At 44.3% G+C, this 144,179-nt stretch overlaps 1 protein-coding gene across 1 annotated transcript; it reads right to left on the bottom strand.

Annotated features, from left to right (window-relative positions):
• Window positions 1-62,405: 62,405 nt before the first annotated feature.
• LOC145813287 (uncharacterized) lies at window positions 62,406-126,436 on the bottom strand. The gene is made up of 6 exons (XM_082908575.1): window positions 126,197-126,436; window positions 65,840-66,001; window positions 65,190-65,753; window positions 65,005-65,103; window positions 64,539-64,709; window positions 62,406-62,420 (listed from the first exon to the last, which is right to left on the bottom strand). The coding sequence occupies exons 1-6, from the start codon at window positions 126,434-126,436 to the stop codon at window positions 62,406-62,408; spliced, it is 1,251 nt and encodes a 416-aa protein (XP_082764701.1).
• Between the last annotated feature and the right edge of the window lie 17,743 nt (window positions 126,437-144,179).

The raw sequence follows: 144,179 nt of genomic DNA, 5'->3' as shown, positions 1-144,179 counted from the left end.
TATTCTTAGATTTGCATGACCTCTCTACCACTGAAATCCAGAGGATTTTTAGTGTGGAGAGGTGGTTTTGGTGTCCTAAATAGGAGAGGGTCATCCCCTCTCCTTGTTGTCTTTGATGCTTGCACAAATGGCTTGTGTTGTAGCTTGTATGCCTAGCTTGCTTTAGCTTCATTTTAGTAGGTATTAGGCTTTTTTTTTGCCATGTTATACCTTTGTTTCAAGTTGGTTTAGACATGCCATGTATGCTTCATACACTTGTCTTGTAATCCCATGTTTTAGCCTTAACATGCATCATGTTGTAACATGTGTTTTTAGCATGATTTTGGCTCAATCTCATGAAGCTTCTAGCTTTGTTTTAACATGCTAAAGCTCTAATTTTGGTTGTTTTGGTCGTCCATGACTTGCTTTGTATAGCTACCATGTAATCTTGCTCGTTAGCTTCGAGTGTTGAATCCTCTAGCATGCTCCATTTGGATCATTTCAGTGGTTTGGCACCATTTATAATGCTATTTCAGTCCATATGTTATGCTTGTATGCTTGCATTTATAACTCCTTTAATGCTTTAAAGAGTTAGGGTTGTATGCCTCATGGATGTGTCATTGTGTATGCCATCATGTCTAGGCATTTGGGATGCCATCTAAGTGGATTTTTGGGCTCATTGTAGCATGTCATATCTCTGATTTTGGTCGCCTAAATCAGGCCATGTTTGGTTGTCTTAGGTGTAGTGTAACACCTCTTTGGTGGCCTTGTATGCCTCATGCCTTGCCCCTTTTGTATTAGCTTGTTTTAGCTTTTACCATTGCATGTTTTAGGCTTACTTTGGCATGATTTGGAACTGTTTTGGTCTACTTTGGTCATTTGCCTCATGTGTCACATGATCATGGTTTGAGCCTTTGGGCTAGTTTCAAGCTTTTTGTGCATGAATTGTTTACATTATTAGGTTGATTTGGCATCATCCTTTGCATGTTTTTAGAGCATTAAAATGCTTGCCATATGTCCATGTTTGTCCCTTTTAAGTGTCCTTAAAAGTTGCCTTTTTATGCTTAAGTGTTGGACCATTATACATGCATGTTTGTATGTGACTTTGTCCCTTATCCCTTAGCATATTGGCCGCTGATTTGGGCCTATTTGAGAGCTGCCCATATTGGTTTAAGACCATCCTTTGCATGTTGTTACATGCTTGCCTTGCATGTTGTCGCATACGTGGCCCCTTTGCATGTTGTTGCATGCTATGTATGTTTGTACGCCTAGATGATAGGACTATTAACATGTTGTTGCATGTTTAAGTGATATTGCATTTGGCATGCAACTTTGATTAAGTTGCTCAACATGTTGCTACATGTCTTGCATGTTTGCATGTTTAAATTGCATCTTGCATGCTTGTTAGCTTGCATACTTGTTACATACTTTTATGTTTGCATGCTTGTTCGCATGCTTAGCTCGCATGCTTAGGTTGCATAGCATTGTGCATGCATCCCATCCCTTGCCCCATGATAAACCATGATAAAGGTTGGAGGGGTCCTTTATGTGTTTTGTGTGCATTTCATTTGACATTAAAATGCACACTTGACACCTTGGGTCATCACGCGTTGAAATGCGTGGTTGGTGGCCCGAGGGTCACGAACCATACTCCTTTGAGTCTCAAACATGATGAGGATAGTGGTGGTGCAAACATTGCTTTGAAATGCATTGCCATGTCTTGTCTGCTCTCTGTTGCAGCAAACCAGTATTCTGCAGAAAGAAATGGCTGGTCGGCAACTTTCAGTGCCGGCCGACTATCAATACCTAACCGGTGACCTAATTTTTGGTCGATGACCATAATTCCATGGCTGGTGGTGCTCTCTCTTGGTCGGTGGCCTCCCACAACTCTCAGGGAATATTTTAGAAGCAATTTGGAAACTTGTGCAGTCTTCAGAAGAGGAAAACAGTGCAAACAGAGGCAACATGTGACATGGCGGTGGATTTTCGAGCGGAGCCGAGCGTGCGTGCATTCGTCCCTCTTTCCGAGGCTGTTTTACTGCTTTCAGTAATTTAATTAATTTGTTTAATTAATTAAGGGTCTGTAATATTTAATTAGCTTGTTAGTTAATTAATTTGTATTATTCATTCGGACCCTCCGAGAGAGAGCAATTTTGTAATAAGTGTGCGTGTGGATGATGCATGTCTCCCAACCACCATTTCTTTCTCCCTTTTACTTGACCGCTTATGATGGTTAGTTCTAGGGCACGTTTTAATTAGCATCCTTATGTTATGCATGTTTGCATCATTCATCTGTATTGCATGCACCAGGCTCGGCGCATCATACTAACTACATAGTATTTCAAATTCCAAGTTGAATACGTGTATCGAGTTGTTGCATTTCACATGCCATCCTTAGATTAGCTGAGCCTATTCTAGTTGCATTTTGTATGCGATGCATTAGCCATCTTAGCATGGACTTGGATCATACATTTGATTACTAGCATGTTCCTTGTTTTGGCTCGGAGTACACTGTGAGTATTTATGCTTTAGCATCTTGCATGTGTGTAACTGCTAACATGATAGCATGCTTACCATGAGGCTATTTGCTTATGTGATATAACTGCCTGAATGCCTGTGGGTGAAGGTTGGATTACTTGAATTGGATCAATTCATTGAAATCCGTGTTTTAGCCTACTCGAGAGTAGCGAACCTCAAACCATTTTCCAAACAAAATGGATACGCGATGCTTTGTTTCAAAATAGACGATCTAGTCTATACTTGTGTGTTGTGCGCATCACATAGTAAATTCTAGCTAATTAACCGGAATAAGAACACATATGTTTTCAAAACTCGATATCATGCTTAGTACAGGTCGATCTTCGGATCGGGCAAGCGGGGTTGCTCATAGATGACCTTCCCCAATTGTACCCAAGTTCCCGAGCTGAGGCAACTTTGGTGATGACGGACAAGTGGCCTTAGGCAATGAGTCAGGGTTTCCTAAATTCCCCAAAATAAAATATTTAGGTGGCGACTCTATATCTGGCAAAGCAGTTAATGTTTGGCACTTCTTTCTAAAAATCAGTTTTTCAAAAATGATTTACCAGATTTGGACTCTTTGGTGATTTATCAATCTCGTACTGCACTTTGCGAGATCAGATTAAGAACTGTGACATTGAGTTCGAACTGTAGTGAGCCCAATGAACAAAACAGGATTTTTTCCGGGACGTCCGGGGACGTCTACAGTTTCTGGCAACTTTGCTGAGGAGTTAGAGAACTTGACTCGAACTCATGATATCTTGTTTTGATTGCATTTATGTGTTTCTTTGCATTGCATGTGCATTGGTGCGCCTAGGACACCGTGTTTGCCATCTGCTATTCCTGAACGATTTGCTAGAGGCTCACTTTGAGAAGCGTGCCATAAGGCTGACCGATTACGGGCCCTGTCACGATGGGAACACAAACCCCGGTGTTTACCGGGGCACCCTTTTTGACCATTTGACCTAGTGCATATCGAAATCCGTAGTGACCATTCCAAGCTAGGACAGGTTGCTCACCCAATTGTAGGTTGTTTGAAACCACTGTATGCGTAGTGAAAACCCTAGCTCCTGGCAATAGGACAGGGAAACCCTACCCCAACATAGGGGTGTTTTGGCTCTCACTTGCTAGTTATGTGCTTTTTGAGTTGACCTCTACAGGGAATGTACATATCAGTTTGTAAGTCCGGGTATCAAGCCTGCGGGCATCAGTGTTTTGAGAATCAGTTATATCTGCGGGTATCAAATTCAAATTTGAGGGAGTAATTTTGGGGAACAGTGATCAGTGGTCGAGTGCAAATATTCAGCTATACTTATGTCTGTTCTAGTAAAATTGGGCTGAGATGTTGGCCACTTTCTCTTTCAGTTCAGAGATTCAGTTTGGAGCAGCCAGCGTTCTCCTTTGTTGAGGCAAGACCAGTCAAGGCTTACCGGTTCACCTGCTTCGTCAGTCACCGGTTACATCATCTGCGTTTAGTTCAGCAGACTTATGATGACACAAAATTCAGAGGAAATTGTGGTTATGACAGCCGCATTGGACCAAGAGATCATCTTGCAGGGTGAGACCGATGTTGAGGTACCACACCCGCCCAGGTCGCCTGCCGCGTGCCCGATCTGGGAACCCCAGTTGTTTCAAGCTCATGAACCCACAACATTTGAGTTAATGGGAATGATTGGCGACCTCCAGAGATCCGTGGCTGATCTAGCCTATGGAATGTCAGCCCCGCCACCAACTGCATCATATGTTGGGAATTCATGCCGCAAGTGCCTCCGCTACTGGGGCGAATTGTAATTGAGCTCAGCCAACCTGAAGCTGTCTCAAACTTCGACAATGACACGTCGACGACGACGGGGCTTCGCACTAAAGTAGCAACCCAAACCATCCACCAAGCTGAGGCTAGTGGAAAGAACAAGATGAAGGCAGACGCAGATCCCTATACACAACTCCAGCAAATTGTTGAGGCTCTGAAAATTGGGGGGTTGAATAAGCAACAAGTACTTGCAGTTGTGGCTAAGACCGTGAATGACATATCTGAACAGTTCCTTCCCATCCTAACCCTGCACCTGGGAAAGATCAGAGAGCCAAGGCAGCACCTGCTGATCCTTTTGCTAGCGCGTCCAGCAAAGGTCCACAGACTTCGAAGTATCTGCCCTGAGGGCGCAAGGCTTTTCATGCCCTCTACATGCCTTTGTCCAAGGCTCTTCGAATCCTCACGGAAAAAGGTCATCTCAAACCTGTTGAGCCTCGGCCTCTCCCGAGTAATCTCCTTCTCTCACATGATGCCACCCAGTACTGTGCGTACCATCAACAGGCTGGTCACACCACCGACAATTGCTTTCGTCTTCGCCACGAAGTGTAAGACTTGATCGATGATGAGGTCATCCTCCCACCTAGCTCAACAAAGTCCGTCACTACTGAGTTTGTGGACTTCGAAGATAATACAAGTATGTGATCAGGGGTTGGCCCACCTGCGGGAGGTGCTCGGTTTACTTCAGATGTGGCGTGTGGCACGTACTATTTTGAGCATCTGCGAATACTAACTTTTGTAGTTTTTGACTTGGGTGTTGAGTTAGTTCTGTGGTTTTGTTTTGAGTCTGTCTCTTTGTTTTGAGTCAGTCTTCTTGATTAAGGGTCTGTCTTGTTACATCGAGTCAGTTCTGTTGTATAGAAGTTGGGTGATTCCGGGGTTGTTGCTTCAGATAACACTATTTTGTTTTGCTTTCATCCTTTCTTTTGAGTCTGTTTCTATCTTGAAGCCAATTACACCAGAAGATCTGAATGAAATAGCAGTAATTTTCACACTCTGGTGTTTGCTTCTGCCTTGCGCCAGTTGTGCCAGAATCTTGAATAAAACAGCAGTGCATTTCACCTGCTCTTCTGTGCCTTCAAATCATTGCATTGGCCTAAGTTTTTCAAAACTTTTTGAACATTGTGATGAAAACGAAGAGGAAGAAATTCCTCGGGTTTTGCAAAATTTGATCAAATTGAGAGAAAGAGAGGCATGCTAAGCCCTTAATGAATGACATCATGTTTGTTAATATGAGTACTGAGAAGGATCCTGACTTGATCCAGATTGGTTCTGCACTGTCTTCAGCGCGAGCGATTAGTCGTTTTCTTAAGATTTTGCAAAAAATGTTTTGCGCGGTCCTGCGAAGACCTGTGTGGAATCGCTCTTGAGATTGTGCAGCTTAAGATCGCTCTCAGCCTCAAGACTCGACCCCCTTTTACTTTCAAACAGTTGAACTTGCGTCCAGAATGTTCAACGGTCATTCACAATGTGAGACTTGTATGGCCAGATCAGAAGCACGTCTCGAACAAGAGGCAAAAGACGTCAGATAATGCACTCGAAGAGTCCAAGACGAAGATCGGCAAGAATGCCAAATCCCAGAAGGGAGGAAAGAAGAAAGTACTGCCAGAGAACAACTGAATTCCTATCCACAACACTAGGGGCAAATTCAGCCCCCATTGGATGGACTCCGACATCATCAGTAAACAGCAGCCATTCTTCTGGATTTAGATGGCTTCGAGATCTCAAAACCATTTGACATGGACAAAGCTACACTTTTACCCTTGAGAGGCTCGCTGGGCTGAAAACTCGGAAGGGCGACCCAGGAAAAAGTTAGAGCAAGGAAAAAAGAAGAAAAGAAATGAAAAGAAAAGAAGAACAAAGATCGCAAGGTCGAAAATCCAGAAGGGCGGCCTTGGCAAAAGTTAGAGCGTAAAAGGAGAGGTTAATACCCAAGTGTCCCTTAACCGGAACTACATAAGGCTTGATTCCCATGTTTGGGATACGTAGGCAACTTCATCCGGAAGTCCAGCCACAAACACTCCCAAATGGATTGTGTCCATGTAATGGTTTTGATTTTCTTTGTTTTCTCTGTATCCGAGAGTTTGGTTGTGATCGTCACTCTAAAGGCTGATTACAATGCGCAGCAGTGTTATCCAAGCAAGGGGTAACTTTCCATTGCCATACAATGCGCCGCAATACCATTCAAACAAGGGGCAACCTACTGTTGCCATTCAGTGTGCTGCGATGTCGTTCAAACAAGGGGCAATTTTCCATTGTTTTGGACCTGAGGTCGTACATCTCAAGAGTAGGTTCCGTGCTCGTAGAGCAGTGGCTGTTTGCAAAAATAGTTTTTGAGAATTTTTACTGAGGTTGACTAATTTTCTCAAAAATTATTCCAATTTTTTCAAAAACCAGACCATTTTCTTGGACCCAAAAAGGAAAATTTTCAGTGCTCACAATATAACTTGCATGATTTTAAGTTAGAAAGTTGAACGAGCATGTTAATCAAACTTTTATATTGATCAAAATTGTTTTAAGCAAAAACAAAAAAGGGTCAAAATGATGAACTAGGGGCACAGTTGAGTCAGGCTTCCTGTCTTTTCCACGTTATCCATGCGTTTGCCAGAAAGGGCACTCTACCTGCCAGAAAAGCGCACAGTTGAAGCTAATAACAAAGGGCCGAAAGCTCTCAACATCCTTCGAGCAACGAGGTATCAAGCCAAGTGCGAAGCACTAATTCGAGTGGATCAAGTTACTCCACTCCCTCATTCGGGGCCTTGACTAAATGACACCGGAGGAGATAGCTGCAAGCTAATAGTGTTCGGCATGAACCCACAACCTTTTGTTTATCCATCAAACCACCCGGGGGAGGGATAAAAAATGAGAGATTGAAGAATAGAGAGATGTGCGTTGAGAGAAAAAGTGAGGAAAATGGCTTTTTCAAAAAAAAAAAAAAAAAAAAAATTTGAGATTGAGTGCCAGAGTGATGTGAGAATCACAAATGAGAAAGGGTGGGAAACAATACCCGAAGAAACTGGCCTCTCGCTTTTGTAACAGGTCCGAATGTCGTGTCTTTTGTTTGTCTCGATTCTTGTCTTGAGTCGTTTCAGGCGTCTGTGTTTGTCTTTAGGTTGTATACCTTTTGTTTTCTGTTGTTGAGTCTTTTTTCGTTGTGATTAGTCGTAGGCTCAATACCCGATTGAGAACTCATTTCTCGATTTTCAAAATGAATCGCTTTGTGCTCAGAGTGTTGTGCTATTCTCCACGTTGTTCTTCCACATTTGGAGCATCTGAGTATGTTTCAACTTCTGCCAATCCCACTTTTGCATCCTATCTGTTCGAATCGAACTGTTTGTTTAGAATTAGCTGTATGCCAAATAAACTGAATGTTGTGTTATGCGTTGTGAGTTTAGAATGAGCAATGTTCAGAATGGGCTGTATATTCAGAATCAGCAGTGTCCTTCATAAGCCGTATGATCAAAATGAACAGAGTACTGTGTTGCGCACCGTGTGTTCAAAACGAACACTCTACATGTTGAACATATTGAGAACTTGTGATTAGTTCCATTTCCAGTGCCTTCCGATGTTGATTTTGCAAAGTCACACCTGTTTTACTTCAATTTGCTTATCGAGTTGTTACTCATGTAGCTTATCGAGTTGTCGCTCATTCACTTATCGAGTTATTACTCATTTTGCTTATCGAGTTGTCGCTCATTTTCTTGTCAAGTTGTTACTCATTTTCTTATTGAGTTGTTACTCATTTGATTACCAAGTTGTCGCAATTTTGCTTATCGAGTTGTTGCTCTCTGCTTATCGAGTTGTAAACTTGTTAAGGTCTCATTTTTGCTTATTGAGTCAATTTTCTTTATTTGTTACGTTGGTCTACCTAACCCGGCAGTACATGCATGTTCAATTTCCATCCGATTACATTGTTATGTGATATGGTATGATACGATGCGATGCGATGCGATGTACAAATGCAACACCTTTTCAGCAAAAAAGCTTGTTTCATTCCATCATCCTTTCAAATACATAGTTTTGGGAAAGTAGAACCTGCCTCAAGCAGTACAAAGTGCTCAAACTACTAAAAGGAAAATAAAGCAAAAAGAAAGAAAAGCAGCAAAAGTCTAGATCAATGTCAACTGGTCTCAGGCACGAGAGTCTGTCCTCGTCCTCTTCCTGGACGAAGGTCCAGGAGCATCGTCGCTAGCCCCACCGTTTGAGCCCGAGCCCGAATCATCTCCAGTCTCATCCTCAGACGACTCTGCCTCTGTTTCGGTCTCGGACTCATCATCATCTGGAAATCGGTGCCCGCGAGCTGCTCCCAACATGAGTGCGCCCCGCTTTGGTGCGGGGGAGTACTGTAGTCCCTCGTCCTGCTCTCCCTCCTTCTCGGGCAGACACAGATGGTCCTGCTGGAGCACCCTCTGCAGTCGATACCTGGAATGGGGGCTGAAAAGGACAAATGGTAAATACATCAGTTATGCTACGCAAAGCAGAGTATGAATACAAAATGCAGTGTATGAGTACATGGTATGAATACTGTAAGTAGTGTATCAGAACAGAATGTAGTGTATGAGTACATGGTATGAATACTGTGAACAATCTGTCAGAATAGAATGAAGTGTATGAGTACATGGTTTGAATGCTATGAGCAGTGTGTCAGTACAGAATGTAGTGACTAAGTGCAGTGTATGAATGCCATGAGCAATGCTGTGAACAATCTGTGGGTTACAGTGTATCAAAGCTGCAAGGGCTGTGTATAAAGTGCCATGTTGACAGTGCGATGCATCAGATTATGTGTGGAACAGATTATGCACAGTTTAAGATTGTGGTTGAAGGAGCTTACCGGGATACTATAAATAGCCAACAAGTTGAGGCTCCGCTGTAGCATCCCCATCATGGAAGCAGTCAACTCCAAAAACTGGCGAGTGTACTCGGCAGAAGTCTGTAAGAGTGTTAGAAACATCAGTATTCTGCGGAATACTAAGAAAAATGAAATGAAATGACTGTACAAAATGTAAAATACAGTAGTACATACTGGAGGCAAGCCATAGAATCCGACTAGCTCGTGATCAGGCAGAGGGGGAGTGATGTGGATCTGGTAAGTCTCCCCACCCTGCCCTTGGCATGTCATCATAGTAGGCAGCTAAGGCCACCCAGTTCCCTGCCCTCTCCAGGATCCACTCCTGCCTCGAGCCGGAAGTACCCTCAATGCCCTCGGTGCCCTCGGTACTCCTGTTCCAGCCGCTGGCGCCGCAGGCCTCTCCCTCTCAGCTCAACGAGCACTACTCAGAGGCGGCATCAGATAGGCCTGGATAAACTCGGTGTAGTCGCCCTCGTCTTTAAAGCCCTCTGAGTCCCAACCAATCATATAATCGGCCATCTCCTGCGGGGTGTACCTCTCGGTCTGCCTCATAGTCGTAGGAGGAGGTGCTGGAACTACCTGCCCCGGTAAGCCAAGGGTTGGCCGCAAGAAGCGCTCGCCCAAGTACCAAGCATGGTAGACGGGGCCCTCTAATAGAACTCTGAATCGGGCTATCTCTCGGGCACCAGCATACCGATCCCGAATTGCATCAGGTAATGGAGCCCAAGGCTGCCAGGTAATCTGCAAATAAAACGCAGTTTGTTACCTACTGATATTGAAAGAACAATGCAAAGCGAAGCTTAAATGAACTGTTATATTTGACGTACCTTGGCCGTGGTGATGGTATCAAAGTAGCGGCGGAAGAAAATGAGGGACTCCCGTGGTCTCCGCTCGCACCTCACGTCGAAACGGTAAGAGAATGAAACGCCAAGGGGCATCTCCTCGTCTGGCACTGGGGCAAGTCTCAGGAAGTAGGCATACACCCACAACTGTACAGTGTGACAAAACGGATATGAGCATGCTTATCAGATAAAACAATATGCAAATAATGCAAAAAGCGGTATATACAGTGTATTATACAGTGTGTGCAGTGTATAGAGTATAGATAATGTAAAACAGAACTGAAAAGACAGAAAAGGGAATATGTACATCCCAAGCTCGCCAGTAGCCTCCGAGCAACTGTCCACTGAGGGGGGAGGATGAACTCTTATAGCCGTAGAGAGTGGCCAAGCCCGCGCCAACCCAGTCATAGCAGCGGATCTGTGTCACATCCGCAAGTGCGCTTAACAAGTAGAGGGCGATGGCGTTCGCCCAGTCGGCGAACAGTGTGGTCCCTAGCAGGAACATGATAAAACCGCGAGCGTACTGCTCCTCCTCCTCCTGGGTAGTAGGTGCTTGGATCCGAAAATGATCCTCGAACCATGAGTATCGCACGAACCCTGCCCGAGCGAGAGGTAGCTGAGCATCGAGCAGGTACATCTAAGCAGCGTCCCACTCATCCATGTCTGTATCAAAGGGGATCAGATCACCCTCCACTCCAATGCCTGTGAGCATGGAGAAGTCGAAGGGAGTCATCGTCATCTCCCCGGTAGCAGAAAGGTGGAGGGAGTTGGTGGTGTCCCACTACCTTTCCACTAGAGCAGCAAGAAGGGACCTACCCGCAGTGAGGCACGAGAGTCCCATGCAAAAGGCCCCAAATCCGACTTGGTCAACAATGCGACGAACCGCGATAGGTAGCTCCATATACCAACCTCTGGCGGCAGCATTCCCATACCCCCGGAAGGCATGGGAATCTCCCTGTGGTCAAAACAAACGGTTGCGTAGCAGTGTATAAATACAGTGTTGAATACGCTCAGAATTAGTGAAAATGCGGTGTGTGTACACGTGTTCAAATTCAAACAGATATCAGGTGCGGGTGTGCTCGCAGTGAACTACAGCATGTGATGTATCAGTGTGTTTGAGTGGTTCAGTGGAAAATACAGCGTGTGTGCACGTGTTCAGATTCAAACAGATATCGGGTGCAGGTGTGCTCATAGTGAACTACAGCATGCGATGTATCAGTGTGTTTGAGTGGTTCAGTGGAAAATACAGCATGTGTACACGTGTTCAGATTCAAATAGATGTCGGGTGCAGGTGTGCTCGCAGTGAACTCCAGCATATGATGTATCAGTGTGTTTGAGTGAATCAGTGAAAATACATCGTGTGTACACGTGTTCCGATTCAAACAGATATCGAGTGCCAATGTGCTCGCAATCAAATATAGCATGTAATGTACTAGTGTGCATGAGTTAAGCAGTTAAAGAACAGAATCGACTATCACAGTTATGTGTTTCACATTATTGAAAATGAAACAGGGAAGAGTGTACCTCAGAAGCGCCATAGGACAGATGTGACTCTGGCTCGCGCAACAAAAGCTCTGGTGGCGTGCCTCGTGCATGGCTCCAGAAGTGGCGAAGGCTGTCAGGAGGAAGCACGTGTATCGCCAGCCTGTAGGCCGCCGGATCGAATGGCCAGATATGAAGAGGTAAGAGCTCGACCTCGGGATCCACATCAATCTCCGGGGGAGCCCCACCCTATGGTATGTCGTCAGCCATCTCAAAGAGAGTACAAAAATGGCCGAAAGTGTGAAAACCGAGCAAGAATGTGAAAAGTCAACCCAAGAGTCAACCCCGAGAGGATGAAAAATGGGCAGAAAAGTCAGAGTCCGAAAAGGGCACAAAGATCGAGGTAAACTCGGGGAAAACAAACCCCAAGTGGTGGAAACCAAGAAAAAATCACCAAAACTAAGATTTGTTCGGTTCAAAACGTGCAAAACGAGGAGGTTTTCGCGAATTGAACAATGAAAAGGGCCCTAAAGTACGGCAAAAACTCAGATCAATGGAAGGAAACTCGCCTAGAGAGAAAGGGTAGAGATTTTCGACCAAGAAGGAAGTGGAAATATAGGGCTTGAAGCCCTATATTTAAAGACCTGTGGCCAATTGACAAAACTGCCCCGTGTAGACACCCCATTTTTGACCGTCCTCAAGACTTGGACGTCACCGCTCGAACACTCGGTGATTATCCGTGTTTGTGTCCGTTTGGAGTTCTCGGAGGTCTCGGCTCGCGCGCCCTGCCTCAGGATCACCAAACTTGACCGTTTAGTGTCTGGTTTTGCACCAAACACTTGTGTTTTGCCTTGGAGGGGCAGGGAATGCCTTGTGAGACATCCCCACACACCACCGGCAGTGGCTAGAGGCCACCGTCTGGTTTTTGCTGCCATTGGCACTATTTGTTGCCGGTCGGCACATATTATTGCCGGTCGGCATAGTTTATTGCCGGTCGACACTCTTTTTTATCAAAATGACATTTTTGGGCAGCCGACCACTGTTCATCTACTTTATGGAGATATTTGGTGCCAACTGTGATACCTGGCACCAACTCTGCCCCCCTCCATACACGTGTATGGAGGGATCTCCCTCTAACCAAGCTTGTTGTATAAGCTTTGCAAGAGGGAGTCCTATAAGAGAGAGGCTCTCCTCTTTGATCTAGGTTAGAAAGTTAGAAGCAAAAACCAGAGCTTAGAGATATAGATACATCCTATCTCTATATCTCCCTCTCTCTCCTCCTTTGTGTGTGATTTTTGGCCCAAAAGTGTGTTTTTACCTTACTTTTGCACCATTACACACACTAATACACGTAGCTCCGAGATTGAGGGACTTGGGGGGTTGATTCTTGAGTTTTTGGACTGATTTTGACCAAAAGAAGAGGGCTGGACCATTTGTTCTTCAAAGGTTCTTCAAGGGTGAGCATCTTGCTTTATATTCCCCAAACTTTCAATAGTCTTTTACCTATCTTGCTTGTTGATTTAGCTTTTGTGTATAACATAAAAAAGGCTTATATTTTCATGCTTTAGAACTTTCATTAAGGTTGTTTTGTGTTTTGAGTGCAAACTCACCCTATTAGGCCTTGTTTGGCCCCTTTTGTTGCCTCTTTGGTAAGGCTTTGTTTACTTCAATGTTTTGATCTCTTCACCACTGAAAACCAGTGTATTTTTAGTGGTAAAGGAGATGGTTTGAAGTCTTGCATAGGGGAGGGACACCCCTCTCCCTTCATTGTCTTGTTTCCTTGAGTTTTGGCCCAAAAGGGTAACATGCATGCTTGCATGTTCTTTTGCCTTATTTCAGAAGTTTTTGGGTCATGTGGGATCTCTGTTTTTGGCCAGATCTATGGCCCTTTGCATGCTTAGTATACTTGCTTCATACTCCCCCATTTGGACTAGAATGGTGTCTTGTGTTTGGGCCTTAATTTTTGCATGTGTTGGCTTGGTTCCATGAAGATGTTAGCACTATTTTTCCATGCTTAAAGTCTGTTGGTTACCCATTTGGTCATGTTTGACATGTTTGATATGGTTGCTATGCATTTTGGCTTGTGAGCCCTCAAGTATATGAGTCACAAGCATGCCTTAGTTGGTCTACTTTAATGAGTTGAAGTTGTTTGCCATGTTATTTCAGTCCCCAAATCATGCTAGCATGCTTGCATTCATCGTTCCTTTTGTGCCTTGAGAGTGTGCCCTTTTATGCCTCCATTTGAGCCTTGGTGCATATGCCTTTTGGAGCTACTTTAGTTGCCATATTAATGAGGTTTTTGGGGTCCATTTTTGCATGTGAAAATTCTGTTTTTACTTGTCTTGATCATGCCATGAGTGGTCATGTTGGTGGGAGTAAAATGCCTCCTTTTGTGCCTTAACCTTAGGACCTTTGGTTTGCTTGTTGGCATGAACATTGGTCCACTTTTTGGACACTTTTTGCCACTGTTTTGAGATGGGTGAAGGTCTGCCCCTTTACCATTTAAGGCCCTCTTGCATGCTTGTCTCATGTTTGTTGCATAATTGTTTCATTAATGTGTAGTCCCATGCTAACTTTATGGCAAATTGGTCCATATTTGCATCATATTTGCACCTTGCATGCTTAGCATTGCATATTTGTCATGATAGTCCCATAATATTTGCCATGACTTGGATAATTGGTACCATGTTGCATTTGAACCATATTTACATAGCATGCATTGCATTGCTTGGTTTGGGGTGTCAAACCAAGTGTGAGTGTTAAGGGGTGTTCATACTACAAGTGATGAAACACGCCATAACTCTCGGTCGCCGGGGCCTTTGACTTCGACGTGATAAGGCTTTGGATCTCATTTGTATGTTGCATGCATCCTTACATTAAGTGGCAAATTTGATCCCTTGGGCTATCACGTACCATTGATGGCTCGAGGATCGAGGGTCATGCTTCTTTGAGTTCAAAGCATGATAGGAAGCATGACCATGCTCACATATGCCTGAAACCCCATGCCATGCACTGTCTGTTCTCTGTTTGCTGTCAAAACTGTCTTCTGCAGGAAGTTTCTGCCGACCGGCAGAATTCAGTGCCGGCCGGCAATCTTTGAATGGCCGATAAGTCAAAACAGTGCCGATGCAAAATCCTGGACTGCCGGTGGGAATTCTGTTAAGCCGGTGGTACTCTGCAACATTCAAGGAACCTATCCTAGGGTTTTGGCGATTTTCAGAAAGACAGGGCAGTGTAAACAGAGATGGCAAAGATATGGTACGGGTTTTTCAGGCTAGCCGGTTCCCGAGCACGCATCATTCGCGCATCCCGAGGCAGAGGCTGCGGCCACCCTCTTCTTTCTTTTGCATCCTTTCTTTTAATTAATTAGAAATTTTGTAATAATTTTATTTGTTTATTATTTGGGACTGTAATATTTATTTGGACCCTCCGAGTGAGGGCAATGATGTAATAAGTGTGGGTGAGTGTGTGTATATCTTTCAATCCCCACTTCTTTCCTCCCTTTTATTTACCTGCTTACGATGGTAGACTAGGGCATTTTTTGAAATTAGCATACCTTATGCTATGCATGCGTGCATTCATGCTTTTGTATTGCATGCATTAGGCTCGGTACATCATGCTAACTGCATTCGTATTTTCAAAATTCCAAATTGAATACATGAATCAATTGGCTGCATCTCATATGCCATATTCAGGTTAACCGAGCCTATTCTAATTACATTTTTGCATGCGATGCATTAGTCATTTTAACATGAACTAGGACATGCGTATTTGCTAACTAGTTTACTGTTTTGGCACGGAGTACAATGGAAGTAGTTATGCTTTAGCATCCCGCATGCGTGTGAGTGTTGCCATGACAGTATGCTTGCCATGTGGCTAAGTGCTTATATGAGATAAAACTGTTTGAATGCCTGTGGGTGAAGGGTGGATTGTTTGAATTGGAAAAACTCATTAAAATCCGTGTTTTAGCCTACTTGCGAGTAGCAAATTCCAAAATGCTTTCCAAAACAAACGGATATGCAATGTTTATTTCCAAATTAGGCAATCTAGTCTATACTTGTTTGCCGTGCGCATAACATAGTAATTCTAGGATAATAATTGGAATAAGAACACATAAAGTTTTCAAAAACGGATATCATAATTAGTAGAGGCTGGTCTTCGAACCGGGCGAGAGGGGGTGCTCATAGCTGACCTTCCCCAATCGTACCCTAGCTCCCGAGCCGAGACAACTCCGGTGACGACGGACATGTGGCCTTCGGCACCGAGTCAGGGTTTCCTAAATTCCCCCAAAATAAAATATTTAGGTGGCGACTCTGTATCTGGCAAAGCAGTCCATGTTTGGCATTTCTCTTTTCAAAACATCAGTTTTTTTTCTCAAAATGATTTGCCAGATTTGGACTCTTTGGTTCAAGATTAAGAACCGTGACAACTTGAGAGTCCGAGCTGTAGTAACCCCAAATGGATAAAACGGGACTCACCCTCCCGGGGCGTTCGGGGAACGTCTACACCCCGATACAGCAATTTTTGGCCGGTCGGCCACATTGTTAGCCGATCGGCCAACTATTTGGTTGGTGGCCTTATTTCGTGGCCGATGGATGGCCGGTGGTATTCCCCGGCGGCCGGTGCATCTTCCACACCCTTGGTTGGGTCATTCATGTGGTTTGAAAACTCCATTTATCAAGGCAGTACAAGGAAATGCACTTTTGGAACCTTGATTGGCCTTCGTGTTGACCTCGAGCCGTGTCTCCCGTATGCGATGCTCAATATGCGCAAGGTGTATCCTTTTCGTATCCTTGGGGATCTTGTAAGGTTCAGTAAACACTTTAAATGTGTTGCATTACATGTGTTGCCTCGTTTATGATAAACATGCAAAGGTTACATTGTTATGCACGTCTACGCGCGTTATAACACACACGATTTGCATTGTTACGCACTGTTCATTGGCATTGCCATGCATTTCAACAAAACGTGCGTTACAACGACTCGGATTTTAAATTTATATTGGATTGATGTATAGTGGTGCCTGTCACCTTAAAACTTGTATGGTTGTTGGACTCTTGATATTGCTGGGTTGGAAAGTGAACTTTAAATATTATAATTGAGGACCTTTGGATGATGTTTGGAACTTTGATTGAAGCCTTAACAAGATATATAGATAAGATTAGATAAAAAGTCTCAAATTTGAGTTTGAATTTTTGACCAACGGTCACTCTTTTGCCCTTTTCTCCTTCCATACTTAGCATTTTAATGTGAGGTTGGAACCATTGGAAAGCTTATTTCTGGGGCTTCAATTTGGACACAAGAACGACCTAGAACGGAGTCCCGATGAGAGAGTTGTACACGTTTGAAGTTTTTACATATGTGCTGGAAGCAGAGCCGCACGTGCGGGAAATAGCGCCGCACGTGCGGGCTGTGCGGGACAGCAGCTCAAAAACGTGATTTTTGGACCATTTCTTACATTTTCTTTTCCTCTCTTCTTCTTCCCTCCTCCATGTCTGAAACCATAGCTCCCAAAACCTTGATTTCCTCCACTTTTATCAACAATCCACCACGGTTCTTGCATCAAGGATGGAGAACAAGAGAAGATCAACATTTTCTACCGATTGGGATTTTGAAATTTTGGAGGAACCTCATCAAAGCTTGTTTTTCTTTCTTGAATCTTGAGGTAGGGGTCCTAGTTCTCCTTCAATGCTTATATTAATAGATAGATTTGTGGCAGTTTGGAGTATATAAATGCAAAATCTACATTGTGAGCATATAGTGTAAATCTTGAAATTTTGGGGTTAGGGTTTGCAATGTTGGGGTTCTATTATGGGGTTTAGATTATGGTTTATGGATTATGGACCTAGGGTGTATAATAAATGGGAAGATTGGAACAAAAAAATAATGGGTTAAGAAATTCGGATTTTTCTTGAAATTTCTAGGTTTTTCTTGAAACCCTAGGTTGATTTTTGATGATAACCAATGATTTGGCCCAAATTGAAAGTTGAATCATGAAATTGGTAGGTTGAATTATATATGTACAAGTTTAATTGGAATTTGGTTATGTTTGAAAATTATGTTTAAAATTTGCGAATGAATTTTGTTATGAGCAATGTAAATCATGTTATAATGAGAAGGAAATTGGGGGAAATGATTTATTAATGATATAGATGGCATAAACTCGGTTATGGAATGTTGAAATGGATTTTAAGAATTCCTCTTGAATTATGTTGAATTATATTTAATGATGTTGAGTTGAATCATGTTCCTTATGTTGAATTGTGGTGATTATGTGGGATGGTATTGACTATGTTGATTTTGATTTTTGTGACCTAAAATGTGGAGTTTTCAAAAATGGGTTTAATCCCAAATCATTTTACTAAATATTCGTGGGCTTGCTTAGTTATTAAAATCAAGAGAATGATTTAATGGGGTTTCTTTATGGTGATGGGTAATGTTTGGTTTTTGGTGAAAACCCTAGACATTCAGGGATTTTTGGAAAAATGTGGAAGATGTCCATACAATTCGTTCGAAGTAAAATGAAGCAAGAAATGAATTAAGAAAGGAAAAGACCTAATGACTAAGTTATGTTTATGTACAGGACACATTCCACGAGGGACAAGCACTCCGTTGTAGCACTGTGAGTAGTAGTACTGTGGTCATACATTTAATCATCGTTACTGATCTTTATTGTTAACATTCCATTTCTTGCAAGTGATTATACTAATGTTATGTTGGTTGGAACATTTTGTGTATGTTAATATGACTTGGAAACTACTCTACATTCCGGGTACGAGTAAGGGCTATCGTTAATGTGCTAGAATCTGTAAATTATCTCATGGAACTATTGAAGTCGAGTCCATTAGGATAAAAAGCAACGCATGTTATGGAAAAGAAGTTGTGTGTGTTAAGGGAATGATTTTACTGTACTTCCGTAATCGGGAGTTAATACTATGGAATTGGTTAAAAGGAAGGAATGGTAAATGTGAACCTCCCTTTTGGGGAACATGATGGTTTGGACATTCCATAATGAACCATCAAAATTGGATGATCAAATAGGACTGTGGATAGTCCTAAACTGGTACATTTTGTTTACCGTTAATAGGTGTTATTAACGTCTTGTTATCTAGAAGTTCACTTTATTGATTCATGATGAACAAATGGAATAATGATGCATGTGTCTTCTATCAATAAGTATTACTATGATTCCGATATACGTAAGACGATTAGTTTAGCTTGGAATAACCTATGAAGAGATTTGTGTACACTATTGGGTGATAGTATTTTTATGAACCTTCTGGTATGGAACAAAGTGCACTACAAGAAAAAACACTTTTGGCGACCACCTATTTTTTTTGGTCGCAAATAGTCCACTTTCTGCGACTAAAATTTAACTTTTGGCGGCCACAATTTTTTGGTCGCGAAAAATCACCTTTTGGCGACCAAAAAAAAAAGTTGGTCACGGAAAGTATACTATTGGCGACCAAAGGCTTTTTTGGTCGCGGAAGATCACCTTTTGGCGACCAAAAAAAAAGTTTGTCACGGAAAGTATATCCTTTGGCGACCAAAAAAAAAAAGTTGGTCGCGGAAAGTATGCTATTGGCGACCAAAGGCTTTTTTGGTCGCGGAAGATCACCTTTTGGCGACCAAAAAAAAAAGTTGGTCGCGGAAAGTATACTATTGGCGACCAGAGGCTTTTTTTGTCGTAGAAGATTACCCTTTGGCGACCAAAAATAAAATTTGGTCGCGGAAAGTTATGGCGGGATAAATTTTAAAAAAAATGATACTACAGTAATTACATGCTATTTTTCTATTTAGGCATTAAAAGTTTTATAAAATAATATATAACCCAATTTTTATGGGTTATATATTTTTTTTGCCAAATATGAACAAGAAGTATGTTATTGGCAGAGTGGCAGAGTGGATTGGGTGCATGGTGACTCCTTGGTCTGGAGTTCAAGTCCTAGGGAGCACAAAAGAATTAATTTTTTTGGGTCAAGGCGCTGACTTTTGGCGACCAACTTATCTTTGGTCGCTAAAAGTTTACTTTTGGCTAATATGAATTGGACTTTCCGCGACCAAAAAAGTTGGTCGCGAATGGTCACTTTTAGCGACCAAAGACTTTTTTGGTCGCAGAAAACTATCTGTGACGAGGCTTTAGCCACCAACTCGCGACCAACATATTTTGGTTGCGAAAAGGTTTTAGCGACCAAATATGGTACTTTTCGCGACCAAAATGTTGGTCACGGAAAGTGTTTTTTCTTGTAGTGGTGCTGTACGGAACTAAGTGCTGCAATGCGAGTCACCTCTAGAATCCGTATGAGCAACCTCTTGAGTCCATACATATGTGAACTGGGCTTAAAGCCGATGTGAAAGTTATGAGGCCTATGGCCGTTCTGTGAAAGATATAATTTGTGAAGTTATGAAAGATACAATTTGTGAAATTATGAAAGATATAATTTGTGAAGATATGAAAGGTATAACTTTGTGAATTATGAAATTATGAGGCCGAGAGCCAACTTGTGAATTATGAAATTATGAGGCTGAGGACCAACTTGTGAAGTATGAGGCCGAGAGCCAATTTGTGAAGTTGTGCATCTAAGTTAAGCCAAGGGCTAATTTGTGAATGTGTGAACCCATCAGGCCAAGGGCCAATCTGTGAAGTTATGAACCGACAAGGCCGTTCTGAAATGTGTATAGAATCAGACTAACCACAGGATTTTTGCATTTACTTATGTAATTAAATGAATATGTACATTGTAAGTAAGTTAAGTTAGGCTTTAAATTGTTTATGTACTATTATTCACTGAGCTTGACTCACTTTGTGTTTTGTCTGTTTCTATAGGCATTCCACCTGGAGGTCAGTTTTAACCCATGGCATCTGTGCCTCTTTTGTCAACCTCAGAGTGTCTAGCCACTTAAGTGAAGGCAGCTCAGTTTGCTAAGCTTTTAATTTTGCACCCTGATTGTCTGCTTAAGGTTGATGTATATATAATTCCTTTGCCTGTCCATGTTGTTTTGCGCCCAATTCTAAGGGCTGGGTCTGTATGTATATATATGTACATTGCTAATTCTCTGATGCACGTCACTGTATGTTTATTTGCCTTTTGTTCTGTCTGTGATCCTGGCATGATAGCGGTCGCTCAGTGGATGCAATTCTTTTAGTTATGTTAATTTATATTGGTAAATGCATCCATTCAGGCCCCATATGATATGTATACCAGGTTATGCATCCGTTTCAGTGTAGGTCATGCCGAAACTTTTAGGGGCAAGTTTGGGGCGCGACAAGTGGTATCAGAGCACGAGTTGCTATCTCACACATGAATCCATTGAGCTTTAGGATGTCTATAAAAGACTTAGGCATCATGCATTAAATCCTTAGTGCATATGAAAGAAAGTGATGGTAATGTTTAATGCAATCTGTTAACGCTAACGATTATAACCCATGTCCATTGTATATTATTTGTGCATATTGTAATTGATTGTTATGCAGAACATGGTAAGACATGCAGATGGGGTTAAATCAACAAAATTGCGCAGCGGAAGCGTGGTAAGGGTTCGAGCTGATCGGTAAGACAATCTATATGTCAATGATTAAATAAGATGTATGTTATCGGTTGTTATTTGCGGATTGGAAGTTGCTTATCATCTGTTTCGATGAAATGGTTAAACCCTAGGTATAGAATATTCCTAAGACTAAAGAAAATGATATAGTCTTCCTTGTCACAATAATGTTTAGATCTGTGGTTTTGTGTAATTACTGCATATGAGTATTTTGCTAAGATGTGTTTGTGGGCTAACTGAACTTGTGTTGAATATGAATGGCTGTATGGAGAAGTTATGTATAAAATGACCCCTCTTAGAATTGTCTGTAATTTGTTATGGAAGTTTGTAATTTGAAATTTGCATTCTGAAATCTGCAATTTGACCTTTGAAATCTGACATTTGACTCTGTCATCTGTAATCTATTTTGTTATGTGTAAATTGTAATCTATAATTAAAATTACATATAAAGAATGGTTGAACGACATGAAGGACCTTACCCGCATTACGTGTTTGCTTGTGTGAGACTTGTAAAAAGGGAGGCAGCTAATGACTACTTCGAGAACAACCTAATTAATTGATAAACTGATAAATTACCACAAGAATTAAAATCCTGCCTATGTATATTTATGACGAAAGATTGAGAATTCATTTCTATGAAAATTTCTGTGTAAATGCACAAATGTTAGATATTGCAATTTGTTAAATTAATTCCTACTCCGTATTTGAAAGATATAATGTAAACTGTTCTGCACGACACTGCGAACTTTGATGGTGAATTAACGTTATGTACTTTACATTTATCTCCTTCGGTATGTTTATACAGATTTGTATAATATGCGCGACGTAATATTGAACTAATTTGGCTAAGAATTCTAACTATGATATTAGGTGATCAAATTACTTTGTCACTAAATTGTTGACTTCTAGACGTATCTGCATGGGTGTGGTTACTGTATACTTAAGGAAATCAGTGGGAACATTGAAAAGATTTGGTGTACATTAGTATGACTCTGAAGTGCTTTGGGGAACAAGGGATATTACAAGCGAATTATAAAGCTAAGGGCTGCGTACATAAACGATTTATTTGTGACTATTGGAATGAAATATGCCTCGTTTATGAGGCAAAACCTTGTTGGTAGGCTCTGATATATGATTTCATTATGCATAACCGAATTTGGATCTAACCATGTGACTAATTTAATTATTTTGGAACTATTTATGACTTTAATGGACAACCCATCTCTGAGTAAATGGCACTCTAAAATTTACCCAAAGAACTACTTAACTGGGCAAGTTTGAACATGTACTTTCTAATGAGAATTACATATAAACTATTAAGACTGGATCAATTTGGTTATGAACATAGTTGTGACACCCCTGTTCCGTAGTATGTTAATTGGTCCTTAACATGATGTGATTATGTATTTTGATATGATTTTGTGTTCCACTATGTGAAAATATGTGGTTTGAAATTTTATCTGTTCATCGTAGGAATATCTGTTTGAGTAGTCTGTTTTGGAAATTTAATTGAGGGCCTTATCGGCCAAGGAACCCGAAATTGATTACGCCATTGTGGTTGGCATAATTTTTAGGGCCTACGGTGAAATTTAATTGAAATTTGATTCTGGTCAATTTAAACTGATTAAATTGAGAAATTAAGTACCCCATTATTTTATATTAAAATATTTGTTAGTGGGGCTTGTTGTATATTTGTATTGCACTCTCCTTTAGCTCTCTAAAAACTCAAAATCTGAGTTAGACAATTGAGAGTGAGAGAGAGGCCGGCCATGGAGAGAAAAAGGGAGAGATTTGTGTAATTTGGGCTCAAGACTTGGGAATTTGAAGATCTAGCTCAAGATTTGGCTAGAGCTTGAGTGTTGAAGCTCTTAGGTAAGTGATTTCATGAACTCTTACTTGTAATTTGTAAGTTCAAGGGTTGTTTGTGATCAAGAACATGTAATGAGTTGATTTTTGTTGAGATTGAAGTCTTAGAACTCATGCATGTAAGAAATTACTTTGAATTTGCATGTTTGAGCTTGAAACACATGATGCACGTGGAGTTTTGGGTAAAGCTCATATTGTAGTCACCATTTGTACCATCTAAGTTGAGAATGATGAGCATCTCCCACATGCATGTACAAATCTTGGGAGTATAAGTCTTGAATGTTGAATTTGAGCATGTTGATGATGGGTTTGAGACAATTTGGGACATGCATGTAGATAATTCATGTAATTGAGCTTCCTAATGTTGTAATCTGCATTAGTAGCATGTTAGCATGTGTAAATGTGTAATTTGAACCATTGCATGCAAGAAATGTAGATGGAAAACTGATTTGGAGCTCAAGAACACGATCTGGGAAACCCAGATTTTTGAGGTCCGCTCGAGCGGGAAAATCGTGCTCCCAGCATTTTTGCAGAGTTGGATGCCCGCTCGAGCGGGACATTTCACGCTTGAGCGTGGATTTTTGTAGACGGACCTTCAGCTCGAGCGCATCTTTTGTGCAACCAGTACCTTGCAGGCCTTAAGGGTCCGCTCGAGCGGAGAATCTTACGCTCGAGCGGGGACCCTGTTTCCTGGAATTTTGTTCATGCATTCTGTGATTCGTTTTCCGTTCTCTTTCACTTGTAAGCACTCTTAGGCATGTGTTAAGCATTGTAAATGAGATAATGAGATAAGAACAAAGCCTAAAGAGGAATATGTGAATTAAAGAACGGATTGAACTGTTAGTGACCCTTTTGTATTCATGAAATGTGTAGGGTCAAGCTCCAGGGTGCATCCACAAGCCGATCACTGTGAGTAATATCAATATTTGAAAACTTGTCAATGTCCAATTGCTATTCCCCTATAAATATTATGAGTTGTTAATTGGGATTGTGGACAAAAGTCTGACAAGAATAAATGAATGAATGGGCCAAAGGCCGTTTGACATGAACGAATGGGCCAAAGGCCGTTTGACATGAATGAATGGGCCAAAGGCCGTTTGACATGAATGAATGGGCCAAAGGCCGTTTGACATGAATGAATGGGCCAAAGGCCGTTTGACATGAACGAATGGGCCAAAGGCCGTTTGACATGAACGAATGGGCCAAAGGCCGTTCGACATGAATGAATGGGCCAAAGGCCGTTTGACATGAATGAATGGGCCAAAGGCCGTTTGACATGAATGAATGGGCCAAAGGCCGTTTGACATGAATGAATGGGCCGAAGGCCGTTTTGCCATGAATGGAAACCCGGATGGGCCAAAGGCCAGAATGTTTGGAACTACAGTTACTTGACTTGCATTTCGTATAGTTATATATATTTTGCTGTTAAACAGAAGTATGAATTGGGCCCAAGGCCGTTTGGAGCATGTTGATCTACATATTGTTATGTAACTGTTATATTTGATATTATTCACTGGGCTATCGCTCACGCTCATTCATGTATTTGTAGGTGAGCCAAGGGAAGTCCAAACCCAGCCCCAGTGAAGTCTGCTAGGAACAACAGGAGTTTTGGGAGAGTCAGCCTTGTGCCTCGCGCATGAGACCATCCTTGCCCTTTTACTATGTACCTATGTTTTGTCTTGTTGGCAAGGACCCAGTGCATGTCTGTACATAGTCTGTTATAGGTTGACTCGTTTTGGACGATCCTGTCTGTAATGAATTTTGTGAAGCTGTACTTTTGATGTGAGTTATTAACGTATCTGAGTATGGTTTGTTTGATGTGCATATAAGCACGGCTCTATGGACAAAGTTTTTAATTTTGCTTCCGTTTGGCCCCCATTAACTCTGTTAAAATACGTTTAGGACAGTTTGAGGCCGTAGGTAATCTCATGATTACTGGCCGGTTACGTCCTTAACCCACGGGGGCGGGTTCGGGTCGTGACAGAGTGGTATCAGAGCCAGGTTAATAACTCACACACTTGTCCAAAAAGAGCAATAAGCGTCTAGATGAGATCTAGGATGCATTCATGTGATAAATACGAGTTTGGAAGCATTGATTATATACTTAAATGTTTTGTTATGAATAATTATATGTGTAAGTTGTGAACTACTTGCATTACGAATTATCTGGAAATATGTGCTCCTTAGTGTATGTGTACTTGTGTACCTTTGGTATGGAATATAATGCAAGTTTAATCAGATGGTGAGAACCAGAGGTGATGAGTTAGAGGAATCCTCTGCTGCCAGACTGGACAGAATGGAAAGACTGATTTAGGAAATGGCAGAAGCTTTGAGACAGCAACAGGAGTGGCAACAACAGTGGCAGCAACCACATCCGCCACCTCCACCTCCGGCACCACCTGTGCCAGATAATCAAAATGATGATCGGATAATCGCTCTCACCAAGGAATTCAAGAAAATGAAACCACCACAGTTCCATGGTGGACTAGATCCCTTAAAAGCCGAAGCTTGGGTACTTGGGATTGAAAAACTGTTTGAGGTGTTTCCGTGCTCGGATACACAGAAAGTGCTTCTAGCCACCTTTATGCTAGAAGATGAAGCGAGAAGATGGTGGATGTTGATGAGGGAAAACCACAGAGATATTGATTGGGCGAAATTTTTGGAAATCTTCTATGACAAGTACTTCCCGCAGTGTGTCCGGGACAGGAAAGTGGCAAAGTTCATGGAACTCAAACAAGAAAGTATGACTGTAGCTGAGTATGAGGCCAAATTTACTGAGTTGGCCAGGTTTGCACCACACGTAATTGACACTGATTATAAGAAGGCAAGGCATTTTGAAGGTGGGCTCCGAAGTGACATCCTAGAGCGGGTGAATGTCCTGAAATTGGAGACCTACATTGGGGTGCTTGACCGGGCCATCATATCAGAGGCTAATATAGCTAGACAAGCTAAGCCAACAACCGAATGGAGAGGCAACAAAAGACAAGGCTTCTTTTTGAAGAAGAAATTTCTGAAAAAGCAAAACACGGGCTCCTCAACTACCTCAAGTTCTTCCCGAGACACGACTCCCATGTGCAACACTTGTAGCAAAAGGCACCGTGGAGTTTGTTACCGTGCATCGGGAGCCTGTTTTAAGTGTGGGAAACAAGGGCATATGGCCCGAGATTGTAATCAGAATAGTGGGAAGATAGCTGCTAGCTCCACTGCATCGATCCCGAAGCCGAGAAACACTTTGAGATCTGCTACTACTGGGGATACAGTGAGACAAGGGAGAGTCTTTGCACTCGTTCCGGGTGATACACGGAATGCCAATGCCGTTGTCTCAGGTACTATCTCGATATGTAATCAGGATGCTTTTGTGTTAATTGATTCTGGATCAACGCATTCATTTGTGACATATGCATTTGCATCTAGACTGAAAAGACCCCTAGAATTGTTGCCATATTTGTTATGTGTGTCTGCTCCATCGGGGGAATCTGTGTTATGTGACTATATATATCGGTTTTGTGACATGCATATTGAGGATGCTACCCTGTATGTAGATTTGTTGCCCTTAAACTTTAGACACTTTGATGTAATTTTGGGCATGGATTGGTTGACCAAATACTGTGCCACTATAGATTGTGTGACAAAGAGGGTTGTATTTAAACCACCAGAACAGAAAGAAATTGTGTTTGTGGGAAATGGGGTAGTACCTCCACCATATTTGATATCTGCAATGAAAGCATGTAAATTGATCAGGAAGGGATGCCAGGGTTATTTGTGTTATGTATTGACTGAACAATCCGTGAATGTTGAATTGAATGATATTCCCATCGTTAGAGAATTCCCAGATGTGTTTCCAAATGAATTACCAGGGGAATTGGTAGACAGGGAGATAGAGTTTACTATTGAAACTGTGGCAGGCACCCAACCTATTTCTAAAACTCCCTACAGGATGGCTACAGCCGAAATGAAAGAATTAAAAGAACAGTTGCAAGACCTTCTTGATAAAGGGTTTATCCGGCCCAGTACTTCGCCTTGGGGCGCACCAGTGTTATTTGTAAAGAAAAAGGATGGTACCTTACGCCTATGTATTGATTACCGGGAATTGAACAAGGTAACGATAAAGAATAAATATCCCTTACCCCGTATTGATGACTTATTTGACCAGTTGCAGGGATCACAGGTGTTTTCTAAGATTGATTTGAGATCCGGGTATCATCAGCTGAAGGTTAAGGCAGAAGATGTTGAGAAAACCGCATTCAGAACGAGGTATGGTCATTTTGAGTTTCTTGTTATGCCATTTGGAGTGACTAATGCTCCGGCAGCATTTATGGACTTAATGAATAGAATTTTTAAAACCTACCTTGATGAGTTTGTTGTTGTCTTCATCGATGATATTTTAATATACTCTAAAGATAGACTTGAACACGAACATCATTTGAGGACTGTTTTACAAATACTTCGGGAAAGAAAACTATTTGCTAAGTTAAAGAAATGTGAGTTTTGGTTGGATGAGGTTATTTTCTTAGGGCACGTGGTCAACAAGGAAGGAATTTCAGTGGACCCGCAGAAAATAGAAGCAATTGTGAATTGGCCTACACCAACTAATGTGACAGAAGTTCGCAGTTTCATGGGCTTAGCTGGGTACTACAGAAGGTTTGTAAAGGACTTTTCGAAATTAGCTGTGCCTCTTACCCAATTGACACGTAAAGGACAACCATTTGAGTGGAATAGTGAAAGAGAATCAGCCTTTCATGAATTGAAGACAAGATTGACCACTGCACCAATTTTGACACTACCTTCAGGTACGGAAAATTTTGTGATTTTCAGTGACGCATCTTATAAGGGTTTGGGTTGTGTGTTAATGCAGAACGGAAAGGTTATTGCTTACGCCTCCCGACAGTTGAGGCCACATGAGAAGAATTATCCAACACATGACCTAGAATTGGCTGCAGTTGTTTTTGCTTTGAAAATCTGGCGGCATTATTTGTATGGGGCAAAGTGCGAAGTCTACACAGATCATAAAAGCCTAAAATACTTCTTCACGCAGAAAGAGTTGAATATGCGTCAGAGAAGATGGCTGGAATTGATAAAAGATTACGACCTAGAAATTCAGTATCACCCCGGAAAAGCTAATACAGTGGCTGATGCCTTGAGCAGGAAATCAACAGGGAGTATGGCTTGCTTGCTTACTGAACAAAGGGAGATTTTGCAAGACTTTGAAAAGTCTGAAATTGAAGTGGTAGTGTGCGAACAGGGCGGATTGATAGCCGCTATTACAGCCGAGCCGGCAATTGTTGATGAAATCAAGCAAAAACAGAAAGATGATGAGTTCCTCAGAAAGGTAATTGATGAATTTGAAGTCAGCCCAAAAGCAGAGTTCAGTATCGAGAATGGAATGTTGAAATTTCGAAACCGAATATGTGTTCCAGTTATTCCGGAGCCAAAGAAGAGGGTCTTAGATGAAGCCCACAGATCCGTATTTGCTATGCATCCGGGTAACAATAAAATGTATCGGGATTTGAAACAAACCTATTGGTGGCCTAAAATGAAGAAAGAGATTGCAGAACATGTGTCCAAGTGCCTTCAGTGTCAGCAAGTTAAGGCTGAACATCAGAAACCAGGCGGTCTACTTCAACCTCTCCCCATTCCTGAGTGGAAGTGGGAACATGTGACCATGGATTTCGTTGTTGGCCTACCTCGGACTTCCCGCGGTATGGATTCTGTTTGGGTTGTAGTTGATAGACTGACTAAATCTGCACATTTTCTGCCTGTCAAAACTACATTTACTGCTTACAGGTTGGCTACTATTTATGTTGATGAAATTGTCCGTTTACATGGAGTTCCAGTATCCATTGTGTCGGATAGAGATCCGAAGTTTGTATCTAGATTGTGGAAGAGTTTGCAGGAAGCTATGGGAACAGAACTAAGGTTCAGCACTGCATTCCACCCACAGACAGATGGGCAGTCAGAACGAACAATACAGACTTTGGAAGATATGCTTCGCATGTGTGCTTTGGATTTTCAGGGGAGTTGGGAAGATTACCTGCCACTTGCAGAATTTGCCTATAATAATAGCTTCCACTCCAGCATCGGTATGGCACCATACGAGGCTTTGTATGGTAGGAGGTGTAGATCACCTATTTGTTGGACAGAGGTCGGGGACAGAGCTTTGCTCGGGCCTGAAATTGTACAAGACACCTCTGAAAAGATCAAAACTATTCGGCAAAGGCTCAAAACAGCTCAAGACCGACAGAAAAGTTATGCAGATGTCCGGAGAAGACCTCTTGAGTATGAGGTCGGCGACCATGTGTTCATCCGTGTTTCTCCAATGAAAGGCCAAGTCAGGTTTGGGAAAAAGGGGAAGTTGACGCCCCGTTATATTGGGCCGTTTCAAATTTTGGAGAAACTTGGTCCAGTTGCTTATAGAGTTGCTTTGCCACCGGGATTTGAGCAAATCCACAATGTGTTTCATGTGTCAATGTTGAGGGGTTACCTCCGAGACCCGTTGCATGTGATTGATTATCACCGGATTGCTATTGATGAAAATATGGAATATGCTGAATGGCCGGAAAGAATTGTTGACCGACAAGTGAAAGAATTGAGAAACAAATCCATTCCAATGGTGAAAGTGGAATGGAAGGAACACTATGGGACAGATGCTACATGGGAAAAAGAGGAGGAAATGCGTCTACGCTATCCACATTTGTTTCCCGACGAAGGTAAGTTAAGTTTGGAGGACCAAACTTCCTAAAGGGGGGAAGACTGTGACACCCCTGTTCCGTAGTATGTTAATTGGTCCTTAACATGATGTGATTATGTATTTTGATATGATTTTGTGTTCCACTATGTGAAAATATGTGGTTTGAAATTTTATCTGTTCATCGTAGGAATATCTGTTTGAGTAGTCTGTTTTGGAAATTTAATTGAGGGCCTTATCGGCCACGGAACCCGAAATTGATTACGCCATTGTGGTTGGCATAATTTTTAGGGCCTACGGTGAAATTTAATTGAAATTTGATTCTGGTCAATTTAAACTGATTAAATTGAAAAATTAAGTACCCCATTATTTTATATTAAAATATTTGTTAGTGGGGCTTGTTGTATATTTGTATTGCACTCTCCTTTAGCTCTCTAAAAACTCAAAATCTGAGTTAGACAATTGAGAGTGAGAGAGAGGCCGGCCATGGAGAGAAAAAGGGAGAGATTTGTGTAATTTGGGCTCAAGACTTGGGAATTTGAAGATCTAGCTCAAGATTTGGCTAGAGCTTGAGTGTTGAAGCTCTTAGGTAAGTGATTTCATGAACTCTTACTTGTAATTTGTAAGTTCAAGGGTTGTTTGTGATCAAGAACATGTAATGAGTTGATTTTTGTTGAGATTGAAGTCTTAGAACTCATGCATGTAAGAAATTACTTTGAATTTGCATGTTTGAGCTTGAAACACATGATTCACGTGGAGTTTTGGGTAAAGCTCATATTGTAGTCACCATTTGTACCATCTAAGTTGAGAATGATGAGCATCTCCCACATGCATGTACAAATCATGGGAGTATAAGTCTTGAATGTTGAATTTGAGCATGTTGATGATGGGTTTGAGACAATTTGGGACATGCATGTAGATAATTCATGTAATTGAGCTTCCTAATGTTGTAATCTGCATTAGTAGCATGTTAGCATGTGTAAATGTGTAATTTGAACCATTGCATGCAAGAAATGTAGATGGAAAACTGATTTGGAGCTCAAGAACACGATCTGGGAAACCCAGATTTTTGAGGTCCGCTCGAGCGGGGTAATGGCCGCTCGAGCGGGAAAATCGTGCTCCCAGCATTTTTGCAGAGTTGGATGCCCGCTCGAGCGGGACATTTCACGCTCGAGCGTGGATTTTTGTAGACGGACCTTCAGCTCGAGCGCATCTTTTGTGCAACCAGTACCTTGCAGGCCTTAAGGGTCCGCTCGAGCGGAGAATCTTACGCTCGAGCGGGGACCCTGTTTCCTGGAATTTTGTTCATGAATTCTGTGATTCGTTTTCCGTTCTCTTTCACTTGTAAGCACTCTTAGGCATGTGTTAAGCATTGTAAATGAGATAATGAGATAAGAACAAAGCCTAAAGAGGAATATGTGAATTAAAGAACGGATTGAACTGTTAGTGACCCTTTTGTATTCATGAAATGTGTAGGGTCAAGCTCCAGGGCGCATCCACAAGCCGATCACTGTGAGTAATATCAATATTTGAAAACTTGTCAATGTCCAATTGCTATTCCCCTATAAATATTATGAGTTGTTAATTGGGATTGTGGACAAAAGTCTGACAAGAATAAATGAATGAATGGGCCAAAGGCCGTTTGACATGAACGAATGGGCCAAAGGCCGTTTGACATGAATGAATGGGCCAAAGGCCGTTTGACATGAATGAATGGGCCAAAGGCCGTTTGACATGAATGAATGGGCCAAAGGCCGTTTGACATGAACGAATGGGCCAAAGGCCGTTTGACATGAATGAATGGGCCAAAGGCCGTTCGACATGAATGAATGGGCCAAAGGCCGTTTGACATGAATGAATGGGCCAAAGGCCGTTTGACATGAATGAATGGGCCAAAGGCCGTTTGACATGAATGAATGGGCCGAAGGCCGTTTTGCCATGAATGGAAACCCGGATGGGCCAAAGGCCAGAATGTTTGGAACTACAGTTACTTGACTTGCATTTCGTATAGTTATATATATTTTGCTGTTAAACAGAAGTATGAATTGGGCCCAAGGCCGTTTGGAGCATGTTGATCTACATATTGTTATGTAACTGTTATATTTGATATTATTCACTGGGCTATCGCTCACGCTCATTCATGTATTTGTAGGTGAGCCAAGGGAAGTCCAAACCCAGCCCCAGTGAAGTCTGCTAGGAACAACAGGAGTTTTGGGAGAGTCAGCCTTGTGCCTCGCGCATGAGACCATCCTTGCCCTTTTACTATGTACCTATGTTTTGTCTTGTTGGCAAGGACCCAGTGCATGTCTGTACATAGTCTGTTATAGGTTGACTCGTTTTGGACGATCCTGTCTGTAATGAATTTTGTGAAGCTGTACTTTTGATGTGAGTTATTAACGTATCTGAGTATGGTTTGTTTGATGTGCATATAAGCACGGCTCTATGGACAAAGTTTTTAATTTTGCTTCCGTTTGGCCCCCATTAACTCTGTTAAAATACGTTTAGGACAGTTTGAGGCCGTAGGTAATCTCATGATTACTGGCCGGTTACGTCCTTAACCCACGGGGGCGGGTTCGGGTCGTGACAATAGTAAAGAACATATTGTGAATGAAATTAACGTATACTGTGGGATTTTATGAATTATGTGCTTAGGGGAATGCTATGTATTATGTTTCTGTATTTAAGAATTATATGTTTCTATAGCTGAGGATGGATGCGACAGGAAAATATTGTGACTACAAACCCTGCCTACTGGGGAGTTTATGTTTGGAATGTCCTGCCAAGGAATCTTGTAATGTGAAATAAAATATGAGATATTTTCTTTTATTTTACATACCTGGAATGGGCCTGTTTGAGTTGTCTTCTATTTGGTTTGTGTTAGTAATGGGCGCCCATGTGGCATGACCATTTGAATTTGAATTTGAACCTTATCCAAATAGGTTTTCAAACTGAATTCAAACCTATTTAGGATAACTACTCAGGATACAGATATTATCTCCATTAACTGATATGGATAGATAATAATAACACATTATATATCTGGTATATGGGTTATGGCTGATTAAGAGAAACGTATGATCTGAGTTTTACCCATATACTGACTCTCTTCCAAAAACAACGATCATGTCATTTGCACTGTGATTTGTGTGGGTGATATTCATTCTGTAATATCACTTCACTGCTGGGTTGGTTTATCAGATTCTGGAAGCACGTGATTTATCCACGAGGTTCTATCATCTAAAGGTATGATCTAAATATTTTATCCGTTGCATTTTTTATACTTTGATTTACATTGGTATCAGAGCGTTAATGGATATTTTCGTGTTTCCTTTAATCATGTGTATAATTTTATGTGTATATGTATACATTATATACATGAATATTTGTAAAGGAGAAAAAAATCTACTTTCATCAGATTAAGACCATAAATATATATATATATATATATTTTTTATGTTCATTAATGTCTTTTTTCATACCATACATGGTTTTATTTTGAAAAAAGAAGTCAGGCAGTACAAAAATCGGACCAGAATACACCCTGGAAGGCGGCGCGTGGTTTGCACGTGCCACCTGAAGTCGTGAGCTGCTCCCACGCGCTGCCACGCGCCAGCTACCCAGCCGACGTGCTTGCACGCGCCCTCACGCGCGCGTCATCAGCGCTGTCCACGCGCGCGCCCTCCGCGCCACGCACGCACGCCGTGCGCTGAGTCGCGCTCCGAGCCGCGCAGAGCTGCTCGCTGAGCCGCGCCGTTTTCCTCCGCCGGCTCGACTGGCTTGGCTGCTGATGTGTTAGGCGCTGTTTGTTTTGTTTTTAATTCTAAATCGCGTTAAATTGCCATAATTAATTCGTTATAGCTTTGTTTTAAGCATGGTTGGTACCGTTAGAGTCAGAATTAAATTTTTTATCTTCTATAAAATTTTGAACATTTTATAAAAATAAAAAATATTTTTCCTGAAATAATAATTCATTATTTCTGGTTTAAAATGTATCTGGTGTTGCATGATTAAGTTTCTGGGGCTGTTTTTTTTTTGTAGACTACTGTTATTGTTTACTATTTATTGGTATAGTTGTAGCATTTTACCAGATTCTGGAATATTTATTTCTAATTTTATGTGTGTTTATTAGTTATTTAAAATTCCAGAAAAGTTCAGGAAAATTCCAGAAAATTTCAAGATGATGTACTTTCTGTTATGGCATAATTTGAATATTTAATACAGCATATTATTTTTTTTTAGAGTTTCTAATATGTTGTAATTAGAAAATCATGATTATTTATTTATTTATTTATTTGAATTCCATTATTAAATAAATATAGCATGAGCTATTTGTAAATTTACATTAAGATGCTATTGTATGGAATTTATCATGCTTTGACATGCCATAGTCAGTGGGATGTTGTTCAGTTGAGAGAAATCTTTGTAGATTTACTCCCGAAAACCAATATTTTGCACATAAATTAAATTAAATTTTGGATAATTGTCACCTATGGCGCAAGAGATGATTACGAGCATAGCAGATTTTCGATCTTGCGACTTGTGTAATATTGTCACTATTTAATTTAGATTTTTGTGGCAAAATTATATTATGCTAATCAAATTAATCCCAATGTGAATTTCTCTCTAAATTGACTTAGCTTATGGAAGTTAATTGGTTGACCTAGACTTAGTAATGATGTTCAAATGTGAACAATGTAATCCCATTCTTTAGATGAGCAAAAGTCTTGGAGACTTTAGGTCAAGTCTTAATTGAGCCAAAGTAAGGAAACATGACTCAAAGTCGCCGTGTTTTTGTTGCCTTGTTCAGCATAATAAAAACCAATGTGTGCGCTATGGTTAGTGGCACGCTACGTAGTTTTGGTTGGCGAGTTTTGGAGTTATGAAATTAGTAAGCCCTCAATAGATCTGTATATGATCTTGACTATTGAGCTGCGCGGATTGACTTTGTAATTTGACTTGTAAATAATGTTACATCATTGGATGAAGTAACATTCAAGAGTCACGTCATCCAAGAAATGCGAGCTTAAAGAAATTAGTCATTAAGTGTAAGACGAGTAGCCAGTTTGAGCAGTGTTTTGCTCTCTACCCAATTATTGGAGGTGGATGGAGCAAAATTTCATGCACTATAATAGTGTGCATTGAAATATCACGTGAAGATTAGCGCTTAGAAGCTGCAAAATCTATTAACACTAAGTGAAAAGATTAGCGCTTAGAAGCTGCAAAATCTATTAGCATTGCCAACTTGTCTAAGTCTGGACACTTACTGTTTCCACACTTGTGTGTGAGACATGAGGAGGGGCTTCTTTGTATGATTCCTTAGCTAGGCTAACGTTTTGAATAACGTTTACCACTAAGCGCAAACGTTGCAGCATAGTAATGAAAAGGTCAAGGCCGACAAGGTTGCTATGACTCTAAGAATTTGGTGCATCGCTTGTGAGAGCATTGTATTGAATTAGACTATTTAGCCTAATTCCCGCTTAAGTTAATTCAAGAGCTGTCACAGATTGATAACTTATTCTCTCCTTCTTGTGGATAGTAGAATTAATTGCAAGTAACTATGAAGCGAGAAATATATATGGCAAGAGGAGTATCGTCATCTTTCAACTAGATGCATTAAAGTGTATGGAGAATAAAATTGACTTGAAGGTGCGGGGAATTAGCACTTACTAGTTAAATTTGCGACTTAGGCGCACTTGATATCTCCATGACATCCTTTTTATGATCTAGTGAATATGAATTAGTCCTGAGTCATTACCTAGTTGGGCCTAAACCTTTTAAACTTATCTTCGAGAACTCACACATTAAGATGATTGGAATTAGTTTATGACATTGGTCATGAACCGGTGGCTTATTATACTTAATCACATTAATGAGATGATGGCACGATGGTTTGAGTAGGCCTTCTTGGGCCCAGTCGCTTGTGACATCCTGCTCTCATGTGAATATGTAACTTTGGTCGCAATGGGTGCGCACAAGTAAGTAGGAAAGCCGTAGAAGGTCATTTGTATTGGCGCATTTAGTCCACTATGATCTTTGTGACTAGATGTATAAGGGTATGATAGCTAAGCCTCAATCTCGACACATTTATAGATTACGATACGCATCTGAGTCAAGATTATTTGATCTCCCATAAGTCAAAAGTTTTGAGATGATTTTTTGACATTGCACATATGAGGTTGAGACCAATTAGATAACAGCTTTTGTGCTTTTAGTTTTGACCAAGGTGGCAAGTATCTATTTGAGTTATTTTAGAAAACTTTGTGAAGAGAAATGGATGCTTAGAAAATTGATTATTCCTAATACTCAACAACACAATGGTGTAGTAGAGATAAGGAATTAAATATTGTTAATGTTAGGTGGATAATGGCGCAAAATGTTTCCCAATTAGGAATTGCACTAGTTTGTTGCCTATATCCCTAACTAAGTGCCCTCCATATCAGATTTTACACTCCATTTGAGTAATGGATTAGCGGAGAGCCATCTATGGGCGATTTGTAACCGTTAAGCAACTTATCTTTATTTCACTTCTCATAAGATTGCGAAGTTAAGACCTAGGATTCTATAGCGCATTATTGTATGCTGTCTTGTAAACACAAAGGGTTATGTGGCGCATTATTGTATGCTGTCATGTAAACCCTCTGGGTCATGTGCATAAAGGTAAGCAGCTTTGTGGTAGTGTAACAAAGTCACATAAAGTTTTCTTAGTAAAGGTGACGTGAATAGAGTTTTGGAACTCTATAAGATTGAGAATTCTAAGCATAGCGCTTTTATGTAGCCTAGTTGAGAATGGAAAGAAATCTCCAATATCCTAGGGACAGTGGAAGCGATGTGCCTACTAATGGATTACTCCATTAGAGAAGAATACTCTACATTCTCAGTTGCGTGGTAGCAAATGTGAAAATTTTCCACGTTATCACTGGGTGATTGAGAAGGAAACATTCATGATTGATCCGCAAGATGATAAAGAGCCTAGGATAATGCCAAAGGCTCTAATCCCCTGTGTTTTAGAAAGTGGATTAATGTTGCGCGGTTTAAGACAAAATTTTTGAGGATTAACCATTTCTATAATTTGGTTTACTTTCCATTACGACGCGAAACTATTCTAAAAGTTATGCATAATTTGGATAGTCATTGTTGAGGCATAAGTCTCGCTAGATACCGAAAAGTCGCACCATTGAGGAAAGTGTAGACCATGAGAAGAGTTCCTCCTGGGGAGTGAGGTTATTTTGACTTCCTCCTTGACTTCCTCATGGGGAGTGAGGTCATTTTGACTTAGGCTATGATTGAAATAAGTTCGGAACATTGATTTGTGGACATTGTGACCCAACTTCTCGTTGGAGAATTGGATAAGTAGATCCGTAGGGATTTACCTTCTGGTTTTATGGTGAAACGTTAGGAGCGCAAAAAGGTTGCTAGTTCCAATAAATCTTTTACAGCCTAAAACAGTTATCCAAATAGTGGTTCTTAGATTTCGTCAAGCCATGATAGGCAAACGATGATCGATGAAGACCACTGAGGCATGATCAATGGTCCAAAAGAAGTTTTTCCTTACTTAGTCATTATGAGCCAGGAATTTATAGGGTTGTCGCCACCTAGGGTGGCCAGTCCTCTATTTTAGATATGATGGACATGGGTGATGTAATTTATATGCTCGGATATGCGATCCTTAGGGATTGTTTTGGGAGAATTCCTGTTTTGTCTTCGATGACTTACATAAGGAATATCCTAAAACGATTCTAGATGCAAAATTGCAAACCCACTGACTTACCTATTGGTAAAAGCCAGAGCCTTAGCTATTTAGTGAATCCTCGGATTGTCTTTGAGAGAAACAGATGACCTATATTCCTTGATCTTTTCTTTGTTGTGGGAGCCTAAAGGACGCTATGTGGGCATATTCGGCATGATAAGTGTTATATTTGGTAAATGGTCAACTGAGTTGTTTAGACATTGACCATGCTCATTAGATTGTGGATAATATGCTTAACTAGTAGCATATTAATTTGCTCCTTGTAAGATTCAATGCGCTAGTTGGGCGCATCTGCGCTGGTTGGGCGCATTAAGAATGAACGCAAATTGGTCACCAAAAATATCTTTAGAGAGGTTATTGTGCAAGAGGTAGTGATCTTAAATCACTTCATGTGAGGCGCACATGGTGGATTCCGTTGTATATACTTATCGCAAGAGGTGCTGATAAGGCTTATGTTTGGAATCTAGAATAGTGATCTTGAATCACTTCATGTGAGGTGCACATAGTGGATTTCGTTGTATATACTTATTGCAAGAGGTGCTGATAAGGCTTATGTTTGGAATCTATAATTGCGCAAGCTGTGGTCAATTTTTTTTTTAAATCGATCACTTATTTTGAGATGATGGGATGTTGACACTATTATGGTTTGTGTCATAATGATTAGCAGATGATGATGTCAGCAGGCAAGATTGGCTCACTCACACGAGTAATCGCCCTTGGCGCTTAGGAGCGAGCAAGGTTGAGACTAGTGGTTTATTTTTATTTGGAGCCAAGAGAGGCTTAAATAATCCACTATGCATGTTACCTTGGTTACAACCAAGATGAGGTCATGTTAAGGACCAAACATGGATGTTAGTACCCAATTTCCATGTTGTGCCTGTTATGATTAGCCAGATGCGAGATCTCATTTGGCGCCTGGAAGGCGAGCAAATAGAGAATTCGGGTGAGGCGCTAGAAAGCGACTAGACTAATATCTGTATGGTGTATCGAGTATGACATCACTCTTTATGGAAGAGTTACTCCACCGTAACATGTATTCATGCTACATGTGCTTGGCGATCGAGTAATGAGGTGAGAGAATGGATCCCTGTTTCCTCACCGTGTGAGTCTTACATGTCATTATTGATATGACTTTCATTTATGTACCCTTTTGTGACTTTTGACTATGTTATAAGGTAAGGGGTTGATGTTCTGCTACTTTGGTATGTTGCCTGCGGTCATGTATGATTCAGCCTTAAGGGACATCACTGGGAAAGCGATCAATCCTAAACTAAATGGCATGAGGGCAAAGGGAAGATCATCTAGTATTACACCACCATTGTATATTCACTGCCGGCAACTCACATCGCTCTGTATGAAAAGCGAATTGAGTGTGAATATATTGCAAGAATTGAGAGGGTCAAACATGCTCTTTTTGAGGGATTAGAGATGTTTTTTGGACTGGTGTAATTAGATGAGTCTGGGGTATATGAGACACAATCTCTGTTCTTTTTGGGTTGATGTCTCTATACTGGCTCATATTGAGTTTCTAGTATAGAGCTCCCACATGCAGGTGTTCTCAGCGGTCACACGGTGCATTGGCTAGTATGAGATTGTTCATTTTTGGAGAGATTGAGATAGAGATGTGGCAGTGTCATGCCAACTCATGTGCGAGTGGGAGATGTTAGTAATGGGCACCCATGTGGCATGACCATTTGAATTTGAATTTGAACCTTATCCAAATAGGTTTTGTAATTGAATTCAAACCTATTTAGGATAACCACTCAGGATACAGATATTATCTCCATTAACTGATATGGATAGATAATAATAACACATTATATATTTGGTATATGGGTTATGGGTGATTAAGAGAAATGTATGATCTGAGTTTTACCCATTTACTGACTCTCTCCCAAAAACAATGATCAAGTCATTTGCACTGTGATTTGTGTGGGTGATATTCATTCTGTAATATCACTTCACTACTGGGTTGGTTTATCTGATTCTGGAAGCGCGTGATTTACCCACGAGGTTCTATCATCTAAAGGTATGATCTAAATATTTTATCCGCTGCATTTTTTATACTTTGATTTACAGTTTTCTTCAATTTCGAGGATGAAATTTCCCCAAGGTGGGTAAGTTATAACACTTTGTATTTTGGGTTGAGGAATGAAGTCAGGTGTAATTGGAAGTAGTTAAGGTTGGGTGGATATGTGTGATGCTCTCATTCTTTGTTGTGAACTAGGGGCTGTTAAGAATTGCTAAGCATAAGGTTGCTGCTATTTTTGTTTGAACGGATGCAAATTTCGGGGACGAAATTTTTTAAGGTGGGAAGGGTATAACGACTCGGATTTTAAATTCATATTGGATTGATGTATAGTGGTGCCTGTCACCTTAAAACTTGTATGGTTATTGGACTCTTGATATTGATGGGTTGGCAAGTGAATTTTAAATATTATAATTGAGGACCTTTGGATGATGTTTGGAACCTTGATTGAAGCCTTAACAAGATATATAGATAAGATTAGATAAAAAGTCCCAAATTTGAGTTTGAATTTTTGACCAGCCGTCACTCTTTTGCCCTTTTCTCCTTCCATACTTAGAATTTGAATGTAAGGTTTTAACCATGGGAAAGCTTATTTCCGGGGCTTCAATTTGGACACAAGAACGACCTAGAACGGAGTCCCGATGAGAGAGTTATACCCGTTTGAAGTTTTTTCATCTGTGCTGGAAGCAGAGCCGCACGTGCGGGGAATAGCGCCGCAGTGCGGGCTGTGCGGGACAACAGCTCAAAAACGTGATTTTTGGACCATTTCTTACATTTTCTTTTCCTCTCTTCTTCTTCCCTCCTCCATGTCTGAAACCATAGCTCCCAAAACCTTGATTTCCTCCACTTTTATCAACAATCCACCATGGTTCTTGCATCAAGGATGGAGAACAAGAGAAAATCAACATTTTCTACCGATTGGGATTTCGAAATTTTGGAGGAACCTCATCAAAGCTTGCTTTTGTTTCTTGAATCTTGAGGTAGGGGTCCTAGTTCTCCTTCAATGCTTACATTAATAGATAGATTTGTGGTATTTTGGAGTATATAAATGCAAAATCTACATTGTGAACATATAGTGTAAATCTTGAAATTTTGGGGTTAGGGTTTGCAATGTTGGGGTTCTATTATGGGGTTTAGATTATGGTTTATGGATTATGGACCTAGGGTGTATAATAAATGGGAAGATTGGAACAAAAAAATAATGGGTTAAGAAATTCGGATTTTTCTTGAAATTTCTACATTTTTCTTGAAACCCTAGGTTGATTTTTGATGATAACCAATGATTTGGCCCAAATTGAAAGTTGAATCATGAAATTGGTAGGTTGAATTATATATGTACAAGTTTAATTGGAATTTGGTTGTGTTTGAAAATTATGTTTAAAATTTGTGAATGAATTTTGTTATGAGCAATGTAAATCATGTTATAATGAGAAGGAAATTGGGGGAAATGATTTATTAATGATATAGATGGCATAAACTCGGTTATGGAATGTTGAAATGGATTTTAAGAATTCCTCTTGAATTATGTTGAATTATATTTAATGATGTTGAGTTGAATCATGTTGCTTATGTTGAATTGTGGTGATTATGTGGGATGGTATTGACTATGTTGATTTTGACTTTTGTGACCTAAAATGTGGAGTTTTCAAAAATGGGTTTAATCCCAAATCATTTTACGGAATATTCGTGGGCTTTCTTAGTTATTAAAATCAAGAGAATGATTTAATGGGGTTTCTTTACGGGGATGGGTATTGTTTGATTTTTGGTGAAAACCCTAAACATTCAGGGATTTTTGGAAAAATGTGGAAGATGTCCATACAATTCGTTCGAAGTAAAATGAAGCAAGAAATGAATTAAGAAAGGAAAAGACCTAATGACTAAGTTATGTTTGTGTACAGGGCACACTCCATGAGGGACAAGCACTTCATTGTAGCACTGTGAGTAGTAGTACTATGGTCATACATTTAATCATCGTTACTGATCTTTATTGTTAACATTCCGTTTCTTGCAAGTGATTATACTAATGTTATGTTGGTTGGAAGATTTTGTGTATATTAGTATGACTTGGAAACCACTCTACATTCCGGTTACGAGTAAGGGCTATCATTAATGTGCTTGAATCTGTAAATTATCTCATGGAACTATTGAAGTCGAGTCCATTAGGATAAAAAGCAACCCATGTTATGGAAAAGAACCTGTGTGTGTTAAGGGAATGATTTTACTATACTTCCGTAATCGGGAGTTAATACTATGGAATTGGTTAACAGGAAGGAATGGTAAATGTGAACCTCTCTTTTTGGGAACATGACGGTTTGGACATTCCATAATGAACCATCAAAATTGGATGATCAAATAGGACTGTGGATAGTCCTAAACTGGTACGTTTTGTTTACCGTTAATAGGTGTTATTAACGTCTTGTTATCTAGAAGTTCACTTTATTGATTCATGATGAACAAATGGAATAATGATGCATGTGTCTTCTATCAATAAGTATTACTGCGATTCCGATATACGTAAGACGATTATTTTAGCTTGGAATAACCTATGAAGAGATTTGTGTACACTATTGGGTGATAGTATTTTTATGAACCTTCAGGTATGGAACAAAGTGCTGTACGAAACTAAGTGCTACAATGCGAGTCACCTCTAGAATCCGTACGAGTCACCTCTTGAGTCCATACATATGTGAGCTGGGCTTAAAGCCGATGTGAAAGTTATGAGGCCTATGGCCGTTCTGTGAAAGATATAATTTGTGAAGTTATGAAAGATACAATTTGTGAAATTTTGAAAGATATAATTTGTGAAGATATGAAAGGTATAACTTTGTGAATTATGAAATTATGAGGCCGAGGGCCAACTTGTGAATTATGAAATTATAAGGCCAAGGGCCAACTTGTGAATTATGAAATTATGAGGCCGAGGGCCAACAATTATGAGGCCGAGGGCCAACTTGTGAAGTATGAGGCTGAGAGCCAATTTGTGAAGTTGTGCATCTAAGTTAAGCCAAGGGCTAATTTGTGAATGTGTAAACCCATCAGGCCAAGGGCCGATCTGTGAAGTTATGAACCGACAAGGTCGTTCTGAAATGTTTATAGAATCAGACTAACCACAGGATTTTTGCATTTACTTATGTAATTAAATGAATATGTACATTGTAAGTAAGTTAAGTTAAGCTTTAAATTGTTTATGTACTGCTGTTCACTGAGCTTGACTCACTTTGTGTTATGTCTGTTTCTGTAGGCATTCCTCCTGGAGGTCAGTTTTAACCCATGGCATCCGTGCCTCTTTTGTCAACCTCAGAGTGTCCAGGCAGTTAAGTGAAGGCAACTCATTTTGCTAAGCTTTTAATTTTGCACCCTGACTGTCTGCTTAAGGTTGATGTATAAATAATTCCTTTGCCTGTCCATGTTGTTTTGCGCCCAATTCTAAGGGCTGGGTCTGTATATATATATATGTACATAGCTAATTCTCTTATGCACGTCACTGCATGTTTATTTGCCTAATGTTCTGTTTGTGATCCTGGCATGATAGTGGTCGCTCAATGGATGCAGTTCTTTTATTTATGTTAATTTATATTGGTAAATGCTTCCGTTTAGGCCCCATATGATATGTATACCAGGTTATGCGTCCGTTTCTGTGTAGGTCATGCCCAAACTTTTAGGGGCAAGTTTGGGGCGTGACATGCGTTGTCTCGCATTTGAGTTCACATACAGTGTCATGCATCTCAAATTACACGCATTGTCATGCTTGTTCCTTATCTCGCACCATCATGCACACCTCTCATGCATTGTCATGCATGTTCCTTATCTCGCATCGTCATGCGCACCTCTCATGCATTGTCATGCATGTTCCTTATCTCGCATCGTCATGCGCACCTCTCAGGCATTGTCATGCTTGTTCCTTATCACGCATCGTCATGAGCACCTCTCATGTATTGTCCTGCATGTTCCTTATCACGCATCGTCATGCGCACCTCTCATGCATTGTCCTGCATGTTCCTTATCACGCATTGTCATGTGCACCTCATTTGCATTGTCATGCATTCCTTTATCACGCATTGTTATGCATTTTAATTACACGCATTGTCGTATATTTCAATTACATGCATTGTCGCGTATTTCAGTGCATGCATTGTCATGCGTGTCTCATTTTGCATTGTCATGCATTTTAATTCCATGCATTGTCATGCATTTTTGATTTATGCATTGTCATGCGTGTCTTATTTTGCATTGTCATGCATTTCCTTACTTTGCATTGTCATGCATTTCTCTCATCGTGCATTGTTATGCACACCGCATTTGCATTGTCATGCATTTCCTTATCATACCTTGTCACGCATTTCCTTACTTTGCATTGTTATGCATTTCTGTACATGCATTGTCATGCATTCCCTTATCACGCCTTGTCACGCATTTCCTTATCATGCACTGTCATGTATTTCGGTACATGCATTGTCATGCATTTCCCTATTTTGCATTGTCATGCATTTCAGTATATGCAATGTCATGCATTTTCCTACCTCGCATTGTCATACATGTCTCATTTGCATTGTTCCTGTTATACACATTGCTTGCATTTCCGCGCGTGCTTTACTTACATGTTTATATGTAGCTTGCTTTACACATTGCATGCGTTTCCGCGCGTGCTTTACTTACATGTGTATATTTAGCTTGCTTTACACATTGCATGCGTTTCCGCGTGTGCTTTACTTATATGTGTTTATGCATCCCCCCAGGTGGTTACATATTGCACACGTTTTCATGTGTACTTTACTTACATGTGTTCATACCTTGCTTGCTTTACACATTGCATGTGTTTCCGCGTGTGCTTTACTTATATGTGTTTATGCATCCCCCCAGGTGGTTACACATTGCACACGTTTTCGCGTGTACTTTGCTTACATGTGTTCATACCTTGCTTGCTTTACACATTACATGCGTTTCGGCATGTGCTTTACTTATATGTGTTTATGCATCCCCCCTTCGCGTGTACTTTACTTACATGTATTCATACCTTGCTTGCTTTACACATTGCATGCGTTTTCGCATGTGCGTTACTTATATGTGTTTATGCATCCCCCCATGTGGTTACACATTGTACACGTTTTCGCGTGTACTTTACTTACATGTGTTCATACCTTGCTTGCTTTACACATTACATGCGTTTCCGCGTGTGCTTTACTTATATGTATTTATGCATCCCCCCAGGTGGTTACACATTGCACACATTTTCGAGTGTACTTTACTTACATGTGTTCATACGTTGCTTGCTTTACACATTGTATGCTTTTCCGCGTGTGATGTACTTATATGTGTTTATGCATCCCCCCTTTGCCTGTACTTTACTTACATGTGTTCATACCTTGCTTGCTTTACACATTGCATGCGTTTCCACGTGTGCTTTACTTATATGTGTTTATGCATCCCCCCAGGTGGTTACACATTGCACGCGTTTTCGCGTGTACTTTACTAACATGTGTTCATACCTTGCTTGCTTTACACATTGCATGCGTTTCCACGTGTGCTTTACTTATATGTGTTTATGTATCCCCCCAGGTGGTTACACATTGCACACGTTTTCACGTGTACTTTACTTACATGTGTTCATACCTTGCTTGCTATACACATTGCATGCGTTTCCGTGTGTGCTTTACTTATATGTGTTTATGGATCCCCCCCTAGGTGGTTACACATTGTACACGTTTTCGCGTGTACTTTACTTGCATGTCTTCATACCTTGCTTGCTTTACACATTACATGCGTTTCTGCGTGTGCTTTACTTACATGTGTTCATGCATATTTTCAGGAGGCTACGCATTGCTTGCGTTAGTGCATGCTTTACTTACATGTGTTCATTCTTGCCATGCACATTGCTCACGTTGTCACGTGTGCTTTACTTATATGTGTTCAAGTTCCTTTATTTTCACACATTGTACATGTTGTCGCATGTCCTTTACTTACATGTGTACATTTCATTCCTGCTATATACATTGCATGCGTTTCCGCGCGTGTTTTACTTACATGTGTACATTTTATTCCTTACTTTACACATTGCATTCGTTGCCGCGCATGCTTTACTTACATGTGTTCAAGGTTATCTTCACAATTGCCTTACACATTGTACAGGTTGTCGCATGTGCTTTACTTACATGTGTACATTTTATTCTTGGCTTTACACATTGCACGCGCTTCTGCGTATGCTTTACTTACATGTGTATACTTTTCCTCACCTTCACACATTGTACACGTTGTCGCATGTACTTTACTTATATGTGTTTGTGCCTTCATAGCATTGTTATGCTTGTTTTAAATTGTATTGTTATGCACACACTCGGGTTGCGTTGTTATGCACCCCTTCCACCCGCATTGTCATGCACCCTCTCACTCGCGTTGTCACGCACTTTTCACTTGCGTTGCTATGCGTGTATCTAACGATATTGTACCTGTTAAGTTCTCTTTCTTTTTCAGGCACGATATTGTATGTACGGTTCATTTGAGGCTGGCATGACCAGACAAACCGGACAGGAACGATATTATATATACGGTTCATTTGAAGCTGGCACGACCAGAAAAACCGCACAGGTATTGTATTCTCCACGTCAAACGTAGCGAGAATTACATAATTCTCTTACATCCTTTCTGCATTATAATGTAGTTTGGTTTTTGGCTTCCTTAAAACTGTTGCATTTATTGTATGTATTTGCTTCGTTACTGCTTTCTTTGCATGATCATAAGTTATGTTCGGCTTTGTGCATTGTTCTTGCATCTTGCCCCTACCTACGGGCACATATCTTGCTATCTTGCATGCTTGTCTAAGTCTTCGGCCTTGTCAAAAATGGGTCGTGTCTGGACTTTGACATTCACTCCCATCATTGTTATGACTTTCGAGTTCTGTCAAAGAGGGGCAACTGTAGACACCCCATTTTTGACGGTCCTCAAGACTTGGACATCACCGTTTGAACACTAGGTGATCACCCATGTTCATGTTCGTCTTGAGTTCTCGGAGGTTTCGGTCGCGCGCCTTGCCTCAAGACCTCTCGACTTGTTTGTTTTGTGCTTGGTTGTATACCAAACACTTGTGTTTTTGCTTCTGAGGGCATGGAATGGCTTGTTGGCCATCCCCACACCTCACCGGCCTTGGCTTGAGGCCACCGGCCTAGTTTTCTTGCTACCGGCCAAATATTTTGGTCTGTCAGCAATGTTTTTGGTCGGCTGGCCATTTTTGTTGGTCAATCGACCATATTTTCCAACCGACCCCTGTTCATCTACTTTATGCAGATATTTAGTGCCAGCTGGCACAGCTGGCATGCACAATCCACCCCCTCCATACACGTGTATGGAGGGATTTGCCTCTTGGGTTAGCTTCTCTTAGAAGCTTTAGAATTGAACCTCTATAAGAGGAGAGCCCCTCCTCCCTCCTCCAGGTTCAGAAAATTAAGGTTATAAATAGTTGTATCTATCTATCGCTATATCTCCCTCTCTTTACATATTTGTGTGTGTATAAGGTTGTTTTGTTCATACTTTTGTACACAAACACCTAGCATTACACCATCCTCTTGGAGCTGAAGTCCTTGGAGGTTGATTTTTGTGTTCTCGGGTTTCTTTGGACTGAAAAAACTTGCTGGACCATTGTTCTTGAAGAAGGTCTACAAGGGTGAGTGTTCTTGCTTTAGTTTCCCCATTTTTCCACAAGCTTTTAGACTATCTTGCTTATTGTTTTAAGCTTCGACTATAACTGATAAAAGTTCTAATTTTGTGTGCTTTAGAACTTTACTTAAGGTCACTTTGAGGTTTGGGGTTGTCTCCCTCCTCCAAGGCCTTGTTAGGCCTTGTTTTAGGCCATAACTTTTGGCCATTGTTCTTAGCTTTGCATGACCTCTCTACCACTGAAGTCTAGAGGATTTTTAGTGGTGGAGAGGTGGTTTTGGTGTCCTAAATAGAAGAGGGTCATCCCATCTCCTTGTTGTCTTTGATGCTTGCACAAATGGCTTGTGTTTTAGCTTGTATGCCTAGCTTGCTTTAGCTTCATTTCAGTAGGTATTAGGCTTTGTTTTTCCATTTTATACCTCTATTTCAAGTAGTTTTAGACATGCCATGTATGCTTCATGCACTTGTCTTGTAATCCCATGTTTTAGCCTTAACATGCATCATGTTGTAACATGTGTTTTTAGCATGATTTTGGCTTAATCTCATGAAGCTTCTAGCTTTGTTTTAACATGCTAAAGCTCTGATTTTGGTTGTTTTGGTCATCCATGACTTGCTTTGTATAGCTACCATGTAATCTTGCTCGTTAGCTTCGAGTGTTGAATCCTCTAGCATGCTCCATTTGGATCATTTCAGTGGTTTAGCACCACTTATAATGCTATTTCAGTCCATATGTTATGCATGTATGCTTGCATTTATAACTCCTTTAATGCTTTCAAGAGTTAGGGTTGTATGCCTCATGAATGTGTCATTGTGTATGCCATCATATCTAGGCATTTGGGATGCCATCTAAGTGGGTTTTGGGGCTCATTTTAGCATTGCATATCTCGGATTTTGGTCGCCTAAATCATGCCATGTTTGGTTGTCTTAGGTGTAGTGTAACACCTCTTTGGTGGCCTTGCATGCCTCGTGCCTTGCCCCTTTTGTTTTAGCTTGTTTTAGCTTTTGCCACTGTATGTTTTAGGCTTACTTTGGCATGATTTGGAACTGTTTTGGTCCACTTTGGTCATTTGATTCATGTGCCACATGATCATGGTTTGAGCCTTTGGGCTAGTTTCAAGCTTTTTGTGCATGACTTGTTTGCATTATTAGGTTGAATTGGCATCATCCTTTGCATGTTTTCAGAGCATTAAAATGCTTGCCATATGTCCATGTTTGTCCCTTTTAAGTGTTCTTAAAAGTTACCCTTTTATGCTTAAGTGTTGGACCATTATACATGCATGTTTGTATGTGACTTTGTCCCTTATCCCTTAGCATATTGGCCACTGATTTGGGCCTATTTGAGAGCTGCCCATATTGGTTTAAGACCATCCTTTGCATGTTGTTACATGCTTGCCTTGCATGTTGTCCCATACTTGGCCCCTTTGCATGTTGTTGCATGCTATGTATGTTTGTACGTCCAGATGATAGGACTATTAACATGTTGATGCATGTTTAAGTGATATTGCATTTGGCATGCATCTTTGATTAAGTTGCTCAACATGTTGCTACATGTCTTGCATGTTTGCATGTTTAAATTGCATCTTGCACTCTTGTTAGCTTGCATACTTGTTACATACTTGCATGTTTGCATGCTTGTTCACATGCTCATATTGCATACTTAGCTCGCATGCTTAGGTTGCATAGCATTGTGCATGCATCCCATCTCTTGCCCCTTGATAAACCATGATAGAGGTTGGGGGGTCCTTTATGTGTTTTGTGTGCATTTCATTTGACATTAAAATGCACACTTGACACCTTGGGCCATCACGTTTTAAAATGCGTGATTGGTGGCCCAAGGGTCGAGAACCATACTCCTTTGAGTGTCAAACATGATGTGGAGGGTGGTGGTGCTAACATTGCTTTGAAATGCATTGCCATGTCTTGTCTGTCCTCTGTTGCAGCAAACCAGTATTCCGCAGGAGGAAATGGTCGGTTGGCAACTTTCAGTGCCTGCCGACTATCAATACCCAGCCGGTGATCTAATTTTTGGTCGATGACCATAATTCCATGGCCGGTGGTGCTCCCTCTTGGACGGTGGCCTCCCACAACTCTCAGGGAATATTTCAGAAGCAATTTGGAAACTTGTGCAGTCTTCAGAAGAGGAAAACAGTGCAAACAGAGGCAACATGTGACATGGCGGTGGATTTCTGAGCGGAGCCGAGCGTGCATGCATTCGTTCCTCTTCCCAAGGCTGTTTTACTACTTTCAGTAATTTAATTAATTTGTTTAATTAATTAAGGTCTGTAATATTTAATTAGCTTGTTAGTTAATTAATTTGTATTATTCATTCGGACCCTCCGAGAGAGGGCAATTTTGTAATATGCGTGCACGTGTGTGATGCATATCTCCCAACCACCATTTTTTTCTCCCTTTTACTTAATAGCTTACGATGGTTAGTTCTAGGACACGTTTCAATTAGCATCCTTATGCTATGCATGTTTGTATCATTCATCTGTATTGCATGCACCGGGCTCGGCGCAAACTACATAGTATTTCAAATTCCAAGTTGAATACGTGTATTGAGTTGTTGCATTTCACATGCCATCCTTAGATTAGCCGAGCCTATTATAGTTGCATTTTGTATGCGATGCATTAGCCATCTTAACATGGACTTGGATCATACATTTGATTACTAACATGTTCCTTGTTTTGGCTCGGAGAACACTGTGAGTATTTATGCTTTAGCATCTTGCATGTGTGTAAGTGCTAACATGACAGCATGCTTACCATGAGGCCATTTGCTTATGTGATATAACTGCCTGAATGCTTGTGGGTGACGGTTGGATTACTTGAATTGGATCAATTCATTGAAATCTGTGTTTTAGCCTACTCGAGAGTAGCAAACCTCAAACCATTTCCCAAACAAAACGGATATGCAATGCTTTGTTCCAAATTAGGCGATCTAGTCTATACTTGTGTGTTGTGTGCATCACATAGTGAATTCTAGCTAATTAACTGGAATAAGAACACATATGTTTTCAAAACTCGATATCATGCTTAGTACAGGCTGATCTTCGGATCAGGTGAGCGGGGGTGCTCATAGATGACCTTCTCTAATCGTACCCAAGTTCCCGAGCCGAGGCAACTTTGGTGATGACGGACACGTGGCCTTAGGAAATGAGTTAGGGTTTCCTAAATTCCCCAAAATAAAATATTTAGGTGGCGACTCTGTATCTGGCAAAGCAGTCAATGTTTGGCACTTATTTCTAAAAATCAGTTTTTCAAAAACGATTTGCCGGATTTGGATTCTTTAGTGATTTATCAATCTCGTATTGCACTTTGTGAGATCAGATTAAGAACCGTGACATTGAGTCCAAACTGTAGTGAGCCCAATGAACAAAACGGGATTTTTCCCAGGACGTTCAACGACGTCTATAGCGCCCTCTCCGAAAAGGGGGGGGCACGAAGCGAGTTCGGGTGGTCTACACCTATGCACGATTGACAGCGTGTTCTATGCAAAGTACCAAATGCATATTCTATATATGATTAACATCGTGTTCTATGCAAAGTAGTAAATGCATATTCTATGCATGATTAACAGCATGTTCTATGCTAAATACCAAATTGCATGTTCTACATACGTAACGAAGAGATGCATAGTCTGTGCAAGAAGTAAAGCGTATTCCATCGAAACAAGTTCAGTCGTAACTTTCCAATTTACCTCTCAGAAAAGGTTGTGATATGCAAAAAAGATACACCACGTTCAACAAGTGACGAACAACGATCACCAAAAACGAGGTTTCAAGCTTCCACAGAGAGAATTTGAACCCAACAGTGACCTTTCCTTGCACCTCTCGAGAAACAGGGACAAAAACAACATCAAGATTCAATGTAGGAGCACTAGGAACTGGACGGCCACCAGAAGATGGTGTCGGCCACCCTTGAAGATTGTCGGCCACCAGTGGTGGCCGGTCGGCCACGGATGGCAGATCGGGCCTTTTTTGGTCTTTTCAGCACGGGTCTTTATATACACTCATCCATACTTCATTTCCTTATTCCTCCAATGCCAAAAATCCTCCCTCTCTCTCTAGACACTTTCCCTCTCTAGATCTGAGCTTTATACGCGTTTTCCAACGCCCCATGCACATTTTATTCATTAAACCGTCTTAGTTTACATCGTTTTGAACCGATTGAAATTTGATTTCGGTGCTTTTCTTGGAGTTTCACCACTTGAGGCTTATTTCCTTCGAGATCTTCTTGGGTTTGGTGCATTTTCCCCGGGCTTTGACTTTTTCTCTACTTTCTCTCTCTTAGGGTTGACTTTTGGCATTTTCCATCTATTTTCCTCATTTTCGACCACTTTCTCATCTTCTTTCCAGATGGCGGACGACATACCTCATGACAGAGCTTCCCCGGAGATCCCACCCCAGTTGTCTCCAGAGATGGAGGCGGAGCCTGAGCCAGTGCTATTACCACCCAGGATTCGACCCTTTGATTCGACGACATATCATCCTCAGATGTATGTGTTACCAGTCGAGAGTATTCAACAATTTAGAGGGTTTGCGCGAGGTGCAATAGAGGACCTCTTTCTACGAGAGTCGGACTTCCATTTGTCTTACGGTGCCACCGAGGTATACACTATATTCTTACGTTTTCTTCAATGTACCTTGCATTTCTTGCCTAAATCACACTCTTGCACTGTATTTCTTACACTGCTTTTTCACCTGCATTTTCTCATGTCACCGTATATCACTGCTCTGATCACAGGAGGACTCTCGCTCTATCAGAGGCTATGGAGCCACGTCCGCAAGGGACTGGTATATGGAGTTTCCTATCGGTGTTTGCCACATTATCGATGCAGCCGGCTTCAGTTCATTCTACACGGGGCTATCGCGCCTCATAGCGAGTCGGTCCTTACTTGGAGCATTGGTAGAGAGGTGGTGCGATACCACCAACTCTTTCCACTTCTCTACTGCTGGGGAGATGCCGATGACTCCCTATGACTTCTTGATGCTTACTGGCATAGAGGTAGGGGGTCATCCGATCCCTTATGATACGGACATGAGCGAGTGGGAGGCCGCCTATATCTACCTGTTAGGGGCATGCCTACCTCTCTTCTGACCGGGGATGGTACGATACAGTTGGTTTGTGGAGCAATTTCGAGAGAGAGAGCCAAAGACCCCAGAGGAGACCAAGCATGTTGCTCGTGGCTTTTTGATGTTCCTCTTTGGCACCACCTTGTTCGCGTACAGGGCGAACACTGTCGGGTTATATCTCTTGAGCACTCTGGTGGACTTGTCATAGGTCTGACTTTATGGTTGGGGCAGCGCTAGCCTAGCCACATTGTACGTCTTTATGAGCACGACATCCTGCAGGAGCGGAAACAAAGTTGAAGGCTGTTGGCAAGCTTAGGAGGTACGCTTTACATTTATGTTTTACATTTCCTGTCCGCTATTTCTGTGCTTTCTGCTTTGCACTTTCTGTACATACTGCATACTGCACCATTTACATCTGCTTTGCACTTTGTACTCTGTACTACACATTCTATTTTTTGCATTTACACTTGTACTTTTTGTACGCTGTACTGCACATTTTGCTTTCTGCATTCTGTATGTTGTATTCTCTATATTTATATGCAGTATACTCACTGCTGCTTTTTTCTTTGCAGCTTTGGGTATATGCATATTTCCCGACCCTTGCCCTAGAGCCAGAGGTGGAGATGCCCCCCGTTATGCTGTACTCTCACCAGTATGACGGGAGATGCCTGCGGAGGACCCGGGAGACTTTTGCATTCTTCGGCCGGTACTTTGACACAGTGACTGCGGCAGAGGTAACTCCAAATTCACAATTATTTTCATGCTGCTTGGGCTATGATTCATACTTTGATATCTAATGGCCACTAACAATCTGTGCATTCTCTATTTGCAGATCACTTAGCAACCCTGGGCGACGATGCTGGCCGGAGTCAGGGACCAGTACGGTGGAGCTTGGGGGGCTTTCCATTTTCGACTTTTGTTCGAAGGCCCCGTTTGTCGAGCCTGGTTTCTAGGCGAGTGATTCTTATGCCAGACCATGGGTTTACCTGAGCTAGTAGTTCACATACCGCCCCCGCCATCTATGAGGGCTACAGAGAGACTCACCTCCCAGGAGATGATTCAGTTCATGAAGGGCTTGGAGGCCGACTACCTTCACGGGGAGGGGGATTTTTCGACATTTATCCAGACACACCTCATGCCTCCTTTGACCGATATTCATGGACGAGAGGGGGCGAGGGCTCCAGTTGCGAGAGAGAGAGCTAGGGCGACTAGGGCGACTAGGGTGCATGGTACAGGGGCTACCCTGGTGGGGCAGAGGACCGGCTGGCTGGAGCTGGCTACTGCACTGACATGTTGCAGTATACTAAGGAGGCATACCAGATCCCGATTGAGCCTGCTGCAGCGGGGCATAGATATGTCAAAGCTCATGATGCACGCCCGATATGTACCAACTTTTTAGTTTTCCCATCTCTTTCTTATATTTGTTCCTTCTGGACATTGACCATTCCCAATACATTTGTAGGCACCCCCAGGATATACTGAGGATCTACTCGAGCTACTAGCCTCGTTTGAGGGTATGATATTAAGGAGGGAGGCACTGCTCAGCTTCCACGACATTCTGGTCATTTCTTCAGTTTTCTTACATTCCAATCATCAAATTTCCATCGACACACTGAAACTGACATTTCAATTAAAAACTTCCCCATGCTGCACTGATACACTGCATCTGAAATACTGCACTTCCATATTGTATTCATACATTGTACCTAACTTCTGCATATACTCATTCTGCACACCATACTTGCATCTGATACGCATACTGTGGCTGACATATGACAACTGTCTTTTTAGGTTCCACCCATATCGATAGCACCAGCAGTAGCGGCCGCGTCCACACTAGCACCACCTCCTTGAGCAGCAGAGGGGAGGGAAAGACAGGCTCCAATGCGTAGCCGAGAGGGACGTCGTGGTCGAGGTCGGATGAGGCAGTGTGTCTACAATCTGAGTCCTCTGAGAGTGGAGATGACGATGACTCTAGATCTAGGAGTGGATGTGATGTTGAGCCGGGCTCTAAGGCCCAGAGTGGTGATGATTCCGATTCCGGCTCAGCACCTACGATGCTGATGGAGACAGGTCTGAGTCCCCGCCTAGAGAGAGGACGAAGAGGGCCTCATGAGCCCAACATGGCTGGCGCTAATTTTCTATATTTTTGCTTAGTTTCTTGTTGTTAGTAGTGTTAGCACTTGTACAGCTTCAAACATGATTTATTTGCTTTAAAAACATGTACTGCACTTTTGTAAAAACAACCATGATTAGAATAAAAAAACTCAAGGTTTTTATGAAAAGGGCGTTGCTATTTTTGCACCATAAGCATTGCATGGCATGAAAATGAGATTGAATTTGGTAATGAAAATCAAACACTTGTATTGGTACAACTTTTTTAATCAGGTAATGAACCGACCAACACTTTGAAATGACAAGAAAGCACAACTCGATAAATAACAAAACAACAACTCGATAAACGAAAAACAATAATAACTCGATAAACAGGAACAACACAAATAGAACTCGATAAGCAAAGCAAAACGAATAGAACTTAACGAACTTGTTAAAGCCTAAAGGGACTCAAAACAAGACCATAAAAGACATAAAGAGCAGAGCAAACTCATGCTTCCAGCATTGCCCAACACAGAGGTAGATATCAAGCCTGCTAAGAAGATTGTCGGCCGTGGTGGCCGGTTGGCTACCAAAGTGGCCTGTTGGCCATCAATGTGAAGAACCTCCAGATTGTTGCCACGTGGCTTCCACTCACTGCCTTATCTTCTACAAAAAGGCTGAGCTTCGTGCTTTCTTTATTTCAGCTGCAAATTTTTCACAAATAGAACCGTTCTTTGCCGAAAAACTCTCGAATTGGATTGCAGCTTTGGATGGCTCGAAAAAGATGAATTTTCGGGGTTTCAGCATAAATGCACTTTTCCCACTAAGTCGTTCTCCGCATTGTTTTTCGTTTCTTCACACTATAGTTAGGTGTTGGAACCCGATTACACACTTCTTTATCTTCGGGAGACAAGAGATATGCCCTATAATTGAAGAATTTCAAGTGAGAGGAAATCATGCCTCAGTCTCGTTTTGGCCATGTCTAAGCTTTAGGATGGATGTGTGGGCTCACTCTGCACGAGGCTCGATCTTTGGTTCACAACGGAGAGATGGACATTCCCAGTCTAATTTATCAATTTTCTGACACTGGTGATCGCGGTGATCGTCTTTGGCAGGGTTTTCAACAACACGCCCTTTGCTTATGCATGTTGGCTTATTTTCTTCTTGCCCCTAGTTTTGGCGAGTACAATATTCGATTGGTCGAAGTAGCCCAAGGTCTGAAAGAGGGCAAGAGCTGCATTGGCTTAGTGTTGGTTGAGACTTTGATGGGCTTAGACGCCTTTCATCGACGAGAGACAAACAAATTCGTAGGGAGTCCACTACTTCTTCAGGTATTGTTTTCCACCCCCTCTAATATGTCTTTCTCACATCACTCGGCACTCATGCTCTGTTCTTTTTTTTTTTCTTCTCAAAACCTGTTTTCTCACCTTTTCTCTCAACATTCATCTCTCTATTCTTTAATATCTCTTTTATTTTATCGCTTTCTAGGTTTGGTTAATGGATAGGTTGAAGGTAGTGGATGCTTGCTTGGAATACTCAGCACGGGGCTCTTTCTTCCGCCACCGCCTAGTGGATTTCCTGAATGAGGGATGGTGGTGCCATTGGATGTGCAATAAGTCTGCTGTCGACATTGCTTGGTGTTGCCCCTGGTTTGACTTGCTCGAGATGAGCTGTAGCATGACTCGGCAACCTGGCATTCAGCTGATTGGCCTTACACACTGTGTATTCTACTTTCTGTTTCGGTTCAGGTGTCAGTTTGGGCATGACCAAATTTGCCCAGAAGAAGGGGTAGAGTACTTGGTTTCATTCTTCATCCGAGGCTCACAGTTGGCTAGTGTGGACACCCCATTTTTGACCGTCCTCAAGACTTGGACGTCACCGTTTGAACACTCGGTGATTATCCATGTTTGTGTTCGTTTGGAGTTCCCGGAGGTCTCGGCTCGCGCGCCCCGCCTCAGGATCCCCGAACTCGACCGTTTAGTGTCTGGTTTTGCACCAAACACTTGCATCTTGCCTTTGAGAGGCAGAGTGGGGCTTGTAGACCATCCCCACCCTTCACCGGCAGTGGCTAGATGCCACCGGCTAGTTTTTGCTGCCACCGGCAATTTAGTTTGCCGGTCGGCACTATTTGTTGCCGGTCAGCACTTTTTTGTGCCGGTCGGCACTTTGTTTGGCCAAGATGGCATTTTTTGCCGGCCGATTGCTGTTCATCTGCTTTTGCAGATATTTTTGGACAGCTGTATAACTTTTGCTCCCCTCCATACACGTGTATGGAGGGATCTCCCTCTTGCAAAGCTTGTTTGATAAGCTTTACAAGAGGCATATAGAGGGAAGCTCTCTAAGGCAAAAAAGGAGAGGCTTAGACATTTTTGAGAGAGAAAAGACAGAGGAGAGCTCTGGTTTTCTAGGGTTAGGGTTAGATACACTCACCTATCTCTCTTTCTCTTCCATTTTGCACACTAGGTGTTTTGTGCCTTACTATTGCACACAAACACCTAGTGTTTCACCTTCCTCTTGGAGCTGAGGTTCCAAAGAGTGTGTTTTGAGATTTTGGTGTTAGATTCAAGCTCAAGAAGGCCATTGGAGCACCATTGTTGAAGAGGACTACAAGGGTAAGAAACTAGTCCCTTTTTCCCCTTATTTTTGCTTTGATTTTATACCTATCTTAGAGCTGTTTTTGTGCTTGTTGTATAACATAAAAAAGTTCTGTTTTTAGGCCCTCTTTATTGTTTATTAAGAGTGTTTTGTTGTTTGAGGGGTGTTGACCACCCTTAGGCCTCAAAAGGCCTCATTTTGAGCCATTTTGTGCTAGCTCCGGGATTTTGGTGTTGAGGTCTCTTCACCACTGAAATCTTGAGGGATTTCAGTGGTGAAGATGATGCTTTGAAGTCCCAAGAAGGAGAGGGCCACCCCCTCTCCTTGTTGTCCTTGAAAAGGGCACATTTTGGCCTCTTAAAGAAGCCTATGCTTGAGTGTGTGTTGAGCATGTTTGGTATGTTTTTCATGCTTATATATCCATGATATAACATGATTTCAAGTTGGTTTTGGAACCTCATGCATGCTTAGCATAGTTGCCTTGTAATGCCATATTTGTGCCTTAACATGTCTAGGTTGTTAGCCTTTGTTGGAGCATGTTTTAGGCTTGTATTTGTGAAGATTATATGCTTATTTTGCCATGTTTTAGATCTGTCCATAGTCGTTTGGGTCGATTTTAGCATGCATTATATAGCTCCTTTGCATTTGGGCTTGTTGGCCTTGAGTATGTGCATGTGTAGCATGCCATCTTTGCATTGTTTTGGTGATTTGGGATCATTCTATATGTCATTTCAGTCCCATTTCCATGCTTGTTTGATTGCCTTGCATGCCTCTTTAATGCTTTGAAAGCATATGTTGCAATGCTCCATGTTTTGGTGCCTTTGCATGCCTTTGTCTTTGAGCCATCTAGACGCCATCTAAGTGGTCTTTTGGGCCTCATGTTATGAGCTAAAAACCTGTTTTAGGTTGTTCAATGCATGCCATGTTTGTTATGATAAACATGCTTCAAAGCTTCATGACTTTAAGTGCTTAGACCATGCTTACATGCATTTGCTTGTCTTGCTTAATATGATTTGACATCATTTTATGACATGATTTCAATGCTTAGGTTGCATGCTAGTTGCTCTCGTTTGTCCCTTTTAAGTGTGCTTGAGGGTTGTTTAAATTGTGCCCAAGTGTAGGCCTTCCATCATGTGTATGTGTGCATGTGTTTTTGGCTTCTTGTTTTGGTCATTATGGCCACTGTTTTAGGCCTTATTAGAGTTGCCTAATTCATGTATAAGTCCATCTTGCCATCCATTTGCATTGCCCTATGTATGCTTGCATGATTGCATAAGTGCATTGCCATGTCATGTTGCATTCCTAGCTTGTATGCCTAGGTTGCATTGCATTTTGCATGCATGCCTTGTTCCTTGAATTGGTGATAGGAATTGGGCCTAATTTGTTTGATTGGTTTGCATGCATTTGAAACCAAAGTTGCATACTTGGTTCCTTGGGCCATCATGCATGGAAATGCGTGATTGGTGGTCCGAGAACCGAGGCACATGTCCCTTTGAGTCATTACAATGATAAGAGACATGTTTGGTGCATACATGCCTTGAATTGTGCTGTCATGCCTTGTTTTGCCCTCTGTTGCTGTGAGTTGCAGGTTCTGCAGGAATACTCTGCCGACCGGCAGTGTAATGTGCCGACCGGCACAATTTTCTCTGCCGACAGACCCTATTTTGTGCCGATGGCCATACTACACTGCCGGTGGAAGTTTCATCTAGCCGGTGGTGATCCCCTCTGTCCAAGGATGTAGTCCTGAGGTTTTGACAACCTCCAGAGGAGGAAAGGGAGGAAAACAGAGGCAGCTTGCGCATGGTGGCACGCTTCCCGAGGCGTTTTCCTGCTTTAATTAATTAGTTAATTAATTAATTAATTAATTTGTAATATTTAATTAGCTTGCGTAGTTAATTAATTTGTAATATTTATTTGGTCCCTCCGAGCGAGGGCAAATCTGTAATAAGCGTGTGTGGGTGGTGTGAATGTCTTCCAATCCCCACTTCTTTCTTCCCTTTTGCTTACCTGCTTTGATGGTTAGTATTAGGGCACGTCTAATTTAGCATACCTTATGCTATGCATGTGTGCATCCATGCATTTGTATTGCATGCATTAGGCTCGGTACATCACGCTAATTGCATCAATGCTTCAATTCCAAACTGAATATGTGATAACTGTGCATTTTCACATGACATGTTTAGGATAGCCGAGCCTATTCTAGCAACATTTTGTATGCGATGCATTAGGCACTTCACATGGACTTAGATCATGCATGTGTGCTAACAAGTTCTTTGTTTTGGCACGGAGTACTATGTAAGTATTTCCGCTTTAGCATATTGCATGAGTGTGAATGTTGCCATAACAGCATGCTTAACATGTGGCTAGATGCTTATGTGTTAAACTGTTTTGAATGCCTGTGGGTGAAGGTTAGATTGTTTGAGTTGGAAAGACTCGTTGAAATCCGCATTTTAGCCTACTTGCGAGTAGCAAATTCCAAAGCATTTTTCAAAACAAACGGATATGCAATGTTTCTTTCCAAATTAGGCAATCTAGTCTATACTTGTTTGCTGCGCGCATAACATAGTAATTCTAGGCTAATAAATGGAATAAGAACACATAAAGTTTTCAAAAACAGATATCACGGTTAGTAGAGGCCGGTCTTCGGACCGGGCGAAAGGGGGTGCTCATAGCTGACCTTCCCCGATCGTACCCAAGCTCCCGAGCCGAGACAACTCCGGTGATGACGGACATGTGGCCTTCGGCACCGAGTCAGGGTTTCCTAAATTCCCCCATTTTAAAATATTTAGGTGGCGACTCTATATCTGGCAAAGCAGTCCATGTTTGGCACTACTTTTTCAAAAATCTGTTTCTCAAAACGATTTGCCAGATTTGGACTCTTTGGTTCAAGATTAAGAACCGCGACACAAATCGAGAGTCCGAACTGTAGCGCGAGGTCCCACGCGGGCGCGTCTACAGTTTCTGGCGACTCTGCTGGGGAATTTAGAGAGCTTGACTCGAACTCATGATATCCTGTTTTGATTTCATTTATGTGTTTCTTTGCATTGCATGTGCATTGGTGCGCCTAGGAACACAGTGTTTGCCATCTGCCATTCCTGAACGGTTTGCCGGAGGCTTGTCTTGTCAAGGCATGTCCATAAGGCTGACCGGCTATGGGCTCTGACAGCATGGGAACACAAACCCCGGTTTTTTTTCCGGGGCACCCTTTTTGACCATTCGACCTAGTGCATATTCGGAATCCATAGTGACCATTCCAAGCTAGGACAGGTTGCTTACCCGATTATAGGTTGTTTGAAACTGCTGTGTGCGTAGTGAAACCCTAGCTCCTGAAAAATAGGACAGGGAAACCCTACCCCAATATAGGGGTGTTTTGTTCTCTTTACTTGCTATGTGCTTTTAGAGTGTTGCTCTACAGGAACGCACATGTCAGTTTGCAAGTTTGAGTATCAAACCTGGGGACACCAGTATCAGTATCAGTTGTAGGAATCAGTTATCCGCGGGTATCGGTTCAGTTTTCGGGAACAGAAATTTGGGAACAGTGATCAGCAGTAGGGTACAGTTGTTTAGCTACACCCGTGTTTGATCAGTTTGGGCTGAAATGCTGTCTGTTTTTCCTTTCAGTTCAGAGAGTCGCAGAGTTGAAACAGAATAGCCAGTGTCCCCCTTTGCTGAGGCAAGATTTATGGCGGCACAAAGTTCAGAAGAAATTATGGTTATGGCAGCTGTATCGGAGCAGGGGACCGCTCCGCAGAGCGAGGCCAATATCAGTATGTCATACCCGCCCAGGTCGCCCGTTGTGCACCCGGTTTGGGCTCCCCAGTTATACCAGGCTCGTGAGCCCACCACCTTCGAATTGATGGGGATGATAGGCGATCTCCAAAGGTCTGTGGCAGACCTCGCCTATGGAATGTCGGCTTTACCGCCAGCGGCACCGTATGCCGGGAATTTTGTACCACAGGAGCCCCCGCTACTGGGGCGGATTGTGATAGAGCTCAGCCAACCAGAGGTGGCTTCCGGCTATAGCCACGACATGTCAGCACCAACCCAGACCCTCGATCAGGCTGAGGCCAGGGGAAAGGACAAGGCAAAGATAGACGCCGACCCCATTGAGCAACTGCTGTGGGCAGTCGAGGCTTTGAAGGCCAGAGGGATGAACAAACAACAAACATCTGCAATAGTGACCAAAGCTGTAGATGATGCTTTTCCCGCTCCAACCAAGGGCAGTTCAAGCCAGACAGAAAACCGGGATGGGCCCCGTCATGCCCAGACAGTTCCTGTTGTTCCCAACCCTGCACCGGGAAAGGTTCAAAAAGCCAAGGCAGCGCCAGCCGATCCTTTCGCCAGCGCATCTGGCAAGAATCCTCAAACTGCAAAGTACCTGCCCCGAGGGCGCAGGGTCTTTCACGACCTCCACATGCCTTTGTCTAGGGCATTGCTAATACTGGCAAAGAATGGGCATCTTAAGCCTTTGGAGCCCCGGCCACTCCCGAAGAATCTCCCCACCACCCATGATGCTACCTTGTACTACGCGTACCATCAGCAGTCCGGTCACAGTACCGATGGATGTTCCCGCCTTCGTCATGAAGTGCAGGATTTGATCGATAACAAGGTTATCCTACCACCCACCTCAGGCAAGCCCGTTACCACCCAGTTGCTGGATTTCGAGGGCTCAGATACTGCGAGTATGTAAAGTGAACCGCCTGCGGGCAACTTTTGGTATATTTTTCGATGAAGCGTTTGGCACGCATTTTTAAGCATCGGTGAAACCGAGTTTTGTAAATCCTGGCTTGGATATCGAGTCAGTCTTTTGTTTGGAGTCTGTCTCTCTGTCTTGAGTTAGTCTTTTTCTGCTTAAGTGGCTGTCTTGTTGTATCGAGTCAGTCCCCGTTGTATATAATACCAGGTGATTCTGGGGTTGTTGCCTCGAACACCGTTTTGTTTTGTAATTATCTGTTTTTGTTTTGAGTCTGTCTCTACCGAGGGGCCAGTCGCACCAACAAAGCCGATTGAAACAGCTGTTGCTATCTCAACCTTCATGCTTGCTTTCAGCATAAGGACCAGAGAATTTGAATGGGCTGACAGTACATCTCGCCTGCTTTCCTGCGCGCCAAACTCATAGCATTAACCTAAGTTTTTCAAAAAAAAAACTTTTGAACACTGCGGTGATGAAAACGAAGGGGAAGGAATTCCTCGGGTTTTGCAAAATTTTGATCATTTTGAGAGAAAGGGAGGCGTGCTGAACCTTTTTATGAATGAAATCATGCTTGTCGGCGTGAGTACTGAGAAGGACCCTGGCCTGATCCAGATTGGTTCCACACTATCTTCGGCGCGAGCGATTTGTCGCTTTCTTAAAAACTTTCAAAAGCAAATGTTTTACGCAGCCCTGCGAAGACCTGTGTGGAATCGCTCTTGAGATTGCGCAGCCTAGGATCGCTCTTAGCCTCAAGATTCAACCTATTTGTTTTCCGAATTTGAAACCGTTCAGAATGTTCAGAAAGTTCAACGGACAAACGCCATGAAAGGCCCGCGTGGCCGGTTTCGAAACAGCCCTCGAGCAGAAGGCACCAAGGCCGAATCAGAAGGAGTAGATCTCGCCGGAAGAAGCTCGTAGAGTAACCCTGATGGATTCTCCACAAATCAGTTCAACAGCCGTTCTCCTGGACACAGAGAGGCTTCAATTCAATTTCAAAAAAAAAGACCATTTGGCATGGACTTGCTACTCTTTTACCCTTTGAGAGGCTCGCTGGGCCGAAAACCCGGAAGGGCGACCCAGGCAAAAGTTAGAGCAAGAGAAAAATACAAAAAGAAAGATTGAAAAAAAAAAAAGCAAGAAAAGAAAAAAAAGAAAAGAAAAAGAAACGAACAAAACAAAATGAAAAGAAGCTCGCAAGGTCGAAAACCCGCATTGGGCGCCTTGGCAAAAGTGAGAGCCAAACAAAGTGAAGGTTAAAATACCCGAGTGGACCTTAACCGGAACTACGTAAGGCTTGATTCCCATGTTTGGGATACATAGGCAACTTCATCATGAAGTCCAGCCCCCAACGCTTTCATAAGCGTCCCAGTCCATGCAATGGTTTCGACTTCAAAGTCCAGTGGCCAACGCCCTCCAAAGGCGACTGTGTCCATATATGTGTTATGGCCGTCTTCGTCATCTCTGTGTCCGAGAACTCGACCACCGCTAATGAAGACTGTCTGCAGATTGCTGCGGCACCACCCAAACAAGGGGCAACCTTTCGTTGCCACGAGCCGCTGTGAGCCGTCATTCAAACTAGGGGCAACTTTCCGTTGCCTCTCACCCCCCTTCAAACCAGGGGCAATTTTCCATTGCCTCCGATCCGAGGTTGCGCATCTCGAAGAGTAAGTCCCATGCTTGTTAAGTATCAGCTGTTTGAAAATTAGTTTTTGAAAATTTTTACTGAAGTTGACTATTTTCTCGAAAACTATTTTCGTTTTCCAAAACCGGACCATTGACTTGGATCCAAAAGGAAAATTTTCAGTGCTTGCTGCCTGACCTGCATGCTTTCAAATCAAAAATCGAACAAGTACGTTAATCCGACTCTCATTTTGATCAAAACTGTTTTAGTAGAAGGCAAAAACGAAAAAATGGTTAAAATGATGAACTAGGGGCACAGTTGAGCCAGGCGTTCTGTCTCTCCCCCGTCATCGACGTACTTGCCAGAAGAGCACTCTGCCCGCCGGAAGAAATAGCCGTGAGCTAACGGTGTTGAGCATGAACCCGCACCTTTCCATTTATCCATCAATCACCCCGGGGAGGGATGAAAATGAGAGAATGAAGAATAGAGAGGTGTGAGTTGAGAGAAAAGAGAGGAAAAGGGTTTTGAGAGAAAATCCGAGCTTGAGAGCCGAGTGATGTGAGAATCACAAATGAGAAAGGGTGGGAAACAATACCCATATTGAACTGGCTCCTCGTGGTCCGAGGTCTCCCATCTTCGTTTACGCGTCTGTGTGTCGTGTCTCTTTCATTTGACGGTCTCGTCTTTTGTTTTGAGTCTCTCCCGAGCGTGTCTCGTTGTGTTTAGGTCGTGTACCTCTTTGTTTAAGTCCTCCCCGCTGTGTTCAGTGGTAGGCTCGACATCCCGGTTTGAAAAACCCTCATTTGATTTCTAAAATCATTTATGCTCAGGATGCTATGGCATTCTCTACATTCGAGCGTGTTTCGACTCCAACCAGTTCCGTCTTTGAGCTCCGTCTTGTCAGATTGGGTCGTTTGTTCAGAGTTTGCTGTGTGTAGAATGAACCGAATGTTGTGTTTTGGGCTGTATGCAGATCAATCCCCAACAGAGTAAGGGCCGTGTGTCAAGAATCAGGCAGTGGGTTGCTTGGGTTATTTTGCTGTTGGCTGTTTAAGTTATCTGATTATTACAGTTGAAGTGTTCAATTTTCAGACAACCAATCAGTTCCATTTACATTGAGGTGTAACATGATGAGATGCGATGCAATGCATGAGATGTGTAAATGTAAACACTTTTTCAGATAAAAAGTCTGTTTCATTTCACTATCTTTTCAAATGTACAAGCTTTGGAAACAAAACCTGCCTGCGGCAGTACAAGGTAATCTATCTACCAACCAAAAAGAAAAGTACAAGGAAAGAAAGAAAAGATAGCAAAAATCTGCAGCTATGTCAAGCACCCCAAGGGCTGTCAGTCGGTCCTGGTCCTCTTCCTGGACGAGGGTCCAGGAGCATCGTCAGCGTCGTCGTCAGAGCTCGAGCTAGAACCGTCTCCGGTCTCCTCCTCCGATGACCCTGCCTCCACCTCTGACTCCTCGTCGTCGTCATCGTCCGGGACTGGAGCTCGCGAACTACTCCCGACGTGAGTACGCCCTCCCCTGGTACGGGGAAATATCCTGCCCTCCTCATCTCTCCCCCGAGCAGGGACAGCAGGTCTAGCTGGAGCACCTCCTGCCATGGGAATCTGGAAAGGAGGCTGAAAAAGTGCACAAAAGTGAAATGCATCAGTATGCCGTGAGCAGTTTAGCAATGCAGAATGCAGTGTGTGAGTACATTGTATGAATGCCGTGAGTAGTTTATCAATGCAGAATGCAATGTGTGAGTACAGGGTATGAATGCCATGAGCAGTTTATCAGTATAGAGTACAGTGCAGAATGCAGTGTATGCAGTGTGTCAGATGCTGCGAGATCAGTGTATCGGGTGTTGTGCCGTGCGTCAGATTATGTAAAGCAGCGAATGAATGGTTTGAGGCCAGTGTCAGAAGGACATACCGGTATGCTGTAGACGGCCAGGAGGTCAAATGTCCGCTGAAGCATCCCCATCATCGAGGCATTCATCGCCAACGACTGACGGGTGTACTCAGAAGAAGCCTGCAAAGGTATCAGATGCATTAGTATTCTGTGGAATATCAAGTAAACTGAAATGAAATAACTGTACGAAGTGCAGTGATACATACCGGCGGAAGGTCGGGGATGTCAGTGAACTCATGCCCAGCCGGTGGAGGGGCGAAGGGGATCTGATAGGTCGCCCCACCCTGCCCCTGGAAAGTCAGCACAGCGGGCAGGGCAGGCCACCCAGCTCCTCGTCCACCCCGCACTCCGCCCCTGCCACGGACCCGGGCCCTCCTCGAAGATCCGGCCCCTACTCCTGCTCCGGCCCCAGCCGCCGATGCTACAGGCCTGGCCCCCCCTGCTCGACGGCCGCTCAAAGGTCGCATCAGGTACGTCCGCACGTACTCCTGATAGTCGCCGGTGCCTCGGAAGCCGGCCTCCTCCCAGCCGATGGAGTAATCATCCAACTGCTCAGTGGTCAGCCCCTCGGTCTCCCTCATCTCTGCAGGAGGGTGAACCGGGACTATCTGCTCAGGTAACCCGCGGGTCTGGCGTAGGAAACGCTCCCCCAGGTACCAAGCCCGACAGACCGGGCCCTCTAGCAAGATCCGGAAACGCGAGGTCTCCTCAGCACCAGGGAACCGACCCCGCATCGCCAACGGCAAGGAAGCCCATGGCCGCCATGTGATCTGAAAGTAACAGACAGTTTGTTATCTACTGTTATTGAAACATGCAGTGGGAAAGCGAAGCTAAACGAACTGAAAGTAAAACATACCTCGGCCGGGGTGATGGTGTCGAAATATCGGCGGAAGAAGCCGAATGTCTCCCGTGGTCGCCGGGTGCATCCCCCGTCAAAGCGACTCGAGAAAGGAACAGCCGGAGGAGGCTCCGCGACTGGTACGGGTGCAAGCCTAGGAAAATAGGCGCAAACCCACAACTGCAAAACAGATGTCGGTATGACCATAAGATAAAGCAGGATATACAGAATAAAGCAGAAATGGCAGAGCCGTATGTTGTGCAGTGTATTGTTTGCAGTGTACAGTGTGAGCAGTGTACAGTCAGTGTAAAACAGAATGTATGTGTGTGCCGTGTGTACAGTGTACAGCAAGTGTAAAGCAGACCGCAGTGTGTGCAGTGTACAGAGTGCAGAGAATATCGGACAGAAATGAAAAGTGGAGAAGAAATGTACCTCCCAAGCCCGCCAGTAACCTCCAAGCAGCTGGCCGCTGCCGCGAGAAGCCGAGCTCATATATCCGTACAAGGTGGCCAGAGCAGCGCCGCCCCAATCGAAGTGCAGAATATCTCGGACGTCCACCAGTGCGCTGAGAAGGCAGAGAGGCACGGTGTTCGCCCGGTCGGCGAAGATAGTAGTCCCGAACAGGAACATGAGGAAGCCCCGAGCATACCTCTCCACGTCCTCCTCGGTCATCTGAGTCTCCTCCCCCAATGCAGGCAGGACCCTGAACTGTGCCTCGAACCAGGAATAGCGGACGAAGCCTGGGCGAGCTAGCGGAGGGGCCTCCCCCAGTAGATGAACCTGAGCGGCGGTCCACTCATCCATCGCTATGTCGAAGGGGATCGGATCACCCCCTACCTCGATGCCTGTGAGCATCGAGAAGTCATGAGGGGTCATCGTCATATCCCCTGTAGCAGAGAAATGGAAAGAATCGGTGGTGTCCCACCACCTCTCCGCCAAAGCAGCAAGGAGAGGTCTGCATGTGGAGAGCCTAGAGAGCCCTCGGCAGAAGGTGCCGAAGCCCGCTCGGTCCACGATGCGCTGGACCGCATCAGGGAGCTCGTCATACCACTCCCGCGCACCAGTATTCCCATACCCGCGAATGGTATGGGAACCCTCCTGTAAACAGAAAACAACAATTGCAGGACAACATTCAAAATGCGATTTTGAAAAGACAGATATGGCATGTATGCAAGTTTGTCAGATTCAGGCAAATACCGGGTGCCGGTGTGCTTGCAGTAAAATACGTGTGCTGTGTCAGCGTGTTTGGGTGTTTCAGAACAGATGTGGCATGTATGCAAATCTAACAGATTCAGACAAATACTGGGTACTAGTGTGTGTGCAGTGGAATACAGTGTGTGCCGTGTGTTTGAGTGATTCAGGGCTAGTGCAGTGTGTGTGCATGTGTCAGTCTCAAGCAGATATCAGTTGTATGTATGTTTACAGTCAACTACGGTCTACGGCATATCAGATTTCAGCAATTAAAGAATACAGCTAACTATGGCAGTTTTGTATCCTACATTGCAGAAAGTAAAGCAGAAGATGAAGAGTTACCTCGGGAGTGCCGAATGAAAGGTGGGAGGTAGGCTCGCGTAGCAGTAACTCAGGGGGCGCATGCCTCTCGAAGCTCCGGAACTGACGCAGGCCGTCTGGGGGCAGAACATGGATCGCCGGCCGGTAGGTCGCCGGGTCGAACGGGCGCTCGCTCAGTGGTAAGAGCTCGACCCCGGGATCCATCTCGTGGTCTGGGGGAGTCCCGCCACGTGGAATGTCGTCCGCCATATAGAGAGTGGTGTGAAAATGGCCGGAAAAGGAAAACCGAGCCGGAATACGAAGAGTCAACTGAAAAGTCAACTCCCGAGAGGGTCGGAAATGGCCGGGGAGGCCGGAATGTGAAGAGGCACGAAAATGAAGAGGAAAGTGAGGGGAACAAACCCCGAGAAGGCGAGAACGCCGAACGAGGCACCGAAACGAGAATGTGATCGGTGGAAAATGTCCGAAACGCGAAGAGGATCGCGAATCCGATGACGAAACGAGCGTAGAACGCGAAGAAATGGACAAAAAAATAAGAGAGAAGCACTCTAGAGAGAGAGGGCAAGAATTTTCGGCAGTGGAAAAGTGAAGAATAGGGTTTTCAAGCCCTATTTTATAATGCCCGAAGTCAAAAGACAGAACTGCCCCGATTCAGCAACTGTTTGCCGGTCGGCAATGTTTTGTGCCGGCCGGCACTTTTTTGTGCCGATAGAATTGTTTTTGTGCCGATGGCCAGCCGGTGGCCTCCCCTTTCGGCCGGTGGGGTTCCCACAGCCTTGTTTAGGCCATTTGAGTTGTTTTGGGTCTTCATAGCTGAAGCAAGTGCAAGAAAGTGCATCTCCGACGCTCAACCGGCCTCCGTTTTGACCGCAGACCGTGTCTCCAGTGCGTGGCGCTCAAATTCGTGCAAGGTGTATCCTTTTTGTATCCTTTTTGAATTCAAAAGTTGCCCCATGTGTGTTGCACGAGTTCATCACACTACTTCGGTGCATTACATTGCGCTGTCATGCGCCACACATTTGCATTGTTATGCACGTGTTATATGCGTTGCAACACGCACCCCTTTGCATTGTCGTGCACATCTCTCATGCATCATTGCATTTCCATTCCATGCATTGTCATGCATTCCGGAATACGTGCGTTGTTGCGCATTTAAGCCCATTTACACTCCGTGTGGCATGCACGTCACACTTGGCATCGCACTATTTTGTGCATTGCATTTGTTCGCGCTATCTTGCGCACCTTAATTGCACTTGTTAGTGCATTGCATTTGTTCGCGCTATCTTGCGCACCTTACTCGCACTTGTTAGTGCATTGTATTTTGTTCGCGCTGTTCTGCGCATTGCACTTGTTAGTGCATTGTATTTTCCTCGCGCTGTTCTGCGCATCGCACTGTTTTGTGCATTGTATTGTTCGCGCTGTTCTGCGCATTGCACTGTTTTGTGCATTTCAAACCTCGCGCTGTTCTGCGCATCGCACTGTTTTGTGCATTGTATTGTTCGCGCTGTTCTGCGCATTGCACTGTTTTGTGCATTTCAAACCTCGCGCTGTTCTGCGCATCGCACTGTTTTGTGCATTTCAAAATTGTTCGCGCTGTTTTGCGCATCTCATTGCATTTTGCATGCATTCCATCGCACTGTCCTGTGCACTCGCGTTGCCTAACGCATTGCGCTATTTTGCGCATCATGCCGTCGTGCAATACCGGTGGTCTGGCGAGACCTTAAACACGCACGGTCTGGCGAGACCTTAAACACGCACGGTCTAGGAGACCTTAAATCCTTTGGAGGTGCGAAACCTTCAGCGCATTGTCACGCGTCTTGTAAATACCCCTGGTCTGGCGAGACCTTAAACGCGCGTGGTCTGGCGAGACCTTAAACACGTACGGTCTAGGAGACCTTAAATCCTTGGAAGGTGCAAAACCTTTATTGCATTGGTGTGCACACTATTGCTTTGTACATATCTTAAGCCGCGTGTAGTCGCGCATTCCATGCAACATGTATCACTTGCATCATTTGCATTTCAAAAAACAAACAAAAAACATGCATTGTCATGCATACATTTTGCATTCCGGTCTAGGAGACCTTAAATCCTCTGAAGGTGCAATTCCTTTGGTGTTTGTCGTGCCCGAACGACTTTCGGTGGTCTGGTAAAGCCACCTGCCTATGCTTGCGATGAGTTCCTAGAAGACCAACTGGGACGGTGGAAACTAGAGTTCGAACGGCTTATGCCTAGAACGCAAAGGTTCGGGAGTTCCGAGACTAAAGTCTGGTTTAAATACCCAGAGGTTTACCCTCGGTTTGAAATCTGTATGGAAGCCCCATAGGTTGAGGCGGCATGTCTACGCCTCAGTTCTGGATACTGAACCAACCTAGTATATCACCCTGTTGGTAAGATAGGGAAAGTTGCAATCATAGTCATTGCATATTTGCATTGTCTTGCATTTGCATTGTAGTTTGCATGCATTCATTGCATCACCTTCCGCCTTTGGCTTGCGCCTTTCCATGTTGAGCTTGGTCTGGTATATGCCCTTACTTTTCATGTTAGAACACAGTTCTGTATGTGTATCGCGCCGATTCCACGTTGATATGTTGGTTGAGGGTTGCGGCACCTTTTCTGTGTTACACATGGCTCGTATGTGTGCATGCCTTTCCTAGGCAAGATTTGGTTTGGCTTGTATGCCATATCCATTGTATCCATTCCATTGCATATTTGTAAATATTGCATTGTAGATTGCATGCATTCATTGCATCACCTTCCGCCTTTGGCTTGCGCCTTTCCATGTTGAGCTTGGTCTGGTATGTGCCCTTACTTTTCATGTTAGAACACAGTTCTGTATGTGTATCGCGCCGATTCCACGTTGATATGTTGGTTGAGGGTTGCGGCACCTTTTCTGTGTTACACATGGCTTGTATGTATGCATGCCTTTCCTAGGCAAGATTTGGTTTGGCCTGCGTGCCATATCCACCCATTACATTGTAGTGTAATTTTTGCATCCGGCATTAGGATCGTAGTCCTTTCTCCAGCGGGTTGTTTCCCCACTTGTGTCATTCCACCCAATACTTGTTCTTGCGTCTGTCTACAATACTCATAGTTCAGTTGACCGTTCTATGGTAGACAGACTTGTTACCTCCATCAATCTATTTGACATAGGTGTGGTTTCGAACCGCTCGTGATTGGATCACGATCCAAATGCTTTGCATGTAGCTTGCATTGTTTCAATTACATTGCATCTTCATTTGCATTGTTTATACATTGTTTTGTATATATTGCATTTTGTTTTGCATCCATTTTGCATTGTCATGCATGTTGCTAACGATATTGTACCTGTTAAGTTTGTTTTCTTTTCAGGCACGATATTGTATGTACGGTTCATTTGAAGCTGGTGCGACCAGACGAACCGGACAGGTATTGTATCTCCCGAGTGAGACATTTTGAGAATTCCATAATTCTCTTACATCCTTTCTGCATTGTAGTGTAGTTTGGTATGCTAGCTTAAAACTGTTGCATGTTTGCTTCGTTACAGCTTTCTTTGCATGATCATAAGTTATGCTCGGCTCCGTGCATTGTCTTGCATTTTGCCCCTGCCTCCGGGCGCATATCTTATTTGTATTGCATGTTTGTCTAAGTCTTCGGCCTTGTCAAAAATGGGTCGTCTCTGGGCTTTGACATTCACTCCCGTCATTGTTATGACTTTCGAGTTCTGTCAAAGAGGGGCAACTGTAGACACCCCATTTTTGATCGTCCTCAAGACTTGGACGTCACCGTTTGAACACTCGGTGATTATCCATGTTTGTGTTCGTTTGGAGTTCCCGGAGGTCTCGGCTCGCGCGCCCCGCCTCAGGATCCCCGAACTCGACCGTTTAGTGTCTGGTTTTGCACCAAACACTTGCATCTTGCCTTTGAGAGGCAGAGTGGGGCTTGTAGACCATCCCCACCCTTCACCGGCAGTGGCTAGATGCCACCGGCTAGTTTTTGCTGCCACCGGCAATTTAGTTTGCCGGTCGGCACTATTTGTTGCCGGTCAGCACTTTTTTGTGCCGGTCGGCACTTTGTTTGGCCAAGATGGCATTTTTTGCCGGCCGATTGCTGTTCATCTGCTTTTGCAGATATTTTTGGACAGCTGTATAACTTTTGCTCCCCTCCATACACGTGTATGGAGGGATCTCCCTCTTGCAAAGCTTGTTTGATAAGCTTTACAAGAGGCATATAGAGGGAACCTCTCTAAGGCAAAAAAGGAGAGGCTTAGACATTTTTGAGAGAGAAAAGACAGAGGAGAGCTCTTGTTTTCTAGGGTTAGGGTTAGATACACTCACCTATCTCTCTTTCTCTTCCATTTTGCACACTAGGTGTTTTGTGCCTTACTATTGCACACAAACACCTAGTGTTTCACCTTCCTCTTGGAGCTGAGGTTCCAAAGAGTGTGTTTTGAGATTTTGGTGTTAGATTCAAGCTCAAGAAGGCCATTGGAGCACCATTGTTGAAGAGGACTACAAGGGTAAGAAACTAGTCCCTTTTTCCCCTTATTTTTGCTTTGATTTTATACCTATCTTAGAGCTGTTTTTGTGCTTGTTGTATAACATAAAAAAGTTCTGTTTTTAGGCCCTCTTTATTGTTTATTAAGAGTGTTTTGTTGTTTGAGGGGTGTTGACCACCCTTAGGCCTCAAAAGGCCTCATTTTGAGCCATTTTGTGCTAGCTCCGGGATTTTGGTGTTGAGGTCTCTTCACCACTGAAATCTTGAGGGATTTCAGTGGTGAAGATGATGCTTTGAAGTCCCAAGAAGGAGAGGGCCACCCCCTCTCCTTGTTGTCCTTGAAAAGGGCACATTTTGGCCTCTTAAAGAAGCCTATGCTTGAGTGTGTGTTGAGCATGTTTGGTATGTTTTTCATGCTTATATATCCATGATATAACATGATTTCAAGTTGGTTTTGGAACCTCATGCATGCTTAGCATAGTTGCCTTGTAATGCCATATTTGTGCCTTAACATGTCTAGGTTGTTAGCCTTTGTTGGAGCATGTTTTAGGCTTGTATTTGTGAAGATTATATGCTTATTTTGCCATGTTTTAGATCTGTCCATAGTCGTTTGGGTCGATTTTAGCATGCATTATATAGCTCCTTTGCATTTGGGCTTGTTGGCCTTGAGTATGTGCATGTGTAGCATGCCATCTTTGCATTGTTTTGGTGATTTGGGATCATTCTATATGTCATTTCAGTCCCATTTCCATGCTTGTTTGATTGCCTTGCATGCCTCTTTAATGCTTTGAAAGCATATGTTGCAATGCTCCATGTTTTGGTGCCTTTGCATGCCTTTGTCTTTGAGCCATCTAGACGCCATCTAAGTGGTCTTTTGGGCCTCATGTTATGAGCTAAAAACCTGTTTTAGGTTGTTCAATGCATGCCATGTTTGTTATGATAAACATGCTTCAAAGCTTCATGACTTTAAGTGCTTAGACCATGCTTACATGCATTTGCTTGTCTTGCTTAATATGATTTGACATCATTTTATGACATGATTTCAATGCTTAGGTTGCATGCTAGTTGCTCTCGTTTGTCCCTTTTAAGTGTGCTTGAGGGTTGTTTAAATTGTGCCCAAGTGTAGGCCTTCCATCATGTGTATGTGTGCATGTGTTTTTGGCTTCTTGTTTTGGTCATTATGGCCACTGTTTTAGGCCTTATTAGAGTTGCCTAATTCATGTATAAGTCCATCTTGCCATCCATTTGCATTGCCCTATGTATGCTTGCATGATTGCATAAGTGCATTGCCATGTCATGTTGCATTCCTAGCTTGTATGCCTAGGTTGCATTGCATTTTGCATGCATGCCTTGTTCCTTGAATTGGTGATAGGAATTGGGCCTAATTTGTTTGATTGGTTTGCATGCATTTGAAACCAAAGTTGCATACTTGGTTCCTTGGGCCATCATGCATGGAAATGCGTGATTGGTGGTCCGAGAACCGAGGCACATGTCCCTTTGAGTCATTACAATGATAAGAGACATGTTTGGTGCATACATGCCTTGAATTGTGCTGTCATGCCTTGTTTTGCCCTCTGTTGCTGTGAGTTGCAGGTTCTGCAGGAATACTCTGCCGACCGGCAGTGTAATGTGCCGACCGGCACAATTTTCTCTGCCGACAGACCCTATTTTGTGCCGATGGCCATACTACACTGCCGGTGGAAGTTTCATCTAGCCGGTGGTGATCCCCTCTGTCCAAGGATGTAGTCCTGAGGTTTTGACAACCTCCAGAGGAGGAAAGGGAGGAAAACAGAGGCAGCTTGCGCATGGTGGCACGCTTCCCGAGGCGTTTTCCTGCTTTAATTAATTAGTTAATTAATTAATTAATTAATTTGTAATATTTAATTAGCTTGCGTAGTTAATTAATTTGTAATATTTATTTGGTCCCTCCGAGCGAGGGCAAATCTGTAATAAGCGTGTGTGGGTGGTGTGAATGTCTTCCAATCCCCACTTCTTTCTTCCCTTTTACTTACCTGCTTTGATGGTTAGTATTAGGGCACGTCTAATTTAGCATACCTTATGCTATGCATGTGTGCATCCATGCATTTGTATTGCATGCATTAGGCTCGGTACATCACGCTAATTGCATCAATGCTTCAATTCCAAACTGAATATGTGATAACTGTGCATTTTCACATGACATGTTTAGGATAGCCGAGCCTATTCTAGCAACATTTTGTATGCGATGCATTAGGCACTTCACATGGACTTAGATCATGCATGTGTGCTAACAAGTTCTTTGTTTTGGCAGGGAGTACTATGTAAGTATTTCCGCTTTAGCATATTGCATGAGTGTGAATGTTGCCATAACAGCATGCTTAACATGTGGCTAGATGCTTATGTGTTAAACTGTTTTGAATGCCTGTGGGTGAAGGTTGGATTGTTTGAGTTGGAAAGACTCGTTGAAATCCGCATTTTAGCCTACTTGCGAGTAGCAAATTCCAAAGCATTTTTCAAAACAAACGGATATGCAATGTTTCTTTCCAAATTAGGCAATCTAGTCTATACTTGTTTGCTGCGCGCATAACATAGTAATTCTAGGCTAATAAATGGAATAAGAACACATAAAGTTTTCAAAAACAGATATCGCGGTTAGTAGAGGCCGGTCTTCGGACCGGGCGAAAGGGGGTGCTCATAGCTGACCTTCCCCGATCGTACCCAAGCTCCCGAGCCGAGACAACTCCGGTGATGACGGACATGTGGCCTTCGGCACCGAGTCAGGGTTTCCTAAATTCCCCCATTTTAAAATATTTAGGTGGCGACTCTGTATCTGGCAAAGCAGTCCATGTTTGGCACTACTTTTTCAAAAATCTGTTTCTCAAAACGATTTGCCAGATTTGGACTCTTTGGTTCAAGATTAAGAACCGCGACACAAATCGAGAGTCCGAACTGTAGCGCGAGGTCCCACGCGGGCGCGTCTACAGCTAGATACCCCAATGCTTGGAGGACAAGAAAGCTGCTGGCTCCTGCTCCCAGTTTCAATTGTGCCCTTTCTGGCTAGTGGCTGGCTTGGCTTGAAGATGAGGGCAGAGATCGGGCCTACTTTGGCATTAGAAGCTTCCACGAGCTTAGGGAGGGGATGCAAGAAGACCTGACTCAGCGATGCCCCAAGTTTATTGATCTGACCTTTACTTTTCAAGTTTTATGAATGTAATAAATGCAACTTTGATTTGTATCGAAAGTGAGAGAACTTTGTATTGAAATCAATGAAATTAGAGTTGTGAGCACTAAAATTTTTTCTTCAGTCCAAAAATGGTCTAAGTTGTAAAAAGATTAATTTGAACAAAATCAACTTTTATTAAAACTTTCCAAAACCATTTTCGAAAAGGATCATCACCTGACACATAGGGAATCCAACCTCGAGATGTACAACCCCAAATCCACAAGATGACAAATTGCCCCTTGACTGAAGCGTACTGCATTGCACTGTAACCTGTTTTCAGAGAAAGTCACAAACCGAACTCTTAGATAAAGTGTGAACAAAGATGACCTAATCAAACACATGGACAGGACAGTTGATTTGGAGGTGTTTACGGCCAGACTTCAGGATGAAGTTGCCTACGTATCTCGAAGATGGGAATCAGGCCATATGTAGTTTGGTTCAGGTTCGCTCGAGTGTTAACGCTCTCCTTTTTGCGCTCTAACTTTTGCCAAGGCCGTCCTTTAGGGTTTTCAACTTTGCGAGCTCAGTTTTTCTTTATTTCTAATTTTTGTGTTCTAACTTTTGCCTAGGTTGCCCTTCCGGGTTTTCGGCCTAGCGAGCCTCTCAGGGATAGTATTTCTTCAACTTGTCCATGTTAATCGGTTGGGAAAATTCTAGGCCATCCAGGTCCATGAGAATAACAGCTCCACCCGACTAAATAGTTTTGATAATGAAAGGACCACTCCAGTTGGGTCTGAACTTGACCATAGGGTCGTGGATGGGAGCTCGGTTGTCTTTCAGCACCAAATCCCCTTCTTTGAGATTCCGGGACTTAACATTCTTGTTAAAAGCCCTAGCAATCCTGCGTTGATAACCCTGAACATGGTACAGTGCTTTCAGCCTTCTCTCATCAAACAACATCAGTTCTTCAAACCTGCTCTGTTGCCAGTCCGCCTCTGCTATCTGACACTCAGCCATGACTTGCAGTGGCAGGACTTCTATTTCGATTGGCAGAACATCTTCCATACCATAGACAAGAGAATAAGGAGTCACCCTGTAGACGTCCAGATTGAAGTTCTATAGCCCCAGAGTGCAAATGGCAATTTGTCTGGCCAATCCCTATAGGTCTTAACCATTTTTCGCAAAATATGCTTAATGTTATTATTGGCGGCCTTAACAAGTCTATTGGTCTGCGGCCGGTATATGGATGACTTATGAAAAGCCACGTTGTATTTCTCCAACAAATCTATTACTTCATTCTTGAGAAAACAGATTTTGAGAAAAGAAGTGCCAAACATGGACTGCTTTGCTAGATATAGAGTCGCCACCTAAATATTTTTTATGGGGGAATTTAGGAAACCCTGACTCGGTGCCAAAGGCCACATGTCCGTCATCACCAAAGTTGCCTCGGCTCGGGAGCTTGGGTACGATTGGGGAAGGTCAGCTATGAGCACCCCCTCTCGCCCGATCCGAAGATCGGCCTCTACTAACCGTGATATCCGTTTTTGAAAACGTTATGTGTTCTTATTCCGATTATTAGCCTAGAATTACTATGTTATGCACACAGCAAACAAGTATAGACCAAATCGCCTAAATTGGAACAAAACATTTCATGCTTGTTTTGAAAATGGTTTGCTACTCACAAGCAGGCTGAAATGCAGATTTTGCTACCCTCAAGTAGGCTTTAGAAAAGATGGTTTTGCCACTTTTCTAGTGGGCATAAAACTCACAGTTTTAATGCATTATTCCAATTTAGGTAATTCGACCTCCACCCACAGACATTCAAGCAGTTATATCACATAAGCATCTAGTCTCATGGTAATCATGCTATCATGTTAACGTTCACACTCATGTGAGATGCTAAAGCATAAAGAACTCACCTAGTACTCCGTGCCAAAACAAGAACATGTTAGCAATCATGCATGATCCAAGTCCATGTTTAAATGCCTAATGCAACGCATACGGAATGTCACTAGAGTAGGCTCGACTAGTCTATAAATGACATGTGAAAATGCACAAGTAGCACGTACTCAAGTTAGATTTGAAATACTTATGCAGTTAGTATGATGCGCCGAGCCTGGTTGTAACAAGTCCGTGGGGGACCTCGCTACAGTTCGGACTCGATTTGTGTCACGGTTCTTAATCTGAACCAAAGAGTCCAAATCTGGCAAATCGTTTTGAGAAACAGATTTTTTTTGAAAAAGTAGTGCCAAACATGGACTGCTTTGCCAGATACAGAGTCGCCACCTAAATATTTTTTATGGGAGAATTTAGGAAACCTGACTCGGTGCCGAAGGCCACATGTCCGTCATCACCGGAGTTGTCTCGGCTCGGGAGCTTGGGTACGATCGGGGAAGGTCAGCTATGAGCACCCCCTTTCGCCCGGTCCGAAGACCGGCCTCTATTAACCATGATATCCAGTTTTGAAAACGTTTATGTATTCTTATTCCAATTATTAGCCTAAGATTACTATGTTATGCGCGCAGCAAACAAGTATAGACCAAATTGCCCAAATTGGAACAAAACATTCTATGTTCATTTTGAAAATGGTTTGCTACTCGTAAGTAGGCTAAAATGCAGGTTTTGCCACCCTCAAGTGGGTTTTTTTTTTTTAGAAAAGACGGTTTTGCCACTATCTAGTGGGCTTAAAACAAATATAGTTTTAACGCATTATCCCAATTTAAGCAGTTTGACCTCCACCCACAGGCATTCAAGCAATTTATCTCATGTAAACACTTAGTCGCATGGCAAGCATACTTTTATGGCAACATTCACACGCATGTTGGATGCTAAAGCATAACCACTTACATTGTACTCCGTGCCAAAACAATAAACTAGTTAGCAAATATGCGTGTCCTAGTTCATGTTATTTTGCCTAATGCAACACATACAAGATGCAATTTTAGTTAGGCTCGGTTAACCTAAATATGGCATATGATATGCAACCAACTGTTTCATGTATTCAATTTTGGAATTTGAAAATACGAATGCGGTTAGTATGATGTACCGAGCCCGGTGCATGCCAACAGATGCATGAATGCACGCGTGCATTTCATAAGGTGTGCTAAGCTCAAAAATGCCCTAATCTACCATTATAAGCAGATAAATAAAAGGGAAGAAAGAAATGGGGATTGGAAGACATACACACACTCACCCACACTTATTACATGTTTACCCTCACTCAGAGGGTTCGAATTAATATTACAGTCCCAAAATAATGAACAAATAAAATTATTACAAAATTTCTCTAATTAATTAAAAAAAGGGAGCAAAAGGAAAGAAGAGGGTAGCCACAGCCTTTGCCTCGGGGTGCGCGGATGATGCATGCTCGAGTCCGTCCTGCCCGGAAAACCCGTACTATACTCTTGTCGCCTCTGTTTGTACTGCCTTGTCCTTCTGAAAATTGCCAAAGTACTGGAACAAGCTCCTTGCATCCTGCAGAGCACCACCGGCCAGACAGAATTGCCACCGGCACTTCAAAATTATCATCGGCACTTTATCGGATTCATCGGCATTCCAGATAGCGCCGGTCGGCACTAAATTCTGCCGGTCGGCAGAAACTTCCTGCAGAAGACAATCTGACAGCAAACAGAGAACAGACAGTGCATAGCATGGAGTTTTTGGACACATGTAAGCATGGTCCTACTTCTTATCATATTTTTAACTCAAAGAAGCATGACTTTCGATCCTTGAACCATCAATGGTACATGGTGAGTCAAAGGATCGAATTTGCCATTTGATATGAAAATGTATGCAACAAATAACATGAAAACCGGGGCCTTATCAAGGTGGAGTCAAAGGTCCCGATGACCGGGGATCAAGGCACATTACATCACTTGAAATATGAATGGTCCTTGACTCCCGCACTTGGTTTGACACCCCAAACCAAGTAAATGCAATGCATGTAATGCTCACAAGCCTCAAATGTGTCATGCCACCAAGATGTAAAACACAACAAGCAATATGCAACTATCATGACAAAATGTATGATACCAAGCACACAAGATACAAACATGATGCAAACATGGAGCAAATTGACCATGGAATTGATGTGCTACAAAGCTTAATGGAACAAATATGCAACAAACATGGAGCAAGCATGCAAGAGGGCTTGAAGTGGCAAAGGGGCAGGCCCTTACCCTTCTCAATACAGTGGCCAAAAGTGCTTAAAATGATAGACAATCAACTCATGTTAACAAGCAAACTTATGGTCCCAAAGCTAAGGCACTAAAGGAGACAACCTACCCCCACCAACATGGCCATTCATGGCATGATTAAAACAAGTAAAAACAGAATTTATGCATGCAAGATAGGACCCCAAAAACTCCTAATATGGCAACTAAAATAAACCCCATGAAACAAATACACCAAGGCTCATTCTTAGGCATAGGAAGACACACCCTCAGGATATGAAAAAGACCATGCATGCACACATGTAGGCATGATTCTTGGACTAAAAAGAAAGTCCTTAGATGATATTAAACCAAGAGGGTAATCACAAACATATATGCTAGAGGCCATCATGCTCAAAGCTTTTAAGCTAAAATACAAAGCAACCCTAACAAACATGTCAAGCATGGCTAAATGGATAACCAATAAACCTTAAGCATGGAAAAACATCACCAAGAACTTCATGGAACTAAGCCAACTCTCACAAGAATCATGGCCTAACCATGATGTGCACTTTTAAGCAAAGTAGAACAATACAAAACAAGTATTACAAGCATGCAAGGAGGCACAAGTTTGACCAAAAACAAAGATTATATATGACCTAAGATGCCTAAAAAAATGCTGGAATGAAGCCAAGAAACATCAAGCACACATGCTACCCTCTTGAGCCCAAAAAGCAAAGAAACAAAACCATAAAGGGAGAGGGGTGTCCCTCCCCTATGCAAGACTTCAAACCAACTTTTTTGACACTAAAATACACTGATTTTTGGTGATGAAAAGATCAAAATGCTGAAGTGAACAAAACCTTATCAAAAGGGCACCAAAATAGGCTAAACAAGGCCTATGAGGGTGAGTTTGCAATCTAACCACAAAGTGACCTTAATGAAAGTGTTAGAGCAGGAAAATATGAGCCTTTTTTATGTTATACACAAGAGCCAAAACAATAAACAAAATAGGTAGAAAACCAATGCAAGTTTGGGGAATAAAAGGGAAGATGCTCACCCTTGAAGAATACTTGAAGAACAAATGGTCTAACCTCCTTCTTTGGATCAAAACCAGTCCAAAACTCAAGAAACAACTCCCCCAAGTCCCTCAATCTCGGACTAAGGTGTAATGGTGTGTGTAATGGTGCAAAAGTAAGGTAAAACACACCTTTTGGGCCAAGAAACACACACAAGAAGGGAGAGGGAGAGAGGTATAGAGATAATATGTATCTATATCTCTAAAGGCTGATTTTTGTTTCTGTTTTTCTAACCTAGAACCAAGAGGAAAGCCTCTCTCTTATAGGACTCTCTCTTGCAAAGCTTATTCAACAAGCTTGGCTAGAGGGAAATCCCTCTATACACGTGTATGGAGGGGAAAGGAGTTGGTGCCAGCTATCACAGCTGGCACAAAATATCTCCATAAAGTGGAGGAACAGTGGTCGGCTGCCCAAAAAAGCTATTTCGGCAAAAAACAGTGCCGACAGGCAACAAATTATGCCGACCGGCAATAAAATGTGCCGACCGGCAAACAAAAGTGCCGTTGGAAGAAAAAGACCAGCCGGTTGCCTCCAGCCACTGCCGGTGGTGTATGGGGATGTCTCACAAGGCATTCCCTGCCCCTCTAAGGCAAAACAAAAGTGTTTGGTGCAAAACCAGACACTAAACAGTCGAGTTCGGGGATCCTGAGGCAAGGCGCGCGAGCCGAGACCTCCGGGAACTCCAAACGAACACAAACATGGAAGATTACCGTGTGTTCAAACAGTGACGTCCAAGTCTTGAGGACGGTCAAAAATGGGGTGTCTACAGTTGCCCCTCTTTGACAGAACTCGAAAGTCATAACAATGACGGGAGTGAATGTCAAAGCCCAGAGACGACCCATTTTTGACAAGGCCGAAGACTTAGACAAACAAACAAGACAAATAAGATATGTGCCCGGAGGCAGGGGCAAAATGCAAGACAATGCACGAAGCCGAGCATACTTATGATTATGCAAAGAAAGCTGTAATGAAGCAAACACGCGACAGTTTTAAGCTAGCATACCAAAACTACACTACAATGCAGAAAGGATGTAAGAGAATTATGGAATTCTCGATATGTCTCACTCGGGAGATACAATACCTGTCCGGTTCGTCTGGTTGCACCAGCCTCAAATGAACCGTACATACAATATCGTGCCTGAAAAGAAAACAAACTTAACAGGTACAATATGGTTAGCAAAATGCATGACAATGCAAGAATAGTGGTGTACTCGAAATGCGTGACAGAGCAAAGTAAGTAGAGAGCATGACAATGCATATTGAAATACAACTAGGCAAGCGGAGCAAGCGGTCTACGCAGGCGACGAAATTGATCATAAGCACGCGGTCTACGCAGGTGATGAAACAAACAAGCGGTCTACGTAATTAACACATGCGGTCTACGCAGGTGACGGAATTAAACATGCGGTCTACGCAAGTAATGGAATTAAACATGCGGTCTACGCAGGTAATGGAATTAAACATGCGGTCTGCGCAATCAAAACATGCGGTCTACGCAGGTAATGGAATTAAACATGCGGTCTACGCAATCAAAACATGCGGTCTACGCAGGTAATGGAATTAAACATGCGGTCTACGCAATCAAAACATGCGGTCTATGCAGGTAATGGAATTAAACATGCGGTCTACGCAATCAAAACATGCGGTCTACGCAGGTAATGGAATCAAACATGCGGTCTACGCAATCAAAACATGCGGTCTACACAGGTAATGGAATTAAACATGCGGTCTACGCAATCAAGACATGCGGTCTACACAATCAAAACATGCGGTCTACGCAGGTAATGAAATTTAGCATGCGGTCTACGCAATCAAGACATGCGGTCTACGCAAGTAATGAAATTTAACATGCGGTCTACGCAATCAAGACATGCGGCCTACGCAAGTAATGAAATTAAACATGCGGTCTACGCAATCAAAACACGCGGTCTACGCAGGTAATGGAATTAAACATGCGGTCTACGCAATCAAAACATGCGGTCTACGCAGGTAATGGAATTAAACATGCGGTCTACGCAATCAAAACATGCGGTCTACGCAGGTAATGGAATTAAACATGCGGTCTACGCAATCAAAACATGCGGTCTACACAGGTAATGGAATTAAACATGCGGTCTACGCAATCAAGACATGCGGTCTACGCAGGTAATGGAATTAAACATGCGGTCTACGCAATCAACACATGCGGTCTACGCAGGTAATGGAATTAAACATGCGGTCTACGCAGGTAATGGAATTAAACATGCGGTCTACGCAAGTAAAGGAACGTACTATTACACAGCATAATTGAAACAATTTGCGGGGCTCACAAAGCATGAAAAGGATACGGGGCGGGACATTCTTCGCACGCATCGAGCGTTGCTTGCAGAAGTTGTGGCCTGAGGTCAACTCAAAGGTTCACGTTTCAAAGGTGTGATTTCCCGTATTGTGAGGGCGTCCAACAACGCGGCTGACCCGAACAAAGACGCAGAAGGTGCGTTAACCGCAAGGGGAGTTTCACCGGTATCAGTTCTGATACTTGGCTACCCTGCCATTCTACGTTTTATTTCCCTTTTTTACTAGTAGTTTAAGCACATTGCACTGCCTCAGGCAGGTTTATTTTCTTTCTCAAAATTCACATACTTTGCAAAACATGCGATGGGGAACGAAACGAATTGTTTTATTCAAAAGATGTTGCATTTGTGGATCTTCTGTGCATCGCATCGCAGGGTTTCACACCACAATGTGAACGAAATTGAACTCATTTTGGAAAGTTGCCATCGTAATAATCAGGTAGTGAACCGACTTACAACTCGATAAGCAAAACAAAGCTATGACACAACCAAACAAGTGTGAATACAACTCGATAAACAAACCGAGAGCTACAAGAGAGTGAAATACAACTCGATAAGCAAATGTTCAAAACTCGATAAGCAGACGGGCGTGGCTTCGCAAGAGTATATCGCCGGGGGGGATTTGGAGGTGGTGAAGTTCCCCAATTCTTAGCATAAACAGCTCAGGAAACTAGGGAGGAAGCCCACCGGCACGGTGTAGGAACCACCGGCTGCAAGGAGTGGCTACCGGCCGTATGTCTGTTTCGTCGGCAAACTGAAATGGCCGGTCGGCATATTTTTTTGGCCGGTCGGCACTAAACGAGGGGAACCACCAGAATGTTGACACCTGTCCCCCCACTCAACCTTATCTCCTACAAAAGATCCCAGCTTCGTAGTTTTCCTCATTTTCACACTGATTTGCTCCAATGGAAGAGTTTCTTACTCAAAATCTCACAGCTTGGATTGCTAGCTTGGATGGCTCGGAAAAGGTGAATTTCCGGGGTTTCGGCATAAATGCACTATTCACTCTGGGTCGTACCCCGTTGCATCTCCCGTTTCTTCATGCCGCGGCAAGATTTTGGAATCCGGTGACACATGTCTTTAGCTTCGCCGGGCAAGAGATGTGTCCTACCTTCGAAGATTTCCGAGCTTTAATGGAGTCCGAGCGCGACGAGGAGCTCCTGCCCCAACTTAATTTTTGTCATGCCCAATCCTTAGGGCGCATGTGCGGACTCCGCATGCGCGACGCTCGGTCTCTGATGGGCGACGGGATGTTAGACATTCCGAGTTTGGCCAATCAATTTTCTGATGCTGGTGATCGCAGCAACCATCACTGGCAAGGCTTCCGGCGACATGCGCTCTGCTTGTGCATGCTGTCTCATTTCCTGTTCATTTCGGGCTCTGGAGGGGCTAGTGTCCGGCTGATTGAGGTTGCCCAAGGCTTGAGAGAGGGCAAGAGTTGTATTGCCATGGTTCTGGCCGAGACACTAATGGGTTTAGACGCCTTTTACCGTCATGAGACGTGCAGATTGGTGGGGAGCCCACTACTACTACAGGTAATATTTCCCACCGAATCTCGCATTTCTGTATTGCTCGCATCACTCGCCCCTCGAGCTCAGTCTTTTCTCACAAAACCCCATGCTCACTTTTCTCTCCTCGTACATCTCTCTATTCTTTAATCTCTCATTTTTTTCAATCCCTTCCCAGGTGTGGTTGATGGATAAATTGCAGGTTGTGGACTCCTGCCCAACATACTCAGCTCGCGGCTACTTCCTCCGGCATCGTCTAGTCAATGCCTTGGATGAGGAATGGTGGTTCGCTTGGATGTGCCACTTGTCCGCAGACCGTATTGCTTGGCGGTGCCCTTGGTTGAAGCTTCCGGCAATGAGTTACAACATGCCTCGACAGACTGGAATTCAACTGGTTGGTCTCACTCATTGTGTATTTTACTTCCCATTTCGGATTCGACGTCAATTTGGCCATGATCAGACCTGCCCGCCGGAGGGGATAGAGTATCCTGCTGCATTTCTAGCCTGAGGCGCGCAGCTTGCTTGGCAGGCCACTGCGTGGAGGATGAGAGAACTCCTGGCCCCCGCTCCTACTTTTAGTTGCACTTTGTCTGACGAGTGCATAGATTGGCTCAATGAAGAAGCACAGATCGGGCCCAGCTTTGCATCAGAGGCTTCGACCAGCTCTGGGAGGGGGCGCAGGAACACCTGATTTGACCATGCCCTAGATTTATTGCTTTATTAGTACTTTCAAGTTTTCTTTCCTGAATGTAATAAAAAAGCAACTTCAATTGTCTGTAAGAGCAGGAGGACTCTGTTTTGAAATCAATGAAATTGAAAGTTTGTGGCACTGAAAATTTTCCACCTTGGTCCAAAAATGGTCAAAGTTGTAAAAAGATTATTTGAACAAAGTCAGCTTATATTAAAACTTTTCAAAAACATTTTTGATGTGGATCAGAACTGGACACGCTTGAGATTTGTCACTGAGATGCGCAACCCCAGATCCCCGCAACTGGAAAGTTGCCCCTAGTCTGAGTGGCACTGTACCGGAGATTCCAACGAATGCTGATGGACAAAGATGGCTAAGATGATCAAATGGACAAAGTTGATCGGGGAAGTGTTATGGCTGAACTTCAGGATGAAGCTGCCTACGTATCCCAAACATGGGAATCAGGCCTTACGTAGTTCCGGCTTAGGTTCGCTCGAGTATTTTCACTCTCCTTTTGCGCTCTAACTTTTGCCAAGGCCGCCCTTTGCGGGTTTTCAACCTTGCGAGCTCAGTTTTTAAATTTTCTAATTTTTTGTGCTCTGACTTTTGCCTAGGTCGCCCTTCCGGGTTTTCGGCCTAGCGAGCCTCTCAAGGGTAGTATTTCTTCAACTTGTCCATATTGATCGGTTGAGAGAATTCTAAGCCATCTAAGTCCATCAGAACCACAACTCCGCCTGACCAGATAGCTTTGATGATGTAGGGACCAGTCCAATTGGGTCTGAACTTGCCCCTCGGGTCGTGGATGGGAGCTCGGTTGTCTTTGAGTACCAAATCCCCTTCCTTTAGATTTCTGGACTTAACCCTCTTGTTAAAAGCCCGAGCAATCCTGCGCTGATAACTCTGAACGTGGTACAGTGCTTTCAGTCTTCTTTCATCAAAGAGCATTAGTTCCTCGAACCTGCTCTGCTGCCAATCTGCCTCAGCTATCTGACACTCGGCCAATACCCGTAAAGACGGAACTTCAATTTTAATAGGTAGAACAGCCTCCATTCCATAAACTAACGAATACGGGGTTGCTCCGGTGGAGGTTCTAATCGAAGTCCTGTAGCCCCACAGAGCAAACGGCAACTTATCTGGCCAATCTCGATAGGTCTCCACCATTTTCCGCAGTATATGCTTGATGTTCTTGTTGGCGGCCTCAACTGCTCCATTGGTTTGCGGCCGATATGTAGATGACTTATGAAAAGCCACATTATACTTTTCCAACAAGTCGACCACTTCTTTCTTAAAGTGGGATCCATTATCCGAGATAATCTCATTTGGCACCCCGTAGCGACAAATGATGTTGTTCCTGATGAACTTTGCGACGTGCGACGCTTTCAACACCACGTATGATTGGGCCTCGACCCACTTTGTGAAATAATCTATCGCTACGAGGATATGCTCATGTCCGTTCGATCCCTTCGGGGTAACAGCTCCGATCACATCAATCCCCCACATGGAAAACGGCCACGGGGAAGTCATGTTGTACAACTTGGATGGTGGGATATTCATACGGTTCGCATGGATCTGGCATTTGTGGCATCGCCGAACAAAGCCGATACAATCCTCTTCCATGGTCGACCAGTAGTAACCCTGCCTAAGGATCTTTCTGGCCAACATTACTCCATTCATGTGTGCGCCACACTCTCCTCCGTGGATGGCCTCCATTAGGCGCTTCGACTCTTCAGCTTCTACACAGAGCTTATGCATTCCCAGATGACCTCTTTTGTACAGTTTACCTCCGCAGATGATGAACTGAATAGCCATTCTTCTAATGGCCCTCTTATCCTTGGCGCTTGCCCCTAGCGGATACGCCTCCTTTTCCAAGAAGTTCCAAATATCGTAATACCAGGGGTTGTCGTCTTGGGCCTCATCTATGGCGGAAATTGACTCGTATGTTGGCGCAAACTTCTGATCAATGATGACTGGACGCATTCGGACTCCCGACGGGATGTCTATCATGGAAGATAGAGTTGCTAACGAATCTGCAAACCTGTTGTTCTCTCTTACGAGGTGGGTGAAATTTAGTTTCTCGAACCGAGGAATTAACAAATCCAAGGTTTGGTGGTAAATTATCATCCTTTCCTCCTTGACCTTCCAGTCTCCTTTTGCTTGAGACACAACAAGATTTGAGTCCCCAATGACGTCCAAACGTCTTACCCCTAGCTCTAGGGCTGCTTCCAGACCAGCAATACATGCCTCATACTCTGCCTCATTGTTCGAGACTCTGAACTGGAGCTTGAATGCCAAAGGGATACGGGAATCGTTAGGCGCTATCAGCAACACCCCTATCCCATACCCATACTGGTTTGACGCTCCGTCAAAGTACATCGTCCAAGTTTCATCCTCGATATGTAGAATCGCTTCATCTGGGAATAGGTACTCAACCGCTTCATCCCCCTCAACCGGGTGGTCGGCAAGGAACTCCGCTACCGCTCTCCCTTTCACCGACTTGCGTGTTACATACTTCAAGTCAAATTCGGAAAGCAATAGCAACCAACGAGCTAGCCTACCTGTAAGTGCTGGTTTCTCGAAAAGATATTTGATGGGATCCAAACGTGAAACCAACATTACGGAGTGAGCTAACAGGTAGTGCCGCAGCTTCCGGGTAGCCCATACCAAGGCCAAACAAGCCTTCTCCAGTGGTGTATAGCGGATCTCGTAATCCAGCATCTTCTTGCTCAGATAGTAGATAGCCCTTTCCACTTTGTCTTCTGACTCCTGTGCGAGCATGCAGCCCATGGTGGTATCAGTTACCGAAAGATACAGTATCAACGGTCTCCCCGGTTCTGGCGGTGACAATACAGGCGGGTTCTGTAGATATTCTTTGATCTGTTCAAAAGCTGCTTGACATCGGCCGTCCCATTGGAATTTCTTTCCTTTCTTCAGGAGGCCAAAAAGTGGTTCACAAGTCAAGGTTAGTTTAGAGATAAACCGCCTTATGAATTGCACTTTACCTAGAAAGCCTCGCACCTCCTTTTCAGTCCTTGGTGGTGGCATTTCTAAGATGGCCTTGATTTTGGAAGGGTCGACCTCGATGCCCCTTTGCGTTATCAGAAACCCTAGCATCTTTCCTGCTGTAACACCAAAAGTACACTTCCGGGGATTTAGCCGCAGCCGAAATTCTCTGATCCTTTGAAAAAACTTTTGTAAGGCGGTGTAATGGCCCTCTCTTTCTTTGGACTTGACAATCATGTCGTCCACATACACCTCGACCTCTTTATGGATCATATCATGCAATATCGTAGTTGCTGCCCGCTGATAGGTAGCTCCCGCGTTTTTCAGCCCAAATGGCATCACTCGATAACAATATGTACCCCACGGGGTAGTGAATGCAGTCTTCTCCCGGTCCTCGGGCGCCATTACTATCTGATTATAGCCTGAGAAACCATCCATAAACGAAAGCAAGGCATGTCCTGCCGTGAAATCTACCAGTTCATCAATGTGTGGCAAAGGAAAGTCGTCCTTCGGACTGGCCCTGTCCAAATCTCTGAAGTCTACACAGACCCGAATTCTGCCGTCTTTCTTCGGCACCGGAACAATGTTGGCCAGCCAAGTTGGATACTCAGACACCAACAGGAAGCCTGCATCAATCTGCTTGGTGACCTCTTCCTTGATCTTAATGGCCCAATCAGGGCGGATTCTTCTGAGCTTCTGTTTGACAGGTCGGGCCTCGGGATCAAGAGGGATCCGGTGCTGTACAATCTCAGGATCGATTCCAGGCATGTCTTCGTAGGACCACGCGAAAACATCTTTGAAATCTTTTAACAAAGCGACTAAGTGCTCGCGTTCCTCAGAAGACAACGTGGACCCGATCTGGACCAGCCGCGGGTCCTTCTCAGTACCAACATTTACAGTAGTGATTTCATCCATTAACGGTTTAACAAATCTTTCCTGCTCTTGATCAATTAACCGTTGTAAAACCGGAGGAATCTCTTCCTCGTCGTTTTCATCAAAATTTTGAAAATCCTGATTTAAGCAATAAATCAAAGGCACAGAAAAATACTCCGAAACCACATCCACGTCGTTCTCATTAAATACATCTGAGCCGTCGGACTCTTCCGTTACAACAGACTCAAAAGAAAATGAAAAAGACGATTTAGACAGGACTGTGGTATCCGGGTTATCACCCCCGGGAATACCGGACTCAGACTCAGTTGAGCTGGAATCTGATTCCGACGTACAAGATTCGGTAGAATCAGATCCTGGCTCACTACCTGACCCGGTGCTGCTTGATAAAAAGCCTTCTTCATATTGCCAGATGAGAGAAGGTGCGATGGATGCATCCAAAATAGCTGATGGTAGGCCCGCAGCCGCTTCATTCCCAATCACACATACCGAGGAGCTATCCCCCAAGCACCTCTGTTCGGTCGGAGGATCTGACAGCAGACATGCCAGCTGTAGACACCCCATTTTTTACCGTCCTCAAGACTTGGACATCACTGTTTGAACACACGGTAATCTTCCATGTTTGTGTTCGTTTGGAGTTCCCGGAGGTCTCGGCTCGCGCGCCTTGCCTCAGGATCCCCGAACTCGACTGTTTAGTGTCTGGTTTTGCACCAAACACTTTTGTTTTGCCTTAGAGGGGCAGGGAATGCCTTGTGAGACATCCCCATACACCACCGGCAGTGGCTGGAGGCCACCGGCTGGTCTTTTTCTTCCATCGGCACTTTTGTTTGCCGGTCGGCACATTTTATTGCCGGTCGGCATAATTTGTTGCCGGTCGGCACTGTTTTTTGCCGAAATAGCTTTTTTGGGCAGCCGACCACTGTTCCTCCACTTTATGGAGATATTTTGTGCCAGCTGTGATAGCTGGCACCAACTCCTTTCCCCTCCATACACGTGTATGGAGGGATTTCTCTCTAGCCAAGCTTGTTGAATAAGCTTTGCAAGAGGGAGTCCTATAAGAGAGAGGCTTTCCTCTTGGTTCTAGGTTAGAAAAACAGAAGCAAAAACCAGCCTTTAGAGATATAGATACATATTATCTCTATACCTCTCTCCCTCTCCCTTCTTGTGTGTGTTTCTTGGCCCAAAAGGTGTGTTTTACCTTACTTTTGCACCATTACACACACCATTACACCTTAGTCCGAGATTGAGGGACTTGGGGGAGTTGTTTCTTGAGTTTTGGACTAGTTTTGATCCAAAGAAGGAGGTTAGACCATTTGTTCTTCAAGGGTTCTTCAAGGGTGAGCATCTTCCCTTTTATTCCCCAAACTTGCATTGGTTTTCTACCTATTTTGTTTATTGTTTTGGCTCTTGTGTATAACATAAAAAAGGCTCATATTTTCCTGCTCTAACACTTTCATTAAGGTCACTTTGTGGTTAGATTGCAAACTCACCCTCATAGGCCTTGTTTGGCCTATTTTGGTGCCTCTTTGATAAGGTTTTGTTCACTTCAGCATTTTGATCTTTTCATCACCAAAAATCAGTGTATTTTAGTGTCAAGAAAGTTGGTTTGAAGTCTTGCATAGGGGAGGGACACCCCTCTCCCTTTATGGTTTTGTTTTTTTGCTTTTTGGGCTCAAGAGGGTAGCATGTGTGCTTGATGTTTCTTGGCTTCATTCCAGCATTTTTTTAGGCATCTTAGGTCATATATAATCTCTGTTTTTTGGTCAAACTTGTGCCTCCTTGCATGCTTGTAATACTTGTTTTGTATTGTTCTACTTTGCTTAAAAGTGCACATCATGGTTAGGCCATGATTCTTGTGAGAGTTGGCTTAGTTCCATGAAGTTCTTGGTGATGTTTTTCCATGCTTAAGGTTTATTGGTTATCCATTTAGCCATGCTTGACATGTTTGTTAGGGTTGCTTTGTATTTTAGCTTAAAAGCTTTGAGCATGATGGCCTCTAGCGTATATATTTGTGATTACCCTCTTGGTTTAATATCATCTAAGGACTTTCTTTTTAGTCCAAGAATCATGCCTACATGTGTGCATGCATGGTCTTTTTCATATCCTAAGGGTGTGTCTTCCTATGCCTAAGAATGAGCCTTGGTGTATTTGTTTCATGGGGTTTATTTTAGTTGCCATATTAGGAGTTTTTGGGGTCCTATCTTGCATGCATAAATTCTGTTTTTACTTGTTTTAATCATGCCATGAATGGCCATGTTGGTGGGGGTAAGTTGTCTCCTTTAGTGCCTTAGCTTTGGGACCATAAGTTTGCTTGTTAACATGAGTTGATTGTCTATCATTTTAAGCACTTTTGGCCACTGTTTTGAGAAGGGTAAGGGCCTGCCCCTTTGCCACTTCAAGCCCTCTTGCATGCTTGCTCCATGTTTGTTGCATATTTGTTCCATTAAGCTTTGTAGCACATCAATTCCATGGTCAATTTGCTCCATGTTTGCATCATGTTTGTATCTTGTGTGCTTGGTATCATACATTTTGTCATGATAGTTGCATATTGCTTGTTGTGTTTTACATCTTGGTGGCATGACACATTTGAGGCTTGTGAGCATTACATGCATTGCATTTACTTGGTTTGGGGTGTCAAACCAAGTGCGGGAGTCAAGGACCATTCATATTTCAAGTGATGTAATGTGCCTTGATCCCCGGTCATCGGGACCTTTGACTCCACCTTGATAAGGCCCCGGTTTTCATGTTATTTGTTGCATACATTTTCATATCAAATGGCAAATTCGATCCTTTGACTCACCATGTACCATTGATGGTTCAAGGATCGAAAGTCATGCGTCTTTGAGTTCAAAATATGATAAGAAGTAGGACCATGCTTACATGTGTCCAAAAACTCCATGCTATGCACTGTCTGTTCTCTGTTTGCTGTCAGATTGTCTTCTGCAGGAAGTTTCTGCCGACCGGCAGAATTTAGTGCCGACCGGCACTATCTGGAATGCCGATGAATCCGATAAAGTGCCGATGATAATTTTGAAGTGCCGGTGGCAATTCTGTCTGGCCGGTGGTGCTCTGCAGGATGCAAGGAGCTTGTTCCAGTACTTTGGCAATTTTCAGAAGGACAAGGCAGTACAAACAGAGGTGACAAGAGTATAGTACGGGTTTTCCGGGTAGGACGGACTCGAGCATGCATCATCCGCGCACCCCGAGGCAAAGGCTGTGGCTACCCTCTTCTTTCCTTTTGCTCCCCTTTTTTAATTAATTAGAGAAATTTTGTAATAATTTTATTTGTTCATTATTTTGGGACTGTAATATTAATTCGAACCCTCTGAGTGTGGGTAAACATGTAATAAGTGTGGGTGAGTGTGTGTATGTCTTCCAATCCCCATTTCTTTCTTCCCTTTTATTTATCTGCTTATAATGGTAGATTAGGGCATTTTTGAGATTAGCACACCTTATGATATGCACGCGTGCATTCATGCATCTGTTGGCATGCACCGGGCTCGGTACATCATACTAACCGCATTCGTATTTTCAAATTCCAAAATTGAATACATGAAACAGTTGGTTGCATATCATATGCCATATTTAGGTTAACCGAGCCTAACTAAAATTGCATCTTGTATGTGTTGCATTAGGCAAAATAACATGAACTAGGACACGCATATTTGCTAACTAGTTTATTGTTTTGGCACGGAGTACAATGTAAGTGGTTATGCTTTAGCATCCAACATGCGTGTGAATGTTGCCATAAAAGTATGCTTGCCATGCGACTAAGTGTTTACATGAGATAAATTGCTTGAATGCCTGTGGGTGGAGGTCAAACTGCTTAAATTGGGATAATGCGTTAAAACTATATTTGTTTTGAGCCCACTAGATAGTGGCAAAACCGTCTTTTCTAAAAAAAAACCCACTTGAGGGTGGCAAAACTTGCATTTTAGCCTACTTACGAGTAGCAAACCATTTTCAAAATGAACATAGAATGTTTTGTTCCAATTTGGGCAATTTGGTCTATACTTGTTTGCTGCGCGCATAACATAGTAATCTTAGGCTAATAATTGGAATAAGAATACATAAACGTTTTCAAAACTGGATATCACGGTTAATAGAGGCCGGTCTTCGGACCGGGCGAAAGGGGGTGCTCATAGCTGACCTTCCCCGATCGTACCCAAGCTCCCGAGCCGAGACAACTCCGGTGATGACGGACATGTGGCCTTCGGCACCGAGTCAGGGTTTCCTAAATTCTCCCATAAAAAATATTTAGGTGGCGACTCTGTATCTCGCAAAGCAGTCCATGTTTGGCACTACTTTTTCAAAAAAAATCTGTTTCTCAAAACGATTTGCCAGATTTGGACTCTTTGGTTCAGATTAAGAACCGTGACACAAATCGAGTCCGAACTGTAGCGAGGTCCCCCGCGGACTTGTTACAGTTTCTGGCGACTCTGCTGGGGAGTTTTAGAGAGCTTGACTCGAACTCGTGATATCCTGTTTTGATTTCGCTTATGTGTTTCTTTGCATTGCATGTGCATTGGTGCGCCTAGGAACACAGTGTTTGCCATCTGCCATTCCTGAACGGTTTGCCGGAGGCTTGTCTTGTCAAGGCATGTCCATAAGGCTGACCGGCTATGGGCTCTGACAGTATGGGAACACAAACCCCGGTTTTACCGGGGCACCCTTTTTGACCATTCGACCTAGTGCATATTCGGAACCATAGTGACCATTCCAAGCTAGGACAGGTTGCTTACCCGATGCTAAGTTGTTTAAAACCGCTGCGTGCGTAGTGAAACCCTAGCTCCTGACAAAATAGGACAGGGAAACCCTACCCCAACATAGGGGTGTTTTGGCTCTCTTTACTTGCTATGTGCTTTGAAAATGTATTTCTGCAGGGAAATGAACACATCAGTTTGTAAGTTTGGGCATCAGGCCTGAGGGCATCAGTATCAGTTTTAAGAGAATCAGTTATCTGCGGGTATCAGGGTTCAGTATTGGGAATAGAGATTTTGAGAACAGTGATCAGTATCGGGGAACCGTGTGCTCGGCTTATCGACTATGTGTTTTGAAAATCCAACTGTATATTATTTGTTTATTTTATGCTGTTGTGCTGTCCGGTTGTTGGTTTATTTATTGCTTTATTTATCTTTTTGCTAGGTAGTTTAGCATCATTGCGTCTAACCCAGTAGACATTCCCCAAGCACTCTGGATCAGAGGTCGCCGGCTCCATCGATCTGAGGATCTGATAGAAGGACAACCAGTGTACCATTCTCTACCCCCGGTTACTAAACGGAAAGCAACTAGGCAGAGGATATCGGTTCAACAGTCGGTACAAAGGGCTTCGTCTACCCCACCTGTGTACAGTAGGGATCAGGATCCTGTTTCACCCACAGAGAGGGAACGCATACCAGCAATTCAACCAGAGCAGAACAGTATGGCTAGCTTAGAGGAGATGGTGCGCCAACTTCAGGAAAGCATGAAAATGATGCAGCAAGATGCTGCCTGCCAGGCAGAATTTGCCAGGCAACAGGCTACCGTTATGAGTGAGCAAGCGGATTTAATTGGGAGATTGCAACAACAAACTGGGGCATCACCTTCGCAGCAAACCCCTCCTCCATTAAGGGTTCCAATACCCGAAGAAACACCAAACGCCCGGAATGTCCAAGAAGATACAGACATCCCAACGGGGCCGGCTCCACCCCCGATTCCGCCTCAACAATCCAAGGCACCCACTCTCATTAATATATCGGATTCTCCCTTTGAGTCTGAGGTAGACCCCATGATGTTAAAAATGCACAAGCTTGAAAAGCTGTTCAAGAAATCTCAAGGTGCGAAGTCCATTCCGGACATTGGAGATGGGTACATCGACACAGCCGTGACGCTGCCAGATCGATTTAAGATGCCCCAAATTGATCGTTTTGATGGGTCTGAGGATCCCATGGTACACCTGCGACTGTTTTCAGACGTCCTAAGGCCAATGGGCCTCACCAGATTGCAGAAACTATCTTTATTCGGCCGGACCTTGTCAGGAGTGGCGTCCGCATGGTATGCCAAGTTGGGGGACGACGTCAAGAGAAACTGGGACGAGATGGCTGAGGCCTTCATCCTGCAGTACTCGTATAACACACAAATCGATATCACGACCCGGGATCTCGAGACAACGAGGCAAGAACCTAAGGAAAGCTTCTCAGAGTTTGTAACTAGATGGCGGGCTAAGGCTTCAATGATGACCTTGAGACCCACAGACAAAGACCAGATTCAGATGATTGTGCGCAATCTTCAGCCGAAGCTAATGCAAAAGATGATTGTAGTCCCCTTTCCCACCTTTGCTGATTTGCATGAAATGGGGGTGCAGATCGAGGACGCCTTGAGACAAGGTTGGATTGATAATGATCGGGATCAACCCCGTAGAAATTTCAATCGTAGTACTAATCCAGGCCCGAGTGGCGCTACGACTGCCAGGACCTCCGAAGTGAGTATGGTCACCACTAACCCTTCCCCGAGAAATACAGCAGCCACACCATTCTCCGGCGCGTCCGGAAGCAACTCGCAAACAGCCAAATACCCTCCCAGAAACACCAGAACCTTCGCTCCACTTTATATGCCCCTGTCCAAAGCTTTGGGGGTTTTGATCAGAAAAGGGCATCTGAAACCCCTAGAGCCGCGGCCCTTACCTGAAAGACTACCCGCCACCCACAACCCAGCCAAATATTGTGCGTTCCAGCAGCAGCATGGTCATGACACTGACCTATGCTTTCGTTTACGTCATGAGATTCAAGATCTCATTGATAATGGGGTGATTCTCCCCCCTGAGAAACCTAATGTTACCACAAATCCTCTCCCCTCACATAACCAAGTTCCACCACCCAAAAGAGTCAACTTCATCTACACTGGGGTCGCATCCTACGATCCCAGTATCTACATCACACCCTCCTACCTGCCCAAACCTAAAGTTTTCCTCCCCGATTGCACCGATTTGTGCATGACGGACGTCTCCATAACCCAACCCAAGCCAGTGGTGGTGACCATCGAGAACAGGAAAGAGGTTGTCAAACCAGGGTCCGTGGAGCCTGAGAATGATGTTGGGAATGCTTACAGTCCGAATGACTACATTTCACCGGTGGGCCAGAATAGACCAAATGTCGAATTTCCAGTCGGGGGAGAGCTATGTGTAATCCGAGGGGACAATTCAGGACAGGGAATGGATGATTTGACAGCCGTGGAAAAGGATGTTGTCAAGTCCCAATTTCATGATGACCAAGACTCAGCCATCAACTGGTATGATAATGAAGAATCAGCAGAGGCCACGGGGTGGTTAGACGATCAGCCGGATGTAACAGGGGAGTTCCAGTCAGAACAAGGCCCGGCAGGGGCAGGAATGTCAACAACGGCCGGGAGTGTCGAAAAGCAGAATACATCGCCGGAGAGCGCCGGCGTCGAGAGTTTCGCTCGGGAATGGAGCATTTTAAGTACAGGGATCAGTGAGCAATCTACTGCATTGACACAGTCAGAACAAGAGAGATTCGAGGATTCTGAGAGGATCAGAAAAGCAAAAGGCCACGTAGGGGTCGAAACCGCCGCAAGTACGGAAATGGAGGATGCTGTGAACATAGGGATAAAAGGTACTGTGAGTATCGGGACAGTTGTGCTAGAACCAGACAGATGCTTGTCAGTCGCAGATGGTATGTGGTGGGAAGACGACGATCTATGTCTTGCCCACACGGACGAGGATTGGAAAGGTAACCAACCAGATGATACCTGGTATATCGACGAGGTCGATCACATGACTAGGAGTGGACGGTATTTCAAGCCTCCACACCTAGATCAGCCAGAGGCGTCTGGGAAAGATAATGAAGCAGAGAAACAAAAGGAGAAGCAACTCGAAGACGAGGCCGTGTTGAGACAATTGAAAAAGATACAAGCAGACATCTCCATCTGGGGACTGCTTATGGCTTCTCGAGTACATAGACAAGCCGTCCTTACAGCCATGGACAAGGCCAAGCTGTCCATAGACACCACGCCCGAGCAGCTGGTGGGTTTAGTCTTTTCAGGAGGAAATTCCCCAGCATTGAGTTTTTCTGACAAAGAGCTGCCACCCGAGGGTGCGAACCATAACAAGCCGCTCTACATCTCTGTCGAGTGCAGGGATAAATGGATACCTGTGGTGCTTGTCGACACGGGGTCCGCCATCAACGTCTGCCCGGCAAGGACAGCTTATGCGATTGGTTTGAAAGTCGCGGATTTTGTGCCAACGGCCCAAGTGATTCGGGCGTATGACAACACAAGCCGGGAAGTAATGGGAACAATTAAGATTCAAACAAAGGTTGGGCCAGGACAGCACGAGATAGATTTCCATGTCTTGGAGGTTCCCGCAACATTCAACTTGCTTCTGGGACGGCCGTGGCTGCATCAGGTAAAGGCGGTCTCCTCTACCTTACATCAAGTGGTGAAATACCCCTATGGGAAGGGAGTAGCCATTGTTTTCGGAAACTCATCAATTCATCCACCACCAGAGGTATCTACGCCTGTTCTAGAAATTGAGCACGGTATAGAAGATGTGTTCGTATCGGGTTTCACCTTGGCCGAGGCTCGGGTCGTACAGAACATCATGGCAGCTAACGAAGGGGTGTATGTCAGTGCCCAAGCAGTCTATCTCATGAACAAACTCCAGCACATCCCCGGGATGGGATTAGGCAAGAGCGGTAGGAAAGGTGCCGCAGCATCGACCGAAGTGCCACATAACCCCCATACCTTTGGTTTGGGCTACCTACCCACCAAAGAGGATTGGATAAGGAAAGGAAAGGAAATGGCCGGAAGGGCCAGGGCGAAACAGATGGGGAAGCCCTTTGACTTGATGCACCAGCCCATTCGGGGGACCCTGAACGGACGTTTCGTCCGGGAGGGGGAGGACTTTCCGTTCTGTGGCTTCCCGGAGCCGTGGCTCAATGCGGAGAAAAAGCGCGTACCGGGATTTGAAATTTTCTTTGATTTACAGTTACCTGAGGATGACATCGCCGAAGGGCAGGCAGATCTATCGGCTGAGGCCGAGCAAAGTAAGGAGGTACAGTCCGAGGACGCCGAAAATGAAATGGGGGCAGCGCTGGCATGTCTGCTGTCAGATCCTCCGACCGAACAGAGGTGCTTGGGGGATAGCTCCTCGGTATGTGTGATTGGGAATGAAGCGGCTGCGGGCCTACCATCAGCTATTTTGGATGCATCCATCGCACCTTCTCTCATCTGGCAATATGAAGAAGGCTTTTTATCAAGCAGCACCGGGTCAGGTAGTGAGCCGGGATCTGATTCTACCGAATCTTGTACGTCGGAATCAGATTCCAGCTCAACTGAGTCTGAGTCTGGTATTCCCGGGGGTGATAACCCGGATACCACAGTCCTGTCTAAATCGTCTTTTCCATTTTCTTTTGAGTCTGTTGTAACGGAAGAGTCCGACGGCTCGGAAGTATTTAATGAGAACGACGTGGATGTGGTTTCGGAGTATTTTTCTGTGCCTTTGATTTATTGCTTAAATCAGGATTTTCAAAATTTTGATGAAAACGACGAGGAAGAGATTCCTCCGGTTTTACAACGGTTAATTGATCAAGAGCAGGAAAGATTTGTTAAACCTTTAATGGATGAAATCACTACTGTGAATGTTGGTACTGAGAAGGACCCGTGGCTGGTCCAGATCGGGTCCACGTTGTCTTCTGAGGAACGCGAGCGCTTAGTCGCTTTGTTAAAAGATTTCAAAGATGTTTTCGCGTGGTCCTACGAAGACATGCCTGGAATCGATCATGAGATTGTACAGCACCGGATCCCTCTTGATCCCGAGGCCCGACCTGTCAAACAGAAGCTCAGAAGAATCCGCCCTGATTGGGCCATTAAGATCAAGGAAGAGGTCACCAAGCAGATTGATGCAGGCTTCCTGTTGGTGTCTGAGTATCCAACTTGGCTGGCCAACATTGTTCCGGTGCCGAAGAAAGACTGCAGAATTCGGGTCTGTGTAGACTTCAGAGATTTGAACAGGGCCAGTCCGAAGGACGACTTTCCCTTGCCACACATTGATGAACTGGTACATTTCACGGCAGGACATGCCTTGCTTTCGTTTATGGATGGTTTCTCAGGCTATAATCAGATAGTAATGGCGCCCGAGGACCGGGAGAAGACTGCATTCACTACCCCGTGGGGTACATATTGTTATCGAGTGATGCCATTTGGGCTGAAAAACGCGGGAGCTACCTATCAGCGGGCAGCAACTACGATATTGCATGATATGATCCATAAAGAGGTCGAGGTGTATGTGGACGACATGATTGTCAAGTCCAAAGAAAGAGAGGGCCACTACACCGCCTTACAAAAGTTTTTTCAAAGGATCAGAGAATTTCGGCTGCGGCTAAATCCCCGGAAGTGTACTTTTGGTGTTACAGCAGGAAAGATGCTAGGGTTTCTGATAACGCAAAGGGGCATCGAGGTCGACCCTTCCAAAATCAAGGCCATCTTAGAAATGCCACCACCAAGGACTGAAAAGGAGGTGCGAGGCTTTCTAGGTAAAGTGCAATTCATAAGGCGGTTTATCTCTAAACTAACCTTGACTTGTGAACCACTTTTTGGCCTTCTGAAGAAAGGAAAGAAATTCCAATGGGACGGCCGATGTCAAGCAGCTTTTGAACAGATCAAAGAATATCTACAGAACCCGCCTGTATTGTCACCGCCAGAACCGGGGAGACCGTTGATACTGTATCTTTCGGTAACTGATACCACCATGGGCTGCATGCTCGCACAGGAGTCAGAAGACAAAGTGGAAAGGGCTATCTACTATCTGAGCAAGAAGATGCTGGATTACGAGATCCGCTATACACCACTGGAGAAGGCTTGTTTGGCCTTGGTATGGGCTACCCGGAAGCTGCGGCACTACCTGTTAGCTCACTCTGTAATGTTGGTTTCACGTTTGGATCCCATCAAATATCTTTTCGAGAAACCAGCACTTACAGGTAGGCTAGCTCGTTGGTTGCTATTGCTTTCCGAATTTGACTTGAAGTATGTAACACGCAAGTCGGTGAAAGGGAGAGCGGTAGCGGAGTTCCTTGCCGACCACCCGGTTGAGGGGGATGAAGCGGTTGAGTACCTATTCCCAGATGAAGCGATTCTGCATATCGAGGATGAAACTTGGACGATGTACTTTGACGGAGCGTCAAACCAGTATGGGTATGGGATAGGGGTGTTGCTGATAGCGCCTGACGATTCCCGTATCCCTTTGGCATTCAAGCTCCAGTTCAGAGTCTCGAACAATGAGGCAGAGTATGAGGCATGTATTGCTGGTCTGGAAGCAGCCCTAGAGCTAGGGGTAAGACGTTTGGACGTCATTGGGGACTCAAATCTTGTTGTGTCTCAAGCAAAAGGAGACTGGAAGGTCAAGGAGGAAAGGATGATAATTTACCACCAAACCTTGGATTTGTTAATTCCTCGGTTCGAGAAACTAAATTTCACCCACCTCGTAAGAGAGAACAACAGGTTTGCAGATTCGTTAGCAACTCTATCTTCCATGATAGACATCCCGTCGGGAGTCCGGATGCGTCCAGTCATCATTGATCAGAAGTTTGCGCCAACATACGAGTCAATTTCCGCCATAGATGAGGCCCAAGACGACAACCCCTGGTATTACGATATTTGGAACTTCTTGGAAAAGGAGGCGTATCCGCTAGGGGCAAGCGCCAAGGATAAGAGGGCCATTAGAAGAATGGTTATTCAGTTCATCATCTGCGGAGGTAAACTGTACAAAAGAGGTCATCTGGGAATGCATAAGCTCTGTGTAGAAGCTGAAGAGTCGAAGCGCCTAATGGAGGCCATCCACGGAGGAGAGTGTGGCGCACACATGAATGGAGTAATGTTGGCCAGAAAGATCCTTAGGCAGGGTTACTACTGGTCGACCATGGAAGAGGATTGTATCGGCTTTGTTCGGCGATGCCACAAATGCCAGATCCATGCGAACCGTATGAATATCCCACCATCCAAGTTGTACAACATGACTTCCCCGTGGCCGTTTTCCGTGTGGGGGATTGATGTGATCGGAGCTGTTACCCCGAAGGGATCGAACGGACATGAGTATATCCTCGTAGCGATAGATTATTTCACAAAGTGGGTCGAGGCCCAATCATACGCGGTGTTGAAAGCGTCGCACGTCGCAAAGTTCATCAGGAACAACATCATTTGTCGGTACGGGGTGCCAAATGAGATCATCTCGGATAATGGATCCCACTTTAAGAAAGAAGTGGTCGACTTGTTGGAAAAGTATAATGTGGCTTTTCATAAGTCATCTACGTATCGGCCGCAAACCAATGGAGCAGTTGAGGCCGCCAACAAGAACATCAAGCATATACTGCGGAAAATGGTGGAGACCTATCGAGATTGGCCAGATAAGTTGCCGTTTGCTCTGTGGGGCTACAGGACTTCGATTAGAACCTCCACCGGAGCAACCCCGTATTCGTTAGTTTATGGAATGGAGGCTGTTCTACCTATTGAAATTGAAGTTCCGTCTTTACGGGTATTGGCCGAGTGTCAGATAGCTGAGGCAGATTGGCAGCAGAGCAGGTTCGAGGAACTAATGCTCTTTAATGAAAGAAGATTGAAAGCACTGTACCACGTTCAGAGTTATCAGCGCAGGATTGCTCGGGCTTTTAACAAGAGGGTTAAGTCCAGAAATCTAAAGGAAGGGGATTTGGTACTCAAAGACAACCGAGCTCCCATCCACGACCCGAGGGGCATGTTCAGACCCAATTGGACTGGTCCCTACATCATCAAAGCTATCTGGTCAGGCGGAGCTGTGGTTCTGATGGACTTAGATGGCTTAGAATTCTCCCAACCGATCAATATGGACAAGTTGAAGAAATACTACCCTTGAGAGGCTCGCTAGGCCGAAAACCCGGAAGGGCGACCTAGGCAAAAGTCAGAGCACAAAAAATTAGAAAATATAAAAACTGAGCTCGCAAGGTTGAAAACCCGCAAAGGGCGGCCTTGGCAAAACTTAGAGCGCAAAAGGAGAGTGAAAATACTCGAGCGAACCTAAGCCGGAACTACGTAAGGCTTGATTCCCATGTTTGGGATACGTAGGCAGCTTCATCCTGAAGTTCAGCCATAACACTTCCCCGATCAACTTTGTCCATTTGATCATCTCAGCCATCTTTGTCCATCAGCATTCGTTGGAATCTCCGGTACAGTGCCACTCAGACTAGGGGCAACTTTCCGTTGCTATGCAGTGCTGCGGCGCTCTTTAGACTAGGGGCAACTTTCCAGCTGCGGGGATCTGGGGTTGCGCATCTCAGTGACAAATCTCAGGCGTGTCCAGTTCTGATCCACATCAAAAATGTTTTTGAAAAGTTTTAATATAAGCTGACTTTGTTCAAATAATCTTTTTACAACTTTGACCATTTTTGGACCAAGGTGGAAAATTTTCAGTGCCACAACTTTCAATTTCATTGATTTCAAAACAGAGTCCTCCTGCTCTTACAGACAATTGAAGTTGCTTTTTTATTACATTCAGGAAAGAAAACTTGAAAGTACTAATAAAGCAATAAATCTAGGGCATGGTCAAATCAGGTGTTCCTGCGCCCCCTCCCAGAGCTGGTCGAAGCCTCTGATGCCAAGCTGGGCCCGATCCGTGCTTCTTCATTGAGCCAATCTATGCACTCGTCAGACAAAGTGCAACTAAAAGTAGGAGCGGGGGCCAGGAGTTCTCTCATCCTCCACGCAGTGGCCTGCCAAGCAAGCTGCGCGCCTCGGGCTGGAAATGCAGCAGGATACTCTATCCCCTCTGGCGGGCAGGTCTGATCATGGCCAAATTGACGTCGAATCCGAAATGGGAAGTAAAATACACAATGAGTGAGACCAACCAGTTGAATTCCAGTCTGTCGAGGCATGTTGTAACTCATTGCCGGAAGGTTCAACCAAGGGCACCGCCAAGCAATACGGTCTGCGGACAAGTGGCACATCCAAGCGAACCACCATTCCTCGTCCAAGGCATTGACTAGACGATGCCGGAAGATGTAGCCGCGAGCTGAGTATGTTGGGCAGGAGTCCACAACCTGCAATTTATCCATCAACCACACCTGGGAAGGGATTGAAAAAAATGAGAGATTAAAGAATAGAGAGATGTACGAGGAGAGAAAAGTGAGCATGGGGTTTTGTGAGAAAAGACTGAGCTCGAGGGCCGAGTGATGTGAGCAATACAGAAATGCGAGATTGGGTGGGAAATATTACCTGTAGTAGTAGTGGGCTCCCCGCCAATCTGCACGTCTCATGACGGTAAAAGGCGTCTAAACCCATTAGTGTCTCGGCCAGAACCATGGCAATACAGCTCCTGCCCTCTCTCAAGCCTTGGGCAACCTCAATCAGCCGGACACTAGCCCCTCCAGAGCCCGAAATGAACAGGAAATGAGACAGCATGCACAAGCAGAGCGCATGTCGCCGGAAGCCTTGCCAGTGATGGTTGCTGCGATCACCAGCATCAGAAAATTGATTGGCCAAACTCGGAATGTCTAACATCCCGTCGCCCATCAGAGACCGAGCGTCGCGCATGCGGAGTCCGCACATGCGCCCTAAGGATTGGGCATGACCAAAATTAAATTGGGGCAGGAGCTCCTCGTCGCGCTCGGACTCCATTAAAGCTCGAAAATCTTCGAAGGTAGGACACATCTCTTGCCCGGCGAAGCTAAAGACACGTGTCACCGGATTCCAAAATCTTGCCGCGGCATGAAGAAACGGGAGATGCAACGGGGTACGACCCAGAGTGAATACTGCATTTATGCCGAAACCCCGGAAATTCACCTTTTCCGAGCCATCCAAGCTAGCAATCCAAGCTGTGAGATTTTGAGCAAGAAACTCTTCCGTTGGAGCAAATCAGTGTGAAAATGAGGAAAACTACGAAGCTGGGATCTTTTGTAGGAGATAAGGTTGAGTGGGGGCACAGGTGTCAACATTCTGGTGGTTCCCCTCGTTTAGTGCCGACCGGCCAAAAATATATGCCGACCGGCCATTTCAGTTTGCCGACGAAACAGACATACGGCCGGTAGCCACTCCTTGCAGCCGGTGGTTCCTACACCGTGCCGGTGGGCTTCCTCCCTGGTTTCCTGAGCTGTTTATGCTAAGAATTGGGGAACTTCACCACCTCCAAATCCCCCCCGGCGATAAACTCTTGCGATGCCACGCCCGTCTGCTTATCGAGTTTTGAACATTTGCTTATCGAGTTGTATTTCGCTCTCTTGTAGCTCTCGGTTTGTTTATCGAGTTGTATTCACACTTGTTTGGTTGTGTCCTAGCTTTGTTTTGCTTATCGAGTTGTAAGTCGGTTCACTACCTGATTATTACGATGGCAACTTTCCAAAATGAGTTCAATTTCGTTCACATTGTGGTGTGAAACCCTGCGATGCGATGCACAGAAGATCCACAAATGCAACATCTTTTGAATAAAACAATTCGTTTCGTTCCCCATCGCATGTTTTGCAAAGTATGTGAATTTTGAGAAAGAAAATAAACCTGCCTGAGGCAGTGCAATGTGCTTAAACTACTAGTAAAAAAGGGAAATAAAACGTAGAATGGCAGGGTAGCCAAGTATCAGAACTGATACCGGTGAAACTCCCCTTGCGGTTAACGCACCTTCCGCGTCTTTGTTCGGGTCAGCCGCGTTGTTGGACGCCCTCACAATACGGGAAATCACACCTTTGAAACGTGAACCTTTGAGTTGACCTCAGGCCACAACTTCTGCAAGCAACGCTCGATGCGTGCGAAGAATGTCCCGCCCCGTATCCTTTTCATGCTTTGTGAGCCCCGCAAATTGTTTCAATTATGCTGTGTAATAGTACGTTCCTTTACTTGCGTAGACCGCATGTTTGGATTGCGTAGACCGCATGTTTAATTCCATTACCTGCGTAGACCGCATGTTTTGATTGCGTAGACCGCATGTTTAATTCCATTACGTGCGTAGACCGCATGTTTTGATTGCGTAGACCGCATGTTTAATTCCATTACCTGCGTAGACCGCATGTTTTGATTGCGTAGACCGCATGTTTAATTCCATTACCTGCGTAGACCGCATGTTTTGATTGCGTAGACCGCATGTTTAATTCCATTACCTGCGTAGACCGCATGTTTTGATTGCGTAGACCGCATGTTTAATTCCATTACCTGCGTAGACCGCGTGTTTTGATTGCGTAGACCGCATGTTTGATTTCATTACTTGCGTAGGCCGCCTGTCTTGATTGCGTAGACCGCATGTTAAATTTCATTACTTGCGTAGACCGCATGTCTTGATTGCGTAGACCGCATGCTAAATTTCATTACCTGCGTAGACCGCATGTTTTGATTGCGTAGACCGCATGTCTTGATTGCGTAGACCGCATGTTTAATTCCATTACCTGCGTAGACCGCATGTTTTGATTGCGTAGACCGCATGTTTGATTCCATTACCTGCGTAGACCGCATGTTTTGATTGCGTAGACCGCATGTTTAATTCCATTACCTGCGTAGACCGCATGTTTTGATTGCGCAGACCGCATGTTTAATTCCATTACCTGCGTAGACCGCATGTTTAATTCCATTACTTGCGTAGACCGCATGTTTAATTCCGTCACCTGCGTAGACCGCATGTGTTAATTACGTAGACCGCTTGTTTGTTTCGTCACCTGCGTAGACCGCGTGCTTATGATCAATTTCGTCGCCTGCGTAGACCGCTTGCTCCGCTTGCCTAGTTGTATTTCAATATGCATTGTCATGCTCTCTACTTACTTTGCTCTGTCACGCATTTCGAGTACACCACTATTCTTGCATTGTCATGCAGTTTGCTAACCATATTGTACCTATTAAGTTTGTTTTCTTTTCAGGCACGATATTGTATGTACGGTTCATTTGAGGCTGGTGCAACCAGACGAACCGGACAGGTATTGTATCTCCCGAGTGAGACATATCGAGAATTCCATAATTCTCTTACATCCTTTCTGCATTGTAGTGTAGTTTTGGTATGCTAGCTTAAAACTGTCGCATGTTTGCTTCATTACAGCTTTCTTTGCATAATCATAAGTATGCTCGGCTTCGTGCATTGTCTTGCATTTTGCCCCTGCCTCCGGGCACATATCTTATTTGTCTTGTTTGTTTGTCTACGTCTTCAGCCTTGTCAAAAATGGGTCGTCTCTGGGCTTTGACATTCACTCCCGTCATTGTTATGACTTTCGAGTTCTGTCAAAGAGGGGCAACTGTAGACACCCCATTTTTGACCGTCCTCAAGACTTGGACGTCACTGTTTGAACACACGGTAATCTTCCATGTTTGTGTTCGTTTGGAGTTCCCGGAGGTCTCGGCTCGCGCGCCTTGCCTCAGGATCCCCGAACTCGACTGTTTAGTGTCTGGTTTTGCACCAAACACTTTTGTTTTGCCTTAGAGGAGCAGGGAATGCCTTGTGAGACATCCCCATACACCACCGGCAGTGGCTGGAGGCCACCGGCTGGTCTTTTTCTTCCATCGGCACTTTTGTTTGCCGGTCGGCACATTTTATTGCCGGTCGGCATAATTTGTTGCCGGTCGGCACTGGTTTTTGCCGAAATAGCTTTTTTGGGCAGCCGACCACTGTTCCTCCACTTTATGGAGATATTTTGTGCCAGCTGTGATAGCTGGCACCAACTCCTTTCCCCTCCATACACGTGTATGGAGGGATTTCCCTCTAGCCAAGCTTGTTGAATAAGCTTTGCAAGAGGGAGTCCTATAAGAGAGAGGCTTTCCTCTTGGTTCTAGGTTAGAAAAACAGAAGCAAAAACCAGCCTTTAGAGATATAGATACATATTATCTCTATACCTCTTTCCCTCTCCCTTCTTGTGTGTGTTTCTTGGCCCAAAAGGTGTGTTTTACCTTACTTTTGCACCATTACACACACCATTACACCTTAGTCCGAGATTGAGGGACTTGGGGGAGTTGTTTCTTTAGTTTTGGACTGGTTTTGATCCAAAGAAGGAGGTTAGACCATTTGTTCTTCAAGGGTTCTTCGAGGGTGAGCATCTTCCCTTTTATTCCCCAAACTTGCATTGGTTTTCTACCTATTTTGTTTATTGTTTTGGCTCTTGTGTATAACATAAAAAAGGCTCATATTTTCCTGCTCTAACACTTTCATTAAGGTCACTTTGTGGTTAGATTGCAAACTCACCCTCATAGGCCTTGTTTGGCCTATTTTGGTGCCTCTTTGATAAGGTTTTGTTCACTTCAGCATTTTGATCTTTTCATCACCAAAAATCAGTGTATTTTAGTGTCAAAAAAGTTGGTTTGAAGTCTTGCATAGGGGAGGGACACCCCTCTCCCTTTATGGTTTTGTTTCTTTGCTTTTTGGGCTCAAGAGGGTAGCATGTGTGCTTGATGTTTCTTGGCTTCATTCCAGCATTTTTTTAGGCATCTTAGGTCATATATAATCTCTGTTTTTTGGTCAAACTTGTGCCTCCTTGCATGCTTGTAATACTTGTTTTGTATTGTTCTACTTTGCTTAAAAGTGCACATCATGGTTAGGCCATGATTCTTGTGAGAGTTGGCTTAGTTCCATGAAGTTCTTGGTGATGTTTTTCCATGCTTAAGGTTTATTGGTTATCCATTTAGCCATGCTTGACATGTTTGTTAGGGTTGCTTTGTATTTTAGCTTAAAAGCTTTGAGCATGATGGCCTCTAGCATATATGTTTGTGATTACCCTCTTGGTTTAATATCATCTAAGGACTTTCTTTTTAGTCCAAGAATCATGCCTACATGTGTGCATGCATGGTCTTTTTCATATCCTGAGGGTGTGTCTTCCTATGCCTAAGAATGAGCCTTGGTGTATTTGTTTCATGGGGTTTATTTTAGTTGCCATATTAGGAGTTTTTGGGGTCCTATCTTGCATGCATAAATTCTGTTTTTACTTGTTTTAATCATGCCATGAATGGCCATGTTGGTGGGGGTAAGTTGTCTCCTTTAGTGCCTTAGCTTTGGGACCATAAGTTTGCTTGTTAACATGAGTTGATTGTCTATCATTTTAAGCACTTTTGGCCACTGTTTTGAGAAGGGTAAGGGCCTGCCCCTTTGCCACTTCAAGCCCTCTTGCATGCTTGCTCCATGTTTGTTGCATATTTGTTCCATTAAGCTTTGTAGCACATCAATTCCATGGTCAATTTGCTCCATGTTTGCATCATGTTTGTATCTTGTGTGCTTGGTATCATACATTTTGTCATGATAGTTGCATATTGCTTGTTGTGTTTTACATCTTGGTGGCATGACACATTTGAGGCTTGTGAGCATTACATGCATTGCATTTACTTGGTTTGGGGTGTCAAACCAAGTGCGGGAGTCAAGGACCATTCATATTTCTAGTGATGTAATGTGCCTTGATCCCCGGTCATCGGGACCTTTGACTCCACCTTGATAAGGCCCCGGTTTTCATGTTATTTGTTGCATACATTTTCATATCAAATGGCAAATTCGATCCTTTGACTCACCATGTACCATTGATGGTTCAAGGATCGAAAGTCATGCTTCTTTGAGTTCAAAATATGATAATAAGTAGGACCATGCTTACATGTGTCCAAAAACTCCATGCTATGCACTGTCTGTTCTCTGTTTGCTGTCAGATTGTCTTCTGCAGGAAGTTTCTGCCGACCGGCAGAATTTAGTGCCGACCGGCACTATCTGGAATGCCGATGAATCCGATAAAGTGCCGATGATAATTTTGAAGTGCCGGTGGCAATTCTGTCTGGTCGGTGGTGCTCTGCAGGATGCAAGGAGCTTGTTCCAGTACTTTGGCAATTTTCAGAAGGACAAGGCAGTACAAACAGAGGCGACAAGAGTATAGTACGGGTTTTCCGGGCAGGACGGACTCGAGCATGCATCATCCGCGCACCCCGAGGCAAAGGCTGTGGCTACCCTCTTCTTTCCTTTTGCTCCCTTTTTTAATTAATTAGAGAAATTTTGTAATAATTTTATTTGTTCATTATTTTGGGACTGTAATATTAATTCGAACCCTCTGAGTGAGGGTAAACATGTAATAAGTGTGGGTGAGTGTGTGTATGTCTTCCAATCCCCATTTCTTTCTTCCCTTTTATTTATCTGCTTATAATGGTAGATTAGGGCATTTTTGAGATTAGCACACCTTATGATATGCACGCGTGCATTCATGCATCTGTTGGCATGCTCCGGGCTCCGTACATCATACTAACCGCATTCGTATTTTCAAATTCCAAAATTGAATACATGAAACAGTTGGTTGCATATCATATGCCATATTTAGGTTAACCGAGCCTAACTAAAATTGCATCTTGTATGTGTTGCATTAGGCAAAATAACATGAACTAGGACACGCATATTTGCTAACTAGTTTATTGTTTTGGCACGGAGTACAGTGTAAGTGGTTATGCTGTAGCATCCAACATGCGTGTGAATGTTGCCATAAAAGTATGCTTGCCATGCGACTAAGTGTTTACATGAGATAAATTGCTTGAATGCCTGTGGGTGGAGGTCAAACTGCTTAAATTGGGATAATGCGTTAAAACTATATTTGTTTTGAGCCCACTAGATAGTGGCAAAACCGTCTTTTCTAAAAAAAAACCCACTTGAGTGTGGCAAAACCTGCATTTTAGCCTACTTACGAGTAGCAAACCATTTTCAAAATGAACATAGAATGTTTTGTTCCAATTTGGGCAATTTGGTCTATACTTGTTTGCTGCGCGCATAACATAGTAATCTTAGGCTAATAATTGGAATAAGAATACATAAACGTTTTCAAAACTGGATATCACGGTTAATAGAGGCCGGTCTTCGGACCGGGCGAAAGGGGGTGCTCATAGCTGACCTTCCCCGATCGTACCCAAGCTCCCGAGCCGAGACAACTCCGGTGATGACGGACATGTGGCCTTCGGCACCGAGTCAGGGTTTCCTAAATTCTCCCATAAAAAATATTTAGGTGGCGACTCTGTATCTCGCAAAGCAGTCCATGTTTGGCACTACTTTTTCAAAAAAAATCTGTTTCTCAAAACGATTTGCCAGATTTGGACTCTTTGGTTCAGATTAAGAACCGTGACACAAATCGAGTCCGAACTGTAGCGAGGTCCCCCGCGGACTTGTTACACCAGCGCTGCCCCCATTTCATTTTCGGCGTCCTCGGACTGTACCTCCTTACTTTGCTCGGCCTCAGCCGATAGATCTGCCTGCCCTTCGGCGATGTCATCCTCAGGTAACTGTAAATCAAAGAAAATTTCAAATCCCGGTACGCGCTTTTTCTCCGCATTGAGCCACGGCTCCGGGAAGCCACAGAATGGAAAGTCCTCCCCCTCCCGGACGAAACGTCCGTTCAGGGTCCCCCGAATGGGCTGGTGCATCAAGTCAAAGGGCTTCCCCATCTGTTTCGCCCTGGCCCTTCCGGCCATTTCCTTTCCTTTCCTTATCCAATCCTCTTTGGTGGGTAGGTAGCCCAAACCAAAGGTATGGGGGTTATGTGGCACTTCGGTCGATGCTGCGGCACCTTTCCTACCGCTCTTGCCTAATCCCATCCCGGGGATGTGCTGGAGTTTGTTCATGAGATAGACTGCTTGGGCACTGACATACACCCCTTCGTTAGCTGCCATGATGTTCTGTACGACCCGAGCCTCGGCCAAGGTGAAACCCGATATGAACACATCTTCTATACCATGCTCAATTTCTAGAACAGGCGTAGATACCTCTGGTGGTGGATGAATTGATGAGTTTTCGAAAACAATGGCTACTCCCTTCCCATAGGGGTATTTCACCACTTGATGTAAGGTAGAGGAGACCGCCTTTACCTGATGCAGCCACGGCCGTCCCAGAAGCAAGTTGAATGTTGCGGGAACCTCCAAGACATGGAAATCTATCTCGTGCTGTCCTGGCCCAACCTTTGTTTGAATCTTAATTGTTCCCATTACTTCCCGGCTTGTGTTGTCATACGCCCGAATCACTTGGGCCGTTGGCACAAAATCCGCGACTTTCAAACCAATCGCATAAGCTGTCCTTGCCGGGCAGACGTTGATGGCGGACCCCGTGTCGACAAGCACCACAGGTATCCATTTATCCCTGCACTCGACAGAGATGTAGAGCGGCTTGTTATGGTTCGCACCCTCGGGTGGCAGCTCTTTGTCAGAAAAACTCAATGCTGGGGAATTTCCTCCTGAAAAGACTAAACCCACCAGCTGCTCGGGCGTGGTGTCTATGGACAGCTTGGCCTTGTCCATGGCTGTAAGGACGGCTTGTCTATGTACTCGAGAAGCCATAAGCAGTCCCCAGATGGAGATGTCTGCTTGTATCTTTTTCAATTGTCTCAACACGGCCTCGTCTTCGAGTTGCTTCTCCTTTTGTTTCTTTGCTTCATTATTTTTCCCAGACGCCTCCGGCTGATCTAGGTGTGGAGGCTTGAAATACCGTCCACTCCTAGTCATGTGATCGACCTCGCCGATATACCAATTATCATCTGGTTGGTTACCTTTCCAATCCTCGTCCGTGTGGGCAAGACATAGATCGTCGTCTTCCCACCACATACCATCTGCGACTGACAAGCATCTGTCTGGTTCTGGCACAACTGTCCCGATACTCACAGTACCTTTTATCCCTATGTTCACAGCATCCTCCATTTCCGTACTTGCGGCGGTTTCGACCCCTACGTGGCCTTTTGTTTTTCTGATCCTCTCAGAATCCTCGAATCTCTCTTGTTCTGACTGTGTCAATGCAGTAGATTGCTCACTGATCCCTGTACTTAAAATGCTCCATTCCCGAGCGAAACTCTCGACGCCGGCGCTCTCCGGCGATGTATTCTGCTTTTCGACACTCCCGGCCGTTGTTGACATTCCTGCCCCTGCCGGGCCTTGTTTTGAGTGGAACTCCCCTGTTACATCCGGCTGATCGTCTAACCACCCCGTGGCCTCTGCTGATTCTTCATTATCATACCAGTTGATGGCTGAGTCTTGGTCATCATGAAATTGGGACTTGACAACATCCTTTTCCACGGCTGTCAAATCATCCATTCCCTGTCCTGAATTGTCCCCTCGGATTACACACAGCTCTCCCCCGACTGGAAATTCGACATTTGGTCTATTCTGGCCCACTGGTGAAATGTAGTCATTCGGACTGTAAGCATTCCAAACATCATTCTCAGGCTCCACGGACCCTGGTTTGACAACCTCTTTCCTGTTCTCGATGGTCACCACCACTGGCTTGGGTTGGGTTATGGAGACGTCCGTCATGCACAAATCGGTGCAATCGGGGAGGAAAACTTTAGGTTTGGGCAGGTAGGAGGGTGTGATGTAGATACTGGGATCGTAGGATGCGACCCCAGTGTAGATGAAGTTGACTCTTTTGGGTGGTGGAACTTGGTTATGTGCGGGGAGAGGATTTGTGGTAACATTAGGTTTCTCAGGGGGGAGAATCACCCCATTATCAATGAGCTCTTGAATCTCATGACGTAAATGAAAGCATAGGTCAGTGTCATGACCATGCTGCTGGTGGAACGCACAATATTTGGCTGGGTTGTGGGTGGCGGGTAGTCTTTCAGGTAAGGGTCGCGGCTCTAGGGGCTTCAGATGCCCTTTTCTGATCAAAACCCCCAAAGCTTTGGACAGGGGCATATAAAGTGGAGCGAAGGTTCTGGTGTTTCTGGGAGGGTATTTGGCTGTTTGCGAGTTGCTTCCGGACGCGCCGGAGAATGGTGTGGCTGCTGTATTTCTCGGGGAAGGGTTAGTGGTGACCATACTCACTTCGGAGGTCCTGGCAGTCGTAGCGCCACTCGGGCCTGCATTAGTACTACGATTGAAATTTCTGCGGGGTTGATCCCGATCATTATCAATCCAACCTTGTCTCAAGGCATCCTCGATCTGCACCCCCATTTCATGCAAATCAGCAAAGGTGGGAAAGGGGACTACAATCATCTTTTGCATTAGCTTCGGCTGAAGATTGCGCACAATCATCCGAATCTGGTCTTTGTCTGTGGGTCTCAAGGTCATCATTGAAGCCTTAGCCCGCCATCTAGTTACAAACTCTGAGAAGCTTTCCTTAGGTTCTTGCCTCGTTGTCTCGTGATCCCGGGTCGTGATCTCGATTTGTGTGTTATACGAGTACTGCAGGATGAAGGCCTCAGCCATCTCGTCCCAGTTTCTCTTGACGTCGTCCCCCAACTTGGCATACCATGCGGACGCCACTCCTGACAAGGTCCGGCCGAATAAAGATAGTTTCTGCAATCTGGTGAGGCCCATTGGCCTTAGGACGTCTGAAAACAGTCGCAGGTGTACCATGGGATCCTCAGACCCGTCAAAACGATCAATTTGGGGCATCTTAAATCGATCTGGCAGCGTCACGGCTGTGTCGATGTACCCATCTCCAATGTCCGGAATGGACTTCGCACCTTAAGATTTCTTGAACAGCTTTTCAAGCTTGTGCATTTTTAACGTCATGGGGTCTACCTCAGACTCAAAGGGAGAATCCGGTATGTTAATGGGAGTGGGTGCCTTGGATTGTTGAGGCGGAATCGGGGGTGGAGCCGGCCTCGTTGGGATGTCTGTATCTTCTTGGACATTCCGGGCGTTTGGTGTTTCTTCGGGTATTGGAACCCTTAATGGAGGAGGGGTTTGCTACGAAGGTGATGCCCCAGTTTGTTGTTGCAATCTCCCAATTAAATCCGCTTGCTCACTCATAACGGTAGCCTGTTGCCTGGCAAATTCTGCCTGGCGGGCAGCATCTTGCTGCATCATTTTCATGCTTTCCTGAAGTTGGCGCACCATCTCCTCTAAGCTATCCATACTGTTCTGCTCTGGTTGAATTGCTGGTATGCGTTCCCTCTCTGTGGGTGAAACGGGATCCTGATCCCTACTGTACACAGGTGGGGTAGACGAAGCCCTTTGTACCGACTGTTGAACCGATATCCTCTGCCTAGTTGCTTTCCGTTTAGTAACCGGGGGTAGAGAATGGTACATTGGTTGTCCTTCTATCAGATCCTCAGATCGATGGAGCCGGCGACCTCTGATCCAGAGTGCTTGGGGAATGTCTACTGGGTTAGACGTAATGATGCTAAACTACCTAGCAAAAAGATAAATAAAGCAATAAATAAACCAACAACCGGACAACACAACAGCATAAAATAAACAAATAATATACAGTTGGATTTTCAAAACACATAGTCGATAAGCCGAGCACACGGTTCCCCGATACTGATCACTGTTCTCAAAATCTCTATTCCCAATACTGAACCCTGATACCCGCAGATAACTGATTCTCTTAAAACTGATACTGATGCCCTCAGGCCTGATGCCCAAACTTACAAACTGATGTGTTCATTTCCCTGCAGAAATATATTTTGAAAGCACATAGCAAGTAAAGAGAGCCAAAACACCCCTATGTTGGGGTAGGGTTTCCCTGTCCTATTTTGTCAGGAGCTAGGGTTTCACTACGCACGCAGCGGTTTCAAACAACTTAGCATCGGTTAAGCAACCTGTCCTAGCTTGGAATGGTCACTATGGTTCCGAATATGCACTAGGTCGAATGGTCAAAAAGGGTGCCCCGGTAAAACTGGGGTTTGTGTTCCCATACTGTCAGAGCCCATAGCCGGTCAGCCTTATGGACATGCCTTGACAAGACAAGCCTCCGGCAAACCGTTCAGGAATGGCAGATGGCAAACACTGTGTTCCTAGGCGCACCAATGCACATGCAATGCAAAGAAACACATAAGCGAAATCAAAACAGGATATCACGAGTTCGAGTCAAGCTCTCTAAAACTCCCCAGCGGAGTCGCCAGAAACTGTAACAAGTCCGCGGGGGACCTCGCTACAGTTCAGACTCGATTTGTGTCACGGTTCTTAATCTGAACCAAAGAGTCCAAATCTGGCAAATCGTTTTGAGAAACAGATTTTTTTTGAAAAAGTAGTGCCAAACATGGACTGCTTTGCCAGATACAGAGTCGCCACCTAAATATTTTTTATGGGAGAATTTAGGAAACCCTGACTCGGTGCCGAAGGCCACATGTCCGTCATCACCGGAGTTGTCTCGGCTCGGGAGCTTGGGTACGATCGGGGAAGGTCAGCTATGAGCACCCCCTTTCGCCCGGTCCGAAGACCGGCCTCTATTAACCGTGATATCCAGTTTTGAAAACGTTTATGTATTCTTATTCCAATTATTAGCCTAAGATTACTATGTTATGCGCGCAGCAAACAAGTATAGACCAAATTGCCCAAATTGGAACAAAACATTCTATGTTCATTTTGAAAATGGTTTGCTACTCGTAAGTAGGCTAAAATGCAGGTTTTGCCACCCTCAAGTGGGTTTTTTTTTATAGAAAAGACGGTTTTGCCACTATCTAGTGGGCTTAAAACAAATATAGTTTTAACGCATTATCCCAATTTAAGCAGTTTGACCTCCACCCACAGGCATTCAAGCAATTTATCTCATGTAAACACTTAGTCGCATGGCAAGCATACTTTTATGGCAACATTCACACGCATGTTGGATGCTAAAGCATAACCACTTACATTGTACTCCGTGCCAAAACAATAAACTAGTTAGCAAATATGCGTGTCCTAGTTCATGTTATTTTGCCTAATGCAACACATACAAGATGCAATTTTAGTTAGGCTCGGTTAACCTAAATATGGCATATGATATGCAACCAACTGTTTCATGTATTCAATTTTGGAATTTGAAAATACGAATGCGGTTAGTATGATGTACCGAGCCCGGTGCATGCCAACAGATGCATGAATGCACGCGTGCATATCATAAGGTGTGCTAATCTCAAAAATGCCCTAATCTACCATTATAAGCAGATAAATAAAAGGGAAGAAAGAAATGGGGATTGGAAGACATACACACACTCACCCACACTTATTACATGTTTACCCTCACTCAGAGGGTTCGAATTAATATTACAGTCCCAAAATAATGAACAAATAAAATTATTACAAAATTTCTCTAATTAATTAATAAAAGGGAGCAAAAGGAAAGAAGAGGGTAGCCACAGCCTTTGCCTCGGGGTGCGCGGATGATGCATGCTCGAGTCCGTCCTGCCCGGAAAACCCGTACTATACTCTTGTCGCCTCTGTTTGTACTGCCTTGTCCTTCTGAAAATTGCCAAAGTACTGGAACAAGCTCCTTGCATCCTGCAGAGCACCACCGGCCAGACAGAATTGCCACCGGCACTTCAAAATTATCATCGGCACTTTATCGGATTCATCGGCATTCCAGATAGCGCCGGTCGGCACTAAATTCTGCCGGTCGGCAGAAACTTCCTGCAGAAGACAATCTGACAGCAAACAGAGAACAGACAGTGCATAGCATGGAGTTTTTGGACACATGTAAGCATGGTCCTACTTCTTATCATATTTTGAACTCAAAGAAGCATGACTTTCGATCCTTGAACCATCAATGGTACATGGTGAGTCAAAGGATCGAATTTGCCATTTGATATGAAAATGTATGCAACAAATAACATGAAAACCGGGGCCTTATCAAGGTGGAGTCAAAGGTCCCGATGACCGGGGATCAAGGCACATTACATCACTTGAAATATGAATGGTCCTTGACTCCCGCACTTGGTTTGACACCCCAAACCAAGTAAATGCAATGCATGTAATGCTCACAAGCCTCAAATGTGTCATGCACCAAGATGTAAAACACAACAAGCAATATGCAACTATCATGACAAAATGTATGATACCAAGCACACAAGATACAAACATGATGCAAACATGGAGCAAATTGACCATGGAATTGATGTGCTACAAAGCTTAATGGAACAAATATGCAACAAACATGGAGCAAGCATGCAAGAGGGCTTGAAGTGGCAAAGGGGCAGGCCCTTACCCTTCTCAAAACAGTGGCCAAAAGTGCTTAAAATGATAGACAATCAACTCATGTTAACAAGCAAACTTATGGTCCCAAAGCTAAGGCACTAAAGGAGACAACCTACCCCCACCAACATGGCCATTCATGGCATGATTAAAACAAGTAAAAACAGAATTTATGCATGCAAGATAGGACCCCAAAAACTCCTAATATGGCAACTAAAATAAACCCCATGAAACAAATACACCAAGGCTCATTCTTAGGCATAGGAAGACACACCCTCAGGATATGAAAAAGACCATGCATGCACACATGTAGGCATGATTCTTGGACTAAAAAGAAAGTCCTTAGATGATATTAAACCAAGAGGGTAATCACAAACATATATGCTAGAGGCCATCATGCTCAAAGCTTTTAAGCTAAAATACAAAGCAACCCTAACAAACATGTCAAGCATGGCTAAATGGATAACCAATAAACCTTAAGCATGGAAAAACATCACCAAGAACTTCATGGAACTAAGCCAACTCTCACAAGAATCATGGCCTAACCATGATGTGCACTTTTAAGCAAAGTAGAACAATACAAAACAAGTATTACAAGCATGCAAGGAGGCACAAGTTTGACCAAAAACAGAGATTATATATGACCTAAGATGCCTAAAAAAATGCTGGAATGAAGCCAAGAAACATCAAGCACACATGCTACCCTCTTGAGCCCAAAAAGCAAAGAAACAAAACCATAAAGGGAGAGGGGTGTCCCTCCCCTATGCAAGACTTCAAACCAACTTTTTTGACACTAAAATACACTGATTTTTGGTGATGAAAAGATCAAAATGCTGAAGTGAACAAAACCTTATCAAAAGGGCACCAAAATAGGCTAAACAAGGCCTATGAGGGTGAGTTTGCAATCTAACCACAAAGTGACCTTAATGAAAGTGTTAGAGCAGGAAAATATGAGCTTTTTTTATGTTATACACAAGAGCCAAAACAATAAACAAAATAGGTAGAAAACCAATGCAAGTTTGGGGAATAAAAGGGAAGATGCTCACCCTTGAAGAACCCTTGAAGAACAAATGGTCTAACCTCCTTCTTTGGATCAAAACCAGTCCAAAACTCAAGAAACAACTCCCCCAAGTCCCTCAATCTCGGACTAAGGTGTAATGGTGTGTGTAATGGTGCAAAAGTAAGGTAAAACACACCTTTTGGGCCAAGAAACACACACAAGAAGGGAGAGGGAGAGAGGTATAAAGATAATATGTATCTATATCTCTAAAGGCTGATTTTTGCTTCTGTTTTTCTAACCTAGAACCAAGAGGAAAGCCTCTCTCTTATAGGACTCCCTCTTGCAAAGCTTATTCAACAAGCTTGGCTAGAGGGAAATCCCTCCATACACGTGTATGGAGGGGAAAGGAGTTGGTGCCAGCTATCACAGCTGGCACAGAATATCTCCATAAAGTGGAGGAACAGTGGTCGGCTGCCCAAAAAAGCTATTTCGGCAAAAAACAGTGCCGACCGGCAACAAATTATGCCGACCAGCAATAAAATGTGCCGACCGGCAAACAAAAGTGCCGATGGAAGAAAAAGACCAGCCGGTGGCCTCCAGCCACTGCCGGTGGTGTATGGGGATGTCTCACAAGGCATTCCTTGCCCCTCTAAGGCAAAACAAAAGTGTTTGGCGCAAAACCAGACACTAAACAGTCGAGTTCGGGGATCCTGAGGCAAGGCGCGCGAGCCGAGACCTCCGGGAACTCCAAACGAACACAAACATGGAAGATTACCGTGTGTTCAAACAGTGACGTCCAAGTCTTGAGGACGGTCAAAAATGGGGTGTCTACACTGGTGCATGCAAGACTAATGAATGATGCACGCATGCATAACATAAGGTATGCTAAAGTAAACATGTCCTAATACTAACCATCAAAGCAGGTAAGTAAAAGGGAGAAAGAAGTGGGGGTTGGAAGACATGCACACACGCACCCACGCTTATTACAAATTCACCCTCGCTCAGAGGGACCAAAAGAATAATACAAATTAATTAACCTACAAGCTAATTAATTATTACAGACCACCTAATTAATTAAGCAAATTAACTAAGCTTAAGAAAGCAATAAAGGCCTCGGGAAGAGGATCCAATGCGCGCGTGCTCGGGTTTGCTCGGAAATCCAATGCCATGCACAAGTTTGCCTCTGCTTTGATTGTTCTGCTTCTCTGAAAATTGCACAACTCCCAAGGTTGCTTCTCTGAGTGTTGTGGAACACTACCGGCTGAGTGAGAACACCACCGGCCATGGAGAATGGTCATCGGCCACAAACTTATGCTCTCGGCCAAACCTATTTTGCCGGTCGGCACCCAACACTGTCGGCTGGCCAATTCTTCCTGCTGAAACCTGTTTGACAGCAGTAGAGGGCAGGCAAGGCATGGCAATGTATTTCAAGCAAATGTAAGCACCAGCATATCCCTTATCATGTTTATGACTCAAAGGGACACGGTTCTCAATTCTCGGACAATCAATCGCACATTTCAATGCATGATGGCCCAAGAAACCAAGTATGCACTTTGATTTTAAATGAAATGCAATGCAAATAAGCAAACAAAGGGACTTTTAGCCTCTATCATGACTTGATCAAGAGGTGAAAGATGCATGCAAATGCAATGCAACCTAAGTATGTTAACTAGGCATGCAACATGGGCACATGGGAAGCATGCAAGGCATAAAACAAGCATGCAAGTTAGATGAGCATACAAGGCACAATGTCAACACACAAGCATGCAAAACATATGACATGTTAAGCAACCAAAACAAAGAAGAGAATACATGCCAAATGCAACATCATTTCAACATGCAACAATATGTCATAAGCTAGGCATGCAACAACAGGCCAAAGGGTGGGCTTAAACTAAATCAGGCAGCCCTTAAACAAGCCTAAAACAGTGGCTAATGCTATGGAAATGATAACCAACACACACACACATGTACATGTTGATGGGCCAACACTTAAGCATCAAATAAGCAACCTTTAAGCACACTTAAAGGAGGACAAACATGGGCATATGGCATGTATCATAAGCTCTGAAATTGCATGAAAGAGAGGTGCCAAACCAAGTAATCAAAACAAGCAAAGCATGCAATAATGGTCCAAGTACTTGAGGCAAGCTAAGGAGGTATTGAACTACCCTTAGCAAAACCAAACATGACATGAATTAAATGATCAAAACAGAGTTTTAACATATTAAAACAAAGCCTAAAGACCACTTAGATGGCATCTAAATGACTTAAATTCAAGGGCATGCACAATGACCAAACATGGAGCACAAGGCACAACCTCATAAGGCATCAAAGAGGCATCAAAGGCAAGGATATAAGCATGTTATAAGGACTGAAAAAACATGGTAAGTGGTTCCAAACCACTGAAACAATGCAAGTAATGCATGCTAGAGAGGCCAAAACTTAAGGCATTCAAGAGGGATTGCATGGTAGCTATACAAAGCAAGACATGAATGACTCAAATGACCTACAACAGTCCCTTAGCACATCAAAATATGCATGTAAACTTCACAAAGCTAAGCCTAAATCATGCTAGAACAAGGGTCTACACCTAAAGCATGTTAAGGCAAAAATGTGGCATTACAAGACATGTATGAAAGGCATGCAAGGTGTGTCCAAACCAACTAAAAACAGAGGCATATTATGACATGATAAGCACAAAAATCAGTTGAATCATGCCCAACATACACTTAAACAAGATGCTCCCTCAAGAGGCAAAAATAGCCCTTTTCAAGGACAACAAGGAGAGGGGGTGGCCCTCTCCTTCTTAGGACCTCAAGGCACCATCCTCACCTCTGAAATCCCTCAAGATTTCAGTGGTGAGGTGGCCCAAACACAAAGGTCTCGGAGCTCAACCAAAATGGCACAAAACAAGGGCCAAACAAGCCTTAAGAGGGGTCAAACAACCCCAAAGCTAAAAATACCCTTAAGAAACTATTTAGAGCACTCAAAAATAAGACTTTTCTATGTTATATGTTAAGCTCAAAAATAGTTGCAAATATGGAAAAACAAGCTATGAAAACAAGGCTTGAAAGAGGTAAAAGCTCACCCTTGAAGCACAGTAGTAAATCAGCAACTTTTGGATCAAAAAAATGCTTCAAATCACCCCAAAAATCACCTCCAAGGACCTTAGCTCAATAAAAGGAGTAGAGAACTAGGTGTTTGTGTGCAAAAGTGCAAAGAAAATGCACTTTTAAGCACAAACAAGCCCTAAACCTTAGAGAGAGAGGCAGAAAATGTAGAGAGAGAGAGAGATTTTTTGCTCCAAGTTGTATATCTCTTTCTTCCTCTCCTCTCCTATGTCAGAGAGCTTGAATGATTTAGATATGTATCAATCTGCAGCTCCTCAGAACACCCACGTCCAGGCATGGGCTGGGGTATGGCCTAGAATGACAGCTGCCAGCTGTCTACAGAAATATCTGTTGAAAACCACACTTGGCCGGCCGGCTATCAAAGTGGTCGACCGGCAGTCAAATTGGCCGGCCGGCCATCACATTTGGCCGATGGCAACAAAACACAGCCGGTGGCCTCAAGCCATGGCCGGTGGAATGTGGGGATGTCCCAAAAGCCATTCTCTGCCCTCCAAAGCAAAAACACAAGTGTTTGGTGCAAAATAGACACAAAACGGTCGAGTCGAGAGATTTTGAGGCAAGGCGCGCAGCCGTGGCCTCCGGGAACTCAAGACGAACACAAACAAGGATGATCACCGAGTGTTCAAACGGTGACGTCCAAGTCTTGACGACGGTTAAAAATGGGGTGTCTACACATGTGTGAAAGAGCGCAATCAAAACAGTTGCCCTTCGGCAGGATTGACCTCCGCTCAGCGTCATTCATATGATATACAGCCTTCCAACACCTTTTACTGTACACGCAATTCAGTCAGCCCCCCAGAAGCAATGTGCGCCGACGAAACGGCCCCACGAAGCTCCGAGTATTATCTTCGACGATTCCGATCTTATTGGCATCACACTCCCCCATATTGATCCAATGGTCATTGAACTACATGTAAACCGATTAACCGTTGAACGCGTCCTCATAGACCAGGGGAGCACTTCGGAGGTTCTGTATTACGAGACCTTCATCAAACTCGGCTTAAACGAATCAGATCTGTCTCCGACTCCTCATCCATTATTCGGCTTCAACGCAAGTCCAGAGTACCCATGGGGGAAAATCACACTTCCCGTTCGAGCGGGCTCCCAAACAATGGATGTGGAATTCGTGGTCGTCAAGCTCCCTTCACCGTATAATCTCATCATGGGCTGAACTTGGTTGCATACTATTTAGGCCGTCCCAAGCACCTATCATCAGCTGCTATGCTTCCCAACCGAACACGGCATTGAGTAAATTCGTGGTTCCCAACAATCCGCACAAGCATGTTATCTCCTTTCTGGAAAGACACCAACGGAGTCGCTGGTCAACTCCACTGAAGTGCCGAGTCACAGGTCAACTCCACTGAAGCCACAAAAGCCCTAAGCGATACCAGCAGCAGCTTGCCAAGTCGCATAATCAACGCGTTCAACTGCGTCGCTACACGGGGAAAGTTGATCCTGAAGGCACTTCTGGATGACAAGAAACCGGTTGATGGAAAATTGGGTCCTAACTAAGACAACCATTATCGGATAGATTCCATATCGGCTCAGAAATATATCAAGAAGGAGTCTGCCACGGCCTTGGAACTCGACGCACTTGCGAAAAATTCTGTCATTAAACCCGACTTGTGCGGAATGATCCTAGTTCTAAATGATTCGCCATGTACACATTCCACTTTTGAAATGCAAGGATTCTTATTGAAAAGTTGTAATCCCACCCACTGCAAACTATAATTAAAAAGCCTCTAGATTCAGAGCTCCATCGGCGCATGACGTCTTTGGGCCAAAAAGCCTCCTGATTCAGAGTGCCCTTCGTGGATATAACGATTGGCCGATTAAAGCCTCCGAATTCGGAGCCCCATCGACGCATGACGTCTTTGGGCTGAAAAAACCTCCTGATTCGGAGCTCCCTTCGTGGATATCACGATTGGCCAAAAAGTCCCCGGATTCGAAGCACCCTTCGTAGATATCACGATTGGCCAAAAAGTCTCCAGATTCGGAGCGGCCCTTGTGGATATTACGATTGGCCGACTAAAGCCTTCGGATTTGGGGCCTCATCGACGCATGACGTCTTTGGGCCGAAAAAGCCTCCGGATTCGGAGCGCCCGTCGTGGATATCACGATTGGCCGATTAAAGCCTCCGAATTTGGAGCCCCATCGACGCATGACGTCTTTGGGCCGAAAAAACTTCCGGATTCAGAGCGCCCTTCGTGGATATCACGATTGGCCAAAAAGTCTCCGTATTCCAAATTTGGCTGACTTTTTGGCCAAATTTGGCTGACTTGCAGGGGAAATGCTTAATGCTTTAATTAAGCATTAAAGCAGGGATATGCAAGTTGAGCCAGCACAACCACATGAACAAAACAAAACGTGCCAACATTCGAGCATTACAACGAGATAAGATGCTTAATCGAAATAAGATGCTTAATTAAGAACGAGATATATAAACTTTTAAAATAACACATTTTATTCAATTAAACTGTAAATACAAAAACGCAATCCGCGTTCGAGCATTACAATATCTATCTTCATACGGCGTTGCCTTCGTCCTCACCCTTCTCAAACTTCAAAGGCGAAAAAGGAGAAGAGGCCGTGTTGGTACAGTGGCAGCATCGAATTACCGCCCGCTGCTCGGAGAACATCTGCAGCTTGAAATGCTTTGATCTGACCGCGCTTGAATCCACGATGTTCACACCGGTGAGACAATCACCCTCGAGGTGGAAAGCTTTGACACCATAGACAACGTCAAAGCCAAGATCCAGGACAAGAAAGGAATCCCCCACGAAAATAGTAAAACTCAACGGTCGCGGTGCTACGTCGGCCTCATTTCTCAGTTGCAGTTACGGAGAACTTCCCTATTGCCGTTTCTCCCTTTGGGGTGATCTGCTTCGACGGCTTGGGGGCTGACGTTTTTCCCGTTCTTTGACTGCCTTACCTCTCGCATGGGTGGGTTCTCTGTTACGATTCATTGCAGTATCAAGCTCAGCCAAAGTTCGAGCTTCTCCTCTGCTGATTGAAGAAAACTCCGTTTGACATTCACACTTATCTAACCCCATGCAACGCAATTGTTTTAAATCGAGTCTAAACACAGTAAGTGAAGTTATTGGCGCAAAGAGTCCGAGGCGATTTATTTCTAATCCTTGCAGTGACCCTGAGGCGATTTCATTAAACACTGAACTCCAAAAGACGGACGCCGATCAATATTGGCCACAGCCATTCCATGTACTAATTTTTGGCTTTTCAAAGTTAAAATGGCCCAATTATCTAAACGGAAACTAAAGATGGGCTGACAATCTCTGGATTCGGAGCCCCATCGGCGCAAGACGTCTTTGGGTCGAAAAAGCCTCCTGATTCAGAGTGCCCTTGGCGCGTGATGTCTCTGAAGTCGAAATACACGTGTGCCGAATAAAAATTATAACGAAACAAAGTTGAAATAGGCAAAATTGAAATAAACAATGTACTATTCAAATTAGATTGTTCAAGCCGTATAAACGTAATCCGTGTGCACATTCGGAATAAAATGTGTACTAATATAAAATGCATAATAAGTGCATTACAAATTAAGAACTAAGCATTTTATCAAAATCAGCTAATAAATACATAGTTTCACTTTCAATGTGCATAATCATTACAAGGTTTTCTTCGGCTCGGTGGCTTCTTCATCATCACTCTTCTCAATTTGGAAGCAGAGAAGGGTAAATCATTCTGTTGGTATGACGGAAATGCCAAATCCAACCCTACCGCCTGGAGATTCTCAACTTGCCGAAGTGCCTTGATCCAACCGTGCTTAAATCCATGATTTTCACATCGGCAAACTTCTTCGGTGAGTTTCTACTTGGTCTTCTGAATCTCGACCTTTCGGCCGTCGTGGAAGCCTTTTTCATAAGCCGTAGCCCTCGCAGTCTCAATCGTGAACATGCTAGCCGTATTATGATCGGTGATCGCATCACTAATCAGCCTTTGACTAACCCTCTCTTCGACAACCGGGTTGGAGTGGCTGGTTGCTTGGGGCCTGGCAGACTTGATTTTCCTTAGCTCACGCTCGGCCTTCTCGGCGCGAGCTTCTAACTTCCGAATGTGTTCATCTCTCTGTTCTATGTCATAGCGAACGGCGCGGAGACGCATGCCGATCTCATAAGCCGTGTACAATCCCCTCACCGCTCCATGAACGCCTTCACGAAACACTTCGAAGTCCGGCCGCCCTACCATCAATTGCTGAACTTCGGGTGGAAAAATCTGTCGAGCGAACTCGACTGCCACATTTGGATTTCGAATGATCGAATTCGCCTCTGTCATTAGTCTATTACCCATGAAGACTGCGAAACTCAATGGGCGAGGAGTCGCGTCGGATTCCCTTCCAGGACGAGGTTGAGGAGACTTACGCTGTGGCTGTTTGTCCCTCCTGGGCGACCTACTTCGACGACGAGGAGATTGGTGTCCCTCCCAATCCCTCGAAGTCCTACTGCCCGCGCGTGAAGGTTCATCGCTTCAACTGATGGCACCTCCCAACTCAGCTAGCGTCTTCACTTTACCTCTGCTGTTGATGAAAAGCTTATTTGACATTCGCACTTGTTTAATCTTCTTCCAAGAGCTGGACTAGGTTGCTGACTGAGCACATAAATGGGACCCTCATTCACGAAGTACACGCCCATTTATTCCCTATGAGGGTAGCACCTCCGAGGCAATCTCATTAATATTGAAGCGTCAACAGCCCGGCGCCGACTGAGTCATATGTCCCAATCACCGCATCCACCACTGATAATCGACGTTCTACGATCATAAACTAGTTGGGGCAAGGGCAGATTCATCAATCTAGATGGCTTGAGTGCCCCAGTCGTTCCACGAATCGATTCTCTGGTACAAGATACATAAGTAACATGTTAATCGGCGTTCTACGTTCATGAACCAGCTAGGGCAAGGGCAGATTCATTAATCTAGACGGCTTGAGTGCCCCAGCCGTTCCACGAATCAATTCTTCAGTACAAGATTCATAAGTAACGTGTTAGTCGGCGTTCTACGTTCATGAACCAGCTGGGGCAAGGGTAGATTCATCAATCTAGATGGCCTAAGTGCCCCAGCCGTTTCACAAATCGATTCTCCAGTACAAGATTCATAAGTAACGTGTTAATCTGCATTCTACGATCATGAACCAGCTGGGGCAAGGGTAGGTTCATCAATCTAGACGGCTTGAGTGCCCCAGCCGTTCCACGAATCGATTTATCATAACAGTAGTCATAAATTCATTTTGTTTATGATTAAATCAGATCCCTAATTTTAATCGGCTGATTAAGTCTGCTGTCTTACGTAAGCTTGACATTTTGTCCTAGCTGCTGATTCTCCTAACTATATACTCATACAGCAAACAATACGAGAAATAATTTGAGAGCATATAAAATTTTCATTCATAAATTGGGCGCTAGCAGTGGACATTTTACATATGAAAATCTAAAGAAGACAGAAGTCAACTAACAAAAAACATACATTGCAATTGAGTAAATCCTAACAAAACTAGAATGTCACCCAAATCAAGTCTTGGGATTAGACTCAAGCGGCTCAACGTCCACTTGCTCGTATAGAATTAGCATGGCCAACGTAACTCCAGCGGCAGAAAGGGCTTTGAGCCAGCCGTGTCTGAATCCCCGATTCTCAAATTTGGGGACTTCTTCTACGTAGTCATCAAAAGCGGCACTCTTCCCAGCCTCGAACGCCACGGAAGCCTCAGATTCGGCTTTTTCCATGCCCTGCTTCAACCCTTCCAACTCGGCCTCCAGTTTCGCAAGCGCCTCCTTGGCTAACTTGAGCGATTCCTCGCTCGCGTTTGCCCTCTCCTCAGCGTTAGACCTGAGTTGATCAGCAGTCTTAGCCCTTTCCTTCTCAGCCTCTGCCCGTACACTTTCCATTGTGGCCCTCATTGCCTCAAACTCCGCCCTGATCCTTTGGCCATCAGCTTCTGATTGCAAATGGCCAATCCTTTCAACAACGTCACGCTGGCGTTACCCTAATTCGGCTATCCTTTCAATTGTCTGCAAAACAAAGGATCGACACATTCCAAGAAACATCAAATGCAAAGCAAAAGATCATGACATTCCAAGGATAAACACTTACCAAAAAGGCCGACTGAGCAGCTAATGCTACCGTTGCCAAGTCCGGCTCGGCACGAAAGGTCGTCCTGTCAGCCGACAAGGAGACCGCGACAGCTAAGCTCAATGCCACAACTGGATCTTTCAAAGCCGATGCTTCGGAGGAGATCGGAAAGTTTTTTATCTTTGGTTCAATGATGAAAGGAGCAACCACAACCGACTTCTCTAAGCATGGCCGCTTATCAACAAGGCCGTCTTCGGAGTAGCCCTTGTCTCCGACGCTTCTTTTTTTACCTCGATCCTCCGAAATCAGCAGCTCTCCTGTAATCGGGCGCTCGACATCCTTTTCCGTTTCGACGACGACAACCTGGGCTGATTCCTCTACAACAGTAGGTTGAACAGATTTAGTGGGGACAAATCTGGAACGGATGGCCTCGGCCTTTTTTCGGGCAGCCATGCGTTCGACATTCCTCTTCCGTGCCATCTGCGTAAGATTTTCCCCATCCATATCTTCAGAGTAATCGTTGGGAAGGTCTCCCAAGTTGAAAAAAATATCTTCAAAGGCGCCCCCTCGGCCTGATGTAGACGAAGGGTCAGAATAGTTCAATCCGTCTTCCTCAAAGGCCGAATTAATCGCTTCGTCAACTTCCGCGACTGACCGGTCAGAATCCTCAACGATTAGTTCGGCCACTTGTTCTTCCGCGTGTTCAGAATCAAATGACTCTAAACCGATCTTCCTCAAGTTTTTGAAGCTGGGGAAGATGAGAACAACAAGTTGATTGTCGCCTTGCGCGATCGGAATGTTGTCTGCCGCAGAGAACGTTGTGTAAGTCGGCTCGTACCGCAGGAGAATATGGGTTGCCCTCCCCTGTTTTTGAAGGTTTGGACAGCCGACGAACTGTAGTGTGGTTTTGATTTCTACGAGGAAGGCGTCATCATCTGAAACCAACACTTTCTTCAAATCGTTGCCTGCACAAACAAACGATAAGATGAACATAGTGCCGAATACATATACATGCAAATATGAAGACCAAAGTGATCTAATCGGCCACCTGGTTCGCCTTTTTTCCTCAGCACCGGGTCTAGGCGATCTTCGCCTTCGTCGAGCTCCCAGTTGCCGCGGACAACGACCATCGCGTCGTTGACACGCTTGCTAGAGCTGGCGAGCATAGTCACTAAGTGATGATCAGTATCCTTAGCTCTAAGAAAGTAGCGCCCCAACCGGCCAGTAGATTTGGCAAGGGCGTAACAGTGCTGAATGGCAAGAATACCTAAATTGGTCCTAAGACGACGATTTAGTTCTACGATCCCCATTATGATACGAAAGAAATTGATGTTGGGCTGGGAGGGGATCAGACCTCAGTATCTAAGAACGACCCTCAAAAGTGAGTGAAGAGGAAAGCGGACTCTGCCCTTAGCAATTGATAAGAGAGGAAAGACGATTATGCTCCCATTTTCCCTTTGCATATCAGTGATGCTGTCTGCCAAAAGTGACAGATGGACATCATCAGGGATGGAGAAATGGTGTCGAAAGCTGGAGATTCGATCCGTCGAAATGAGCTTTTTCAGATGTTTTGCCATTCTTTTTAAGCCAAACACAAGGATTACGGAAAGTTAAAAGCCAATAAGGAAGCGGGATAAAAAATGAAAGAGAAGAAGACTTACTGGAGATAAAGCGAGAAATGAGTTGTAGAAGCCGCGAAGAGATAGAGTTGCACTGGAGAGCGAGCAAGATATCTTTTGAACATTCAGGACACACACTCAAAGAGGCAATTTCAAATCATATTAAATGGAAGCAGTGTATGAAGGGGCGGGAAAGCGTTACGATGACTAAGAAGTGTGTGCGCATTCTGACACGCATTGGGAAAAGCGTTAACCGTCGAATTTTTGACTTCTCAGGCTAAAAGCCAAACACGCCAACTAATTGATGATAGCAGGGTGTTTGTGGGGCAATTGCGGGAGCCGAATTTTATTTGATCCATAGGGACGGATGAGCGTGTCTGACCCAAAACGTAACCTGTATTCAGCATATACCCCAGCCAGTTAAGGAGCCGAATAAAATAACCAGTATCTCAGCCAATAGAACTAATGCCGAGTAGAGGTACTTGTGACGGAATAAGGATAAGCCCAGCCCAAAGGCCCAAAGAAAATACTATAAATATGGGATCATCCATCAGAGAGAAGGGCTGAGAATTGTTGTGCTTAATTTAGAATATAAGCAATCTTGAGTGTTGAGACTACTTGTTTGTCGGAGTGCTAATAGCGACACCCCCGACCGGAGTGTTTATTCCTTTTCAGGTGACTATCAGCGGATCACGAGCGTCCTCTAGGATCAGAATAGTATTTCCAAACCACTTCTCCACAAGATTCTAGTTCACTACTCGCTTCAAAACTGTTGGACAAGTAGCCCTCCTCCAGTTGCCAAACAAGTGAGGGTGCATCAGATACATCTAGAATGCTAATAGAAGGGTTTGCACTCGATTGGTCCCCGATCATGAAAACGGTCAGGTCATGCCCCAAGCTCTCTGCGTTGATCGGAGGATCTGAAAGGAGACATGCCAGTGCTGCCTCTACTTCAATTTCATCGCTGCTGTTGGAATCACTTTTTGTGCTCTTTGCAACTTCAACAGTCGGTTCGGCCATTTCCTTTGTATCACTGTCTTGCAGCTACAAGTCAAAGAAAATTTCACAGCCAGGAACCCGTTGCCTCTCAAAGTTAAACCAGGGTTCGGGGAAACCACAGAATAGGAAGTCTTCTCCCTCCCAAACAAAATAACCATTTAGGGTCCCCCAGATTGGTCTGTGCACCAGCTCATAGCGCTTCCCAGTTTGTTTAGCTCGGACTCTTCCTGCCATTTCCTTCCCTTTCCGAACCCAGTCCTCTTTGGTGGGTGTATAGCCAAGACCAAAGGCATGTGGGTTTTGTGGCACATTAGCCAATGCAGTAATGCCCTTCCAGCCACTCCTTCCCAACCCCATTCCTGGCATGTGTTGGAGTTTGTTCATGAAGTATACAGATTAGGCGCTTACATACAAGCCCTCATGGATGACCAAGATATTCTGCACTACCCGGGCCTCAGCCAAGGTAAACCCTATAAGGAAAACATCCTCTTTGCCGTGTACAATTTCCAGTACAGGTGTAGTGATTTCTGGCGGAGGATGAATAGACGAATTCCCGAAGACTATTGCCACCTCTTTCCCATGGGGGTACTTCAACATCTAGTGCAGGGTAGAAGAAAAAACTTTCACTTGGTGCAGCCATGACCGCCCAAATAGTAGATTAAAAGTGGAAGGAACATCTAGGACGTGGAACTCAATATCATGTTGAGCCGGACCAACTTGAACCCTGATTTGTATTGTTCCATCACCTCTCTGCTTGTATTGTCGTAAGCCTGGATCACCTGGGCCGTAGGTACAAAATTTGCTGGCTTCAAGCCAATAGCATAAGTCGTACGAGACAGACAGACATTGATTGTAGACCCGGTGTCAACCAATACTATTGGCACCCACTTTGCTCTACACTAAACTGATATATATAAAGGTTTGTTGTGTACAGAGCCTTCAGGTGGCAATTCCTTATCCGAGAAGGTAAGAGTTCGCGAGACACCACTCGGGAAGACCAGTCCCACTAGTTGTTCCAGAGTAGTGTCGATGGACAGCTTTGCCTTATCCATCGCCGACAGTACAGCTTGCCAATGTACTCACGAAGCCATGAGTAGACCCAGATAGATATATCAACTTGGATCTTCTTTAATTACTTCAGTACAACTTCTTTTTCCAACTGCTTGTCCTTCTATTTTTTAGCTTCTTTATCCTTTCCGGATGTTTCGGGTTGATCTAAGTGTGAGGGCATGAAGTACCGCCCACTTCTGGTCATACGGTCCACCTCCTTAGAGTACCAAGTATCGTCTGGCTGGTGTTCACCCAATCCTCATCAATATGGGCAAGATGCAGATCATCATATTCCCACCATACTCCTCCGGCAACCAACAAGCAATTGTTCGGTTCCATTGTAATCACTCTCACATCATAATCATCCCTTGTAGGGGGTTGGGCTTTTCCAGCTTTCTGGTTGTTCTCATCCCTTTCTTGTTTAAACCGCTTCATTGCAGCTTCTTGCTCTGTATCAGCAGTACTAATAAAGCCCAATTCCTGAGCCAACTATTCTAGACCGGTGTGTTCCTGCAGCTTACCCTTTCCATCAACCATTTCGGCCTTTGCAACGGTTCCTACTTTCTGCTTTTTGAGCTTCGATTCAAGTTCCTCATCTATGTTGGGTTCATCACTTAACCACCCAGAATTGTCTGTCAACCCATTCAGATCGAGCCAATCAATGTGCACGTCTCCTTGATCTTGCTCATCAATGAACTGCAAATTGTTTACATCTTCCTCCAGGTCAGCTATATCATCTAATCCCTGACTTGGGCCATTCTCTTGAACTACACTGACCTCTATTCCTATCGGCAACTCCACCTCCGGCTTGGCCTGATTGATTGGCATAATATAGTGGCACGGGTTGTATTCCCCCTCAGATAAGTCCATAGAGCACTCAGGCAGTAGACTGACATTCCCATTCTTCACCAAGGCTAGTCCCCCTTCATCTACCATCGTCACCACCACGGGTTCGGATTGGAGTGAAGACGTGCTCATCATGCACAAGTCTGTGCTCTCAGGGATGAACAACACCGGCCTGGGTAAGTGAGATGGGGTGTGTAGACACCTCATTTTTGACCGCCCTTAAGACTTGGGCACCACTGATGGTTTACTTGGTGGAGAAAAGTGTGCAGGGGAAAAGTTCGATTTCTTCGGCAAGAAGAGAGACAAATCTCAACTTCACACCCCAATTTGGACCAAAGCTATTTTGGATGGTTTTTAGACCTTAAAACCCTCTCTTTCAAAACATTTTAGAAATAAAGTTTCTACAATGTTCCGAGGCTCACATTTTGTCAAATGATGCGCTTTTTGATAAACCGAGCAAGGACAAAGTGGAAATGAATGAAAGGGAGATGAAATCTTTGAAAAATATTTCAAAACAACTTGTTCGGGGGTTTGGAGTTGAAGAAAAGAGGAGAAGAGAGAAGAAACCAAGCTGAGGAAGAAGTTGGGTATGAACCGCTAAGAGAGAGTCAAGCAGTCCTCGCTAAATCAGGCCTATCTGTCAATGCACTTGGAGTTAAGGTATGAGGCCACCACCATTGGAAAGTAGACTTTTGGGGCTTCATTTTGCACACAATAATCTCCTAAATCCATATCTGGATGGGAGAGATATAATTGGTTGAAATTGGGCATCATTTTGGTTGGACTGAAACTGAGCAACCTTCACTAAAAGAGGGATATCTCTTAGAACACATGGAATTTTGAGGTAAGGCTTCCAAATTTGGAAAGAAGACTTTCGGGGCTACAGTTGAGGCTCAAGAATGACCTGAAAAGGAGTCCAGATAAAGGAATTAGACTTGCTTCAAGTCACGGACCAGGACTATTTTTTTTCCATCGGCCTCTATAGAAGTCCACCGGCCACAATTGGACCTCACCGGCCATAGGTGTGGACGTCCCCGAACGCCCCGGGAGGATGAGTCCCGTTCTGTTCATTTGGGGTTACTACAGTTCGGACTCGACTTGTGTCACGGTTCTTAATCTGAACCAAAGAGTCCAAATCTGGCAAATCGTTTTGAGAAACAGATTTTTGAAAAAGTAGTGCCAAACATGGACTGCTTTGCCAGATACAGAGTCGCCACCTAAATATTTTTAAAATGGGGAAATTTAGGAAACCCTGACTCGGTGCCGAAGGCCACATGTCCGTCATCACCGGAGTTGTCTCGGCTCGGGAGCTTGGGTACGATCGGGGAAGGTCAGCTATGAGCACCCCCTTTCGCCCGGTCCGAAGACCGGCCTCTACTAACCGTGATATCCAATTTTGAAAACGCTATGTGTTCTTAAACCAATTATTAGCCTAGAATTACTATGTTATGCGCGCAGCAAACAAGTATAGACTAGATTGCCTAATTTGGAAAGAGACATTGCATATCCATTCGTTTTGAAAATGCTTTGGAATTTGCTACTCGCAAGTAGGCTAAAACACGGATTTCAATGAGTTCTTCCAACACAAACAATCCAACCTTCACCCACAGGCATTGAAAATAGTTTAGCACATAAGCATCTAGCCGCATGGCAAGCATACTGTCATGTTAACATTCACACACATGCGAGATGCTAGAGCGGAAATACTTACATCGTACTCCGTGCCAAAACAAAGAACTTGTTAGCAAACATGCATGATCCAAGTCCATGTTAAGTGCCTAATGCATCGCATTCAAAGTGTTGCTAGAATAGGCTCGGCTATCCTAAACATGCCATGTGAAAATGCACAATTATCACGTATTCAGTTTGGGAATTGAAGTATTGATGCAATTAGCGTGATGTACCGAGCCTAATGCATGCAATACAAATGCGTGGATGCACACATGCATAGCATGAGGTATGCTAAATTAAGCGTGCCCTAATACTAACCATTAAAGCGGGTAAGTAAAAGGGAAGAAAGAAGTGAGGTTGGAAGACATACACACCACCCACACACACTTATTACAGACTTGCCCTCGCTCGGAGAGACCGAATAAATATTACAAATTAATTAACTACGCAAGCTAATTAATATTACAAATTAACTAATTTAATTAACAAATTAAATAAATTAATTAAAACAGGAAAACGCCTCGGGAAGCGCGCCACCATGCATGGGCTGCCTCTGTTTTCCTTCATTTCCTCCTCTGGAGGCTGTCAAAGCCTCAGGACTGATCCCTTAGACAGAGAGGATCACCACCAGCTGATTGAGATTGCCACCGGCAGTGTGGTATGGCCATCGGCACAAAATTGAATCTGTCGGCAGAGAAATTGTTGCCGGTCGGCACATTACACTGCCGGTCGGCAGAGTATTCCTGCAGAACCTGCAACTCACAGCAACAGAGGGCAAGGCAAAGCATGGCAGCACAATTCAAAGCATGTATGCACCAACCATGTCTCTTATCATTGTAATGACTCAAAGGGACATGTGCCTCGGTTCTTGGACCACCAATCACACATTTCCATGCATGATGGCCCAAAGAACCAAGTATGCAGCTTTGGTTTCAAATGCATGCAAACCAATCAAACAAATTAGGCCCAATTCCTATCACCAATTCAAGGAACAAGGCATGCATGCAAGATGCAATGCAACCTAGGCATACAAGCTAGGAATGCAACATGGCATGGTAATGAACTTTTGCAATCATGCAAACATGCATGAGACAATGCAAATGGATGGCAAGATGGTCTTATACATGAATTAGGCAACTCCAATAAGGCCTAAAACAGTGGCCAATGTGCTAAAAAGTGAGGGCTAAATGGCATACACACACACATGCACATAAGGACCAACACTTAAGCACAAATCAAACAACATTCAAGCACACTTGAAATAGGGAATCATGGACAATTAGCATGCAACATAAGCATTGAAATCATGCCAAAACATGGTGCGAAACCAAGCAATAAATCAAGCCAAGCATGCAACAAATGGTCTAAGTGTTCAAAGCAAATCCAAGGAGCATTGAACTACAGTTAACAAGACCAAACATGGCATGAGCTTATCAACCAAAAACAGAGTTTTGGGGCATCAATACAAGGCCTAAGGACCACTTAGATGGCATCCAAATGATTCAAAAACAAAGGCATGCACAAATGGTCCAAACAAGGAGCATGCAACATATGCTTCCAAAGCATTAAAAAGGCATGCAAGGCAATCAAAGAAGCATAGAAATGGGACTGAAATGGCATATAAGATGGTCCCAAATCACCAAAACAATGCAAAGATGGCATGCTACACATGCACATACTCAAGGCTAACAAGCCCAAATACAAAGGAGCTATATCAAGCATGCCAAAATCAACCCAAACAACCTAGGACAGACCTAGAACATGGCAAGATAAGCACATAATCTAAGCCTAAAACATGCTCCAACAAAGGCTAACAACCTAAGGCACATTAAGGCATAAACAAGGCATTACATGGCAACTATGCTAAGCATGCATGGAGTTCCAAAACCAACTTGAAATCATGTTATATTATGGATATATAAGCATGAAAAACAAACCAAACATGCTCAACACACACTCAAGCATAGGCTTCCTTAAGAGGCCAAAATGTGTCCTTTTCAAGGACAACAAGGAGAGGGGGTGGCCCTTTCCTTCTTGGGACTTCAAAGCATCATCTTCACCACTGAAATCCCTCAAGATTTCAGTGGTGAAGAGATCTCAACACCAAAATCCCGGAGCTAACACAAAATGGCTCAAAATGAGGCCTTTTGAGGCCTAAGGGTGGTCAACAATCCTCAAACAACAAAACACTCTTAATAAACAATAAAGAGGGCCTAAAAACAGAACTTTTTTATGTTATACAATAATCACAAAAACAGCTCTAAGGTAGGTATAAAATCAATGCAAAAGTGGGAAATAAAGGGACTAGAATCTCACCCTTGAAGACCCCTTCACAAATGGTGCTCCAATGGCTTCCTTGAGCTTGAATCCAACACCAAAACTTCAAAACAAACTCTTTAGAACCTCAAATCCAAGAGGAAGGTGAAACACTAGGTGTTTGTGTGCAATAGTAAGACACAAAGCACCTAGTGAACAAAAGAGAGGGAAAGAGAGATAGAGTGTGTATCTAACTCTAACCCTAGAACTAAAACCCTAACAATGGCTGTTCTTGCTCTCTAAAATATCCTAAGTCTCTAACCAAGCCTCTCCTTTTTTGCCTTAGAGAGAGCTTCTCTCTATATTGTCTTGTAAAGCTTACAAGACAAGCTTTGCAAGAGGGGGATCCCTCCATACACGTGTATGGAGGGATGCAATAACAGGACAGCTGTCTAAAAATATCTGCAAAAGCAGATGAACAGCAATCGGCCACCCAAAAATGCCATCTTGGCCAAAAAGAGTGCCGGTCGGCAACAAATAATGCTGACCGGCAACAAATAGTGCCGGCCGGCAAACTATATTGCCGGTGGCAGCAAAAACCAGCCGGTGGCATCTAGCCACTGCCGGTGGTGGGTGGGGATGGTCTACAAACCCCACCTTGCCTCTCAAAGGCAAGATGTAAGTGTTTGGTGCAAAACCAGACACTAAACGGTTGAGTTCGGGGATCCTGAGGCAAGGCGCGCGAGCCGAGACCTCCGGGAACTCCAAACGAACACAAACATGGATAATCACCGAGTGTTCAAACGGTGACGTCCAAGTCTTGAGGACGGTCAAAAATGGGGTGTCTACAGTTGCCCCTCTTTGACAGAACTCGAAAGTCATAACAATGACGGGAGTGAAAGTCAAAGCCCAGAGATGACCCATTTTTGACAAGGCCGAAGACTTAGACAAACATGCAAGACAAACAAGATATGCGCCCGAAGGCAGGGGCCAAATGCAAGACAATGCACAGAGCCGAGCATAACTTATGATCATGCAAAGGAAGCTGTAACGAAGCAAACACGCGACAGTTTTAAGCTAGCATACCAAACTACACTACAATGCAGAAAGGATGTAAGAGAATTATGGAATTCTCAATACGTCTCACTCGGGAGATACAATACCTGTGCGGCTCGTCTGGTTGCACCAGCTTCAAATGAACCGTACATACAATATCGTGCCTGCAAAGAAAACAAACTTAACAGGTACAATATGGTTAGCAACATGCATGACAATGCAAAATGGATGCAAAACGAAATGCAATATATACAAAACAATGTATAAACAATGCAAATGAAGATGCAATGTAATTGAAACAATGCAAGCGATATGCAAAGCATTTGAATCGTGATCCAATCACGAACGGTTCGAAACCACACCTATGTCAAATAGATTGATGGAGATAACAAGTCTGTCTACCATAGAACGGTCAACTGAACTATGAGTATTGTAGACAGACGCAAGAACAAGTATTGGGTGGAATTGACATAAGTGGGGAAACGACCCGCTGGAGAAAGGATTACGATCCTAATGCCGGATGCAAAAATTACACTACAATGTAATATGTAAACATGCCACGCAGGTTAAACCAAATCTTGCCTAGGAAAGGCATGTACACATACAAGCCATGTGTAACACAGAAAAGGTGTCGCAACCCTCAACCAACATATCAGCGTGGAATCGGCGCGATACACATGCAGAACTGTGTTTTAACATGAAAAGTAAGGCACATACCAGACCAAGCTCAACCTGGAAAGGCGCAAGCCATAGGCAGAAGGTGATGCAATGAATGCATGCAAACTACAATGCAATATCTACAAATATGCAATGGAATGGATATTTACAACATGCATGACAATGCAGTGCAATGCGACCTGCTGGGGAAAATGCAATGGATGCATGCAAGCTACAATGCAAATGCATGACAATGCACTATGATGCAATGACTATGATTGCAACTTTCCCTATCTTACCAACAGGGTGATATACTAGGTTGGTTCAGTATCCAGAACTGAGGCGTAGACATGCCGCCTCAACCTATGGGGCTTCCATATAGATTTCAAGCCGAGGGTAAACCTCTGGGTATTTAAACCAGACTTTAGTCTCGGAACTCCCGAACCTTGGCGTTCTAGGCATAGGCCGTTCGAACTCTAGTTTCCACCGTCCCAGTTGGTCTTCTAGGAACTCATCGCAAACATAGGCAGCTGGCTTTACCAGACCACCGAAAGTCGTTCGGGCACGACAAACACCAAAGGAATTGCACCTTTAGAGGATTTAAGGTCTCCTAGACCGGAATGCAAAATGTATGCATGACAATGCATGTTTTTTTTGTTTTTGTTTTTGAAATGCAAATGATGTATGAAATGCATGTTTCATGGAATGCGCGACAACACGCGGCTTAAGATATGTACAAAGCAATAGTGTGTACACCAATGCATTAAAGGTCTTGCACCTTCCAAGGATTTAAGGTCTCCTAGACCGTGCGTGTTTAAGGTCTCGCCAGACCATGCGTGTTTAAGGTCTCGCCAGACCACGGGGGTATTTACAAGACGCGTGACAATGCGCTGAAGGTTTCGCACCTCCAAAGGATTTAAGGTCTCCTAGACCTTGCGTGTTTAAGGTCTCGCCAGACCGCTAAATACCTGTCCGGTTCGTCTGGTCGCTCCAGCCTCAAATGAACCGTACATACAATATCGTTCCTGAAAAGAAAACAAACTTAACAGGTATAATATTGTTAGCAATATGCATGACAATGCAAGAATGAGGCACGCATGCCGTATGGAATGTAAGTTGATGCAAATGGACTTATATGCCAAATAAAAAAAAACGTGCACATCAATGCACCAGAGGTTTCGCACCTCCCAAGGATTTAAGGTCTCCTAGACCGTACGTCTTTAAGGTCTCGCCAGACCGCTAATTGCACGATGGTATGATGCGCAAAATAGCGCTATGCGTTAGGCAACGCGAGTGCACAAGACAGTGCAATGGAATGTATGCAAAATGCAATGAGATGCGTAAAATAGCGCGAAATGGATACATGCAAGATGCAAGTGAGGTGCACAAAACAGTGCAATGCGCAAAATAGCGCGACAATTTTGAAATGCACAAAACAGTGTGATGCGCAGAACAGCGCGCGGTTTGAAATGCACAAAACAGTGCGATGCGCAGAACAGCGCGAGGTTTGAAATGCACAAAACAGTGCGATGCGCAGAACAGCGCGAGGTTTGAAATGCACAAAACAGTGCGATGGTTTGAAATGCACAAAACAGTGCGATGCGCAGAACAGCGCGAGGTTTGAAATGCACAAAACAGTGCGATGGTTTGAAATGCACAAAACAGTGCGATGCGCAGAACAGCGCGAGGTTTGAAATGCACAAAAACAGTGCGATGCGCAGAACAGCGCGAGGTTTGAAATGCACAAAACAGTGCGGTTGATTGAAATGCACAAAACAGTGCGATGCCAAGTGTGACACGCATGCCACACGGAATGTAAACGGGCTTAAATGCGCAACAACGCACGTATTCCGGAATGCATGACAATGCATGGAATGGAAATGCAATGATGATGCATGAGAAATGTGCACGACAATGCAAAGGGGTGCGTGTTACAACGCATGTAACACGTGCATAACAATGCAAATGTGTGGCGCATGACAGCGCGATGCAATGCACAGAAGTAGTGTGATGAACTCGTGCAACACACATGGGGCAACTTTTGAATTTAAAAGGATACAAAAAGGATACACCTTGCACGAATTCGAGCGCCACGCACTGAAGCCACGGTCTGCGGTCAGAACGGAGGCCGGTTGAGCGTCGGAGATGCACTTTCTTGCACTTTCTTGAGCTATGAAGACCAAAAACAACTCAAATGGCCTAAACAAGGCTGTGGGAACCCCACCGGCCGAAAGATGAGGCCACCGGCTGGCCATCGGCACAAAAACAATTCTATCGGCACAAAAAAGTGCCGGCCGGCACAAAACATTACCGACCGGCAAACAGTTGCTGGTGCGGGGCAGTTTTCACTTTTCACCTTGGGTGTTATAAAATAGGGTTTCAAACCCTATTTTCTCATTCCTTGGCCGCCGAAAACTCTCACACTCTCTCTCTAGAGCGTTTCTCTTTCCCGTTTCTCTGTTTCTTCGCGTTCTACGCCCGTTTCGTCGTCGGATTCGCGTTTCTCCTCGCGTTTCGGACGTTTTCGACCGATCACATTCTCGTTTCGGTGCCTCGTTTGGCGTTCTCGCCTTTTCGGGGTTTGTTCCCCTCACTTTCCTCTTCATTCCCGTGCCTTTTCACATTCCGGCCTTCCCGGCCATTTCCGACCTCCTCGGGAGTTGACTTTTTGGTTGACTCTTCGTATTCCGACCCGGTTTTCCTTTTCCGGGCCATTTTCACATCATTCTCTACATGGCGGACGACATTCCACGTGGCGGGACTCCCCCGGACCACGAGATGGATCCCGGGGTCGAGCTCTTACCACTGAGCGAGCGCCCGTTCGACCCGGCGACCTACCGGCCGGCGATCCATGTTCTGCCCCCAGACGGCCTGCGTCAGTTCCGGAGCTTTGAGAGGCATGTGGCGCCTGAGCTACTGCTACGTGAGCCTACCTCCCACCTTTCATTCGGCACTTCCGAGGTAACTCCCTTCTTTCTGCTTTACTTTCTGCAATGTAGGATACAAAACTGCCATAGTTAGTTGTATTCTCTAACTGCTGAAATCTGATACGCCATAGACCGTAGTTGACTGTAAACATACATACAACTGATATCTGTTTGAGACTGACACATGCACACACACTGCACTAGCCCTGAATCACCCAAACACACGGCACACACTGTATTTCACTGCATACACACCGGCACCCGTTATTTGTCTAAATCTGTCAAACTTGCACACATGCCACATCTGTTCTGAAACACCCAAACACGCTGACACAGCACACGTATTTCACTGCAAGCACACCGGCACCCGGTATTTGCCTGAATCTGACAAACTTGCATACATGCCATATCTGTCCTTTCAAAACTACATTTTGAATATTGTCTTGCAATTGTCATTTTCTGTTTGCAGGAGGGTTCCCATACCATTCGCGGGTATGGGAATACTGGTGCACGGGAGTGGTATGATGAGCTCCCTGATGCGGTCCAACGCATCGTGGACCGGGCGGGCTTCGGCACCTTCTGCCGAGGGCTCTCTAGGTTGTCCACATGCAGACCTCTTCTTGCTGCTTTGGCAGAGAGGTGGTGGGACACCACCGATTCTTTCCACTGTTCCGCTGCAGGGGACATGACGATGACCCCTTATGACTTCTCGATGCTCACAGGCATCCGGGTAGGGGGTGATCCGATCCCCTTTGACACCGACATGGATGAGTGGACCGCCGCTCAGGTTTATCTGCTGGGGGAGGCGCCGCCACTAGCTCGTCCAGGTTTTGTGCGGTATTCCTGGTTCGAGGTACAGTTTCGAGTCCAGTCCGTATTGGAGGAGGAGGCGCAGATGACCCCGGAGGACGAGGAGAGGTATGCTCGCGGCTTCCTCATGTTCCTGTTCGGGACTACTATCTTCGCCGACCGGGCGAACACCGTGCCTCTCTGTCTTCTCAGCGCACTGGTGGACGTCCAGGATATTCTGCACTACGATTGGGGCGGCGCTGCTCTGGCCACCCTTTACGGGTACATGAGCTCAGCTTCTCGCGGCAGCGGCCAGCTGCTTGGAGGCTACTGGCGGGCTTGGGAGGTACATTTCTTCTCCGCTTTTCATTTCTGTCCGATATTCTCTGTACTCTGTACACTGCACACACTGTAATCTGCTTTACACTTGCTGTATACTGTACACACGGCAGACACATACATTCTGTTTCACACTGACTGTACATTGCTCACACTGTACACTGCACACAATACACTGCACAACACACGGCTCTGCCACTTCTGCTTTATTCTGTATATTCTGCTTTATCTGATGGTCATACTGACATCTGTTTCGCAGCTGTGGGTTTACGCCTACTTCCCTAGGCTTGCACCCGTACCAGTCGCAGAGCCTCCTCCGGCTGTCCCGTTCTCGAGTCGCTTCGACGGGAGATGCACCGGGCGACCACGGGAGACATTCGGCTTCTTCCGCCGATATTTCGACACCATCACCCCGGCCGAGGTATGCTTTACTTTCAGTTTATTTAGCTTCGCTTTCCCACTGCATATTTCAATAACAGTAGATAACAAACTGTCTGTCACTTTCAGATCACTTGGCGGCCATGGGCTTCCTTGCCGTCGGCGATGCGGGGTCGGTTCCCTGGTGCTGAGGAGACCTCGCGTTTCCGGATTTTGCTTGAGGGCCCGGTCTGTCGGGCTTGGTACCTGGGGGAGCGTTTTCTACGCCAGACCCGCGGGTTACCTGAGCAGATAGTCCCGGCTCACCCTCCTGCAGAGATGAGGGAGACCGAGGGGCTGACCACTGAGCAGCTGGATGATTACTCCATCGGCTGGGAGGAGGCCGGCTTCCGAGGCACCGGCGACTATCAGGAGTACGTGCGGACGTACCTAATGCGCCCTCTGAGCGGCCGTCGAGCAGAGGGGGCCAGGCCTGTAGCATCGGCGGCTGGGGCCGGAGCGGGAGCAGGGGCTGGATCTTCGAGTAGGGCCCGGGTCCATGGTAGGGGCAGAGTGCAGGGAGGACGAGGAGTTGGCTGGCCTGCCCTGCCTGCTGTACTGACTTTCCAGGGGCAGGGTGGGTCGACCTATCAGATCCCCTTCGCCCCTCCACCGGCTGGTCACGAGTTCATTGACATCCCCGACTTACCGCCGGTATGTTCTACTGCATTTTGTACAGTTATTCAATTCAGTTTACTTGATATTCCACAGAATATTGATGCGTCTGATACTTTTGCAGGCTTCTTCGGGGTACACCCGTCAGTCGTTGGCGATGAATGCCTCGATGATAGGGATGCTCCAGCGGACTTTTGACCTCCTAGCCGTCTACAGCATACCGGTATGTCCTTCTGACACTGGCCTCAAACCATTCATACACTGCTTTGCATAATCTGACGCACGGCACAACATCTGATACACTGATCTCACAGCATCTGATACACTGCATACACTGTATTCTGCAACGTACCCTACACTGATAAACTGCTCACGGCATTCATACACTGTACTCACACACTGCATTCTGCACTGATAAACTGCTCACGGCATACTGATGCATTTCGCTTTTGTGTACCTTTTCAGCCTCCTTTCCAGATTCCCATGGCGGGAGGTGCTCCGGCCGGACCTTCCGTCTCTGCTCGGGGGAGAGATGAGGAGGGCAGGATATTTCCCCATACCAGGGGAGGGCGTACTCACGTCGGGAGCAGCTCGCGAGCTCCAGTCCCGGACGATGATGATGACGAGGAGTCAGAGGCGGAGGCAGAGTCATCGGAGGAGGAGACCAGAGACGGTTCTAGTTCGGGCTCTGATGACGACGCTGATGATGCTCCTGGACCCTCGTCCAGGAAGAGGACTAGGACGGACTGACGGCCCCCCGGAGTGCTGGATATAGATGCAGATTTTTGCTATCTTTTTTTTCTTGTACTTTTTTGTTGGTAGATAGATTACCTTGTACTGTCGCAGGCAGATTTTTGTTTCCAAAACTTGTACATTTGAAAAAGATTATGAAATGAACAGATTTTTGCTTAAAAAAAAGTGTTACATTTACACATTTTATGCATGGCATCGCATCTCATCATGTTACACCTCAATGTAAATGGAACTGATTGGTTGTCTGAAAATTGAACACTTGCACTGTAATGATCAGATAACTTAAACAGCCAACAGCAAAATAACCCACTGCCTAATTCTGGATACACAGCCCTCGCTCTACTGGGGATTAATCTGCATACGGCCCATAACACAGCATGCGGTTCATTCTGCACACGGCAAATTCTGAACAAACGGCCCAATCTAACAGGACGGACCTCAAAGATGGAACCGGTTGGAGTCGGAACACGTCCAAATGTAGAGAATGGCACAGCATTCTGAACATAAATGATTTTTGAAATCGAATGAGGGTTTTTCAAACCGGGATATCGAGCCTACAACTGAACACAGCAGGGAGGACTCAAATATAGGTACACGACCTAAACACAACGAGACATGCTCAGGAAAGACTAAAAACAAAAGACGAGACCGTCAAATCAAAAGGACACGACACGCAGGCGCTTTAGCGAAGATGGGGGACCTCGGACCACGAGGAGCCAGTTCAAACTGCGTATTGTTTCCCACCCTTTCTGATTTGTGATCCTCACATCACTCGACTCTCAAGCTCGGATTTTCTCTCAAAACCCTTTTCCTCACTTTTCTCTCAACTTACACCTCTCTATTCTTCATTCTCTCATTTTTCATCCCTCCCCGGGGTGATTGATGGATAAATAAAACGGTGTGGGTTCAAGCCCAATGCCGTTAGCTCACAGCTATTTCTTCTGGCGGGTAGAGCGCCCTTCTGGCAAGTACGTTGATGACGGGGGAAAGACAGAATGCCTGGCTCAACTGTGCCCCCTAATTCATCATTTTAACCATTCTTTGTTTTTACTTTCTACTAAAACAGTTTTGATCAAAATGAGAGTTGGATTAACGTACTTGTTCGATTTTTGACTTGAAAACCGTGCAAGTCAGGCAGCAAGCACTGAAAATTTTCCCTTTTTGGGTCCAAGACAAAGGTCCAGTTTTGGAAAATGAAATAGTTTTCGAGAAAATAGTCAACCTCAGTAAAAATTTTCAAAAACTATTTTTCAAACAGCTGATGCTCGACGAGCATGGAACTTACTCTTCGAGATGCGCAACCTCGGATCGGAGGCAATGGAAAATTGCCCCTGGTTTAAAGGGGGGGTGGGAGGCAACGAAAAGTTGCCCCTAGTTTGAATGGCGGCTCACGGCGGCTTGTGGCAACGGAAAGTTGCCCCTAGTTTGGGATGGTGCCGCAGCAATCCGCAGACAGTCTTCATTGGCGGTGGTCGAGCTCTTGGACACAGCGATGACGAAGACGGTCACAACATATATATGGACACAATCACCTTGAAGGGTGTTGGCCACTGGACTTTGGGGAT

The sequence above is a fragment of the Camellia sinensis genome, chromosome 2 (assembly GCF_055761805.1).
Source record: "Camellia sinensis isolate YWXY chromosome 2, ASM5576180v1, whole genome shotgun sequence".
NCBI lineage: Eukaryota > Viridiplantae > Streptophyta > Magnoliopsida > Ericales > Theaceae > Camellia > Camellia sinensis.
This window is presented reverse-complemented; position numbering and strand designations above follow the sequence as displayed.

Excerpts from the sequence above, each read along its gene's own strand:
- LOC145813287 (XM_082908575.1), bottom strand. The coding sequence starts at position 126,436 with ATGGAAAGTGTACGGGCAGAGGCTGAGAAGGAAAGGGCTAAGACTGCT. Across the intron at positions 65,754-65,839 it reads ACACCATCACCCCGGCCGAG|ATCACATGGCGGCCATGGGC; the intron begins GTATGTTTTACT and ends TGTTACTTTCAG. Across the intron at positions 65,104-65,189 it reads ACATCCCCGACCTTCCGCCG|GCTTCTTCTGAGTACACCCG; the intron begins GTATGTATCACT and ends ATACCTTTGCAG.